General features: G+C 40.4%; 5 protein-coding genes across 6 annotated transcripts; all 5 read left to right on the plus strand.

Moving 5' to 3' along the window:
* The first annotated feature begins 1,921 nt into the window (after nt 1–1,921).
* Nucleotides 1,922–22,088, plus strand: LOC149322076 (cytochrome P450 2C5-like). The gene is made up of 9 exons (XM_089507237.1): nt 1,922–2,117; nt 2,894–3,056; nt 4,352–4,504; nt 7,868–8,028; nt 10,523–10,699; nt 13,368–13,509; nt 19,627–19,814; nt 20,094–20,235; nt 21,811–22,088. Exons 1-9 carry the CDS (start codon nt 1,941–1,943, stop codon nt 21,990–21,992), a joined length of 1,485 nt encoding a protein of 494 aa, XP_089363363.1. The 5' UTR covers nt 1,922–1,940; the 3' UTR covers nt 21,993–22,088.
* Nucleotides 22,089–30,621: 8,533 nt separating this feature from the next.
* LOC149322077 (F-box and WD repeat domain containing protein 10B-like) lies at nt 30,622–44,773 on the plus strand. The gene is made up of 7 exons (XM_089523077.1): nt 30,622–31,234; nt 36,075–36,212; nt 38,508–38,717; nt 39,504–39,631; nt 42,536–42,652; nt 43,024–43,133; nt 44,701–44,773. The coding sequence occupies exons 1-7, from the start codon at nt 30,691–30,693 to the stop codon at nt 44,771–44,773; spliced, it is 1,320 nt and encodes a 439-aa protein (XP_089379203.1). The 5' UTR covers nt 30,622–30,690.
* Nucleotides 44,774–47,987: 3,214 nt separating this feature from the next.
* Nucleotides 47,988–67,990, plus strand: LOC149322078 (cytochrome P450 2C20-like). The gene is made up of 9 exons (XM_089507330.1): nt 47,988–48,459; nt 51,148–51,310; nt 52,602–52,754; nt 55,579–55,739; nt 57,726–57,902; nt 60,746–60,887; nt 65,418–65,605; nt 65,885–66,026; nt 67,601–67,990. Exons 1-9 carry the CDS (start codon nt 48,283–48,285, stop codon nt 67,780–67,782), a joined length of 1,485 nt encoding a protein of 494 aa, XP_089363456.1. The 5' UTR covers nt 47,988–48,282; the 3' UTR covers nt 67,783–67,990.
* A 6,601-nt stretch (nt 67,991–74,591) lies between these two features.
* On the plus strand, nt 74,592–111,470 carry LOC149322079 (F-box and WD repeat domain containing protein 10B-like). Its single transcript, XM_089507410.1, has 14 exons — nt 74,592–75,159; nt 78,323–78,460; nt 80,753–80,962; nt 81,749–81,876; nt 84,781–84,897; nt 85,269–85,378; nt 87,857–88,060; nt 90,399–90,520; nt 93,050–93,198; nt 97,059–97,201; nt 100,097–100,255; nt 102,344–102,606; nt 105,193–105,342; nt 109,570–111,470. Exons 1-14 carry the CDS (start codon nt 74,616–74,618, stop codon nt 110,439–110,441), a joined length of 3,309 nt encoding a protein of 1,102 aa, XP_089363536.1. The 5' UTR covers nt 74,592–74,615; the 3' UTR covers nt 110,442–111,470.
* A 6,723-nt stretch (nt 111,471–118,193) lies between these two features.
* LOC149322080 (Golgi apparatus membrane protein TVP23 homolog B-like) lies at nt 118,194–127,120 on the plus strand. 2 transcript variants are annotated; one of them, XM_089534204.1, is made up of 7 exons: nt 118,194–118,280; nt 120,963–121,045; nt 122,228–122,372; nt 124,351–124,440; nt 125,044–125,175; nt 125,278–125,406; nt 126,961–127,120. In XM_089534204.1, exons 1-7 carry the CDS (start codon nt 118,269–118,271, stop codon nt 126,991–126,993), a joined length of 624 nt encoding a protein of 207 aa, XP_089390330.1. In that variant the 5' UTR covers nt 118,194–118,268; the 3' UTR covers nt 126,994–127,120. The 2 variants fall into 2 exon arrangements, with proteins under 2 accessions (XP_089390330.1, XP_089390320.1); XM_089534194.1 differs by lacking the exon at nt 118,194–118,280 and adding an exon at nt 120,119–120,166.
* Nucleotides 127,121–144,179: the final 17,059 nt, after the last annotated feature.

The following is a 144,179-nucleotide window of genomic DNA, read 5'->3' on the forward strand; positions in this document are numbered from 1 at the left end:
AGGCAGGTCAATGTACTCATTTTGTCCCTGTCTCAGTAACCATATCTGATGGACATTGCCATTAGCAAATGGCTACTATTTTAAAGATTTGCATTAAACACTGTAATTTTTCTCTTTTTTTTTCAAAGTGTGATTGCTTCACTAGCTATGTCTTAACATAAAGAATCTGAATCTTCTAGTTTCTCCAGTTCTTCTGGCCCTCTTTCAATTACTGGATGGATTTGAGATAATGGTTCACCTTTCACATAGATTTGCCAGGTGAATCATTTGCTTCAGGGTCCTTTGCTGGTGGCATATATAATGTGTAGGGCTCACATCCTTCAGTCAAATCCTGGTGTCACACAAGCAGAATTCATTTGCATCATGAGAGAGCAAACACCCCAAGAATCTGATTGATGTCAAGACACAGGCGGGTTACAGACGGGCAAAAAGGGGTGTGTTCATGACGTCATGAAGGTATAGCCTTCAGACGGCCCTTACCTGAATGCAGCCATGAACACGCCGCCCACACGCCCCAAGCGGGAAGAAGCGGCATTAAAAAGGTGCTGCTTTTCCCCGCTTCTTTTCTATATACTGCGCAACTGCGCAGCTCCGTCTATAAGCTGCTGCACCGGTACGCCAGAATTGTTACGCCGCTAATTTAAGTTGCCCATTTAAAAGCTCCGTGTCTGCTGCATCGCATAATGAGTCGGGGTCCTGGAACATGCGCAGTTTGCACCGAGGCTCTAATTAGAGTGTCAGATGCCATGCAGATGTGGAAGCTGCAGCACAGCTGCACTCTATTTTAATGCTCGTAACCCTAACCCTAACCCTAGAGCAACATGTACGCATGCGCTGCTAGAATTGGCTAAAGTTTGGAATTTAAAGTGAGCCCCTACACACATTCCTGTGCCATTTTCACCTAACAATAAAAAAACCCTAAAACTTTAAATATTTAGATATGTACTAGGGAGGTGATGGGGGATGGCAGGGGGACAGCGGTGGCAGCGGCGACAGCTGTGGCTGTGCATTGCAGATTCAGCAAGAGCGTGGGGACCAAAGGAGAGGAGGCATCCATGATGCTGGTGACACTGGCAACGTGCAAGCGGACAAGGATGCCAACACCAGCTGATCACCAGCTGGCAGGAGACCACCATTGTTCTTGGGCAGGGCGAGGGAAAAAGTTTAAAGGGGCCTGGGCGCTTTAAATGTGCACATAGGCTTTCTGCCCCCAGTGCTGAGCGCTGCAGCTGCGCAGCTGTGCATCCGCCAGCCGGCAAAAGAAAAAAAAAAGCCCCGTTTTTGGCCGCCCGTGCAGAAGCTGCCTCTCTCTTTGCAGCGTCCTCCGAGGCGGCGGTATGGAAACTGCAGGTCAGAAACGGCCCCAGGTGAGGCGTCTTCACTGCCCCCCATGTGGAAGCCCCATACACCTGAGCCACGCCCCCGGGGCGGGCGGTCTGGAGGCTCCGTATTCAGCAGAATACACCTCCAAGACGTCTTCCCCTGCCCGTCTGTACCCCGCCACAGTGAGCAGGCTGTTGCCTAAGAGAAGGCTTTGGGGGTGAGTAACCAGGGGATGCGGGTGAGTGACCTGACTGACCACCAGCAATCGAATGCCCAGTTGGACAAAAAAAGAGTGGGAATGCTGATGAGGGGCAGACTTTGTTTAAGACTATATTTACACTTGATAAGAGAAAAACTGTATTGAGGGGGAACTCACCATCCATCTGTATTATGTGACAATTTGATTCATGTGTAGCTGAGGCCAAGATGAAGGTTTTCTGGTGAGTAACCTATCTTTGCTGATTGAAAAGAAGGAACAAAACTAGGCATTTTTGTGGGACTATCGAGACCATGCAGAAGTGGAGTTTGGTTGGAGCTCAAATAGTCACCTTTATTTCCACTACATCTCTCTTAAGCTATTTCCTGGACTTCTGACCCAAACAAGAGCTCAGACAAAGATGGATACTTTGGAGGCAGGGGTTCTGCTTCTTCTCTGTCTGTTCTTCCTCATATTGTTCTCCTCCTTCAAAATGTACAAGAAGAAAGGCCAGCTTCCTCCGGGACCCACTCCTTGGTTATTTTTGGGCAATCTCCTGCAGAAAGATGTTATGCCTCTGGACAAATTCTACCCCAAAGTAAGATCTATGTTACAGAATAAACAGGTTTTCTTGAAATGAAAGCATGGATAGAAAAATTATTTCCCCCCTCTTCACTTTATGGCTTTCTCTGTTCTTCCTTTAGGTGTACTCTAAAGGCATTAAGATTTCTGTATAATTTTCCTTTTCTTAATTTTAGTTGCTTTGTTTACTGCTTTATTTTACTGTATTGCTTATTGTATTGTGGCATTATTGTATTGTGTGAGGGGGGAAGCACACAGAAACATAATTGTAAAAATTTTACAAAATAAGAAATAGTGATAAAATAAAAATATACCAACAATGTGTCATTTGGCACACTAAGCACAAGTAACAGGCAATGTGTAATATGATCAATCTAACATTTAACTCTTAACCTGCTAGCATTTTCCGCTTAATATTCCAAGGCCTGCAAATCTGATGTGAATCTACTTGGCCACCCCCACCCAACCATCAATCACACCCAAGCCCTCAGCAGCAACATTTTGTTTCCCAATAATGTAACCATTCCACAGGATTATCACTCTGAAGAGGGTTTTAGCCTCATCTTATTAAGAGACATGGTCCTCTGTTCAGTTAGGGATTAGAACCAAATCCTACATCTGTGCCCTCTGGATATAACATGATGAAATGTGCATGGTATTTTGGTTGATATACTAGACTGTTTGGTGCAAGCTATCCTAGTCTAAGAAATATTACAACCATACTTTAAATAATTATGCCAAAGGAAAATTCACTGCCTTATTAACCAAATTTGTTTTTGATTTTGTCTCCAGCTTGTTCAGAAATATGGCCCTATCTTTACTATTTGGATGGGCCCTAAGCCTGTGGTTGTGCTCTGTGGATATGAGGTAGTAAAGGATGCTTTGGTGGATCATGCTGAAGTGTTTGGTGGTCGTCCTCACATCCCCCTCTTAAATCAAGTGACGAAGCATCAAGGTGGACTATATGACTTTCCTTCATTTATTCCCATTTTTGTTTCAGCATCTAAAACAGGGGTGATCAATAGATTGGGTTCTATCAGTAGAGCTTTGCATGATTTGCAAGAAATCAGCAAATTTCAAGAACATTTAATATTATTTGGGGTTTTTTACTTCCATTTATACTCACAATTTGTGCGACTATAGGTGAATTTTGTAAAACCCCAGTTCAGTTGTGGAACTGAGAACAAATTCCTAGGCTTATAATGTGGTCAGAGTTACCCTGTTCTTGAATTGTACATATGTGTTTTGCTCCTGGTTTCTGCTGGTAAATCTTGGGGTCTGAGGTTTGTTATATAACTAATAGTTCTAGGGAAATCTGAGAAGTTTTGGGATCATGGGGTGTACATTGGAGATGGCACTCTGAAGCTAATCTTTCCATTTCAAGGGAAGGCCCCATTGGTGCTTTCTGTTGTAACAGTGGCAGTAGCAGCAAGGGGAATCAAATGCCCCCTTTTCCACCCATTAGACTACTCAGTCATTACTCTTGTTGCTATTTACCCAATAAAGAATGTCCATGCAAGGAATGCTTGCACATTCTTTGCTGAGTAATATAGAATATTTATAAGGGAAAAACATATTTACAAATAAATTACAATTATTTTATGTTGCCTGCATGGGTAGGTGGATCTGTACAAAACTACATGTAAAACTTATTTTCAGAAAGAAAGCTACTTCTTTTAGCCTGGGAGTTTCTGTCTACACTCGGGATGGAAAAAAATATTTGAAAATATTCACAAAGTGGTTTTTAAAAAGGTTTGGGATTTTGTTTTGTTTTTTAATATTGAGAAACCCTGATCAGAGGAATCCTGGAATAAAGACCATTTTTGCATTTGGAGACTTATTCAGTGTAAAAATGGAATATGGCTGTTTTGCACAGAAAACAGTATTACAGCACTGGAAGTAATATTTCTGCATAAAAAATGCTACTTTTTGTGCAAAACAATCATGTATGAATTTTGCACAGAATAAGTCCCAAATTGTGAATAGGCTTTAAAAACAGTGTGGTTCTCAATGATGTTTTTACAGTGGGAAGAAAATTGTTAAGATTAATGATTGCTGCCTTTGAGAAGAAAAATAATAGCAAAATATATCCCTAGTACTTACAAAAGTAACTTGTTCACACACACACACACACACGTGAAAAGAAAGAATACCACACTGATCAAGGCTATCCATTGCTCACATAAATTTCCTGCTGGTTGCTGAATGTTGAGAACTGATAAAATGACCTTTTAATCTCTTTGGTTTTAGGGTTGGTCATCCAAAATGATGCAAAATGGAGGGACTTGCGCCGGTTCACACTTTCCACCCTGAGGGACTTTGGAATGGGGAAGAAAACTATGTCTGAGAGGGTGCAGGAGGAAGCGCTTTACTTGGTGAAACATATAACAGCAACCACACAAGGTTCTTGCCCCTCTAGTTTATTTGAAACAAAATACAGACCTCCAGAAAAGGGAAAATGGTCTAAAATTAAAATTAAGTATTGCCTTATGTTACAGGGAACATGTGGAGCATTTTTCCATCTTGCTTTCCCTTGCATGAGGGAGGATAATATTTCTCTTCCTACTCTCTTTAGTTTTGAAACAATCCTGTGAGATAGTTCATGACTATAAACAATGTCTGTCTCTCTGGTGATTTCACCTTGTATCCCACTGCCGCCTACACTAAATGTAGGTATCTTTTCTTACATCCCACTACTGTGACCATCAAATGTGTGGGTTTTTTAAAAACTTTTAACCCACCCAATATCAAGACTTCCACAATGTTCTCTGAAAACACTTGATGTGAGGGCTTTCCCTGATCCCCACCTCTAACACCCATATGGACTTTCTCTGGTTCCCTTTGTGTGTCCTCAACTGTAGAGTCAGTCTAAATGCCCTCAAGGTTCCTATGAGGGTTTATATTACTTTAATTGCCAATAGGACACCATCACCACCACTGCCATGCCACTTTCAAGGCTGCTACCACCAACACCTTGTCTGAAAGCATGCTCGCAGAATGATAGCAACTGCAGAGCACCAAAGTGTAGAAAAACAAGAACAAAACTTTATTTACAGAAGTAAAACATAACATTCAGGAGCCAGTATAGCACATGATTTGATTGTTGGACTATGACTCTGGAGACCAGGATTTGATTCCTAGCCATGAAGCCCATTGGGTGATTATAAGTAAGTCATACCCTCTTGGCCTCAGAGGAAGGCAATGGCAAATCTTTGAAAATCTTGCCAAGAAAACCCCATGATACGGTCGCCTTAGGGTTGTCATAAGTCAGAAATGACCTGAAGGCACACAACAACAACAAAACATAGCACAGCAGATTATTTATATATTACATTAAAACTGAGCATTGTCTCCTCTCAAGCTAAATCAGACCCTTACCAATCACTCAATTCAAACTCCTTTCTCTCATTCCAAACCTAGTCTAACTCAAACCCCACTCCAACTCTTTTCCTTTTTGCGCTCCTCTTAGACCCCAGTCTAAAACCACTTTTCACTCAAACTGAGGAGATCATTGCACCCCACCCCCCACTAGATGTAGGATGTAAATTTCAATAGGCAGACTTTATCGCACACCCCATGCCCAGGGAGTAGGCATCCAGTATTCGATCTGGGCATCATGTACCTGATCCAGGCTTCTCCCATGCTTATCTGCTTTCCTCACTATCCAGCTCTCACACCTGTACATGGTAATGGGGAATATAATGGCTTTGACGATTCTAACTTTAGTGTTCACTTGTATATCTTTACTCTTTATGATGTTATCTAGTTCTTTCAAAACTGCCCTTCCCATTTCCACTCTTCTGATTTCCTGACTTCAATCTCCATTCTGATCAATGTTTAATCCATGGTATGGAAAGTCTTTAACTACCATATATACTTGACTATACGTCGAGAAATGTATGTCCAAAAATTGACCCTAAAATCCTGAGTTGACTTATATACGGGTCAATACAGTAATAATGCTTAAAAAGGTCCTGAAAGAACCACCACCAGATGCTCTACTCTCTGTGATGCCCCAGAGAGGCATCTGAAAGAGCTGCCCAGGCAGGCGTGTGTGTATGTGTTTGTGTGAAAGAGGTGATTTCATTCTCAATTCGATATTAAAACCTTCTCTCCCCATCCTCCTGCTCATCTGGATCTCTCTCCCCAAAAAACACCCCATTTCCCTCCAGTTCCTTCCTTTTGCAATTCGATGTGAACCTTCTCTACCCATCAAACAAACACCCCATTTCCCTTCAGTAACTTCCCTTTTCAATTCAGTGTTAAAAACTTCTGCTCCAGCACCAGGTAGTTGGTGTTAGCTGGTTGGGAGAGGTCTTGAGAAAGAGAAAGAGCAAGGGAAGTACTGTTTCTCTCTTTATATCCTTTGTTATATTCCCCTAAGTTTTATCCTTGACTTATTCATGGTTCATATCAAAATCCATGATTTTGGCCCTAAAACCACCCCTCAACTTATACATGAGTTCAACTTGTACACGAGTATATATGGTATTTTAATTTCCTCATTGTCTATGTTGAATTTATGTAGTTCCTCCATAGTCATTATTTTGTTTTCTTTATGTTCAGCATTAAGTCTGTCTTTGCACTTTCTTCGGCCTGTTACAGACTGCCAAAATAAAGCTGCTTCGGGTCTCTTTGGAGGTATGCTATTTAAATGATGCATGGGTCCTAAGAGTCCGGAGGTCGTGCTAAAGCCACACTCCATTCCTAAGCACTGGAGTGCAGCTTTGGTGCAGCTTCCAGATTCTTCGGATGCATGCATCATTTAAATAGCATACCTCCAAAGAGACCCGAAGCAGCTTAATTTTGGCAGTCTGTAACAGGCCATCTTCTACCTTCCTTGTGAATTGTTCCAGGTCTGTGATGTTTTCCACTAGTAGTATGATGTTGTCCACATATCTTAGTTTGTTGATGTTCTTCCTATCTTCATTCCTCCTCTTCTTATGATATTCTGTGCATACAAATTGAACAAATAGGTTGATAGAATGCATCCTTGCCTGACCACTTTGCCAATTGGGAACCATTGTGTTTCTCCATATTCTGTTCTAACAGTAGTCTCTGTATAGATTTCTCATCAGGACTATTAGATGTGTTGGAACTCCCATGACTTTAAGAGCCATCCATAGTTTTTCACGATCTATGCAGTCAAATGTTTCCTATAATTTATAAAGCACACATTGATTTTCTTCTGGAATTCCTTGGTGCATTCCAACAACGATCATATGTTTCATGGTATCTTGCAGTTTACCGGGGGGGGGGGGGGTCTTTAGAATTCTCAGCCAGTGCCTCATCAAACTACAAATCCCAGGATTTGACAAGATGCAGCCATGGTAGTAGAACTGGAATCCCCATGTTCCATCTGGTCTTCTGATCAAGCTGCAGCTGCATTGCAGACAAAAGCCAAAGAATCAAAAACCTAGAAGATAGAAGGAATAACAGACCATGGTTGGCATCCGATTAGTTAGTCTCAACTAGAGTAGACCTGTTCAACCAACCGTTGAATGGAGATTAAACTCTTGGTAAATCCCATTCATTGACCAACTCTATGCGAATCAGGCTGAAGAACAGAGTTTAGGCCGTTGACTGTCATAGGTTACTGTTTAAGTAGTTTAACTGACATTATATTCTTGAAACAGAGGGGCAGGGGAAAGTGCAATGATTCAACCTCATCTGCTTTAAAGAGTTTCCTTAATTTTTATTGGGGACCTGAGGAAGATGGAATCCATTCTGTCCAGAAACACTTACTGTGATCTCCTTTACTTGCAGGGAAGACCTTTGACTTACAAAACTGCATCACAACTGCTGTTTCTAATGTACTGTGTTCTGTTGTCATTGGGAGCCGGTTTGACTACCAAAACGAGGCCATCACAGGGCACGTATGCATTGCAGAGCAACTAACTTCACTATTTCAGAGTTATTTAGGCATGGTAGGTTGTTCCTTCTGTGTTATAAACCTGTTCTTTTGCAAGCCACCCTTCCTACCACCTTACTTTGTGAAAGGGCTAGGGCTAATTCTTATGTTATTTTTATGTTAAAACATTTGTATCCTGCCCTTTATCATGGGATCTCACAGTGATATACAATTAAACAATTTGAAACACTCCCAGATAAAAATAATGAATAATTTAAACAAGATAAAAATATATTATAGGAAGGAACAGTTAAAACCACTTTAAAAGCTACAACAGTTTAAAAGCACAAACACCTTGAAATAAATTAATTCCCAAAGACTTGTTTAAAAATCCATGTTTTAGCTTGGCACCAGAAAGAAACCAGCATTGGCACCAGTCAGAGGTCCAAAGGGAGGACTTTCCATAGTTACGATGCCATAGCCATGTAGGCTCCCTTCATGAAAGGTGGCGTAGAAATGTATGCCCATCCTCAGTTCTACAGTGTCATTCCTATCAAAAGGATAAATAAACACACATTTGATATTAGAAATGGTAATACCCTAGAGTAATGTGTGATAATGGGCTCCATTATCACACATTGTGGGGGACCATTATCAGAGTGGACAAACAGCCTTCTTCCCAGGTAGCAAAAGTTTAAATGAGCAACACTCATGATGATGATGGAAATGATGGAAAGTGCAAGTGGTTTCCCAGCACCATTGCTATAAAAGGAAATTCAAATTAATGGGTGGCGGCAGTTAGTTTGTTAGCTGCTCTCTGGAGGTCCCATTCTGCTCAGCAAGAGCAGAAAGAGGGGACCTCAGAAGCATTAGAGTGACAGAATATTTTGATCTCCCTGTGCATAGTTGCTGGCCTTCAAGTAACTACTCTAGAACAAAATAAATAAATAAAATATAAAATACAATAGCAATAGCAATAGCAATAGCAAGTACATTTCTATACCACTTATCAGTGCACTTAAGCACTCCCTAAGCGGTTTACAAAGTGTAAGCTAATTGCCTCCAACAATCTGGGTACTCATTTTAGTGACCTCAGAAGGATGCAGGCTGAGTCAATCTTGAGCCCTTTTGCTGGTATTGAACTCGCAAACCTATGGTTTGTGAGTGAGTGGCTGCAGTACAGGCATTTAGCCACTGCACCACCAGGTAATTGGAAAGAGAAACAGCTGAACTGGAATATATTCTAATCCATTGAACTGCAATAATAAATAGACAGAACCAGATCTAGTGTTCACTAAAATATGGCAACAAATATGGAAAACAAGAAGCTGGCTAACAATCTGGAAATAATCCTCATCCACAAAAAAGGAGACACAAAAGATTGTAGCAAGTATGGGACCATAGCAATAATTTCCCATGTAAGCAAAATTATGCTCAGAGTTCTGCAGTATAGACTCTAGTCATAAATGGAGAGAGAATCCCAGAGGTTCAAATGGGTTCAGGAAAGAAAGAGGCACTAGGGTCCTCACAGCAAATATACAATGGCTTATGGAGCTCACCAAAGAATTCCAGAAGAAAATCAGCATGTGCTTTATAGATATTGGGCGCAGTACAGACCACCCAATTGCGGCGTACTCCCGATGATACTAGGGTTAGTGACTCGGTGGCAACTGCACAGTCCCTAATCCTAGTACGGAGTGGCATTGTAACAATGGTGGCGTCCCATGTACAGAGGCACGGCCATAGTGACGTAAGTGCCACCCCGTGTACAGAGGCACCACCATAGTGATGTAAGCACCTCATGGTGCCGCACGTCACTTATGTCGTGAGTGCGCCAATGGCACACTCGTGATGTCTCCCTAAGGCACAAAAAGAATCCATTTTTCCAGGTTCTTTTTACTCTCGAGGGAAGCTGTGTGGTTTGGCAGCTGCGGCTTCGCTCCGAAGGGAATTAGGCTGCCAGCAGGCCGTCTGTTTGGGGCGGTCTGTACCACGCCATAGAAAAGCCTTTGACTGCATAGATCACAAAAAGTTATGGAATCCTCTTCAAGATACGGGAGTGCCACTATATTTGATTCCTGATATGAAATTTGTATGTAGGACAAGAGGGTAGTATTAGAACAGAATATGGTGAAACAGAATGGTTCCCACTTGGCAAAGGAGTCATCTTAACTGGGTTTCATCTTACTATAGAGGCTATAGGCAATATACAAAGGAAGGGCTTATACATTGTGTCCATTCTTTGCATGTGCAAAGGGTCCTTCAGTGAGAACCGGGGGGGAAAGGGATCCTTTTTTAAAATAGCTTCCATGATTTCATACTCATTCCTACATTCCACTTATTTCCATGGAAATGATGACAAACATTTCTGCACTTCTCTTTAGCAATCAATGTGATGTCCTGTGTTAGAACCTTCCTCAGATCCTCTTTCCAATAAAGTCATTTAAAAACAAAGAAACAAACAAACAAATTCTTCTGTTACCTTTGGAGCTACATTTAGGTACACCCTTTGGGGGTGGCTGGACTCAAAGGTTTGACTCAAAAATGTAAAGATATAATTTGTATCCCAGTTGTACAGCTCTTTCCCACAAATGATGGATTACCTGCCTGGACTGCACCAGAAGGTATTTGCTGATTGTAAAAAACTGCAGGCCTACATCCGTGAGGAGATAAAGTCTCACAGCCAGACACTGGACCCTGAGAATCCCCGTGACTATATTGACTGCTTTCTTATCAAACTGGAGAAGGTAGGTACCAGAACACATGAAGCTGCCTTACACTGTTAGTCCATCTAGCCTAGTGTTGTTCAAAACAATTAGCAGTAGTTGTACAGGAATTTGGGCATGATTTTTTTGTTAATTCTACCAGGAGAAGCCAAGGATCAAGCTGGGGAACCTCTACAAGGAAAGCATGTCTAGAAGAGGGTGACCAAAATGGTGAAAGGTCTAGAAACCATGCCCTATGAGGAGTAGCTAAGGGAGCTGGGTATGTTTAGCCTGGAGAAGAGAAGACTAAGATGTGAAATGATAGCTATGTTTAAATATTTTAAGGGAAGTCATATTGATGATAGAGCAAGCTCGTTTTCTGCTGCTTCAGAGACTAGAACACAGAGCAATGGTTTCAAACTACAGGAAAAGAGATTGCACCTAAACATTACGAAGAATTTCCTGATGGCAAGAGCTGTTTGACATGGAACATGCCGCCTTGGAGAGTACTGGTGTCTCCTTTTTTTGATGTTTTTAAACATATGCTGAATGGTCATCTGCCTGGAATGCTTTGATTGTGAGTTCCTGCATGGCAGAAGGGGAGTTGGCCTGGTTGGCCTTTGGGCCCTCCTCCAACTCTAACATTCTGTGATTCTAGTTTGCCACTGAACCAGCATCTCTGGTTACCAGGCATACTCTGTGAAGACATCTGGATGCTCATAGACATGTTCTGAGCATGTAAGCCTCTAAGGAGTTGATCACACTGGGGCTAATTTCGGTATTAAAGAGACATTAAAGCAAAGTTAAACCATCCCACAAATAAAGGGGAAATTATATGCAATTTTGCAAATGAGGATTATATTTATTTATATTCTGTGCATAATAACGTGAAAATGGAGGGGGGGCAAAGTTGCATTTCATATTCAGCTATGTTTACAGTGGAGATAAAGTAGAAATAAAGGAGAATTGGACATACTGTGCATGTCCACAAATGGAGGGGGGGGGGAGTCGTCCTGCAGCTCGAAAGCATGGAACCCCATAGCTTCCACCTCCTTTTGCGATGGCTAGGAGGTGGGAGCTTTGGACTGCCTATGAGGTCCAGTGCCTCATGGGGCTTTTGGGAAGGAGCAGGCACATAGAGATCATTATGTATGCATAGCGCTGTTCCAGTAAATATATGGTTTCAAAAACCGAAACATGTTCCCACACATTCTGCCAGCCAGTATCAAATCCCACTGAATGCTATCTCCCTGAGGAATGGGCAACGTTGTGCTTAACCTTCCTTTCCAAAAGCAAAATAACCATATATTAAAATCGGACATGATCTCAGGGTGGGGGGGAGAGGTGAGGCAGCAGCTCTTTCTCCAAGGCACCACAGGCAGCAATCCCACCTTATAGAACCATGGGGGAAACAGAAAAATGAGAGTTATTACAAAAATAAAGTGAATTTGGCTATCAGCTGAGTCCCAAGCACAGGGGAAGGTGGGCAGAGCCGGTGCACACACTGCTCAGTCTTCTTCTCCTGAGTCCCAAGCACAGAAGAAGGGGATTGGGCAGCGCATGCGCCGGCTCCACCCCCCTTCTCCTTTGCCTGGGACTAGCTGGTCCCGGGCAAAGAAAAAGGGGAATGGGCAGTGCATGCACTGGCTCCGCCCACTTTCTCCTGTGCTCCGGACAGCTGACCGCAGCTGTCCCAGGCATCAGAGGAGGAGTTGGGCGGGGCCTTGTGGTATTCGTGAATTGCCATATTCACAGGGGTCTTGTTCCCCTAACCCCCGCAAATACAGAGGGACAACTGTATTTTAGCTATATGTGCATTGTTGTTGCTAACTGCTTTCAAGTTGTCCCCAACTCATGGGTGACTTGTGGATAAGACCTCTCCAAGCCCTCCTACTCCACTGTTCTATTTAAATCTTGTGGGCTCATACCCATGACTTCTCTGAGTCTAACTATCTAGTGTGTAATGTCCCTCTCTTTCTACTGCTCTCCACCTTCCCTAGCAATATTGCCTTTTCTAATGAGTCATGCTTTCACATGATGGGGCCAAAGTATGAGAACCTTAATTTGGCTTTATTTTGGCTTCCAGGGAAGTTTCTGGCTTTATTTTTGTTTGTCTTTTCGGTTGTCCATGGTATCCTCTGTACTCTTCTCCAGCACTACTTCTCAAAAGAGTTAATTTTCCTCTTGTCTGCTTTCTTTACTGTCCAGCTCTCACATCCGTACATGGTGATGGGGAACATAGTGGGTCGGAATGATTAGTGTTCAGTTGCATATCTTTGCACTTTAGGATCTTGTCTAGTTCTTTCAAAGCTGCCTTCCCCATTCCCAGTGTTCTTCTGATTTCTTCACTGCAGTCTCTATTCTGGTCAATGTTTGATCCAAAGTCTGGGAATTCTATTTCAACTATTTCAATTTCCTCATTGTCTAGGTTGAATTACAAATAGTTTTTCTCTGCATTTTAAAATGAGTCATGTTGTTTCTTAAAAAAAAACCAAGTTATTATATTAAATACAATATTAATGGGGAAGGGGAGGTTAATGTGATACAGTATCACAGAATAAAATTTATAGATCTATATCACAATATCACAGAACAACATAAAACAATATTCTATTATATTAGTTGAGTCAGTATAAGATGTTTCAGATTTCCTGTTTTTCTTTGAAGCAGAAATTTTCATTCTTCCTCATTTCCTTTGGTATATTCACAGGAAAAAAACTCTTGTGAGGTGATTTACAACCAAGAAGACATAGTCATGAGTGTGTTTGGGCTCTTTGTTGCTGGATCGACAACCACAAGGAACGCTTTGAGCTGTGCAATTTTAGTGATGGCTAGATTGCCACACATTCAAGGTAAACAGGTATTCGAAGGAACTGCAAAGATGATGAGACTTTTATGAATTCTGCCAACAGCCACAGAAAGAAGGGGAAATTTCTCCTGTCTGGGAAGTTTTCATGAGGGTTCTGCCCCAGCTGTGGGTGTATGAAGGACAGGAAGAAATGGATAACTCATTTGTTATCAAACAACTTTAGAGGGCTGTCAGCACATCTTTCTGTAATCACTGTTCAGAATTGCCTTTCACAGAGGCCATTTCATTGCAACCAAAATTTAAAATGGAACAGAATTAATAAGAAGCCATGAATTTTGGAGATATGTTGCTTAAACAGTAGAATTAATGGTTGACAAAACAAATATGAAATCATGTGGTGTTAGTAAAATGACCCATGGTGGCTTCCTACATTAGTTGATGATACTAGTGATATATGTATATGAAGCCAGTGGTTGGTAGAGAATTCACTTCAATTCTGTCTGTATGAGTGTGCGGGTGAATGGTAAATGGTTGGGTTCTGCTTCATACCATTTAAATATTAATCTAAATTAATCTTGTTAATCTAAATGAATTTAAGTCTCCAGGACCAGATGAACTCCATCCAAGGGTATTAAAAGAACTGGCAAATGTAATATCGGAGCCATTTGCAATAATCTTTGAAAACTCCTGGAAAACAGGAGAGATCCCTGCAGACTGGCGGAGGGCAAACGTCCCCATCTTCAAAAAGGGGAAAAAAGAGGATCCCAACAATTATCGTCCAGTTAGTCTGACATCAATACCAGGAAAGATTCTGGAGCAGATAATTAAACAGAGAGTCTGTGAACATCTAGATGGCAATTCCATAATCACAAAAACTCAACATGGGTTTCAGAGAAACAAGTCATGCCAGACAAATCTAATCTCTTTCTTTGATAAAATTACCAGCTTGGTAGATGAAGGGAATGCTGTGGATATAGTATATCTTGATTTCAGTAAGGCCTTTGACAAGGTTTCCCATGACATTCTTGCAAAAAGCTTGTAAAATGTGGACTAGACAAGGTAACTGTTACATGGATTTGTAACTGGTTGACCGGCCGAACGCAAAGGGTGCTCAACAATGGCTCCTTTTCATCCTGGAGAGAAGTGACCAGTGGGGTCCCACAGGGCTCTGTCCTGGGCCCAGTGCTATTCAACATCTTTATCAATGACCTGGATGACAGAATTGGGAGCATACTTATCAAATTTGCAGATGACACCAAAGTAGGAGGAATAGCTAATACACCAGAGGACAGGATCAAGATCCAAAATGACCTGAATAGACTAGAAAGCTGGGCCAAAGCTAACAAAATGAAATTCAACACAGAGAAATGTAAGGTATTGCACTTAGGGCAGAAAAATAAAATGCACAGATATAGGATGGGTGACACCTGGCTGAATGAAACTACGTGTGAAAGGGATCAAGAAGTCCAAGTAGACCACAAGTTGAACATGAGTGAACAGTGTGATGCGGCAGCTAAAAAGGCCAATGCAATTTTAGGCTGCATCAATAAAAGTATAGTGTCTAGATCAAGAGAAGTAATAGTGCCACTGTATTCTGCTTTGGTCAGGCCCCACCTAGAATATTGTGTCCAGTTCTGGGCGCCACAATTCAGAAACGACATTGAGAAACTGGTGCGTGTTCAAAAGAGGGCAACAAAAATGGTGAAGGGTCTGGAAACCATGCCCTATGAGGAACGACTTAGGGAGCTGGGGATGTTTAGCCTGGAGAAAAGAAGGTTAAGAGGTGATATGATAGCCCTGTTTAAATATTTGAAAGGATGTCATGTTGAAGAGGGAGCAAGCTTGTTTTCTGCTGCTCCAGAGAACAGGACCTGGAACAATGAATGCAAGCTACAGGAAAAGAGATTCCACCTCAACATGAGGAGGAACTTCCTGACAGTAAGGGCTGTTCGACAGTGGAATGCACTCCCTCGAAGGGTGATAGAGTCTCCTTCCTTGGAGGTCTTTAAACAGAGGCTGAATGGCCATCTGTCGGTGATGCTTTGATTTGGATTTCCTGCATGGCAGGAGGTTGGACTGGATGGCCCTAGTGGTCTCTTCCAACTCTATGATTCTATGATTCTATGATTCTATGATTCTAATAGAAATCATGCTGCATCAGACAAAATGTCCAACAATTCCCATCAGAGTAGCCACCCAAATACCTTTGATATGGGAAGCTTCATAAAAACCACGAGTGTCAGAAGCCTCCCCTTCCTAACATTGTCATCAGACTCTTGTTTTTAATATTAGAAGTAATTTGGAAGTAATTACTTCACAAGAATGTGAGGAATGCTAATTAATATTTACATTATTAATGAAGAAAGAGTGTTGAGCAACAGGACACCAGCCACAAGATTCTTCACCTTTTAGGACTTGGAGTAAATGTGTCTGAGTAATATACATATGGTTTTTGCATGCTGAAAACTTGTTTTGTGATATGACATGTGTATCCTGCATAAAATACACTGATTTCTGCAGAAATATTGGTTATTGTATGGAAAACCTGCACTACATTTTTTTTGGAACAGGAATCCATGTTTACATAAAATGTATGTGTTTAGCATCCAACCCACTCCCACATAATTTGTGTGGGAATCTATATTTTCTTCAGAATTCACATTTTCTGCTCCAAATTAAATGTTCTATGCAGGAATGCCATGCAAAGTTTTATGCTAGTGAATTTTCTCCATGTAAGTGCCAAACTATGAACCATGGTGTAAAATTGTGTAAAACCCCTTTTTTGGAGTGGGAAGAAAACAAATTAAATTATTCACTGTTGCATTAAGGAGGAGGGAAAGGCGGGGGAAATTTAGAAATAAATAAACTCAATTATAGTGTAATGGAAAGCAAATATATCACATGGAATATAAAAGGACTGAACTCAGAGAAAAATCAGAATCTATCTATCTATCTATCTATCTATCTATCTATCTATCTATCTATCTATCTATCATCTATGCAGTTCAAGTCTGTAGGGCCAGATGAACTACATCATCTGGTATTAAAAAAACCTGGCAGAAGTAATCTCAGAGCACTGGCAATAATCTTTGAGAATTCATGGAGAACAGGAGAAGTTCCAGTGGACTAGATGTTGTCCGCATCTTCAAAAGGGGGGAAAAAGAGGACCCAAACAATTACCGTATATATTTGTTTATAAGCTGAGAAATTTATGCCCAAAAATTGACCCCAAAATCCCAGGTCGATTTATTTATCGGTCAGTATGATAATGTGATAGCAGCTCTTTCAGATTTAACCATATGGTGGGGAGAGCAGTTTCTTTCTTTCCTGAGCCAAGCAGAAAGTGTTAAACAAAGAGTCCCTCTCCTGCTCATGCCATTGCTGTCTGGGAAGTGAAGGCTGAAACGAAGGTTGAAATGCTGAAGCAATAAGCCTCAATTAGAGTCCCTCTTGCCACATAGACACAAACACACACTGAAGGAGCCTCCAGGTTCTACGCTAGACTTATCCATGGGTGTTGGCAAAATCCATAATTTGGCCTTCAAACCTGTCATTGACTTACACATGAGGTCGACTTATAGTTCAGTATATATGGTACTGCCTGGCTATCCTGACATCAATACCAGGAAAGATACTAGAAAAGCTCATTAAACAGAGATTCTGTAAGCACTTACAGGACTGCCATAATCGCAAAAAGTCAACATGGGCTTCTGAAAAGCAAGTTATGCCACCTTACTATCTTTAAAAAATAAAATAAAATTACCATCTTGGTAGATGAAGGGAATGTTGTGGATATAGCATATTGATTTCAGTAAGGGCTTTGACAAGGTCCCTCATACTTTTGCAAATGAGCTAGTAAATGTGGGCTAGACAATGCAAATGTTAGCTGGAATTATAATTGGTTGAATGGCTGAACCCAAAGGGTGCTGAGCAATGGTTCCTCTTCAGCCTGGAGAGAGGTGATCAGTGGCATGCCAGAGGGTTCTGTCCTGGGCCCAGTACTATTCAGTATCTCTATGAATGACTTAGATGAAAGAATAGTTGGCATGCTTGTCAAATTTGCAGATGACACTAAATTAGGAGTAGTAGTTTATACCTCAGAAGACAAGATCAAAATAATTGTAGTAGATTAGAAAACTCGGCAAAACTAATAAAAGGAATTTCAACAGGGAGAAATGTAAGGTACTACACTTAGGGCAAAAAAATGAAAGGCACAGATATAGGGTGGGGGATACTTGGCTTGACCACAGTATGTGCAAAAGGGATCTAGGAGTCTGAGTAGACCAGAAGTTGAACATGAATCAACAGTGCAATGTGGCAGCTAAAAGAGCCAATGGGGTTTTAGGATGAATCACAAGAAGTATAGTGTCTACATCAAGGGAAGCAATAGTGCTACTCTATTCTCCTTTGGTCAGGCCTCACCTGGAATACTGTGTCCAGTTCTGGGCACCACAATTCAAAAAGGATGTTGACAAGCTAGAGTGAGTCTAGAGTAGGGCAACCAAAATGGTGAAAGTTCTGGAAACCATGTCCTATGAAGAGTGATGTAGGGAACTGGGTATGTTTAGCCTGGAGAAGAGAAGATTAAGAGGTGATATGATATCCCTATTAAAATATCTGAAGGGATGTCATGTTGAGGATGAAGCAAGCTTGTTTTTTGTTGCTCCCGAGACTAGATCATGGAGCAAAGGATATAAAAACTACAGAAAAGAGATTCCATCTCAACATTAGGAAGAACTTCCTGACAGTAAGAATTGTTTGACAGTGGAATACACTCCTTTAGAGTGTGGTGGAGTCTCCACATGTTTTTAAAGAGATGCTGGGTGGCTATCTCTCGGGAGTGCTTTGTTTGTTCCTGCATGGCAGGGGGTTGGACTGGATGGCCCTTGTGGTTTCTTCCAACTCTACGATTCTGACTTGTCTCCCAGAAATTTCAATTAGGAAAAGCCATGATCAATTGTTAAAACAAAAAATTTGTGAGAGGAATTTATATCTCTGGGATAAACAAAAAACAATGGGATCGTTATCTATGAAAAAACCAAAATTATTGCCAAAATTAATTTTAGTTGATGAAAAGGGAAGATATGTAGCAGTTGAGATTCATGAGGAATGGCCTTAATAATGATAAAATCATGTTTGTTTGTTGGATTTATATCCTGCCTTTCTCCCAAAATGTAATTCAAGGCAGGTGATAATGTTCAATTGATTATATCCAAATGAGAATAGACACTACGGATGCCCATTTTCACCATTATTATTTGTTTTGACCTTGGAAATTCTGAACTCAGAGATAAGGAATGAAAAAGAAATAAGGAGAGTTAAGATTTAGTAAAAAGAATATAAGCTTAAGGCACCTGCTGATGATTGAGTTGTAATATTAGAAAATCCACTTAATGGGATAGGACATTGTTACTGAAGCTAAAAGAGTATGGCAAATTTGTGGGTTTTATACAGATTAAACTAAAATAATAATGAAAAATATGAGGGCTTTATAAAAGGAAGGACTAGTAAATAAAGCAATATATGAAATTGTAAATAAAGTAAGATGTTTGGGACTAACTGTAACACCTAAGAATCAATAGTTATCTGATAATAATTAAAAAGTCTGAAAGAGTGTTAGTAAAGATTTGAATAGATGGCGGAATTAAAATGTAATTTACCTCCTCCTTTTTGGAAACTACTGAATCATGTGGTAGAAGATTATGTATGTTTTTAAAATAATATTTGGAAAAAAAAATAAAAAATCTGGCTTGAAAATTTTACCAGTCCACCTTAATTAACTGATTATGATTTGTTAGTTCTCTAACATGCAAAACAACATTCTTTTCCACTGATACCATGCTCCAGTAATAATTTTATAAAACACTATTCTGCTTTCCTCTCTTTATCTTTTTTCCCTAAGTTGAAAAGCACCAGCTCTTTAGAAATATGAATTAGTCTGTTAGAGGGAAAGATTTCAAGGAAGGATGAACTATTTGCCTGCCAATAAGTTTCATACCTGTATGCTGTCTATAAAAATGGGCAACAATCCAGAAGGCTGTTTGTGCTAACCTGTTTATGAAGTTGTAGTTTTCCTTCAGATCTGAATCTCCAGTGCTGCTAGCAGGAATGCTCTCACCAGAATTCTGGAATTAAGTTTTCCGATTGTTTTTAATTACAGCAAAAGTTCAAGAAGAGATCAATGAGGTCATAGGTATTAGTCGTCCCCCAAAGATGGAAGACCGGATGAGGATGCCCTTCACTAATGCTGTTATCCATGAGGTTCAGCGAAACAGGAGACTTAACATTGAGAACTTTGCACGGTCTACAACTTGTTGTACAGAATTCAGGGGCTTCACAATCCCCCAGGTACAGTGATTCCCAAATTTAATGTGTAAAAAATAGACTTTTGAAATCATACAAAATGGCTATGAACTTCCACAATTCAAGCTGGTACAAGAACTACTTAATTATATTTGCACAACGATGGTGATGCTGCCCTGTCCCACATTCATGGGGAAATTTTCCATGACATAAAATTACTCATCTTTGTCTATAACTTACTGCCTTTCTGAATGGGAGGCTGTTTTGCAGATTTGTATGAAGCTGAAACAATTCATGTCCTATTATTTGCTTTCTTCCCTAAAGGACACTGTTATAATTCCACACTTGACATCTGTGCATTTTGACCCTCTGAAGTGGGAAGCTCCAGAAGAGTTCAACCCAGCCCATTTCTTGGATGAGAAGGGTCAGTTTAAGAAGAAAGATGCCTTCATGCCATTTTCAGCAGGTGAGTACATGGGTCTAAATAGTCACACTATATACTGACTAGAGATTGGGACTTCAAGAGTGATTTTGTGATCACAGGAAGCAAGCAACAGGGCAGGGTGCTCTCTTCTGAGTTTCCTCACTACCTCTCTTTCTTACATGATGGTCAAGAAGTTGGTGAACAATAGCATGGAAAAGGAAATCAGTCTGTGCTTTATAGATTATAGTAAAGTGTTTGATTGTGCAAAGGGAAAAAAGTAAGGTTTCCCATTGACATGAATGTCTAGTCATAACTGGATGTAGGGGGTGATGCTCATCCTTGTTGCTAAGCCAAAGGAGCCAGCATGGTCAAAGATGTCACTGGTGGTCATATGGCCGCATGACTGCATGAAATGTTGTTACCCTTCCACTGAAGTCGTACATATTTATCTATCTGCATTTAGGTCAGTGGTTCCCAACCTGTGGCTCACAACACCTTTGGGAGTTGAACAACCCTTTCATAGGGGTCGCCTAAGAATAGTGTGGCTGCTGGGCTAGTGTTAATGATCTACAGAATCTTGGCTTAGTGGTTAAGATGCCACTAAGTGGTTAAGACATATTTCCAATGGTCTTAAGAACCAAGACACCACAATTTTATGGTTAGGGGTCACCACAACATGAGGAACTGTATTGAAGGGTCACGGCATTAGAAAGGTTGAGATGCTTTCAAACTGCTAGGTTGGCAGAAGCTGAGACTAATGTCAGGAGCTCACTCTGTCATGTGGTGCTTGGGCCTTGAATTACCAGCTGTCTGACCTTCAGAACTGGCATCTTAACCACTAAGCGAAGTTTGTATAGATCATTAACACTAGCCCAGCAGCCACACCATTCCTACTGGGTATACCGCTTCACCATGTGTACACTCCCCTGTGGGGTGTTACCCAGAGTGGTCCGTACCCTTCGCACCAAAGTGAGCCATTCTACACCATATTTTGGCCTCTGGCAAAATTCTTCAGCTCCAAACCTTGGTGAGTCTCTCAACAAGCACAGCAGATATCATGCCAACTGTGCCAGGACAAAACATTAATGAACATGCTCACAGATGACAATATGTGTTTTTTAAAAACTCTACTTGTTTTTTTTTAATAATAGAGTTCAAAGATGTGTTAACCAAAAAAATCTTGAAGCTGTCTTCATTTTGAAAGGGTTCATCTCATCTTTACCAGCTAATTAGATCCAAATTACATCCACATATGTGAATAATAATAATAATAATAAGTTATGGCCATTTTGATATCCCTGTGGAAATCAATGAGTTAACAATGTGGATTTTCGAATCTTGAGATCTTCAGATTCTGGATCAAGACATATCAGGTTTGAAGTGGTCCCAGTAAAATCTGGTCAGGATTTGAACTATTATATTAGGCCCTGAATTGAATTGGGAGGGGAACTTACATAGCCTTATGAAATACTGACAGATTGGATAGAGACTGATGCATGCCTTCCTGCTGTTTTTCATCATGGTTCCGTTTTAATTAATGGCCTGCAACCTCCAGCACATAAGTTTCCTAGACACTATAACACTCTCTGGTGATTGCTCTGTCGTCTTCTTTTCCAGGGAAGCGGGCATGTCCTGGGGAAGCACTGGCCCGGATGGAGCTATTCCTGTTCTTCACCACTTTGCTCCAGAACTTCCACTTTCAACTGGTTGGAGAAGCAACAGATATGGATCTCTTTTCTTGCTTTAAAAGAAACAAGGATCTGAAGACCCCAATACAAGCTACTAAACGTTTATTCTGATGTTGTAACTCAAAAAAAAAGCAGAAAGGATGAAACCAAAAATATTTGTAATTGGTAAAGCAGAGGTCCTGGGGCTTTCTGTCCTTCATTCCAACAACTTGCAATTTCACATAGGCATGACACCCTCAGTCTTAGATGTTAAATGTTGCTTAATCACAGCAAGCAAACAGAGTTGTTCTTTGTTTTTCTCCATATCTGTTTATCTGTCTCTTTACACTTATTAAAACATACAACATAGCTAAGTACTCTGAAGATCATTTTTGAAAGCTAACATATGGAGCAAGCTAACATAAGGAGTTGTGTCTGTATTCTTCAGAAATAAAAGAGTATAGAGAAAGAAAGTCTTCTTACTGAGTAGTAGATAGAAAAGCCTTCTATCTTGCCACAGGGAATCATACCAATGATGTCTTTCTCAGCTAATAATGAAGCACTTTGAGAAAAAGCATCCCTGGCACATGCTTCCTTCATTGAAGTCTCTAACCCCACTAAGGATATACTGAATCCTAGACATATACAAAATGTGTATGTGTGTTTGTGTGTTTGAAATGCCCATTGCCACTTTTCTCGTTTTCTCCAGGAATTCTCCAAGATTAATGGCAGTGGCTCTGACATTACATTTGGGAGTTCTTTTAATACCCTTGTATATAGTTTATCTGGTCCAGGAGACTTGAATTCATTTAGATTAACCATGTATTTCTGTACTAACACTTTACTTATTCTGTGCTGCATTTCTCCTTCTCCAACATCTGCTCCATTTTTCTCAGGTCTCACTCTTTTCCTTTTGTGAGAAGACTAAGGCAAAGTAGCTCTTGAGTAGTTCTGCTTTTTCTCTGTCCTCTGTTAACATTTTGCCACCTTCTGCATGCAATGTCCATATTACTTCCTTCTTCCTTTTGCTATGGACATCCCCCCCCCCAATCCATTTTTATTGTTCTTAACCTCTCCAGTAAGCCAGAGCTCATTCTTTGCTTTAGCTTACCTGACTTTCCCCCTACACACGCTAGCTATTTGTTTGAATTCCTCTTTGGTGATCTCGCTCCCCTTTCCATTTTTTATGCTGTACACGTCCCTTTTAAAACTTTTGTTATTAACTGCCCTCACATCAGTCTCAACCCATAATGACCCTGCTAATGAGACATCTCCAAGACCCGCTGTCCTTCACTGCTCTGCCCAGCTCCTACAAACTCAAACTCATGATCTCTTTAATACAGACCATCCATCTAGCATGCAACCTTCCCCTCTTTCTACTTCCTTCCACATTTCCTAGCATTATTGTTTTTTCCAATGGTTCATGCCTTCTCATGATGTGCCGAAAGTAAACCAGCCTAAGTTTTGTCATCTTGGCTTCCAGGGAGAGTTCAGGCTTGATCTGCTTAGGACCCATTTGTTTGTCTTTTTGGCTGTCCATGCAATCCTCAACACTCTTCTCCAGCACCACAATGAACTGATTTTCTTCCTATATTCTTTCTTAACTGTTTAGCTCTCACAACCATACATGGTGATGGGGAATACAATGGCTTGTATGATTCTTACATTTGTGCTCAGTCCTATATCTTTTCATTTTAGGATCTTTTCTAGTTCTTTCACAGCTGTCCTCCCCTTTTTGTGCCCTGGACGCAGCACCAGAGGAGCACTGTGACACCGTGGTTTTGTGTGGTGCAGTGCATGGTGTCACGCCGATCTGGGGGCAGAGTCAGGCTGTGTGTCATGTAGACACCCTGTGCTGACTCCGCCCCCAGGCTGGCCAAAGATGCCTGTCTCATAGCCCCTAAGTTGCTGAGGTTCTGTGGAAAGCCAAATGTTTGATTACCATACTTGACTCGTACTCAGTAATCAAGAAGGAAGAAATTAGAGATTATTTAGATAAACATGAAATTGGAAACTTGTCAGGAGAACAACAACAGCAATTGAGTCAACCAATAACTAAGACTGAAATTTGGGAAGCAATAAGTCAGTGCAAACTGGGAAAGGTGCCAGGTAACGATGGTTTAACGACTATATTTTCTAAGATGTTTAGCAAGGAATTAGGATGTCCACTACAATAAGTAGTGAATGAAGCCCTGGAAGGAAACATACTGGACTCATGGAGGGAAGCGGAAATCATCTTGATACCGAAAGAAGATAAAGATACTCAAGACCCATCAAACTACTGACCAATATCACTACTCAATAATGATTATATTTTTTTTCAATTATTCTAGCCAACCGGTTAAAAAATGTTTAGAAAATTTGATTGATGAGGAACAAAGGGGCTTTCTGCCAAAACACCATATGAGGGAAAATGCAAGGATTGTAATTGACATTTTAGAGTATTATGAACAACACTGCAACAAAAAATTAGGATTTTTTTTTGGGGGGGAGGGAACTTTGAAAAGTCTTTCAATTTGATAAATTGGCATACATTACTGGAACTATTAAAGAAAATCAAGATAGGGAATAATTTTATTAATTGGATGAGAAAGATCTATAAAAACCAAAAGGCTCAAATAAGAATCAATGGAGAGAAGACAAAATTTATAAAAATTCAGAGAGGGGTAAGACAAGGTTGTCCTCTTTTGTCACTCTTGTTCCTTCTAATTATGGAGTTATTTATAAAAGATATAAAAACAGATAATAGTTTAAGAGGGACTAAGATTAAAAAACATAATTACAAAATTAGAGCTTTTGCTGATGATGTAATAATGATCATGGAAGATCCAATTGAAAATATAGGGAAAATCTTGGAAAAATTAGATGGTTTTGGACTAATAACAGGATGTAAAATTAATAAGAACAAATCAGCTAGCCTGACCAAAAATGTAAAGGAAAAAGGAGAAAAACAATTGGAAGCAAATTCAGGTATAAAAGTAGGGGGGAAATTAAATATTTGGGAATACAAATTACAAAAAAAAACAAAACAAAAAAAAAACAAAAAAAAAAAACAAAAAAAAAACCCGCAGAAATATTTGAAAACAATTATAAAAATTTGTGGAGTAAAATTGGAACAAAGATCTCTCTCAATTCGTCTGGAGAGGGAAGAAACCAAGAATCAAATTAAAAGTATTACAGGACTCATGTGAAAGAGGAGGTTTAAATTTCCCAAATTTAAAATTAAATTTTGAGGCATGCTGTTTGCTATGGATAAAAGAATGAATTATGTTAAAGAACAATAGATTATTGGAGTTGGAGGGAGATGCGCAAGATATGGATGGCATGCATACTTAGCCTACGGGAAAGACAAGCAAAATAAAGTCTTTGGAAATCATTGTATAATGAAAGCCTCGATCAGAGTGTGGAATAAATATAAAAGAAGGATAATACCAAGAAATGGAGGGATGGATATCCCCCCATGAAGCATTTTATGGAAAGGAAATGGTTAGACTAGTAATATGGTAGAGATATGAAGATATTTTAGAAAAGAAAGATGGCAAGTTAGAATTAAAAACAAGAGAAAAATTGAACAAAGAAGGATGGGACATTAACTGGTTTACACAGAGACAATTTTTTGAAAGATATACAATGGCCATAAAACATATGGGTTTGAATTAGAAGAAGGTAAATCTGATTTAGGGAAAATTCTAATAGAGAAGAAAAACAAACTAATTGGGAAGTTATATGATATGAAATGGAAGAAAAAATTGTCAAGGAACAAATGATTAAATGGGCAAAAAACATTGGGCACGCTATTCAGATGTCTCAATGGGAAAAACTTTGGCAAGATAATATTAAATTCACAGTCTCTCAGAATTTAAGCTGAAATTTTTATAAAATGTTTTATCAGTGTTACTTCTCACCAGAAAAAATTGCAAAGATTTACAAAACGAAAAAGAACCTCTGTTTGAAATGTAAAAAATAAATAGGCACTTTTTACCATTGTTGGTGGACATTTAAATGGGCAAAAACATATTGGAAGATGATAAATGATCAAATTACTGAACTATTAAAGAAAAAAATACAATTAAAACCAGAATTTTACTTATTAGGCATATTGAATTATGAAATAGAGGGCAAAAATGAAAATATTGTATTTTACATGGTTACCCTGGCACGAATTTGTTTTGCACAAAAATTGAAATGTGAAGATAGCTCAACAAAAGAAGAATGGTTAATAAAATTATATGATGGGATGGAGATGGACAAATTAACGCATGCTATAAGAAATAAACCTAAAGAACAATTTATTTAAGAATGGGGGAAAGTAACTGAATTTCTTGAAGTAAAATGGGGCAAGGTAGCAGTAATGAATTTGCAATAATTATAAAGGGAGATTGGATCCACAAGGATAAGATTGAATCTAAGAAAGTCAGAAATTAGCAATAATGAGACAGATACTGGTAGGAAGGAAGTCAGTATGAAAGGGAAAGTATGATTGGAAGATGAAGAATAGAGAGAACTAGCAAGAAAGGAATAGAAGGTTGTAATGTTAAGAAGAAAGATTAAGTGTTGAAGGTTTGAGTATGTAGGAGAAGGTAGGTGTTAGTGAAGATGAAGGAAGAGATAGCAAGGTAAAAGAGATAGATGGGACAGATGAAAGGGACGAAAGGAGAAAAGGAAAGGAGAGTGAGTTTGGAAAGGGAATCTGTAGTTGGGTCATATTTGCAAAGAAGGTGATGGTATTCTTTTATTCTTCATTTATATTTGTATTTATGTATATGTTTATGTCAAGAATGAAATTGTATAATAATACGTTTTATTTGTATTTCCCGCTTCTCCCAGTGGATCGAAGCGTGATTACAACAGAGTATAAAACAACAAGACAATATACAATTATAGTTAAAAATACAATTTGCTATAATATCAACAATAATTAATAAAAACAATTTATAAAAAATGATATCTATCTACAAAACATGCAATGTGCCAGTCCTAATTGGGGTCTTAATTTAATTTCTGTAGAGGGGTAGACTTTACAAAGAGTTGGGAGGATATGCTAATTGGAAGAGATAAGTTTTTAATGCCTTCTTGAAGGTTTCCAATGTAGGGATGCAGCGTATCTCTTCTGGGAGCTTATTCCAATGTGTGGGGGCCATGGCCAAGAATGTTCTATGATGGGTAGATGTTAATCTTACCCTGGGATGCTCAAGTAGATACTTCCCTGTTGTTCTGAGGGTGCGGGGCGGATTATGTCGGGCTTTAAAAGTAATAACCAACACTTTGTATTGGGCCCGGAAGCTAATTGGCAGCCAGTGAAGAGATTTTAGTACCAGTGTTATATGGTCTTGCCTTGAGGATCTGGCGACCAATCTGGCTGCAGCATTTTGAACTAACTGAAGCTTCCGAACTTGGTACAAAGGTAGCCCCATGTAGAGCGCATTACAGAAATCTAAACGAGAGGTTACCAGTGCGTGTACTACTGTTTCAAGGTCCTTTCGGTCCAGACAGGGACGTAGCTGGCACATCAGCCGAAGCTGGTACCAAGCACTCCTGGCCATCGCATCCACTTGGAATGATAATTGTAGGGATGAGTCCAGGATTACTCCCAAACTACGAACTCCGTCCTTTAGGGGAAGTGTGACCCCGTCCAGGACTGTATGGCAAATTCTACTGTCTGGACTTGGGGTACCTATCACGAGTACCTCTGTTTTCTCTGGATTCAGCTTGAGTTTGTTTTCCCTCATCCAGCCCATTACTGACCCCAGGCAGGCATCCAGAGGAGAGGTGCCTTCCCTAGTCACTGTATCTGTTGGAACCAGAAAGATAGATCGGGGTGTCATTAGGATACTGATAACACTGTGCTCCATGTTTCCGGATGATCTATCCCAGCGGCTTCATGTAAATGTTAAATAGCATAGGGGACAGAATGGCGCCCTGAGGGACGCCAGATGTCAGCTCTCTTTTATGAGAGCAACTGTCCCCCAGCCTTACCATCTGGAATCTGCCCGTGAGGTAGGACTGGAGCCACTGGAGCACAGTGCCACCAATACCCAACTCTCTCAGGCGTTCCAGAAGGATACCATGGTCGATGGTATTGAAGGCCGCTGAGATGTCCAAGAGCACCAACAGGGTCACACTACCCCTGTCAATGCCCAGATGGAGATCATCGACTAAGGCAACCATGCCAGTCTCAATTCCGTATCCCGCTCTGAAGCCAGTTTGAAATGGGTCCAGATAATCGGTTTCATCCAAGACGGCTTAGAGTTGAAAGGCGACTGTCCTCTTGATCACCTTGCCCAGAAATGGTAATAAGGAGACCGATCTGTAGTTACACATCTGCAGGGGGTCTAGGGCGGGTTTCTTTAAAAGTGGTTTCACTATTGTCTGTTTTAAGGCGGATGGAAATATACCCTCCTGAAGAGATGCATTAATTATAAGATGTAATGAAGTTTTTATAGCATCTCCTCCCTGAACGGTCAACCAAGATGGGCAAGGGTCGAGAGGACATGTCATCCTTTTTACTCAGCCAAGGAGCTTGTCCACGTCCTCGGTATTTACAAACTGAAATCGATCCAGAATAACCTTGTTTCCAGAGTCACTGGACATCTCTTCTCGTGATTCTGTCAGAAGACCAGCGTCAAGATCAGCCCTTATCTGAGAGATTTTATCGGCAAAAAAGTCATTAAAAGTGTCGCAGCAGGCTATAGTTGGTCCTAATAGAGGGTTCAGGGTGACTGGCAGTTGTGTTAGTTCCCTAACCACCCTGAACAGCTCTGCTGGACGAGACTCTGCCGATGCAATCCGTGCAGCACAGAATGAATTCTTTGCTGCATTGATTGCCACTCCGTAGGATCGTAATATGTTCTCATGGAGTGCCTTGTCAGATATGCGCTGATGTTTCCGCCAGTGGCGCTCTAGTCGTTGTGCATCCCGCTTCATCTGGCGAAGATCTTCCGTGTACCAGGGTTTTCTATTTGGAGTGGGCTGGTAAGGACGCTCGGGAGCGATAGAGTCTATTGCCCCGGTAAGGATGTTATTCCAGTTATGTACCAGGGTGTTGACAGAATCGCTATCGTTCCCAATCATAACTCCCTCTAAGGCTTCTTGGAACCTTTTGGTATGTATGTATAAATTTGTATTAATGTCTTTTAATAATAAAGTTAAATTTAAAAAAAGTTTGATTACCATACGACAGAATACGGAAAGGCTTCCAAAGTAAAATATTTGTTTAGCTATCCAGGAAATGAGGATTGATTGTGATTGATGATGCTTCATGAATTTTGCAACACAGAGAGAAGATCTAGAGAGTCCCCAATATTAGGTGACAAGAAGGGGGTGTTTCAAGTAAACGCAAAAAAGATGAAAGAGTTTATTTGATATTATTTGATCTAGCAGGACCCTTCTTTGGCTTGCTGATGCCTGTCTGGAATGCGTGAGGGGGATGCGCATCCCTAGTATGCTCCTCTATCTCCCATTTTTCCCATGCAGCTGTAGACACATGCCCCCATAGTACTTATCCCAGTGCTATGGATGCCATTGCAAACCAAATCCACTTATGCCACTACTTTAATATTGCATATCTAGTTTGATGAATATATCAAGGGATGTTTGGAAATTTAATTGGGAAACTTAGCAGACATGTTGAAGGTACATAATGGCATTCCTTCTTTCAGAAATGAGTGTTGGGTGTAAGATTTTGACTATGGCTGCATCCATACTGCAGAATTAGTGCAGTTTTGCACTGCTTTAACTGCCATGACTCAATGCTATGGAATTCTGGGGTTTGTAGTTTGGTAATCCATTTAGCCTTCTCTGTCAGAGGGCTCTGGTGCCACAACAAACTACACATTCCAGGATTCCATAGTACTGAGTCATGGCAGTTGAAATGTTGTCAAAATGCATTAATTCTGCAGTATGGCAGCAGCCTAGGAGATGTTTTTTTCCAGATAAACCTTCCATGCCCTTGGCCAGACAATCAAATGTGGTTCCATTTTTGAGAACATACGAGTATCTTGGCAGGGGTGTAGAAATATGGCCATCCTGGGCTATACGAACAGATAGAAAGCAGAGACAGATAATTCAGCTCCTTGTTTCTATTCTCTCCACTTCGTTGTATTCATCTTTTGCATTCCCGCTCCTACAGATCCATTAAAGATACAGGGGCTGTCTCTCATTTTCACTCTGGTGATCTTAAATATTGGAGTAATAAATATGAACAGCATTTGCATTTATAGAACACTTTTTAAATGTTCCAAAACTTGTACAATATGTTTGAAGATAAGAATATCAGAATTTGAAAGAACATGTTTGTACTGTTTGTTCTTGTTGTTTTGCAGATGGGGAAACACTGGTCTAACCAAATATAATTACACAAACATCTGAGGTTTCCCTCTGTTCCTTATGATCAGTTGTCATTTCTCCCCACTAGCAAGAGAAGAAAATGCAGAGGAACCTCAAATATTTCTCTGTCTTGCTGAATGGACTCAGAAGGTTTGGCCTGTCCCACTAACTTTTTCATCTCCCCCTCATAGCTATCATATTTTGTGATTTTTAAAAAAATGTATGTGTCTGTGTATTTGTTTTCATGCAGAAATAGCATTCCTTGTCTATTAGAATCTCTGTGGTGTGATAGCTACAGAAATGTTTATTCAGGCACGTTGTAGGAGAATTACGGTAGCAACTGTGTTTCCTAGGAGTTCTGAAAAATAAAAGAGTTCCACAAACAGAAGCCTCTTTCACTTGTTAACAGCACAGGACTGTTGCTGCTAGATAGACACTTAGGGTCTGACAGGAAGACTACTTGAATTTTGAGTTAACCCTGTGTCCTTTAAAAGGGTCTGACAGAATGAAAACCCGCCCTCCAGTCGAGCCGGTGGTACCTGAGATCCTGGAATATAAATTAGAGTATACCCCAGACCTACGGTGTGAGAAGCAAACAGACTTGGTGCCTGTTTGCCACAACTGCAAATCCTGTATCTTGTCCTGGAAGACCTTCTCCACCCGAGAATGGTTTGTGCGGGCCAGCCATGCTTCTCAGAGGCAATTCTTGGTGGGGATCATCAAGCGGTTCAAAAGTCAAGACCTCTTGAACTATGCCTGGAACCTGTTACGGCCGACAAATGCCAAAGATTTCACCTATTCACGTTCCTGCGTCAGCTCCAGCTTCATGGTCTCATCCACCTTGGATCGGGCATTGGATCCTCAAAAATTGGAGCAGTCCATGGCAAGCCTCTGGAAGTGGTTCTTACATGCCAGTTTCTGGACCAAAGCCAATTATTTGCTGCTTTTGCTGCAAATGTGTGACTCACAGTTGTTGCTGATGGCTGCTAGCCTGATTCGTATTTTGTTAAGCCAAGATGGGAATTTCACATTGAAAAAAGAGGAATCAGGTAACATTGCAATGTTCTGTAAGGCACAGCTTTGAAAAGTTACTTTTTGGACTATAACTCTCAGCTCCCAGATAGTCTGGCCAGTTTTCTGAGTATTGGCTATCGATGCTATCTGATACTAACACCACTGCAACACATTGGCTGCCCCCAATATTGGTAACTTGAAAATGGTCTAAAACATATTGCAGAAGTAATCCAGTTTGAGATGACTTTATTTTCTTTTTTTGGAAAAAAAGCCCCAAAACATTTTTTTAATTAAGAAAACGATTTAAAAGGGGGAAAGACTCCCAAAATGACCCAAGAAAGCACTTTAATCCCTCCACCATCACCACCATCAACTGAGAGTACAACCAGACCTGGGACGCTTTCACACTATACAGTTATAGCACTACAATTCCACTTGAAATGTCGTAGTTCCATCCTATGGAATCCTGGGATTTGCAGTTCAGGACAGAGAGAGATCCTCTGCTGCCTTTGACCAAACTAAAGATCTCATGATTTGCTGCCAGGGCAACATCTTATGAAGTGAAATCATAACACTATCATTTTATTTTTATCTTTTTTGGTGTAAGTTTTCAGCAGAAAGGAAAGGAGGGTTAACCCTTTTTTCACTGCTGCATTCTTGATGGAAAGTATTCCTTGCAGCTACTTGTTTTATTGGGAATAAATTCCACTTCCCTTCCGGTTCTGATAATTACCAGCACTCCTTACTAGCTGTCAATGACATTTTTAAAAACATGTATGTCAACTGCAGGTATGTTTAACCTCACATTTAGGTTGTCTTGAGAATGAGCAAACACCAAAAGCAAATAGGACAGTTCCAGCATAGAAATAAGAAGGCAAGGGACACTGAATTAAAAGATCTTTCCTTAGAAGTTTCTGAGAAAAACCTGGTGAAACATATTTTGGATTAGGGTGAACAACTGTAGCTCTCCGGATTTTCTGAGTCTGTTACTCCCATAATTCCTCAGTATTTACTATTTTGGCAAGGGTCGATGGAAGCTGTAGGATAAAGCTATCTCTTGGAGGCAAAATTGGCACTGACGTTGGCTTCGTGTCTGTGCCAAGCTGAAACAGGATTGTTGTTTTAAATTAAAGCCTTTTTATCCAGTTGCTTGTGTACACAATATTAGTAACTATTGTAACTTGTTTTATTCTGTTAGATTATGAGTGCATCCAGACTGATAGAAAAGTCCCCGAGTTTGTTCCTGTTATTTCCAGTTTTACTTTGGGACGAAATAACCTGACCTGGAGAGGTGATATAAAATGTCTCTGATTGTTCCAGGAGCTGAGAGAACATATTTTGAGATAAACAGAACGCATATGGATTTGCAAAATAAAATAATAAAGAACAGGAACAAAATTTTGGACTTTTTAATCAGTCTGGATGCACCCTAATACAGGACGGCCATCCTCCATCTTCTCAAATCTGGGCAATCTATTTTTCATATTTTTCAAATTATTTTAAGTATGCATATTACTAATTGGCATTCTAATTATATCAGTTTGGCACAATAACAGTTGCATTTTTTCTACCACTGTGTTCCAGCTGTGATATCATTTTTATAATAACTACTCTTCTGTAGGAACAAGCACAGGGAACTAGGGTAATAGTTGAGTGTTGAACTTGGAACAGAGAGACCCCAGTTTAAATCCCTACTTGGTCAAGGAATTTATTATATGATCTTGGGCCCTTTTCACGAGGGGTGCTGAAAAGTTATCAGCTCTACCAAGAAGGAAATGACCTAGGTCCTAGAGCCATTAAATTTACATGTTATTCCACATAGAAAAGGCAGAAAAGGCAAAGGGTGCTCAACCTGAGGATAATGGAGCAGAGGACAGAATAGGGGAATTTCAGCACAGAATAAGTAAAGAGATAGTAGAGGAACACCTTATTAATCTAAATGAATTTAAGTCTCCGGGACCAGATGAACTCCATCCAAGGGTATTAAAAGAACTGGCAAATGTAGTATCGGAGCCATTGGCAATAATCTTTGAGAACTCCTGGAGAACAGGAGAGATCCCAGCTGACTGGAGGAGGGCAAACGTTGTCCCCATCTTCAAAAAGGGAAAAAAAGAGGATCCCAACAATTATCGTCCAGTTAGTCTGACATCAATACCAGGAAAGATTCTGGAGCAGATCATTAAACAGAGAGTCTGTGAACATCTAGAAGGCAATGCCATAATCACAAAAAGTCAACATGGGTTTCAGAGAAAGAAGTCATGCCAGACAAACCTAATCTCTTTCTTTGATAAAATTACCAGCTTGGTAGATGAAGGGAATGCTGTGGATATAGTATATCTTGATTTCAGTAAGGCCTTTGACAAGGTTTCCCATGACATTCTTGCAAACAAGCTTGTAAAATGTGGGCTAGACAAAGGAACTGTTAAATGGATCTGTAATTGGTTGACCGGCCGAACCCAAAGGGTGCTCAACAATGGCTCCTTTTCATCCTGGAGAGAAGTGACCAGTGGGGTCCCACAGGGCTCTGTCCTGGGCCCAGTGCTATTCAACATCTTTATCAATGACCTGGATGACAGAATTGGGAGCATACTTATCAAATTTGCAGATGACACCAAACTAGGAGGAATAGCTAATACCCCAGAGGACAGGATCAAGATTCAAAATGACCTGAATAGACTAGAAAGCTGGGCCAAAGCTAACAAAATGAAATTCAACACAGAGAAATGTAAGGTATTGCACTTAGGGCGGAAAAATAAAATGCACAGATATAGGATGGGTGACACCTGGCTGAATGAAACTACGTGTGAAAGGGACCTAGGAGTCCAAGTAGACCACAAGTTGAACATGAGTGAACAGTGTGATGTGGCAGCTAAAAAGGCCAATGCTATTTTAGGCTGCATCAATAGAAGTATAGTGTCTAGATCAAAAGAAGTAATAGTGCCACTGTATTCTGCTTTGGTCAGGCCCCACCTAGAATATTGTGTCCAGTTCTGGGCGCCACAATTCAGAAAGGACATTGAGAAACTGGAGCGTGTCCAAAGGAGGGCGACAAAAATGGTGAAGGGTCTGGAAACCATGCCCTATGAGGAACGACTTAGGGAGCTGGGGATGTTTAGCCTGGAGAAAAGAAGGTTAAGAGGTGATATGATAGCCCTGTTTAAATATTTGAAAGGATGTCATATTGAAGAGGGAGCAAGCTTGTTCTCTGCTGCTCCAGAGAACAGGACCCAGAACAATGGATGCAAGCTACAGGAAAAGAGATTCCACCTGAACATTAGGAGGAACTTCCTGACAGTAAGGGCTGTTCGACAGTGGAATGCACTCCCTCGAAGGGTGATAGAGTCTCCTTCCTTGGAGGTCTTTAAACAGAGGCTGGATGGCCATCTGTCAGGGATGCTTTGAATTGGATTTCCTGCATGGCAGGGGGTTGGACTGGATGGCCCTTGTGGTCTCTTCCAACTCTATGATTCTATGATTCTATGATTCTATGATTCTATATTCATCCTAAAGTTCGACACACTTGGCACTTCGTTTCTCAGACTGACTCATTTCCCAAAATCTGAGCATAATATTGTCACTGTAGCTTGAAAGTGTTATTTTGTGTTTTAAACTGCCAATTTACAGGATTGTAGCTCTAATTTCTGATTTTTTTCAGATCATTGATAGAGCCATGCAAACAAAAAGTTTGACATTTTCAAGTGCTGAACATTGGGAGATCATGAAGTTCTTGTTCCTGCAGAAGAAAACTCCAAAAGAAATCCATGAGTATGGTACAAACACTGAGTGACAAGTGCTTGTCATACTCAACTGCAGAGAAGTGGTGTGCAAACTCTGTGTGGAGATTTTGAGACTGAAGAGGCAGCAATGTCTGGGAGGCCTTCAACAATATTGATTCCTGCAATTGTTGTGTTCATGACCTGATTTTGGCAGATTGGTGAATTTAAGCTAAAACACTAGAGATATCCTGAGATTGCATTGGGTTTATAATGCATTAGCTATATAGAAGCTGTCAGCCAAGTGGCTGCCAAAATGTTTGAATGTTGACCAGAAACGAAATCGACTGAATACCTCCAAATTGATTTTGCAGCATTTTGAGCAATCTGGTGATAATGTTTTTGAATGACTCATCATCGCTGTGATCCAGACACCAAACAATAGCCTTACAGTGGTGGCATTCAGGTTCGCAACTGCCAAAAACATTTACGACTCAAAGGAAAGGTCATGGCCACAATTTTTTTGGGACACTGAAGGTATTTTGATGGCTGACTTTCTTCAGAAGGTCCAAACTGTTAATGCAGAATACTGCTCTGACTTGCTGTGCCAGTTAAAGGAGGCATTGAAGGAAAAATGGTGAGGGAAGCTGCAGAAAGATGTTTTCTTTTTTGCAGAACAATGCAACTGCTCACAGGGCTAGCAAGATGATGGATGTTTTGAAGAATTTGGGGTTTGAGTACATGTCCCAACTCACCCTTCTCACCAGATCTTGCGCAATCTTACTGGTTCACATTTCCAAACCTTTAAGTTTGAAAAGAAGAAAATGTTTGAATGATTCAGAGGCGATAATAGCAAAGCAGTATTTCAGTGACCAGACATTATAATTTTTAAAGAAGGGTTAAAGAATCTTGAGAAACAATGTGCCAAGTGCGTTGAACTTTGGGGTTCATATGTAGAATGGCATGTAATGGCTCGAGGTCATTCCCTTCTTTGTTGGGCTGAGAACTTTTCAGCATCCTCTTGTAGAAACAGTGATCCAGGGTTGCTAGGATGGTCCTTCCCATAATGTACACCATGGTATGGATTTACCTAGAGCTATCTTTTGTGAAATTTCTTTGTGTTTTAATTTTCAGTAAAATTACCTGACTTTGATATTTTCAGCCCTGACTGATGAGACAGTTGTGCCAAAGGACCAGGCGAAATCTGCTTCCCAGGTTACCAACCATCTTGCATCTCAGTCTGCTTGCTTTTCATCAGGCATGGAAAGTTGTCATACTTCAGAGAGGAGTGGTATATTTGGTATGATTATATTTTATTTATATATCAAATATATAAAATATATGACATTTTAAAACTTATGCCACTTCTAATCTTCTTTATAATGATCCTGTGAGATAGGCCACATATGCTTCCATTTTACCTGAATTTATGTCAACTAACTTGCTTCCAGCATGGGTTTCGCACTAATTTTTATTTCTTCCAGACACCTCTGTTGAATGTGTAGGCTGCATGTGTAGGTTCAGATGAGGCTTGCTGGCATAAATTAAGAGAAGTAATGGGTGAGAAGATGAGGCATTCTTATTTTCATTGTGTGTCTTTACACCTTTAAACAGTTTCTGGCTGGAAATCCTCCAGTTTTATAATTGCAGTAGGAATGTGCAAGCTATTACCTAAGAGCACGATATAGAGCAGCCTCCCCCAGAATACGGAAGAGTTCAAATGACTTGTTTTAACCTTTAAAACCCTACATGTCATGGGAGCAGGTTATCTGAAAGACCACTTTCTCCTACATGTACAGGTTGAATCTCCCTTATCTGAAATGTCTGGGATCAGAAGTCTTTTAGATTTCAGAGGTTTTTTTGGATTTTGGAATACCTGCAGTTACAGAATGAGATATCTTGGAGATGGGACCCAAGTCTAAATATGAAATTCATTTATATTTTATATACACCTTATTCACACAGCTGGAAGGTAATTTTATACACAATATTTTAAATAATTTTGTACATGAAACAAAATTTGTGTACACTAAACCAAGATCAAGCAAAGATATGGACAATTTTGGATTTTGAAGTATTTCATATTTGGAATTCCAGATAAGAGAGAGTCAACTTACCCAAGCCTTCAGTCTTGAAAAAGGGGGTGGGGTGGAGGGAGAGGAATAAAACAGGGATCTTTTGAGCCTCAGGGCCACAAGAAGCCTGTATACATTGTTAGTCAAAATATTATTTTTAACTCCAGTGAGAGTAGAGACACTTAACCAATCAGAATCAAGTACACATTGACTCATTTTAATAGTTGATTTCATGGTCTAACCAGAATGGAACTAACCAACATGATTCTAGTTGTCATTTACTAATAGGAAAGACACCCATCAAGGGTATTTATAATATGTATCTAAACAGTATAGGAAAAATATCACATATACAATAAGCCCTCCGTATCCACAGATTCTGTATCCACAGATTCTGTAGCCACAGATTCAATAATCCATGGCTTGAATATATATATATATTCTAAAAATCAACCCTCAGTTTTGCCATTTTATATAAGGGATATCATTTTACTATGCCATTGTATACAATGAGACTTGAGCATCCACAGGTTTTGGTATACATGGGGGGGGGGGGGGGGGCTTGGAACCAAACCTCAGGAGATACCATGGGCCCACTGTATCTGCAATGTTTATCAATAACAATTTAAAAATCACTTTATGTGAACCTTTTAATTTAAAAGTAAATTTTCCTACATCAGAATTTTGTCATAGAGTGTTGGGATTTATATCTAGTTTTCACATTCAAAAACAAAGGCAAAGGAAACTAAAAGTTGTGCAAGGAAGAAGAAGGGACCCATTGCACAATTATTAAAGAAAAGTATATTGTATGGTTTAAAGTAGTGCCATCCAAAGTATTGGTCCCCAGATTAGTGCCAGTCCCTGGTCCATTGGCTGCCAGTCCCGTCCCTGGTGAGTCCCAGGAAAGAAAGAAACCATTGTAGACAATGGGCACCAATATGGTGCTGATCATTGACCTATTGGAAATGATTAACTGCTGGTCCCCACATCAGATAGCTCAAGAAGCACTGTTTTAAACAGTAAATCGTTATCTTGGCTATGTTTTCTAATTGTTTGCTTTATTTTTACTCCTAGGCCTTGTGGTTGAAGTTCATTTTAAAAAAACTTTGCCCCTAGTTCTATGTCAGTTCTGCCCAGAGACACCATTTGCCTATAGGTTTTCTTCAGGGGGAAAACAAATTCATTTGAAAACAACTGCAGTTAACAGTGTGCTTACATAATGAATATCAATTATTTTAAGGTTCTAAGGAGCTCTATCTACAGGGTTGTATTTTTATTGTTGTTGTTGATATAAAAGAATAGCAAAATTAACAAGAAAAATAGAGAAAATATTTAAAAACATACATCATAGGGCTGTGTTTTCTACAAAGCTTTGGTCTATATTTGGCAAGTTGGTGTGGAGGCCCACTGCTCTGATGCCTTCACCACTTGGTTAAGGAGCAATGTGGGAAAACAGAAGATGGGTTTTATCATCCCAGTCCTTACTGAACTACTTGCTGGCTCTCCTGTTCTTACCACAGCTCATCTACATGTGCAAAGAGCTTGGTCCAAAGAGTCAGATCAGCTCTCTGGAGACATATCTGAGGGCATGGATGATGATGAGCCTCGCCTTTCAGTTGTATTGAATGTCACAACCTCTACACCCATCTCTCCCCAGAAAGCCCCTAGCACTAGCAATTTCAAAGACTTCATTCGCTGCCTGCCCATCCACCTATCCAAGCGCATCTTGCGTAAGTATCTCTGAATTTCCTCAGGGCTCTTGATTATTTCTCTTTTGTGCCAACAGAATCACAATTTTTTTAAAAAAATGTTTGATTTTGATTTTTTGATTGAACAATAAGACAACAAAAATAGAAGAATGGAATCCAATAAAGGAATATTGGAAAAGACTTTGGTCACATATAAGCATATTATAAAAAAGATAGAGTTGAAAAGGAGAAAAACAAAAGAAATAATAAAGAATTATTGAAATGAAGCAAGGAAAAATGAACAGAATTAGAGTAGATTTGAGCAGGAATAGGATAACTATAGAATAGGATAACTATATTAGAAAGGAGAAAGCATAAGGTTAACTAGGAATTTTTGGAAATCATTACGAACAAATAAATCAATGAAAGTGGATGAGGTATTCCTGGAAGGAAATTTAAATGCAGAATGGAAGAGAAGGATGAAAGGCAGATGAAGTAAGAAGGTTGGAAGGTGAATGGAAGTGAAGAAGGATGGGGAGAAGTGTGGTAGGTATGAGGAGATAATGAAGCAGGGGAAAGAACATTAGAGAAAATGGAATAAATGAGCAAGTAAACAAGGAGTAGACAGGTGGGAGTTGATGAATGAAATGAAGAAGGAAAAGTAGTGGGAGGGAATGCAGGAGAAGAGACTGGACTTTTAAGATTTAGTGTGTTTAGATGGGTTTGTTGCTTTCAGCGCTGTGAGGGTTGCATTTATGTAATGTTATGCTTGTTTGTTTAATAAAATACAATTTAAAAAAATAACATTTTTTTTTTGCGACCCTCTAGGTATGCTAGACCAGAAATCCTTACACAGATGTTCCTCTGTGAGTCTACACTGGGATTTCCTGGTTAAAGAAATTAAGAAGGACGTTACAACTAATCGTTCCCGCCGAAGTGGGATTGCATTCTTGCAGGTGCTGGGATGCTTCTTTACTCTCATTCACTGACAGAGAAACTCAGGCTTGACACTTATGGGGCACAAAAGGAGGACTCTTCATCCCTTCATGGGCCCAGGATATTTCATTTCCTCTTTGAGTTGTTGACTTTTCTCTCTCTCTCCAGTAATAAGTGTGGAAAGAATATTTTAAAATATTTTTAATGCTCAAAAAACATGTTTTTCTATTGTCAACAAAACCCTGACAAGAAGAATCTCTGTCTGACCACCATTTGGAACTTTGCAGAAAATAGCACATGGCATATTCTGCATAGAAAGTGCTGTTTCCTGTGCAGAAAACGATATTATCTGTGCCAAACAACTTTGGATTAAGTTATAAATTATGAATAGTCTCCAGAATTGTGTGATTTTCATAGACTTTCTCTCAGCAGGAAGAACATTTCTAAAATGACTTGTTGCTTTCTTTGAGAAGACACTTAAGGATTAATTACATCCCTACAAGTGGAAATGGTCGATTAATGTGCCATGTTTGACAGACACCAGTACATTCTCAAGGGACACATCTTGAGAATGTACATCTTAGCATTTAAGGCTTCATCTGTAAGAGATGCCAATTCTGTATTTGTCAAGCTGTTAGTTTGCATCATATTTCCATTAAAATATTAAGTTGAATCCATAACTTCTCGAGTTCAGCTTGCATTTCCTGGTGTTTCTTCTGCTTCATACATAATGCTTGTGCTCTGCACCCACCCTATTTGCTGATGTATTGGGTTAATCTGAAGTGTGAATGTATATGTTGAGATTTGCTATCTGCCACCTAGCTAAAAGTATGTGAGTACATTTCTTTACCATTTGGGGGAGACATTCCCTCTCGCAGATAGGCCATGCTTGGAACTAACATCAATTTATCTTTTTGTTTGTTTGTTTAAGGTTGGATCGATTGTTGCCACACCACCATCCATTAGTGTCTTAGTATACATGGTGAACATGTATATTAAAATTATGTCCATTTATTAGCAATGTATGACAATGTCCTTGAATTTCCACATTACATTGCATGAACGTTTAAGCCTACATATAATTCCCAAAGGCTATGCTCATGTCTTTCCAATGTGCTATAAGAAGCTTTTGCAGGCATATCATGTTACAAGTACACACTGTACTTAAGCCAAGGTGCTGGACAGAATTTTTTTTCACTGCTTAATTTTTCCATGATTTTAAAAAATAAAATAAATTTTATTCAAAAAAACCTTTTAAAAATAAAATTAATACATAAAAATAAATGGGTGCCCAAACAATATCAGACTAAACTGTCAGGTGCAACATGGTCCCAGCCAGCAAAGTAAATCTGTGCTTAATTTTGTTTCACTTTTAACAAACCCCAAAACATTGTCTCACTTCTTTTCTTGACCTTGAGAAGTTTTTAATTTCCATAACTACTCTATCCATGCTTCTCCAGTTAAGGTTCTGTGTGGTACACTGCTGTGTTTTATGTTTACAAGGCCAAAATGCAGATATGCTGAGGATTTCTATAAGGGAGGTAGATGTAAGAGCCTTATTGTATCAGAAAAGAAAGTGGATACAGAACAGGAGAGTAGCGGCCTTTTCCATGCCTTATCACAGGATGTCATAGTGCTTCAGTTCTCTTTCTGCAGGAGATGATTTTAAAAGTGCATCTAGTTGGAAAAATATGTTTGACAAAAGACACACTTTTATGACTGTCTCCCACAGGAAGAGAACTGAATCACTACAAAGTTATGCAATAAGGCATGGAGAAGGCAGAGATCTTCCGGCTCCATTATCACTTTCTTTCCTCATACAATAAGGCTATAAGAGAAGGTGTCTGGGATAGGATCACCCAGTGAACCTCTTGGCCAGTTGGTGATTTGAACCCAAGTGCATAGACCCTGGAACAGGGGAGCTTGAATCCACCTACAGTATGTCTAGACTGGGGAAAATAGTACAGAAAATAAAATAAAGTAAAAAACAAAAAACCAGGCACCAAGGATCTGAACCACCAAAACTCCTTGTATAGTAAGAGTCCCCTGAGGAACTACCAGTCATAACAGTCCTAGTCTATGTTTCTATTTGCATAATAGGATCTTCTATTTTTCCTCTTTTCTTTATTTTAATTTTATTCTTCAAACAATTTTATAATGTTTATGATTTTGCCATTGCCTCCATGTTTTCACATTGTTAACTGCTTTAGTTGGTAGCATAATTCTTCTTCATTGTATTATTATACACTGTTCTGTGAAAACAAGCATGCAAATATGGGCAATTCATAATGACTCTTTTACCAGGAGTGACCCCTCTAGCTTAACAATAACTGCAGAGTCCTTGCCCATGTGTCCCCAATTCTAGTTCCATGGTCAGCTTTCCATATCCACAGATGTTTTATAAACAGATTCAGGCATCCACAGCTTGAAAATATTCAAAAATGAGATATATTCCAAAAAGCAAACCTTGATTTTTGCCATTTTATACAAGGGGCACCATTTTATGATGACATTGTATTTAATGGGACTTCAGCATCGATGGATTTTGGTATCGATGGAGGGTGTGTGTGTCTTGGACCCAAACCCCAGCTGGTTTCAGTGTTGGACTAGGACTCTGGACCAGATATCCTGCTTGGTCATGAAGCCTACTGGGTGACCTTAGGCAAGTGACATGCTCTCAGCTTCAGAGGAAGGCAAAAGCAAACCTCCTCTGAACGAATCTTGCCCCCCCCCAAAAAAAAACCCCATGATAGGATTGTCTTAGGGTTGCCATGTTGGAAATGACTTGAAGCCACACACACACACACACACACACACACACACACACACACACATTGTGGGGATGCCTTTTCAGTACCAGTGTCTTTATTGAAGGGCCACTGTCATGTTTAAATAATTATGTGGTGTCTCTTATTTTTTTGCAGGGGATGTGTCCTAAGAGACCAATTGGCAACTATGCCAAAATAGTCAACGTTGCCATTCCTCAGATTAATCAAAATGGTGACATTGTCCCAGTCAGAAGCAGGAGCAAGATCCACAAGGTACTTTATGGGTGTTCTGCATTCCTGGGATTTCTCGAACTATATTTCAGTAGGCAATGAAAAATTCTTAGGCTGTACTTGGTTACCTATCACTGGTGAATTTGTGTCTATGGATAACATCATGAAAGGAAACTTGGAGCATGGAAGAGTGGTGCTTTGTCAGCCTGAAGCTGCCACTCTTTCCCTTCATGTCTACTCAGCCATTTGTGGGAATGTGTACTAGTCCTATCCTAGACAGCTTCCATACTGGTTAGGTTGGCTCCTGGTGTGTTTCTTGAGAGGGAAATCTAGGAGTGGGAAGTCATTTACTTCTTTCTGTGCTGTTTTATCTCTTATCACCAAATCACTATTGTTCTTCACTCTGCTTTAAGGAATTTGAACACTTGCATAAAGCTTATCATGGCCAGTTGACAGACAGTATCAAGTTAGAAGAAAGGAATGTCTTCTGCAGCAGCTATAACGTTCGTGTTCTAATAGACAGGTATGTGAACACACGAAGGGCAATCTTTCCTTTACAGTTGCTTTTTAAATTTCAAAACAAGGACTCAGCAAATGCAAATGGGAAACCATTCAGAGTCAGGGGCTTTCCCAGCAGATAATGATCACCAATTAGCAGACATTAATCCTCGTTTGGATTAGCCTCCCAGGCTAAGGTCAGACATCAACACAGAAGAATACACATGCAAATCACTCCTGCATTCCCAGACTCACACAGTATATATAGACCCAATTTTTCCAGGCAAAGCATTCTCTGAAGATGCTAGCCACAGTTGCTGGTGAAATGTCAGAAAGAAACTCTGCTAGAACATGGCCACATAGCCCGAAAAACCCACAAAAATCTATGGATGCCGGCCAGGAAAGCCTTTGACTTTACCTCTATCGTCTGTTTATTCTGTAGTGGTTTTTTTACAGTCTTTTAAGTTGTTTTTGTTTTAAGCATATCTATGTCTTCTTTTAAGGAGAGGATTTCCTTTGTTATAAGGTCCAATTTTTATCAGTTTTTTTCTAAATCACGATTATCATTAGATTCTTTTCTATTCTCCTTACATTCTTGCTGTACTTCTTTTTTGAAGTTTCGCATTTCTTCCAAAAGTGTTTGTATAGGATCAGTTTGTTTAAATGACAGTTCTACATATACTCTTCTGTTAGTTGAAGCCATTTGTATTTTTGTTGTCTGCGATTTTGTTATAGTAGTCATCTTTATTTTCCTTTTCTCTTCCCTTTGCTTCTCCTAAGAAAAGTTTTTATTATCTAATTGCTTGCCTTATAATCTTCTTTCTATTTTGTTGTTTTCAGATTGTATTAAAAGTAGTTCCTTTGGGGGGATATATATATATATATATATATATATATATATATATATATATTACAATCAGGTCTAATCCGTGATCAATCAGTAATTAGTCATTGAAAATCTAGTTGATCAATAATCAAATCAAAACAAAGCAATAAAGGTAAAGTGGACAAGTATGCACAGATAAATATAATTTTCTCTCCCCCCCCACCCCGCACTTCTTTCTCTCTATCTTTTACTTTCTCCTACCAAATTATGTACTTCAAATATTGTAACAATTAATTTTTATAATTGTAATGGATCCTGTCCATGTAAGCTCTAAGTATTGATTCAGTAAAAAAGAAAATGAAAAAGAAAAGAGAGAGAGAGAAATAATTGATACTCTCTGACTGTAATTAAACTAGCATCAACTGAGTACCAATTCTGATTGTTTCTTAATTCTTAATTCAGTATAAAAAAAGAATGTTCTGTGTTTGGTTACATGTCTTCTACTAGCTGTTAATTAATTAATCTATTCAATGAATTATATGTTTCCGAAGCTAATATTAATTCAAATTAATTATATCAGACACTTCAAATGTTAATTCACATCAAGCTTTACACCTATAAAAATTACACATATAAAGATTATTGAATTAATTAATTCAACCTATTCGATTCAGTTTGATTTCTACTCCCATTGTCCTTTCTTGCTTAGTAAGACAAAGAAAAGATCAGAGTACATAATTCAATTAAAAGTCTTTCTTACCCTTAGACCCTTACGTTGCGTTTTGCTGGGCACATTGAAGGAGCTCCTCACACCTGCATCTGGGCACCTCGTGTTGTGACCAGAAGTATTTCAACGTGTCCAATTTTTTAAGTTGTTTATCATTGTTGGAGATTTGCACACGTACCCATTAATTAACATAGTTTAAGCAAGAACAATTTCCACTGTCAATTTCAGGAGATGAAAATCTTTCTTTGTACTTTGGCTGGGTTTGTGTGATTTTTCTCGGTAAGGAACTGGCTGAAAGTTTCTTCTAAGTTTGTTACACAGGGGATAATCTGAGAGTGGAAATAATCCTGGATGAATCTGAGTTGAATCTTTGTTGTTCATATGCATCCTGAATGCACTCAATTCAGTATTGGAGGGGCTGCCAGAAAACCCACTGAATCTGAAATAATCAGTACCAGGGTTTTTTCTGAGTTTTTTTAAAAAAAGATTTGCATTGTCAGCAGTGTGAATAACAATCTAAATAGACCTGAGATTTAAGTCTGCATGCCCAGCTGCATCTTTTCCCTCCACTGAGGGGAGTGGAGGACTCTCCTCTCTTGTTTCCCCCTTGCCCCTGCCATCTCTTGGCAGCCGGCAGCTCCAAGGAACAGTGGGAGACATTGCCACCACTGCTGCTGGCACTCTTGGGTTGCTGGCACTCTTGGGGGTGAGGCACAGGGCTGGTGAGCATGTCTGAGCAATAGAACATGGAGAGATGCGAAGGGATGCGGTTCTGCTTCCATCTGCTCCACTGCCCAAAAGGCAAAACTAAAACACAACTGGGTCCCCCCGATGGTGATTTTGTTTTTTGTTTTTTACAAGATGCCCTAATAAAAACCATTTACACACATTTGCATATTTCCTCCACTTTTATTTGCACTCTTTGAGAAGCAGTGTATTGCTATCCAAAGGTATATAGAAAAATATCATCATAAATTTCAAGAGCAGAAGTTCCCTCCTGACCAGCTACAGATTCTATTGGGACAAGGCAGTCCAGCATGCCAAGGATTCCATAATAATAATAATAATAATAATAATAATAATAATAAATTATTTGTATCCCTCCCCTCTGAGAACAATCGGGGTGGCTAACAAAGTTAAAATACAGAACATATCAAATCCTTCGTACCCTCCCCTCGTTAAAAGAGTATTAAATCTAATACAAAATTTAAAAAATAAAAATAAAAATAATTTAAAAAAAAACCAAACCATAAAAGTTAAAAACTGACCAGAAGGTCACAACATCACATCAATAAACAGTCAATGGGATCAGCAGTATCTTATTCCCAGACGTTTTTTGAGGCCAGGTTCTCTATTCTGGGAAGGCCATTCTTTTGGAACAGGGGTTTGGTGGTGGATTTCATCAGCTTCCATAGTTACAAGTGGGATGTGAGTTATGTAGTTAAATCACTGGGATAAAAGAGGCAGCCCTCAGTCATATTTGGTTTATAGTCTTTCTCTAATATGTCCCAAATGTTGTCTAAAAGTCAATTGAGGCGTGTTACAGACCACCGAAAAGCGGCGGCCGCCACCCGCCCCTGTCCCCACTGGATCGGGGCCTCAGTGGCTAGAGCGGCTGCTGCTGAGGCCCCAATCCGCTGCTTTCCAGGCCGCGGGGAAGTGGCAAAAGGCCACTTCCCTGAGGCCTGGAAAGGGGTGTCCTTGGGCCTTCAAGCCCCAAGGACACCCTGCGGCGGCGGGGAGGAGGAGAAAGGGGCCGCTTGGCCCCTTTCTCCTCTGCGTTGCTGGGCGCAGCCATCTAAAGGCTGCCCCCAGCGACGCAAGACCAGGAAGGAGCTCCGTTTTGGAGCTCCTTCCTGCTCCGACGAAAGGGTGCACTAAGTGCCCTCGTGCGGCGCGACGGCATCACATCCACGCCGCCTTGTTCAGAGGCGGCACATTCGTGATGCCATCATGGCGGCCCCCATGTAGATGGGGCGCCGCCATCTTGTACGTCCTCAGGAAGTATTAGGCTTGGGGGCGTCAAGAAGTGACGCCCCTTTTTAAACCTAGGATGTCCTGAGGACATCCCTTATGGTGGTTTGTAACGCGCCTGAGATTATAAAGCAAAGGCTGCAGGGGGTGATCATTAATCTTCCCCTAGGCAAAACTAAAAGACAAATAGATATTTTCCTCCATGTCAGAAAGTATGTGGTGGAAATCCAAGTACTCTTTTCAGCTGAAATGCACCTATTCAATCAGTAGGATTTAGCTATGTGTTGATCTACCACTCAACATTTGATTCAGTGGATCTACTCTGGTTGGTACTACCTGGAAGACCCAAGAGAAGAGACTTTAAGGTGTACAGTAGATGTTTTAATGGCTCAATGTGTCACATTAAATCTTCTTCCAGAGAAACTAATTTAATGTTTTAAAAATATACTTTGGGTATACTTATGAAATAAAAAACAAAAGTAGGTTCCATCTGGTTTATTTCCACTTTGAGTAATTTATACAGAATTGCATCCTAAATCATATGTTTAAAGCCTAAAGATGGGTTGCACCAATAAACCATCATCTGTTGACATGTTTGTGTGGGGGGAGCGGGGGTTCCACTATTTTTCTTTGTATTAAGTTCATGTTTGTCTTTCCTTTCTTGCTTTTCAGCCTTTCAGTTGGACAATCAGCAAGAGAAGGCTGGGTTCTTTCTTTCTTTTTTTAAAAAAGCTCCAAAATAGAATCCATGGGAGAAAGTTAGAAAGAGGGCAGCAAAAGCAAAGTTTTAAGTTACTGTAATGCCAAAAATGTGGAATGAAGGAAAAGGCAATTATTCGTATGGAGGCAGGTCAATGTACTCATTTTGTCCCTGTCTCAGTAACCATATCTGATGGACATTGCCATTAGCAAATGGCTACTATTTTAAAGATTTGCATTAAACACTGTAATTTTTCTCTTTTTTTTCAAAGTGTGATTGCTTCACTAGCTATGTCTTAACATAAAGAATCTGAATCTTCTAGTTTCTCCAGTTCTTCTGGTCCTCTTTCAATTGCTGGATAGATTTGAGATAATGGTTTGTCAGTTGAATGATTTGCTTCAGGGTCCTTTGCTGGTGGCATATATAATGTGTGGGGCTCACATCCTTTAGTCAAATCCTGGTGTCACACAAGCAGAATTCATTTACATCATGAGAGAGCAAATACCCCAAGAATCTGATTGATGTCAAGACACAGTGAGCAGGCTGTTGCCTAAGAGAAGGCTTTGGGGGTGAGTAACCAGGGGATGCGGGTGAGTGACCTGACTGACCACCAGCAATCGAATGCCCAGTTGGACAAAAAAAGAGTGGGAATGCTGATGAGGGGCAGACTTTGTTTAAGACTATATTTACACATGTTAGAGGAAATCCGTATTGAGGAGCAACCCACCACCCAACTGTATTATGTGACAATTTGATTCATGTGTAGCTGAGGCCAAGATGAAGGATTGCTGATTGAAAAGAAGGAACAAAACTAGGCATTTTTGTGGGACTATGGAGACTATGCAGAATTTGAATTTGGTTGGAGCTCAGATAGTCACCTTTATTTTCACTGCATCTCTCTTAAGCTTTTTCCTGGACTTCTGACCCAAACAAGAGCTCAGACAAAGATGGATACTTTGGAGGCAGGGGTTCTGCTTCTTCTCTGTCTGTTCTTCCTCATATTGTTCTCCTCCTTCAAAATGTACAAGAAGAAAGGCCAGCTGCCTCCGGGACCCACTCCTTGGTTATTTCTGGGCAATCTCCTGCAGAAAGATGTTATGCCTCTGGACAAATTCTATCCCGAAGTAAGATCAGTTGTTGGTGAACTTTTTCCCTATGTTACAGAATAAACAAGTTTTCTTGAAATGAAAGCATGGATAGAAAAATATTTTTCCCCTCTTCACTTTATGGCTTTCTCTGTTCTTCTTTATAAGAAAGGTGTACTCTAAAGGGGTTAAGATTTCTGTATAATTTTCCTTTCCTTAATTTCAGTTGCTTTGTTTACTGCTTTATTTTACTGTATTGCTTATTGTATTGTGGCATTTTATCTGATAGCAATGTAAATCTTCTCTTATTTTGTTATTGCACACAAAACTGAAGAACTTCGAAAGTTTTCTTACTAAGCAAAACCATGAAAAGTTTTGCACATTTTTTGCTGATTATTTTGTGTTTCAAGAATTTGGGAGTAAATTTTTGGGTTTGTTCAAAAGTAATTGTTTTCTGAACAAAAACTGTTTTCTTTTTTGGTATAAAAAGTTTTCCATACAAAACCCAGTTGCGTAAGTGCAATTGCTGCTCCTAAAAAGAGCAGACCCACTGAATCCATGAGGGATAAATCAAGAGTTGATTTACCACTCAACAGCTAATTCAGTGGGTCTGCTCTAGTTGGGACCAGCAACAAGATTTAGGCCAATGTCTTTTGTGCAAAGAAAATATTCATAAACATATCCATGTCCCAAAACATGGAATTTCTTGTGATGGCTAATGATTTATACCATGGGGTATTTGTAATGTGTTGAGGTGCCCTTTGTCACTGAGGATGAGAAAAAATTGTGAGTATTTTTTGCACCCCTTGTATCTGTCAGGATTTGAAGGGTTAAAACACAGCACACAGGGAAATGCTTGATGTGTGTGTGTGTGTTTGGCCATGAGCATTCAGCACAGTGGCAAGGCTGATCTAGCACAGCTGAAGCTCATTGGGCCAAGGACACTTCAATGTTCAAGTGCACGTAGCAATGGATGATGAAACATGTGTCTGGATTGCAGAGGAGACACATGGCATGGCTACACACCTGAACTCCCTGGTTTGAGAGACCACATGGTCTGGAGTCTATATAAACCCAGGGGTTGCAAGGGTGTGAAGTAGGAGTTGGATTGGTATGTTGTGGAGTTTTAGAGATCTGGTTTTGTATTATAGCACTGTGAATAAAGAGCACTTTGGGGACTTTTGTTTCTCTGGTGGTTTATCAGAAGAAGCTACTTCATCGGTTTGCTGTGTGTCCCTGGAGGTTCCTGCATTGCTGCAGTTCCTGGAAGACATCCAGTTGCTGTCATCCCAATTGGACTCTGGGAGCCACGCTTCGGCTTCTGGAAATTTGCCAGCTCTGCTCCAAGGGTCTGATTTAACCCCAGGACTCGTTTGAGTTGCTGACAAGGGTTGTTGGACCCCAGCAGTTGCACAGACAGTATCTACTTTACACAAATAATTTATCTTCCAAACTGTTTTTGAATAGCTTACTGAACACAAAAATTACAATATAAAATCATGGCTGGATGGATAAATAGAGAGAGAGAGAGAGAGAGAGAGAGAGCAGCAGCAGAAGCAGCATACATTGGATGGGATTTTAGAGACACCAAGCCTCTGTATTTCAATGTTTTGATTATTCAAATTAGCTTCAATATCTGATAATGGGTATGAATCCCATGTGTGAGATGGACCCACAGCCTGAGCTCTTGGGCTCTGATAATTCACTTTGCTGCTTTTTCCTCAAGATCTCTCTTTAGGTAGGTCCACATACAGAATTATGCTAAACCTGGACTTACCATAGAGCCAGTGCTCCCCTTCATGGCCATTCTGTGAATGAAGGGGAGTTTTGTTTTGTTTTGTTTTTACAAAAGTGGATGGTTATGTCCCTGTACTCAGATACAAAATTATTACATCCACTATATGTCCACCAGCCAGCCAGAAGATTTGAACGATGCCTTCCCAAAACAAATGATTGAATATTCTAAAAGGAGATGTATAATAGTAATAAGAAAGTTCAACTAATACATAGTCATGCGGATTTTCCTAGCATTTTTATACAGGCCACCAAGTTGCTTGTATTATTTAAGAAAGAAGAAAGGTGTTTAAAAAATGGAAGATTAAAGACAAGAATAAAATTTTTGTCTTTGGTATAACTTGTGTGGCACCTTAGTATGTGGTGCATAGTGCTTGGGGGTGAGGTGGGGGGAAGCACACAGAAACATAATTTAAAAAATCCTACAAAATAAGAAATAGTGATTAAAAATATACCAACAATGTGTCATTTGGCACACTAAGCACAAGTAACAGGCAATGTGTAATATGATCAATATAACATTTAACTCTTAACATGCTAGCATTTTCCGCTTAATATTCCAAGGCCTGCAAATCTGATGTGAATCTACTTGGCCACCCCCACCCAACCATCAATCACACCCAAGCCCTCAGCAGCAACATTTTGTTTCCCAATAATGTAACCATTCCACAGGATTATCACTCTGAAGAGGGTTTTAGCCTCATCTTATTAAGAGACATGGTCCTCTGTTCAGTTAGGGATTAGAACCAAATCCTACATCTGTGCCCTCTGGATATAACATGATGAAATGTGCATGGTATTTTGGTTGATATACTAGACTGTTTGGTGCAAGCTATCCTAGTCTAAGAAATATTACAACCATACTTTAAATAATTATGCCAAAGGAGAATTCACTGTCTTATTAACCAGACTTGTTTTTGATTTTGTCTCCAGCTTGTTCAGAAATATGGCCCTATCTTTACTATTTGGATGGGCCCTAAGCCTGTGGTTGTGCTCTGTGGATATGAGGTAGTAAAGGATGCTTTGGTGGATCATGCTGAAGAGTTTGGTGGTCGTCCTCCCATCCCCTTCTCAAACCGGGTGACGAAGAATCAAGGTGGACTATATGACTTCATTTATTCCTATTTTTGTTTCAGCATCTAAAACAGGGGTGATCAATAGATTGGGTTCTATCAGTAGAGCTTTGCATGATTTGCAAGAGATCAGCAAATTTCAAGAACATTTAATAATATTTGTTTTTTTAAATTCCATTTATACTCACAATTTGTGTGACTATAGGTGAATTTTGTAAAACCCCAGTTCAGTTGTGGAACTGAGAACAAATTCCTAGGCTTATAATGTGGTCAGAGTTACCCTGTTCTTGAATTGTACATATGTGTTTTGCTCCTGGTTTCTGCTGGTAAATCTTGGGGTCTGAGGTTTGTTATATAACTAATAGTTCTAGGGAAATCTGAGAAGTTTTGGGATCATGGGGTGTACATTGGAGATGGCACTCTGAAGCTAATCTTTCCATTTCAAGGGAAGGCCCCATTGGTGCTTTCTGTTGTAACAGTGGCAGTAGCAGCAAGGGGAATCAAATGCCCCCTTTTCCACCCATTAGACTACTCAGTCATTACTCTTGTTGCTATTTACCCAATAAAGAATGTCCATGCAAGGAATGCTTGCACATTCTTTGCTGAGTAATATAGAATATTTATAAGGGAAAAACATATTTACAAATAAATTACAATTATTTTATGTTGCCTGCATGGGTAGGTGGATCTGTACAAAACTACATGTAAAACTTATTTTCAGAAAGAAAGCTACTTCTTTTAGCCTGGGAGTTTCTGTCTACACTCGGGATGGAAAAAAATATTTGAAAATATTCACAAAGTGGTTTTTAAAAAGGTTTGGGATTTTGTTTTGTTTTTTAATATTGAGAAACCCTGATCAGAGGAATCCTGGAATAAAGACCATTTTTGCATTTGGAGACTTATTCAGTGTAAAAATGGAATATGGCTGTTTTGCACAGAAAACAGTATTACAGCACTGGAAGTAATATTTCTGCATAAAAAATGCTACTTTTTGTGCAAAACAATCATGTATGAATTTTGCACAGAATAAGTCCCAAATTGTGAATAGGCTTTAAAAACAGTGTGGTTCTCAATGATGTTTTTACAGTGGGAAGAAAATTGTTAAGATTAATGATTGCTGCCTTTGAGAAGAAAAATAATAGCAAAATATATCCCTAGTACTTACAAAAGTAACTTGTTCACACACACACACACACACACGTGAAAAGAATGAATACCACACTGATCAAGGCTATCCATTGCTCACATAAATTTCCTGCTGGTTGCTGAATGTTGAGAACTGATAAAATGACCTTTTAATCTCTTTGGTTTTAGGGTTGGTCATCCAAAATGATGCAAAATGGAGGGACTTGCGCCGGTTCACACTTTCCACCCTGAGGGACTTTGGAATGGGGAAGAAAACTATGTCTGAGAGGGTGCAGGAGGAAGCGCTTTGCTTGGTGAAACATATAACAGCAACCACACAAGGTTCTTGCCCCTCTAGTTTATTTGAAACAAAATACAGACCTCCAGAAAAGGGAAAATGGTCTAAAATTAAAATTAAGTATTGCCTTATGTTACAGGGAACATGTGGAGCATTTTTCCATCTTGCTTTCCCTTGCATGAGGGAGGATAATATTTCTCTTCCTACTCTCTTTAGTTTTGAAACAATCCTGTGAGATAGTTCATGACTATAAACAATGTCTGTCTCTCTGGTGATTTCACCTTGTATCCCACTGCCGCCTACACTAAATGTAGGTATCTTTTCTTATATCCCACTACTGTGACCATCAAATGTGTGGGTTTTTTAAAAACTTTTAACCCACCCAATATCAAGACTTCCACAATGTTCTCTGAAAACACTTGATGTGAGGGCTTTCCCTGATCCCCACCTCTAACACCCATATGGACTTTCTCTGGTTCCCTTTGTGTGTCCTCAACTGTAGAGTCAGTCTAAATGCCCTCAAGGTTCCTATGAGGGTTTATGTTACTTTTATTGTCAATAGGCCACCATCACCACCACCACCACGCTGCTTTCAATGCTGCTACCACCAATACCTTGTCTGAAAGCATGCTCTCAGAATAATAGCAACTGCAGGGCACCAAAGTGTATAAAAACTAGAACAAAATTTTATTTACAGAAGTAAAACACAACACTCAGGAGCCAGTGTAGCACATTATTTGATGGTTGGACTATGACGCTGGAGACCAGGATTTGATTCCTAGCCATGAAGCCCATTGGGTGATTATAAGTAAGTCATACCCTCTTGGCCTCAGAGGAAGGCAATGGCAAATCTTTGAAAATCTTGCCAAGAAAACCCCATGATACGGTCGCCTTAGGGTTGTCATAAGTCAGAAATGACCTGAAGGCACACAACAACAACAAAACATAGCACAGCAGATTATTTATATCAGGGGTAGGCAACCTTTTTGAGCCGGGGGCCGGGTTGCTGTCCCTCATACAACTGGGGGGCCAAAGCCAAAAAATAAATAATTAAATAATTTAAAAAGAAAATTAAATAAATAAATAAACTGGGACAAATGGAGGACAAAAATTTCAAAAGGAGGACACTTTTAAAAAAATGGAGGACACGCTAAAAAATTGCTCATTTTTTAAAAAATGTTAATATAAATGCATGTTTTGGAGGTTTCTATAGACAATTGCCCCTCTTGCCTGCCGCTTGCCCCCGCTTGCCCGCCTCCTCCTGATAGGCCAAAGGTCCCACGCCCTCACGCGAGAGGCCAAAGGCTCTGGCGGCAATCGGCGGCAGGACCGGGCTGGGGCCGGTCCCAAGGCCTTGCCGGGCCGCATGTTGCCTACCCCTGATTTATATATTACTTTGGCCTGTTACAGACTGCCAAAATAAAGCTGCTTCGGGTCTCTTTGGAGGTATGCTGTTTAAATGATGCATGGGTCCTATGAGTCCAGAGGTTGTGCCAAAGCCACAGTCCATTCCTAAGCACTGGAGTGAAGCTTTGGTGCAGCTTCCAGATTCTTAGGATGCATGCATCATTTAAACAGCATACCTCCAAAGAGACCCGAAGCAGCTTTATTTTAGCAGTCTGTAACAGGCCATTAAAACAGAGCTTTGTCTCCTCTCAAGCTAAGTCAGACCCTTACCAATCACTCAATTCAAACTCCTTTCTCTCATTCCAACCCTAGTCTAACTCAAACCCTATGAGTGAATGGTAGAGCTGTAATGCTGTTTTCCTCAAAATTCATGTATTAGAGTTGCCGTCAGAACATGGCCTAAAGTGTGCATTGGCAAAATGGTGTCTATGTACCTAGGACTACCTGCCCCAGTTTGTTTTTTTTTTTAAAAAAAACTCACCTTAATACTTGGAAGAGTGCCTGGATAGAATACTTCAGGGAAAGAACTGCAGTTGTGTTGGTCTTTGTGTTAGTGTGGGTGGGGGGATTCTCTAGTAGAGAAGGGATTGCTGCCCCTAAGAAACAACTATGAAATTCTGAATGTTAGTATAGTCACTACAGTGTAAGAATATGTCAGGCCAAATAATGATAACTTTGGCTCTCAATTCTCATCATTCTTGGCCGATGGTAAGGAATTATGGAATATGAAATCCAGAGTATCTGGTGATCTGACTGTTGTCCATCTCTGCCCTGACAAAGTCATTTCATCCCATAGCAGGCAAGGCGAAGCGACTTCTCCTAGCATCTCACCCAGTGTTTCATGCTCCATTGACTTGTCTCCAGCCAAATGCTTGTTTCAATTCATCACATGGCAATACCTTCACAAGACAATACCAATACTATATTAAACTGAGCACTGTGACACTTTGTAAAGTGTTTTCTATCACTATATGGCTTTAGGGAGACAACTGTTTAAAGTCTAGAAACCACAGTCTCTTGGGTTTCCATTAATCCCCCCCACCCCATGTTCCATCTGGTCTTCTGATCAAGCTGCAGCTGCATTGCAGACAAAAGCCAAAGAATCAAAAACCTAGAAGATAGAAGGAATAACAGACCATGGTTGGCATCAGATTGGTTAGTCCCAACTAGAGTAGACCTGTTCAACCAACTGTTGAATGGAGATTAAACTCTTGGTAAATCCCATTCATTGACCAACTCTATGCGAATCAGGCTGAAGAACAGAGTTTAGGCCGTTGACTGTCATAGGTTACTGTTTAAGTAGTTTAACTGACATTATATTCTTGAAACAGAGGGGCAGGGGAAAGTGCAATGATTCAACCTCATCTGCTTTAAAGAGTTTCCTTAATTTTTATTGGGGACCTGAGGAAGATGGAATCCATTCTGTCCAGAAACACTTACTGTGATCTCCTTTCCTTTCAGGGAAGACCTTTGACCTACGAAAATGCATCATAAATGCTGTTTCTAATGTGCTGTGCTCTGTTGTCATTGGGAGCCGGTTTGACTACCAAAACGAGACTGTTGCAGGGCACCTATGCATTGCAGAGCAACTAATATCCTTATTTCACAGTTACTTAGGCATGGTAGGTTGTTCCTTCTGTGTTATAAACCTGTTCTTTTGCAAGCCACCCTTCCTACCACCTTACTTTGTGAAAGGGTCAGGGCTAATTCTTATGTTATTTTTATGTTAAAACATTTGTATCCTGCCCTTTATCATGGGATCTCACAGGGACATACAATTAAACAATTTGAAACACTCCCAGATAAAAATAATGAATAATTTAAACAAGATAAAAATATATTATAGGAAGGAACAGTTAAAACCACTTTAAAAGCTACAACAGTTTAAAAGCACAAACACCTTGAAATAAATTAATTCCCAAAGACTTGTTTAAAAATCCATGTTTTAGCTTGGCACCAGAAAGAAACCAGCATTGGCACCAGTCAGAGGTCCAAAGGGAGGACTTTCCATAGTTACGATGCCATAGTCATGTAGGCTCCCTTCATGAAAGGTGGCGTAGAAATGTATGCCCATCCTCAGTTCTACAGTGTCATTCCTATCAAAAGGATAAATAAACACACATTTGATATTAGAAATGGTAATACCCTAGAGTAATGTGTGATAATGGGCTCCATTATCACACATTGTGGGGGACCATTATCAGAGTGGACAAACAGCCTTCTTCCCAGGTAGCAAAAGTTTAAATGAGCAACACTCATGATGATGATGGAAATGATGGAAAGTGCAAGTGGTTTCCCAGCACCATTGCTATAAAAGGAAATTCAAATTAATGGGTGGCGGCAGTTAGTTTGTTAGCTGCTCTCTGGAGGTCCCATTCTGCTCAGCAAGAGCAGAAAGAGGGGACCTCAGAAGCATTACAGTGACAGAATATTTTTATCTTCCTGTGCATAGTTGCTGGCCTTCAAGTAACTACTCTAGAACAAAATAAATAAATAAAATATAAAATACAATAGCAATAGCAATAGCAAGTACATTTCTATACCACTTATCAGTGCACTTAAGCACTCCCTAAACGGTTTACAAAGTGTAAGCTAAATGCCCCCAACAATCTGGGTACTCATTTTAGTGACCTCAAAAGGATAATAATAATAATTAATATTAATAATAATTTGTTTTATTTATATACCGCTATTCCAAAGATCATAGCGGTGAACAGCAAGTAAGCTAATTAGCAAATAAGCTAATTTGCCCCCAACAGTCTGGGTACTCATTTTAGCGACCTCGGAAGGATGCAAACCTGAGTCAAGCTTGGGCCCTTTTGCTGGTCTTGAACTCGCAACCTTGTGGTTTTGAGTGAATGGCTGCAGTACAGGCATTTAACCACTGCGCCACCAGGGCTCCTAAGGATGCAGGCTGAGTCAAGCTTGAGCCCTTTTGCTGGTATTGAACTCGCAAACCTGCATGGTTTGGCAGCTGCGGCTTCCCTCCAGAGGAAATTAGGCTGCCGGCAGGCCGCCCGTTTGAGGCGGTCTGTACCGCGCCATAGAAAAGCCTTTGACTGCATAGATCACAAAAAGTTATGGAATCCTCTTCAAGATATGGGAGTGCCACTATATTTGATTCTTGATAAGAAATTTGTATGTAGGACAAGAGGGTACAGTTAGAACAGAATATGGTGAAACAGAATGGTTCCCACTTCACAAAGGAGTCATCTTAATTGGGCTTCATCTTAATGTGCAGGCTATAGGCAATATACAAAGGAAGGGCTTATACATTGTGTCCATTCTTTGCATGTGCAAAGGGTCCTTCAGTGAGAACCGGGGGGGGGGGGGAAAGGGATCCTTTTTAAAATTACCTTCCATGACATTATACTCATTCCTACATTCCACTTATTTCCATGGAAATGATAACGAACATTTCTGCACTTCTCTTTAGTAATTAATGTGATATACTGTGTCAGAACCTTCCTCAAATCCTCTTTCCAATAAAGTCATTTAAAAACAAACAAATTTGTCTGTTACCTTTAGAGCTACATTTAGGTACACCCTTTGGGGTGGCTGGACTCAAAGGTTTGACTTAAAAATTAAAGATATAGTTTGTATCCCAGTTGTACAGCTCTTTCCCACAAATGATGGATTACCTGCCTGGACCGCACCAGAAGGTATTTGCTGATTGTAAAAAACTGCAGGCCTACATCCGTGAGGAGGTAAAATCTCACAGCCAGACACTGGACCCTGAGAATCCCCGTGACTATATTGACTGCTTTCTTATCAAACTGGAGAAGGTAGGTACCAGAACACATGAAGCTGCCTTACACTGTTAGTCCATCTAGCCTAGTGTTGTTCAAAACAATTAGAGGTAGTTGTCCAGGAATTTGGGCATGATTCTTTGTTAATTCTACCTAGAGAAGCCAAGGATGAAACTGGGGAACCTCTACAAGGAAAGCATGTCTAGAAGAGGGTGACCAAAATGGTGAAAGGTCTAGAAACCATGCCCTATGAGGAGTAGCTTAGGGAGCTGGGTATGATTAGCCTGGAGAAGAGAAGACTAAGACGTGACATGATAGCTATGTTTAAATATTTTAAGGGAAGTCATATTGGTGATAGAACAAGCTTGTTTTCTGCTGCTTCAGAGCAATGGTTTCAAACTACAGGAAAAGAGATTGCACCTAAACATTAGGAAGAATTTCCTGATGCCAAGAGCTGTTTGACAATGGAAGATGCTGCCTTGGAGAGTACTGTAATCTCCGTTTTTTGATGTTTTTAAACATATGCTGGACGGTCATCTTCCTGGAATGCTTTGATTGTGAGTTCCCGCATGGCAGAAGGGGAGTTGGACTGGTTGGCCTTTGGGGTCTCCTCCAACTCTAGCATTTTGCGATTCTAGTTTGCCACTGAACCAGCATCTCTGGTTACCAGGCATACTCTGTGAAGACATCTGGATGCTCATAGACATGTTCTGAGCATGTAAGCCTCTAAGGAGTTGATCACACTGGGGCTAATTTCGGTATTAAAGAGACATTAAAGCAAAGTTAAACCATCCCACAAATAAAGAGGAAATTATATGCAATTTTGCAAATGAGGATTATATTTATTTATATTCTGTGCATAATAACGTGAAAATGGAGGGGGGGCAAAGTTGCATTTCATATTCAGCTATGTTTACAGTGGAGATAAAGTAGAAATAAAGGAGAATTGGACATACTGTGCATGTCCACAAATGGAGGGGGGGGGGGAGTCATCCCTTAGCTGGAAAGCATGGAGCCCCATAGCTTCTACCTTCTTTCGCGATGGCTAGGATGTGGGAGTTTTGGACTGCCTCTGAGATCCAGTGCCTCATGGGGCTTTTGGGGTGGAGCAGGCACCCAGAGATCATTATGGGGTCCTCCTCGCACCCCTAACAAGGCAATTTATGCCAGGATTGTGAATAGGTTGCAGACATATAAAGGTGCCTTTATCTGTCTCCTTTATCTATCTACCTTTATACACATACAAAGGTGCCTTTATTTATCTCCCTATTATACTATCTGTCTTTGTGTATGTGTGTGTGTGTGTGTGTGTTTACATGTATGCATAGCGCTGTTCCAGTAAATATATGGTTACAGAAACCGAAACATGTTCCCACACATTCTGCCAGCCAGCATCAAATCCCACTGAATGCTATCTCCCTGAGGAATGGGCAACGTTGTGCTTAACCTTCCTTTCCAAAAGCAAAATAACCATATATTAAAATCGGACATGATCTCGGGGTGGGGGGGAGAGGTGAGGCAGCAGCTCTTTCTCCAAGGCACCACAGGCAGCAATCCCACCTTATAGAACCATGGGGGAAACAGAAAAATGAGAGTTATCACAAAAATAAAGTGAATTTGGCTATCAGCTGAGTCCCAAGCACAGGGGAAGGTGGGCAGAGCCGGTGCACACACTGCTCAGTCTTCTTCTCCTGAGTCCCAAGCACAGAAGAAGGGGATTGGGCAGCGCATGCGCCGGCTCCACCCCCCTTCTCCTTTGCCTGGGACTAGCTGGTCCCGGGCAAAGAAAAAGGGGAATGGGCAGTGCATGCACTGGCTCCGCCCACTTTCTCCTGTGCTCCGGACAGCTGACCGCAGCTGTCCCAGGCATCAGAGGAGGAGTTGGGCGGGGCCTTGTGGTATTCGTGAATTGCCATATTCACAGGGGTCTTGTTCCCCTAACCCCCGCAAATACAGAGGGACAACTGTATTTTAGCTATATGTGCATTGTTGTTGCTAACTGCTTTCAAGTCGTCCCCAACTCATGGGTGACTTGTGGATAAGACCTCTCCAAGCCCTCCTACTCCACTGTTCTATTTAAATCTTGTGGGCTCATACCCATGACTTCCCTGAGTCTAACTATCTAGTGTGTAATGTCCCTCTCTTTCTACTGCTCTCCACCTTCCCTAGCAATATTGCCTTTTCTAATGAGTCATGCTTTCACATGATGGGGCCAAAGTATGAGAACCTTAATTTGGCTTTATTTTGGCTTCCAGGGAAGTTTCTGGCTTTATTTTTGTTTGTCTTTTCGGTTGTCCATGGTATCCTCTGTACTCTTCTCCAGCACTACTTCTCAAAAGAGTTAATTTTCCTCTTGTCTGCTTTCTTTACTGTCCAGCTCTCACATCCGTACATGGTGATGGGGAACATAGTGGGTCGGAATGATTAGTGTTCAGTTGCATATCTTTGCACTTTAGGATCTTGTCTAGTTCTTTCAAAGCTGCCTTCCCCATTCCCAGTGTTCTTCTGATTTCTTCACTGCAGTCTCTATTCTGGTCAATGTTTGATCCAAAGTCTGGGAATTCTATTTCAACTATTTCAATTTCCTCATTGTCTAGGTTGAATTACAAATAGTTTTTCTCTGCATTTTAAAATGAGTCATGTTGTTTCTTAAAAAAAAACCAAGTTATTATATTAAATACAATATTAATGGGGAAGGGGAGGTTAATGTGATACAGTATCACAGAATAAAATTTATAGATCTATATCACAATATCACAGAACAACATAAAACAATATTCTATTATATTAGTTGAGTCAGTATAAGATGTTTCAGATTTCCTGTTTTTCTTTGAAGCAGAAATTTTCATTCTTCCTCATTTCCTTTGGTATATTCACAGGAAAAAAACTCTTGTGAGGTGATTTACAACCAAGAAGACATAGTCATGAGTGTGTTTGCGCTCTTTGTTGCTGGATCGACAACCACAACTAACGCTTTGAGCTGTGCAATTTTAGTGATGGCTAGATTGCCACACATTCAAGGTAAACAGGTATTCGAAGGAACTGCAAAGATGATGAGACTTTTATGAATTCTGCCAACAGCCATAGAAAGAAGGGGAAATTTCTCCTGTCTGGGAAGTTTTCATGAGGGTTCTGCCCCAGCTGTGGGTGTATGAAGGACAGGAAGAAATGGATAACTCATTTGTTATCAAACTACTTTAGAGGGCTGTCAGCACATCTTTCTGTAGTCACTGTTCAGAATTGCCTTTCACAGAGGCCATTTCATTGCAACCAAAATTTAAAATGGAACAGAATTAATAAGAAGCCATGAATTTTGGAGATATGTTGCTTAAACAGTAGAATTAATGGTTGACAAAACAAATATGAAATCATGTGGTGTTAGTAAAATGACCCATGGTGGCTTCCTACATTAGTTGATGATACTAGTGATATATGTATATGAAGCCAGTGGTTGGTAGAGAATTCACTTCAATTCTGTCTGTATGAGTGGGCGGGTTAATGGTAAATGGTTGGGTTCTGCGTCATACCATTTAAATATGTAACAAAATTAATAGAAATCATGCTGCATCAGACAAAATGTCCAACAATTCCCATCAGAGTAGCCACCCAAATACCTTTGATATGGGAAGCTTCATAAAAACCACGAGTGTCAGAAGCCTCCCCTTCCTAACATTGTCATCAGACTCTTGTTTTTAATATTAGAAGTAATTTGGAAGTAATTACTTCACAAGAATGTGAGGAATGCTAATTAATATTTACATTATTAATGAAGAAAGAGTGTTGAGCAACAGGACACCAGCCACAAGATTCTTCACCTTTTAGGACTTGGAGTAAATGTGTCTGAGTAATATACATATGGTTTTTGCATGCTGAAAACTTGTTTTGTGATATGACATGTGTATCCTGCATAAAATACACTGATTTCTGCAGAAATATTGGTTATTGTATGGAAAACCTGCACTACATTTTTTTTGGAACAGGAATCCATGTTTACATAAAATGTATGTGTTTAGCATCCAACCCACTCCCACATAATTTGTGTGGGAATCTATATTTTCTTCAGAATTCACATTTTCTGCTCCAAATTAAATGTTCTATGCAGGAATGCCATGCAAAGTTTTATGCTAGTGAATTTTCTCCATGTAAGTGCCAAACTATGAACCATGGTGTAAAATTGTGTAAAACCCCTTTTTTGGAGTGGGAAGAAAACAAATTAAATTATTCACTGTTGCATTAAGGAGGAGGGAAAGGCGGGGGAAATTTAGAAATAAATAAACTCAATTATAGTGTAATGGAAAGCAAATATATCACATGGAATATAAAAGGACTGAACTCAGAGAAAAATCAGAATCTATCTATCTATCTATCTATCTATCTATCTATCTATCTATCTATCTATCTATCATCTATGCAGTTCAAGTCTGTAGGGCCAGATGAACTACATCATCTGGTATTAAAAAAACCTGGCAGAAGTAATCTCAGAGCACTGGCAATAATCTTTGAGAATTCATGGAGAACAGGAGAAGTTCCAGTGGACTAGATGTTGTCCGCATCTTCAAAAGGGGGGAAAAAGAGGACCCAAACAATTACCGTATATATTTGTTTATAAGCTGAGAAATTTATGCCCAAAAATTGACCCCAAAATCCCAGGTCGATTTATTTATCGGTCAGTATGATAATGTGATAGCAGCTCTTTCAGATTTAACCATATGGTGGGGAGAGCAGTTTCTTTCTTTCCTGAGCCAAGCAGAAAGTGTTAAACAAAGAGTCCCTCTCCTGCTCATGCCATTGCTGTCTGGGAAGTGAAGGCTGAAACGAAGGTTGAAATGCTGAAGCAATAAGCCTCAATTAGAGTCCCTCTTGCCACATAGACACAAACACACACTGAAGGAGCCTCCAGGTTCTACGCTAGACTTATCCATGGGTGTTGGCAAAATCCATAATTTGGCCTTCAAACCTGTCATTGACTTACACATGAGGTCGACTTATAGTTCAGTATATATGGTACTGCCTGGCTATCCTGACATCAATACCAGGAAAGATACTAGAAAAGCTCATTAAACAGAGATTCTGTAAGCACTTACAGGACTGCCATAATCGCAAAAAGTCAACATGGGCTTCTGAAAAGCAAGTTATGCCACCTTACTATCTTTAAAAAATAAAATAAAATTACCATCTTGGTAGATGAAGGGAATGTTGTGGATATAGCATATTGATTTCAGTAAGGGCTTTGACAAGGTCCCTCATACTTTTGCAAATGAGCTAGTAAATGTGGGCTAGACAATGCAAATGTTAGCTGGAATTATAATTGGTTGAATGGCTGAACCCAAAGGGTGCTGAGCAATGGTTCCTCTTCAGCCTGGAGAGAGGTGATCAGTGGCATGCCAGAGGGTTCTGTCCTGGGCCCAGTACTATTCAGTATCTCTATGAATGACTTAGATGAAAGAATAGTTGGCATGCTTGTCAAATTTGCAGATGACACTAAATTAGGAGTAGTAGTTTATACCTCAGAAGACAAGATCAAAATAATTGTAGTAGATTAGAAAACTCGGCAAAACTAATAAAAGGAATTTCAACAGGGAGAAATGTAAGGTACTACACTTAGGGCAAAAAAATGAAAGGCACAGATATAGGGTGGGGGATACTTGGCTTGACCACAGTATGTGCAAAAGGGATCTAGGAGTCTGAGTAGACCAGAAGTTGAACATGAATCAACAGTGCAATGTGGCAGCTAAAAGAGCCAATGGGGTTTTAGGATGAATCACAAGAAGTATAGTGTCTACATCAAGGGAAGCAATAGTGCTACTCTATTCTCCTTTGGTCAGGCCTCACCTGGAATACTGTGTCCAGTTCTGGGCACCACAATTCAAAAAGGATGTTGACAAGCTAGAGTGAGTCTAGAGTAGGGCAACCAAAATGGTGAAAGTTCTGGAAACCATGTCCTATGAAGAGTGATGTAGGGAACTGGGTATGTTTAGCCTGGAGAAGAGAAGATTAAGAGGTGATATGATATCCCTATTAAAATATCTGAAGGGATGTCATGTTGAGGATGAAGCAAGCTTGTTTTTTGTTGCTCCCGAGACTAGATCATGGAGCAAAGGATATAAAAACTACAGAAAAGAGATTCCATCTCAACATTAGGAAGAACTTCCTGACAGTAAGAATTGTTTGACAGTGGAATACACTCCTTTAGAGTGTGGTGGAGTCTCCACATGTTTTTAAAGAGATGCTGGGTGGCTATCTCTCGGGAGTGCTTTGTTTGTTCCTGCATGGCAGGGGGTTGGACTGGATGGCCCTTGTGGTTTCTTCCAACTCTACGATTCTGACTTGTCTCCCAGAAATTTCAATTAGGAAAAGCCATGATCAATTGTTAAAACAAAAAATTTGTGAGAGGAATTTATATCTCTGGGATAAACAAAAAACAATGGGATCGTTATCTATGAAAAAACCAAAATTATTGCCAAAATTAATTTTAGTTGATGAAAAGGGAAGATATGTAGCAGTTGAGATTCATGAGGAATGGCCTTAATAATGATAAAATCATGTTTGTTTGTTGGATTTATATCCTGCCTTTCTCCCAAAATGTAATTCAAGGCAGGTGATAATGTTCAATTGATTATATCCAAATGAGAATTTTCACCATTATTATTTGTTTTGACCTTGGAAATTCTGAACTCAGAGATAAGGAATGAAAAAGAAATAAGGAGAGTTAAGATTTAGTAAAAAGAATATAAGCTTAAGGCACCTGCTGATGATTGAGTTGTAATATTAGAAAATCCACTTAATGGGATAGGACATTGTTACTGAAGCTAAAAGAGTATGGCAAATTTGTGGGTTTTATACAGATTAAACTAAAATAATAATGAAAAATATGAGGGCTTTATAAAAGGAAGGACTAGTAAATAAAGCAATATATGAAATTGTAAATAAAGTAAGATGTTTGGGACTAACTGTAACACCTAAGAATCAATAGTTATCTGATAATAATTAAAAAGTCTGAAAGAGTGTTAGTAAAGATTTGAATAGATGGCGGAATTAAAATGTAATTTACCTCCTCCTTTTTGGAAACTACTGAATCATGTGGTAGAAGATTATGTATGTTTTTAAAATAATATTTGGAAAAAAAAATAAAAAATCTGGCTTGAAAATTTTACCAGTCCACCTTAATTAACTGATTATGATTTGTTAGTTCTCTAACATGCAAAACAACATTCTTTTCCACTGATACCATGCTCCAGTAATAATTTTATAAAACACTATTCTGCTTTCCTCTCTTTATCTTTTTTCCCTAAGTTGAAAAGCACCAGCTCTTTAGAAATATGAATTAGTCTGTTAGAGGGAAAGATTTCAAGGAAGGATGAACTATTTGCCTGCCAATAAGTTTCATACCTGTATGCTGTCTATAAAAATGGGCAACAATCCAGAAGGCTGTTTGTGCTAACCTGTTTATGAAGTTGTAGTTTTCCTTCAGATCTGAATCTCCAGTGCTGCTAGCAGGAATGCTCTCACCAGAATTCTGGAATTAAGTTTTCCGATTGTTTTTAATTACAGCAAAAGTTCAAGAAGAGATCAATGAGGTCATAGGTATTAGTCGTCCCCCAAAGATGGAAGACCGGATGAGGATGCCCTTCACTAATGCTGTTATCCATGAGGTTCAGCGAAACAGGAGACTTAACATTGAGAACTTTGCACGGTCTACAACTTGTTGTACAGAATTCAGGGGCTTCACAATCCCCCAGGTACAGTGATTCCCAAATTTAATGTGTAAAAAATAGACTTTTGAAATCATACAAAATGGCTATGAACTTCCACAATTCAAGCTGGTACAAGAACTACTTAATTATATTTGCACAACGATGGTGATGCTGCCCTGTCCCACATTCATGGGGAAATTTTCCATGACATAAAATTACTCATCTTTGTCTATAACTTACTGCCTTTCTGAATGGGAGGCTGTTTTGCAGATTTGTATGAAGCTGAAACAATTCATGTCCTATTATTTGCTTTCTTCCCTAAAGGACACTGTTATAATTCCACACTTGACATCTGTGCATTTTGACCCTCTGAAGTGGGAAGCTCCAGAAGAGTTCAACCCAGCCCATTTCTTGGATGAGAAGGGTCAGTTTAAGAAGAAAGATGCCTTCATGCCATTTTCAGCAGGTGAGTACATGGGTCTAAATAGTCACACTATATACTGACTAGAGATTGGGACTTCAAGAGTGATTTTGTGATCACAGGAAGCAAGCAACAGGGCAGGGTGCTCTCTTCTGAGTTTCCTCACTACCTCTCTTTCTTACATGATAGTCAAGAAGTTGGTGAACAATAGCATGGAAAAGGAAATCAGTCTGTGCTTTATAGATTATAGTAAAGTGTTTGATTGTGCAAAGGGAAAAAAGTAAGGTTTCCCATTGACATGAATGTCTAGTCATAACTGGATGTAGGGGGTGATGCTCATCCTTGTTGCTAAGCCAAAGGAGCCAGCATGGTCAAAGATGTCACTGGTGGTCATATGGCCGCATGACTGCATGAAATGTTGTTACCCTTCCACTGAAGTCGTACATATTTATCTATCTGCATTTAGGTCAGTGGTTCCCAACCTGTGGCTCACAACACCTTTGGGAGTTGAACAACCCTTTCATAGGGGTCGCCTAAGAATAGTGTGGCTGCTGGGCTAGTGTTAATGATCTACAGAATCTTGGCTTAGTGGTTAAGATGCCACTAAGTGGTTAAGACATATTTCCAATGGTCTTAAGAACCAAGACACCACAATTTTATGGTTAGGGGTCACCACAACATGAGGAACTGTATTGAAGGGTCACGGCATTAGAAAGGTTGAGATGCTTTCAAACTGCTAGGTTGGCAGAAGCTGAGACTAATGTCAGGAGCTCACTCTGTCATGTGGTGCTTGGGCCTTGAATTACCAACTGTCTGACCTTCAGAACTGGCATCTTAACCACTAAGCGAAGTTTGTATAGATCATTAACACTAGCCCAGCAGCCACACCATTCCTACTGGGTATACCGCTTCACCATGTGTACACTCCCCTGTGGGGTGTTACCCAGAGTGGTCCGTACCCTTCGCACCAAAGTGAGCCATTCTACACCATATTTTGGCCTCTGGCAAAATTCTTCAGCTCCAAACCTTGGTGAGTCTCTCAACAAGCACAGCAGATATCATGCCAACTGTGCCAGGACAAAACATTAATGAACATGCTCACAGATGACAATATGTGTTTTCTAAAACTCTACTTGTTTTTTTTTAATAATAGAGTTCAAAGATGTGTTAACCAAAAAAATCTTGAAGCTGTCTTCATTTTGAAAGGGTTCATCTCATCTTTACCAGCTAATTAGATCCAAATTACATCCACATATGTGAATAATAATAATAATAATAAGTTATGGCCATTTTGATATCCCTGTGGAAATCAATGGGTTATCAATGCGGATTTTCGAATCTTGAGATCTTCAGATTCTGGATCAAGACATATCAGGTTTGAAGTGGTCCCAGTAAAATCTGGTCAGGATTTGAACTATTAAATTAGGCCCTGAATTGAATTGGGAGGGGAACTTACATAGCCTTATGAAATACTGACAGATTGGATAGAGACTGATGCATGCCTTCCTGCTGTTTTTCATCATGGTTCCGTTTTAATTAATGGCCTGCAACTTCCAGCACATAAGTTTCCTAGGCACTATAACACTCTCTGGTGATTGCTCTGTCGTCTTCTTTTCCAGGGAAGCGGGCATGTCCTGGGGAAGCACTGGCCCGGATGGAGCTATTCCTGTTCTTCACCACTTTGCTCCAGAACTTCCACTTCCAGCTGGTTGGAGAAGCAACAGATATGGATCTCTTTTCTTGCTTTAAAAGAAACAAGGATCTGAAGACCCCAATACAAGCTACTAAACGTTTATTCTGATGTTGTAACTCAAAAAAAAAGCAGAAAGGATGAAACCAAAAATATTTGTAATTGGTAAAGCAGAGGTCCTGGGGCTTTCTGTCCTTCATTCCAAAAACTTGCAATGACACCCTCAGTCTTAGATGTTAAATGTTGCTTAATCACAGCAAGCAAACAGAGCTATTCTTTGTTTTTCTCTATATCTGTTTATCTGTCTCTTTATACTTATTAAAACATACAACATAGCTAAGTACTCTGAAGATCATTTTCGAAAGCTAACATATGGAGCAAGCTAACATAAGGAGTTGTGTCTGTATTCTTCAGAAATAAAAGAGTATAGAGAAAGAAAGTCTTCTTACTGAGTAGTTGATAGAAAAGCCTTCTATCTTGCCACAGGGAATCATACCAATGATGTCTTTCTCAGCTAATAATGAAGCACTTTGAGAAAAAGCATCCCTGACACATGCTTCCTTCATTGAAGTCTATTACCCCACTAAGGATATACTGAATCCTAGACATATACAAAATGTGTGCATGTATGTGTTTGAAATGCCCATTGCCACTCTTCTCCTTTTCTCTAGGAATTCTCAAAGATTAATGCCAGTGGCTCTGACATTACATTTGGGAGTTCTTTTAATACCCTTGGATGTAGTTTATCTGGTCCAGGAGACTTGAATTCATCTAGATTAAACATGTATTCCTGTACTAACACTTTACTTATTCTGTGCTGCATTTCTCCTTCTCCAACATCTGCTCCATTTTTCTCAGGTCTCACTCTTTTCCTTTTGTGAGAAGACTAAGGCAAAGTAGCTCTTGAGTAGGTCTGCCTTTTCTCTGTCCTCTGTTAACATTTTGCCACCTTCTGCATGCAATGTCCATATTACTTCCTTCTTCCTTTTGCTATGGACATCCCCCCAATCCATTTTTATTGTTCTTAACCTCATTCTTTGCTTTAGCTTACCTGACTTCCCCCCTACACACGCTAGCTATTTGTTTGAATTCCTCTTTGGTGATCCCCCTCCCCTTTCGATTTTTTATGCTGTACACGTCCCTTTTAAAACTTTTGTTATTAACTGCCCTCACATCAGTCTCAACCCATAATGACCCTGCTAATGAGACATCTCCAAGACCCGCTGTCCTTCACTGCTCTGCCCAGCTCCTACAAACTCAAACTCATGATCTCTTTAATACAGACCATCCATCTAGCATGCAACCTTCCCCTCTTTCTACTTCCTTCCACATTTCCTAGCATTATTGTTTTTTCCAATGGTTAATGCCTTCTCATGATGTGCCCAAAGTAAGCCAGCCTAAGTTGGAGTTGGAGGGAGATGCGCAAGATATGGATGGCATGCATACTTAGCCTACGGGAAAGACAAGCAAAATAAAGTCTTTGGAAATCATTGTATAATGAAAGCCTCGATCAGAGTGTGGAATAAATATAAAAGAAGGATAATACCAAGAAATGGAGGGATGGATATCCCCCCATGACGCATTTTATGGAAAGGAAATGGTTAGAATAGTAAAATGGTAGAGATATGAAGATATTTTAGAAAAGAAAGATGGCAAGTTAGAATTAAAAACAAGAGAAAAATTGAACAAAGAAGGATGGGACATTAACTGGTTTACACAGAGACAATTTTTTGAAAGATATACAATGGCCATAAAACATATGGGTTTGAATTAGAAGAAGGTAAATCTGATTTAGGGAAAATTCTAATAGAGAAGAAAAACAAACTAATTGGGAAGTTATATGATATGAAATGGAAGAAAAAATTGTCAAGGAACAAATGATTAAACGGGCAAAAAACATTGGGCACGCTATTCAGATGTCTCAATGGGAAAAACTTTGGCAAGATAATATTAAATTCACAGTCTCTCAGAATTTAAGATGAAATTTTTATAAAATGTTTCATCAGTGTTACTTCTCACCAGAAAAAATTGCAAAGATTTACAAAACGAAAAAGAACCTCTGTTTGAAATGTAAAAAATAAATAGGCACTTTTTACCATTGTTGGTGGACATTTAAATGGGCAAAAAGATATTGGAAGATGATAAATTCTCAAATTACTGAATTATTAAAGAAAAAAATACAATTAAAACCAGAATTTTACTTATTAGGCATATTGAATTATGAAATAGAGGGCAAAAATGAAAATATTGTATTTTACATGGTTACCCTGGCACGAATTTGTTTTGCACAAAAATTGAAATGTGAAGATAGCTCAACAAAAGAAGAATGGTTAATAAAATTATATGATGGGATGGAGATGGACAAATTAACGCATGCTATAAGAAATAAACCTAAAGAACAATTTATTTAAGAATGGGGGAAAGTAACTGAATTTCTTGAAGTAAAATGGGGCAAGGTAGCAGTAATGAATTTGCAATAATTATAAAGGGAGATTGGATCCACAAGGATAAGATTGAATCTAAGAAAGTCAGAAATTAGCAATAATGAGACAGATACTGGTAGGAAGGAAGTCAGTATGAAAGGGAAAGTATGATTGGAAGATGAAGAATAGAGAGAACTAGCAAGAAAGGAATAGAAGGTTGTAATGTTAAGAAGAAAGATTAAGTGTTGAAGGTTTGAGTATGTAGGAGAAGGTAGGTGTTAGTGAAGATGAAGGAAGAGATAGCAAGGTAAAAGAGATAGATGGGACAGATGAAAGGGACGAAAGGAGAAAAGGAAAGGAGAGTGAGTTTGGAAAGGGAATCTGTAGTTGGGTCATATTTGCAAAGAAGGTGATGGTATTCTTTTATTCTTCATTTATATTTGTATTTATGTATATGTTTATGTCAAGAATGAAATTGTATAATAATACGTTTTATTTGTATTTCCCGCTTCTCCCAGTGGATCGAAGCGTGATTACAACAGAGTATAAAACAACAAGACAATATACAATTATAGTTAAAAATACAATTTGCTATAATATCAACAATAATTAATAAAAACAATTTATAAAAAATGATATCTATCTACAAAACATGCAATGTGCCAGTCCTAATTGGGGTCTTAATTTAATTTCTGTAGAGGGGTAGACTTTACAAAGAGTTGGGAGGATATGCTAATTGGAAGAGATAAGTTTTTAATGCCTTCTTGAAGGTTTCCAATGTAGGGATGCAGCGTATCTCTTCTGGGAGCTTATTCCAATGTGTGGGGGCCATGGCCAAGAATGTTCTATGATGGGTAGATGTTAATCTTACCCTGGGATGCTCAAGTAGATACTTCCCTGTTGTTCTGAGGGTGCGGGGCGGATTATGTCGGGCTTTAAAAGTAATAACCAACACTTTGTATTGGGCCCGGAAGCTAATTGGCAGCCAGTGAAGAGATTTTAGTACCAGTGTTATATGGTCTTGCCTTGAGGATCTGGCGACCAATCTGGCTGCAGCATTTTGAACTAACTGAAGCTTCCGAACTTGGTACAAAGGTAGCCCCATGTAGAGCGCATTACAGAAATCTAAACGAGAGGTTACCAGTGCGTGTACTACTGTTTCAAGGTCCTTTCGGTCCAGACAGGGACGTAGCTGGCACATCAGCCGAAGCTGGTACCAAGCACTCCTGGCCATCGCATCCACTTGGAATGATAATTGTAGGGATGAGTCCAGGATTACTCCCAAACTACGAACTCCGTCCTTTAGGGGAAGTGTGACCCCGTCCAGGACTGTATGGCAAATTCTACTGTCTGGACTTGGGGTACCTATCACGAGTACCTCTGTTTTCTCTGGATTCAGCTTGAGTTTGTTTTCCCTCATCCAGCCCATTACTGACCCCAGGCAGGCATCCAGAGGAGAGGTGCCTTCCCTAGTCACTGTATCTGTTGGAACCAGAAAGATAGATCGGGGTGTCATTAGGATACTGATAACACTGTGCTCCATGTTTCCGGATGATCTATCCCAGCGGCTTCATGTAAATGTTAAATAGCATAGGGGACAGAATGGCGCCCTGAGGGACGCCAGATGTCAGCTCTCTTTTATGAGAGCAACTGTCCCCCAGCCTTACCATCTGGAATCTGCCCGTGAGGTAGGACTGGAGCCACTGGAGCACAGTGCCACCAATACCCAACTCTCTCAGGCGTTCCAGAAGGATACCATGGTCGATGGTATTGAAGGCCGCTGAGATGTCCAAGAGCACCAACAGGGTCACACTACCCCTGTCAATGCCCAGATGGAGATCATCGACTAAGGCAACCATGCCAGTCTCAATTCCGTATCCCGCTCTGAAGCCAGTTTGAAATGGGTCCAGATAATCGGTTTCATCCAAGACGGCTTAGAGTTGAAAGGCGACTGTCCTCTTGATCACCTTGCCCAGAAATGGTAATAAGGAGACCGATCTGTAGTTACACATCTGCAGGGGGTCTAGGGCGGGTTTCTTTAAAAGTGGTTTCACTATTGTCTGTTTTAAGGCGGATGGAAATATACCCTCCTGAAGAGATGCATTAATTATAAGATGTAATGAAGTTTTTATAGCATCTCCTCCCTGAACGGTCAACCAAGATGGGCAAGGGTCGAGAGGACATGTCATCCTTTTTACTCAGCCAAGGAGCTTGTCCACGTCCTCGGTATTTACAAACTGAAATCGATCCAGAATAACCTTGTTTCCAGAGTCACTGGACATCTCTTCTCGTGATTCTGTCAGAAGACCAGCGTCAAGATCAGCCCTTATCTGAGAGATTTTATCGGCAAAAAAGTCATTAAAAGTGTCGCAGCAGGCTATAGTTGGTCCTAATAGAGGGTTCAGGGTGACTGGCAGTTGTGTTAGTTCCCTAACCACCCTGAACAGCTCTGCTGGACGAGACTCTGCCGATGCAATCCGTGCAGCACAGAATGAATTCTTTGCTGCATTGATTGCCACTCCGTAGGATCGTAATATGTTCTCATGGAGTGCCTTGTCAGATATGCGCTGATGTTTCCGCCAGTGGCGCTCTAGTCGTTGTGCATCCCGCTTCATCTGGCGAAGATCTTCCGTGTACCAGGGTTTTCTATTTGGAGTGGGCTGGTAAGGACGCTCGGGAGCGATAGAGTCTATTGCCCCGGTAAGGATGTTATTCCAGTTATGTACCAGGGTGTTGACAGAATCGCTATCGTTCCCAATCATAACTCCCTCTAAGGCTTCTTGGAACCTTTTGGTATGTATGTATAAATTTGTATTAATGTCTTTTAATAATAAAGTTAAATTTAAAAAAAGTTTGATTACCATACGACAGAATACGGAAAGGCTTCCAAAGTAAAATATTTGTTTAGCTATCCAGGAAATGAGGATTGATTGTGATTGATGATGCTTCATGAATTTTGCAACACAGAGAGAAGATCTAGAGAGTCCCCAATATTAGGTGACAAGAAGGGGGTGTTTCAAGTAAACGCAAAAAAGATGAAAGAGTTTATTTGATATTATTTGATCTAGCAGGACCCTTCTTTGGCTTGCTGATGCCTGTCTGGAATGCGTGAGGGGGATGCGCATCCCTAGTATGCTCCTCTATCTCCCATTTTTCCCATGCAGCTGTAGACACATGCCCCCATAGTACTTATCCCAGTGCTATGGATGCCATTGCAAACCAAATCCACTTATGCCACTACTTTAATATTGCATATCTAGTTTGATGAATATATCAAGGGATGTTTGGAAATTTAATTGGGAAACTTAGCAGACATGTTGAAGGTACATAATGGCATTCCTTCTTTCAGAAATGAGTGTTGGGTGTAAGATTTTGACTATGGCTGCATCCATACTGCAGAATTAGTGCAGTTTTGCACTGCTTTAACTGCCATGACTCAATGCTATGGAATTCTGGGGTTTGTAGTTTGGTAATCCATTTAGCCTTCTCTGTCAGAGGGCTCTGGTGCCACAACAAACTACACATTCCAGGATTCCATAGTACTGAGTCATGGCAGTTGAAATGTTGTCAAAATGCATTAATTCTGCAGTATGGCAGCAGCCTAGGAGATGTTTTTTTCCAGATAAACCTTCCATGCCCTTGGCCAGACAATCAAATGTGGTTCCATTTTTGAGAACATACGAGTATCTTGGCAGGGGTGTAGAAATATGGCCATCCTGGGCTATACGAACAGATAGAAAGCAGAGACAGATAATTCAGCTCCTTGTTTCTATTCTCTCCACTTCGTTGTATTCATCTTTTGCATTCCCGCTCCTACAGATCCATTAAAGATACAGGGGCTGTCTCTCATTTTCACTCTGGTGATCTTAAATATTGGAGTAATAAATATGAACAGCATTTGCATTTATAGAACACTTTTTAAATGTTCCAAAACTTGTACAATATGTTTGAAGATAAGAATATCAGAATTTGAAAGAACATGTTTGTACTGTTTGTTCTTGTTGTTTTGCAGATGGGGAAACACTGGTCTAACCAAATATAATTACACAAACATCTGAGGTTTCCCTCTGTTCCTTATGATCAGTTGTCATTTCTCCCCACTAGCAAGAGAAGAAAATGCAGAGGAACCTCAAATATTTCTCTGTCTTGCTGAATGGACTCAGAAGGTTTGGCCTGTCCCACTAACTTTTTCATCTCCCCCTCATAGCTATCATATTTTGTGATTTTTAAAAAAATGTATGTGTCTGTGTATTTGTTTTCATGCAGAAATAGCATTCCTTGTCTATTAGAATCTCTGTGGTGTGATAGCTACAGAAATGTTTATTCAGGCACGTTGTAGGAGAATTACGGTAGCAACTGTGTTTCCTAGGAGTTCTGAAAAATAAAAGAGTTCCACAAACAGAAGCCTCTTTCACTTGTTAACAGCACAGGACTGTTGCTACTAGATAGACACTTAGGGTCTGACAGGAAGACTACTTGAATTTTGAGTTAACCCTGTGTCCTTTAAAAGGGTCTGACAGAATGAAAACCCGCCCTCCAGTCGAGCCGGTGGTACCTGAGATCCTGGAATATAAATTAGAGTATACCCCAGACCTACGGTGTGAGAAGCAAACAGACTTGGTGCCTGTTTGCCACAACTGCAAATCCTGTATCTTGTCCTGGAAGACCTTCTCCACCCGAGAATGGTTTGTGCGGGCCAGCCATGCTTCTCAGAGGCAATTCTTGGTGGGGATCATCAAGCGGTTCAAAAGTCAAGACCTCTTGAACTATGCCTGGAACCTGTTACGGCCGACAAATGCCAAAGATTTCACCTATTCACGTTCCTGCGTCAGCTCCAGCTTCATGGTCTCATCCACCTTGGATCGGGCATTGGATCCTCAAAAATTGGAGCAGTCCATGGCAAGCCTCTGGAAGTGGTTCTTACATGCCAGTTTCTGGACCAAAGCCAATTATTTGCTGCTTTTGCTGCAAATGTGTGACTCACAGTTGTTGCTGATGGCTGCTAGCCTGATTCGTATTTTGTTAAGCCAAGATGGGAATTTCACATTGAAAAAAGAGGAATCAGGTAACATTGCAATGTTCTGTAAGGCACAGCTTTGAAAAGTTACTTTTTGGACTATAACTCTCAGCTCCCAGATAGTCTGGCCAGTTTTCTGAGTATTGGCTATCGATGCTATCTGATACTAACACCACTGCAACACATTGGCTGCCCCCAATATTGGTAACTTGAAAATGGTCTAAAACATATTGCAGAAGTAATCCAGTTTGAGATGACTTTATTTTCTTTTTTTGGAAAAAAAGCCCCAAAACATTTTTTTAATTAAGAAAACGATTTAAAAGGGGGAAAGACTCCCAAAATGACCCAAGAAAGCACCTTAATCCCTCCACCATCACCACCATTAACTGAGAGTACAACTAGAGCTGGGATGCTTTCACACTATACAGTTATAGCACTACAATTCCACTTGAAATGTCGTAGTTCCATCCTATGGAATCCTGGGATTTGCAGTTCAGGACAGAGAGAGATCCTCTGCTGCCTTTGACCAAACTAAAGATCTCATGATTTGCTGCCAGGGCAACATCTTATGAAGTGAAATCATAACACTATCATTTTATTTTTATCTTTTTTGGTGTAAGTTTTCAGCAGAAAGGAAAGGAGGGTTAACCCTTTTTTCACTGCTGCATTCTTGATGGAAAGTATTCCTTGCAGCTACTTGTTTTATTGGGAATAAATTCCACTTCCCTTCCGGTTCTGATAATTACCAGCACTCCTTACTAGCTGTCAATGACATTTTTAAAAACATGTATGTCAACTGCAGGTATGTTTAACCTCACATTTAGGTTGTCTTGAGAATGAGCAAACACCAAAAGCAAATAGGACAGTTCCAGCATAGAAATAAGAAGGCAAGGGACACTGAATTAAAAGATCTTTCCTTAGAAGTTTCTGAGAAAAACCTGGTGAAACATATTTTGGATTAGGGTGAACAACTGTAGCTCTCCGGATTTTCTGAGTCTGTTACTCCCATAATTCCTCAGTATTTACTATTTTGGCAAGGGTCGATGGAAGCTGTAGGATAAAGCTATCTCTTGGAGGCAAAATTGGCACTGACGTTGGCTTCGTGTCTGTGCCAAGCTGAAACAGGATTGTTGTTTTAAATTAAAGCCTTTTTATCCAGTTGCTTGTGTACACAATATTAGTAACTATTGTAACTTGTTTTATTCTGTTAGATTATGAGTGCATCCAGACTGATAGAAAAGTCCCCGAGTTTGTTCCTGTTATTTCCAGTTTTACTTTGGGACGAAATAACCTGACCTGGAGAGGTGATATAAAATGTCTCTGATTGTTCCAGGAGCTGAGAGAACATATTTTGAGATAAACAGAACGCATATGGATTTGCAAAATAAAATAATAAAGAACAGGAACAAAATTTTGGACTTTTTAATCAGTCTGGATGCACCCTAATACAGGACGGCCATCCTCCATCTTCTCAAATCTGGGCAATCTATTTTTCATATTTTTCAAATTATTTTAAGTATGCATATTACTAATTGGCATTCTAATTATATCAGTTTGGCACAATAACAGTTGCATTTTTTCTACCACTGTGTTCCAGCTGTGATATCATTTTTATAATAACTACTCTTCTGTAGGAACAAGCACAGGGAACTAGGGTAATAGTTGAGTGTTGAACTTGGAACAGAGAGACCCCAGTTTAAATCCCTACTTGGTCAAGGAATTTATTATATGATCTTGGGCCCTTTTCACGAGGGGTGCTGAAAAGTTATCAGCTCTACCAAGAAGGAAATGACCTAGGTCCTAGAGCCATTAAATTTACATGTTATTCCACATATTCATCCTAAAGTTCGACACACTTGGCACTTCGTTTCTCAGACTGACTCATTTCCCAAAATCTGAGCATAATTTTGTCACTGTAGCTTGAAAGTGTTATTTTGTGTTTTAAACTGCCAATTTACAGGATTGTAGCTCTAATTTCTGATTTTTTTCAGATCATTGATAGAGCCATGCAAACAAAAAGTTTGACATTTTCAAGTGCTGAACATTGGGAGATCATGAAGTTCTTGTTCCTGCAGAAGAAAACTCCAAAAGAAATCCATGAGTATGGTACAAACACTGAGTGACAAGTGCTTGTCATACTCAACTGCAGAGAAGTGGTGTGCAAACTCTGTGTGGAGATTTTGAGACTGAAGAGGCAGCAATGTCTGGGAGGCCTTCAACAATATTGATTCCTGCAATTGTTGTGTTCATGACCTGATTTTGGCAGATTGGTGAATTTAAGCTAAAACACTAGAGATATCCTGAGATTGCATTGGGTTTATAATGCATTAGCTATATAGAAGCTGTCAGCCAAGTGGCTGCCAAAATGTTTGAATGTTGACCAGAAACGAAATCGACTGAATACCTCCAAATTGATTTTGCAGCATTTTGAGCAATCTGGTGATAATGTTTTTGAATGACTCATCATCGCTGTGATCCAGACACCAAACAATAGCCTTACAGTGGTGGCATTCAGGTTCGCAACTGCCAAAAACATTTACGACTCAAAGGAAAGGTCATGGCCACAATTTTTTTGGGACACTGAAGGTATTTTGATGGCTGACTTTCTTCAGAAGGTCCAAACTGTTAATGCAGAATACTGCTCTGACTTGCTGTGCCAGTTAAAGGAGGCATTGAAGGAAAAATGGTGAGGGAAGCTGCAGAAAGATGTTTTCTTTTTTGCAGAACAATGCAACTGCTCACAGGGCTAGCAAGATGATGGATGTTTTGAAGAATTTGGGGTTTGAGTACATGTCCCAACTCACCCTTCTCACCAGATCTTGCGCAATCTTACTGGTTCACATTTCCAAACCTTTAAGTTTGAAAAGAAGAAAATGTTTGAATGATTCAGAGGCGATAATAGCAAAGCAGTATTTCAGTGACCAGACATTATAATTTTTAAAGAAGGGTTAAAGAATCTTGAGAAACAATGTGCCAAGTGCGTTGAACTTTGGGGTTCATATGTAGAATGGCATGTAATGGCTCGAGGTCATTCCCTTCTTTGTTGGGCTGAGAACTTTTCAGCATCCTCTTGTAGAAACAGTGATCCAGGGTTGCTAGGATGGTCCTTCCCATAATGTACACCATGGTATGGATTTACCTAGAGCTATCTTTTGTGAAATTTCTTTGTGTTTTAATTTTCAGTAAAATTACCTGACTTTGATATTTTCAGCCCTGACTGATGAGACAGTTGTGCCAAAGGACCAGGCGAAATCTGCTTCCCAGGTTACCAACCATCTTGCATCTCAGTCTGCTTGCTTTTCATCAGGCATGGAAAGTTGTCATACTTCAGAGAGGAGTGGTATATTTGGTATGATTATATTTTATTTATATATCAAATATATAAAATATATGACATTTTAAAACTTATGCCACTTCTAATCTTCTTTATAATGATCCTGTGAGATAGGCCACATATGCTTCCATTTTACCTGAATTTATGTCAACTAACTTGCTTCCAGCATGGGTTTCGCACTAATTTTTATTTCTTCCAGACACCTCTGTTGAATGTGTAGGCTGCATGTGTAGGTTCAGATGAGGCTTGCTGGCATAAATTAAGAGAAGTAATGGGTGAGAAGATGAGGCATTCTTATTTTCATTGTGTGTCTTTACACCTTTAAACAGTTTCTGGCTGGAAATCCTCCAGTTTTATAATTGCAGTAGGAATGTGCAAGCTATTACCTAAGAGCACGATATAGAGCAGCCTCCCCCAGAATACGGAAGAGTTCAAATGACTTGTTTTAACCTTTAAAACCCTACATGTCATGGGAGCAGGTTATCTGAAAGACCACTTTCTCCTACATGTACAGGTTGAATCTCCCTTATCTGAAATGTCTGGGATCAGAAGTCTTTTAGATTTCAGAGGTTTTTTTGGATTTTGGAATACCTGCAGTTACAGAATGAGATATCTTGGAGATGGGACCCAAGTCTAAATATGAAATTCATTTATATTTTATATACACCTTATTCACACAGCTGGAAGGTAATTTTATACACAATATTTTAAATAATTTTGTACATGAAACAAAATTTGTGTACACTAAACCAAGATCAAGCAAAGATATGGACAATTTTGGATTTTGAAGTATTTCATATTTGGAATTCCAGATAAGAGAGAGTCAACTTACCCAAGCCTTCAGTCTTGAAAAAGGGGGTGGGGTGGAGGGAGAGGAATAAAACAGGGATCTTTTGAGCCTCAGGGCCACAAGAAGCCTGTATACATTGTTAGTCAAAATATTATTTTTAACTCCAGTGAGAGTAGAGACACTTAACCAATCAGAATCAAGTACACATTGACTCATTTTAATAGTTGATTTCATGGTCTAACCAGAATGGAACTAACCAACATGATTCTAGTTGTCATTTACTAATAGGAAAGACACCCATCAAGGGTATTTATAATATGTATCTAAACAGTATAGGAAAAATATCACATATACAATAAGCCCTCCGTATCCACAGATTCTGTATCCACAGATTCTGTAGCCACAGATTCAATAATCCATGGCTTGAATATATATATATATTCTAAAAATCAACCCTCAGTTTTGCCATTTTATATAAGGGATATCATTTTACTATGCCATTGTATACAATGAGACTTGAGCATCCACAGGTTTTGGTATACATGGGGGGGGGGGGGGCTTGGAACCAAACCTCAGGAGATACCATGGGCCCACTGTATCTGCAATGTTTATCAATAACAATTTAAAAATCACTTTATGTGAACCTTTTAATTTAAAAGTAAATTTTCCTACATCAGAATTTTGTCATAGAGTGTTGGGATTTATATCTAGTTTTCACATTCAAAAACAAAGGCAAAGGAAACTAAAAGTTGTGCAAGGAAGAAGAAGGGACCCATTGCACAATTATTAAAGAAAAGTATATTGTATGGTTTAAAGTAGTGCCATCCAAAGTATTGGTCCCCAGATTAGTGCCAGTCCCTGGTCCATTGGCTGCCAGTCCCGTCCCTGGTGAGTCCCAGGAAAGAAAGAAACCATTGTAGACAATGGGCACCAATATGGTGCTGATCATTGACCTATTGGAAATGATTAACTGCTGGTCCCCACATCAGATAGCTCAAGAAGCACTGTTTTAAACAGTAAATCGTTATCTTGGCTATGTTTTCTAATTGTTTGCTTTATTTTTACTCCTAGGCCTTGTGGTTGAAGTTCATTTTAAAAAAACTTTGCCCCTAGTTCTATGTCAGTTCTGCCCAGAGACACCATTTGCCTATAGGTTTTCTTCAGGGGGAAAACAAATTCATTTGAAAACAACTGCAGTTAACAGTGTGCTTACATAATGAATATCAATTATTTTAAGGTTCTAAGGAGCTCTATCTACAGGGTTGTATTTTTATTGTTGTTGTTGATATAAAAGAATAGCAAAATTAACAAGAAAAATAGAGAAAATATTTAAAAACATACATCATAGGGCTGTGTTTTCTACAAAGCTTTGGTCTATATTTGGCAAGTTGGTGTGGAGGCCCACTGCTCTGATGCCTTCACCACTTGGTTAAGGAGCAATGTGGGAAAACAGAAGATGGGTTTTATCATCCCAGTCCTTACTGAACTACTTGCTGGCTCTCCTGTTCTTACCACAGCTCATCTACATGTGCAAAGAGCTTGGTCCAAAGAGTCAGATCAGCTCTCTGGAGACATATCTGAGGGCATGGATGATGATGAGCCTCGCCTTTCAGTTGTATTGAATGTCACAACCTCTACACCCATCTCTCCCCAGAAAGCCCCTAGCACTAGCAATTTCAAAGACTTCATTCGCTGCCTGCCCATCCACCTATCCAAGCGCATCTTGCGTAAGTATCTCTGAATTTCCTCAGGGCTCTTGATTATTTCTCTTTTGTGCCAACAGAATCACAATTTTTTTAAAAAAATGTTTGATTTTGATTTTTTGATTGAACAATAAGACAACAAAAATAGAAGAATGGAATCCAATAAAGGAATATTGGAAAAGACTTTGGTCACATATAAGCATATTATAAAAAAGATAGAGTTGAAAAGGAGAAAAACAAAAGAAATAATAAAGAATTATTGAAATGAAGCAAGGAAAAATGAACAGAATTAGAGTAGATTTGAGCAGGAATAGGATAACTATAGAATAGGATAACTATATTAGAAAGGAGAAAGCATAAGGTTAACTAGGAATTTTTGGAAATCATTACGAACAAATAAATCAATGAAAGTGGATGAGGTATTCCTGGAAGGAAATTTAAATGCAGAATGGAAGAGAAGGATGAAAGGCAGATGAAGTAAGAAGGTTGGAAGGTGAATGGAAGTGAAGAAGGATGGGGAGAAGTGTGGTAGGTATGAGGAGATAATGAAGCAGGGGAAAGAACATTAGAGAAAATGGAATAAATGAGCAAGTAAACAAGGAGTAGACAGGTGGGAGTTGATGAATGAAATGAAGAAGGAAAAGTAGTGGGAGGGAATGCAGGAGAAGAGACTGGACTTTTAAGATTTAGTGTGTTTAGATGGGTTTGTTGCTTTCAGCGCTGTGAGGGTTGCATTTATGTAATGTTATGCTTGTTTGTTTAATAAAATACAATTTAAAAAAATAACATTTTTTTTTTGCGACCCTCTAGGTATGCTAGACCAGAAATCCTTACACAGATGTTCCTCTGTGAGTCTACACTGGGATTTCCTGGTTAAAGAAATTAAGAAGGACGTTACAACTAATCGTTCCCGCCGAAGTGGGATTGCATTCTTGCAGGTGCTGGGATGCTTCTTTACTCTCATTCACTGACAGAGAAACTCAGGCTTGACACTTATGGGGCACAAAAGGAGGACTCTTCATCCCTTCATGGGCCCAGGATATTTCATTTCCTCTTTGAGTTGTTGACTTTTCTCTCTCTCTCCAGTAATAAGTGTGGAAAGAATATTTTAAAATATTTTTAATGCTCAAAAAACATGTTTTTCTATTGTCAACAAAACCCTGACAAGAAGAATCTCTGTCTGACCACCATTTGGAACTTTGCAGAAAATAGCACATGGCATATTCTGCATAGAAAGTGCTGTTTCCTGTGCAGAAAACGATATTATCTGTGCCAAACAACTTTGGATTAAGTTATAAATTATGAATAGTCTCCAGAATTGTGTGATTTTCATAGACTTTCTCTCAGCAGGAAGAACATTTCTAAAATGACTTGTTGCTTTCTTTGAGAAGACACTTAAGGATTAATTACATCCCTACAAGTGGAAATGGTCGATTAATGTGCCATGTTTGACAGACACCAGTACATTCTCAAGGGACACATCTTGAGAATGTACATCTTAGCATTTAAGGCTTCATCTGTAAGAGATGCCAATTCTGTATTTGTCAAGCTGTTAGTTTGCATCATATTTCCATTAAAATATTAAGTTGAATCCATAACTTCTCGAGTTCAGCTTGCATTTCCTGGTGTTTCTTCTGCTTCATACATAATGCTTGTGCTCTGCACCCACCCTATTTGCTGATGTATTGGGTTAATCTGAAGTGTGAATGTATATGTTGAGATTTGCTATCTGCCACCTAGCTAAAAGTATGTGAGTACATTTCTTTACCATTTGGGGGAGACATTCCCTCTCGCAGATAGGCCATGCTTGGAACTAACATCAATTTATCTTTTTGTTTGTTTGTTTAAGGTTGGATCGATTGTTGCCACACCACCATCCATTAGTGTCTTAGTATACATGGTGAACATGTATATTAAAATTATGTCCATTTATTAGCAATGTATGACAATGTCCTTGAATTTCCACATTACATTGCATGAACGTTTAAGCCTACATATAATTCCCAAAGGCTATGCTCATGTCTTTCCAATGTGCTATAAGAAGCTTTTGCAGGCATATCATGTTACAAGTACACACTGTACTTAAGCCAAGGTGCTGGACAGAATTTTTTTTCACTGCTTAATTTTTCCATGATTTTAAAAAATAAAATAAATTTTATTCAAAAAAACCTTTTAAAAATAAAATTAATACATAAAAATAAATGGGTGCCCAAACAATATCAGACTAAACTGTCAGGTGCAACATGGTCCCAGCCAGCAAAGTAAATCTGTGCTTAATTTTGTTTCACTTTTAACAAACCCCAAAACATTGTCTCACTTCTTTTCTTGACCTTGAGAAGTTTTTAATTTCCATAACTACTCTATCCATGCTTCTCCAGTTAAGGTTCTGTGTGGTACACTGCTGTGTTTTATGTTTACAAGGCCAAAATGCAGATATGCTGAGGATTTCTATAAGGGAGGTAGATGTAAGAGCCTTATTGTATCAGAAAAGAAAGTGGATACAGAACAGGAGAGTAGCGGCCTTTTCCATGCCTTATCACAGGATGTCATAGTGCTTCAGTTCTCTTTCTGCAGGAGATGATTTTAAAAGTGCATCTAGTTGGAAAAATATGTTTGACAAAAGACACACTTTTATGACTGTCTCCCACAGGAAGAGAACTGAATCACTACAAAGTTATGCAATAAGGCATGGAGAAGGCAGAGATCTTCCGGCTCCATTATCACTTTCTTTCCTCATACAATAAGGCTATAAGAGAAGGTGTCTGGGATAGGATCACCCAGTGAACCTCTTGGCCAGTTGGTGATTTGAACCCAAGTGCATAGACCCTGGAACAGGGGAGCTTGAATCCACCTACAGTATGTCTAGACTGGGGAAAATAGTACAGAAAATAAAATAAAGTAAAAAACAAAAAACCAGGCACCAAGGATCTGAACCACCAAAACTCCTTGTATAGTAAGAGTCCCCTGAGGAACTACCAGTCATAACAGTCCTAGTCTATGTTTCTATTTGCATAATAGGATCTTCTATTTTTCCTCTTTTCTTTATTTTAATTTTATTCTTCAAACAATTTTATAATGTTTATGATTTTGCCATTGCCTCCATGTTTTCACATTGTTAACTGCTTTAGTTGGTAGCATAATTCTTCTTCATTGTATTATTATACACTGTTCTGTGAAAACAAGCATGCAAATATGGGCAATTCATAATGACTCTTTTACCAGGAGTGACCCCTCTAGCTTAACAATAACTGCAGAGTCCTTGCCCATGTGTCCCCAATTCTAGTTCCATGGTCAGCTTTCCATATCCACAGATGTTTTATAAACAGATTCAGGCATCCACAGCTTGAAAATATTCAAAAATGAGATATATTCCAAAAAGCAAACCTTGATTTTTGCCATTTTATACAAGGGGCACCATTTTATGATGACATTGTATTTAATGGGACTTCAGCATCGATGGATTTTGGTATCGATGGAGGGTGTGTGTGTCTTGGACCCAAACCCCAGCTGGTTTCAGTGTTGGACTAGGACTCTGGACCAGATATCCTGCTTGGTCATGAAGCCTACTGGGTGACCTTAGGCAAGTGACATGCTCTCAGCTTCAGAGGAAGGCAAAAGCAAACCTCCTCTGAACGAATCTTGCCCCCCCCCCAAAAAAAACCCCATGATAGGATTGTCTTAGGGTTGCCATGTTGGAAATGACTTGAAGCCACACACACACACACACACACACACACACACACACACACACATTGTGGGGATGCCTTTTCAGTACCAGTGTCTTTATTGAAGGGCCACTGTCATGTTTAAATAATTATGTGGTGTCTCTTATTTTTTTGCAGGGGATGTGTCCTAAGAGACCAATTGGCAACTATGCCAAAATAGTCAACGTTGCCATTCCTCAGATTAATCAAAATGGTGACATTGTCCCAGTCAGAAGCAGGAGCAAGATCCACAAGGTACTTTATGGGTGTTCTGCATTCCTGGGATTTCTCGAACTATATTTCAGTAGGCAATGAAAAATTCTTAGGCTGTACTTGGTTACCTATCACTGGTGAATTTGTGTCTATGGATAACATCATGAAAGGAAACTTGGAGCATGGAAGAGTGGTGCTTTGTCAGCCTGAAGCTGCCACTCTTTCCCTTCATGTCTACTCAGCCATTTGTGGGAATGTGTACTAGTCCTATCCTAGACAGCTTCCATACTGGTTAGGTTGGCTCCTGGTGTGTTTCTTGAGAGGGAAATCTAGGAGTGGGAAGTCATTTACTTCTTTCTGTGCTGTTTTATCTCTTATCACCAAATCACTATTGTTCTTCACTCTGCTTTAAGGAATTTGAACACTTGCATAAAGCTTATCATGGCCAGTTGACAGACAGTATCAAGTTAGAAGAAAGGAATGTCTTCTGCAGCAGCTATAACGTTCGTGTTCTAATAGACAGGTATGTGAACACACGAAGGGCAATCTTTCCTTTACAGTTGCTTTTTAAAATGTATTTTTAGGGCATATTCAGACAAGGAAGAAATCTTTGAGAGAATCAAGACTTCTTCCTGCACGGTTTTGCATCCAAATTCTTTCTTGAAATAGCATGGGCTTCCCTCACAAACACCCTCCCTTGTGCTCCCCATCACATGTCACATCTCAGCACAGATATTTCAGAAACTGCCTTCCACCAATTTCCACTGAGACATTTTAAATTATTATTCAGGGGCTATTGTCAAAGGATTAAAGTGTTTTAAAAATACTACATTAGATAAGCATTAGCGTCATTTTCTTTTATTGCTAGCATTCCTCTTTCCTTGGATTGATTTTTGTTGCATCTTTTGTCCTAGGAACAGTCATTATGTTGCTTGGTCATTATGTTGCTTGGTGGTGGCCATCTTAGCTAGCTCCAAGATAACAGAAACACATGGAGAACTACATTTCATTCCAGGAAATACATTAATTTAATTTAACAGAGTGGGTATAAAAAAAAATTCTTGTAAGAGCTGCAAGTTCCCTGGGGATACATACTTCAGAATGGGAAAAACATCATGTGGATCTCAAAACAATCAAACGAAAGCAAAACAAAAGCACCCCCCAAAAACAAACAAGAAAACAAAGACTGGAAAGGATAGGATCACCAATTAGCAGACATTAATCCTCTTTTGCTTTAGCCTCCCAGCCTGAGGCCAGCCATCAGCACAGAACAATACACATTTAAATCACTCCTGCATTCCCAGACTTGCACAGTATATATACACCCAATTTTTCTAGGCAAAGCATTCTCTGAAGATGCCAGCCATGGATGCTGGTGAAACGTAAGGAAGAAATTTTTCTGGAACATGGCCACATAGCCTGAAAAACCCACAAAAAACTCTCTAAGTGGTTTACAATCTGTAAGCCACTTGCTCCCAACAAGTTGGGTACTCATTTTACCCACCTACGAGAGGATGGAAGGATAAGTGAACCTTGCAGCCCCTGTGATTGAACTCAGAACCTTGTGGCTGCAGCAGTACTGGCATTTAACCACTGTGTCACCAGGGCACAATGTTGGATAAGGCATAAAATACGAGAGCAGAAGACAGTACAAATGGTTGCAAGGGTCAAGTAGCTTTTCTAGCAAGTGTTGCCACTGCTTCTGCAAGCAGGACTGAGGATATGTTCTGAGCTTTGCTCAGACTAAGTAGGTACAAGCTTAAACAGTAGTTGCTTAGGAGACTGTCTGTTAAGGACCAAGATAGCTGCCTTCAATTCCACTATGGAAGAAAGTTGTAACTAAAGATACAAATGAAAGAAATAAAAGAATCAAAGACGGGATACAGATGGGGAAAAGGGGGTGGTGAGACTCCACCCCTTTTTGCCCCTGATGGAGGCTGCAGCTATCATGTTATGCCCAAGACTGTAAGGGCTACCTGTTTATCCTGAGAGCGTGTAATGAAAATCTCCCTCTCCGTGGACTTATTCACCGCAGGGCTGACACAGACATTGAGATACTAAATTTGGTTTTAAGCACCATGCATGTAACATTTATTAAATCACTAAAGTAATACGATCATTGATTATCAAGAGCAGTTTCACTCACACATTCATACAATACTCACACACACTTTCCTTCCGCTGAACATTGATCAGGTGTTCTCGAAGGTTGGGGATGACACCGTTGCCACAGTAGATGCCAACAAAATGGAGATGAAAGTCCAGGGTCTTTATACTTTTTCTTCTCTCTGGCTCTTGGTTGCTGAAGTCTCGCAATATTGCAGCCCATTACTCAACTTCTTCTTTCGGGAAGAGAGACAGGTTGTTCAGATCTGTCCGTGTTCAAAGCAACTCGCTCTGTTCAAAGCCCTCCATTGTCCTCTCAGTTCCTCTTCATGGCGACTCAGGAGATAAGGTCCTTCCTGGTCATGGTTCGTGACACCTGGACGGCACCCCGCTTCAGCTTCCAAGTTCCTCAAACTTTCCTCGCCTCAGTTGCCAAATACCTTCGTCACATCAATGCTTTGCGCGGAACCATCTTGTTTGGTCCTTTAGCTATGTTTAAAGCACAATTCCTTGGTTCTTTGGTTCTTCGGCTCTGGGTTTAAGTCAGAACTCACTCATTCGTCTTACAATCAAACAGTGCGGCCTTCAGGAGCCCAAAAAAGAATCCACTCCAAGCGGGTTCTTCTTAGGGTGCGCATGGGGCACCATTGGTGCCCTCACACGTGCTGATGACATCTGCATGGTGTGGAGCCATTTGGACATTGCGCCACACACAGATCATCATGGCAGCACCTGTGGGGATGGGGGCAAGCCATTATGGTGCGGTAGGGCTTGAGAGCGTGCGGATGTTCCGCTTTCCTGAGCCCTAAAATTGGCCCCTGGCCGGTGCTTTGCACCAGTCTGTACCAGGCCAAAATAAACCAGGTCTTCACTAGAGCTTCTGCTTTCTCTCCAGTGAGGATCCGAACACAGTGATTCACTATACTGGTGGCAAATTGGTGGCCTATGGTTCTGCAGATCGAAAAATCCATCTTATGAATGTGGCTGACCTGAAGCCTGTCCCACCTCTTCTTCGTGGACATGCTGGTAGCATCCGGGCTCTCTACCTCAATGAACAGAAAGGGTTCCTTCTGAGTGGCAGCTATGATCTTAGTATCCGGTAAGCTGTGACAGACCTAGTCAAAGCATTTGAGCACCCTACAATTGGAAAATCCCATTGAAATCAATGCTGCATATGTGCTTTTGATGGGACTTTACAGTTCCTTTGTAGACAGTTCTTGTAGCACCTTTGATACTAACAGAAAGAAAGAAAGAAAGAAAGAAAGAAAGAAAGTCTTTCAGTTACTCTCAAAGGTGCTACAAGATCTTTCTACATACTGATTCCACAGACTCATGGCTATATCTTTGAATTCTACCAATATAGTTCCCTTATCATTGTGTCCCCTGACTCTAACGTTGGGTTAGGTTGGGCTAAGTTGAAGCCCACTAATAGAACATGGGAGAATTTTTAAAGAATTCTTTGGAAAACTGAGCAAGATCAAGGGAGTTGCTTATATCGCTGGGGCCTGAATGAGCGAATAAACGCATGAGAAAATTCCATTGGTGGCCGCTCTTACTTAAATAATTTCACAAAAAAGAAACCCACCATAACAGGTCTGCTGCTCCATTTTTTTAAAAAAATCACCAAAGTAGTAGTGATGGCCAGTTCGTTTTTAATATTTTTTTGCTTCAAAATGCTCTCTATGGGATTTGATGGCATTTCAGCCACATTTTGAATGCCTCTTAGGCCAATTTAGGCCAAAGAGAGACCTTTTGTGAATCAGAAAGTGAAAATGATAAACCTCTACTTACTTCCTCTGGTTAACAAAGCCCTCTCCTGAGCCTAAGATGGCTCAGGAAAGCCCAGAAACATAGCAAAAATGCCCTCATATCCCCTAGAGGACATTTGGGGACAAAAAATTGTGGGGGTGGTTGGGGGGGCAATAGTCCTCCAAGGTCTCTTGAGTGGCTAATACAGTCTGTAGCCTTTCACAGTTGCCCACCAATACCAAGAAGCAGGCAAAACCATATAGACAATATATGTTTCTGCAGCTGGGGGAGGAAGAGAACTCACTGGACTGGTCTTAACAAGAAGCAGACTGTTTCAGGTGGCAAATTCCAGGGGGAGTAGCATTTTCCTGCCCCCAGAATAGATATCTGGATATCATCTTAAAAAAACCAAACCTCTCAGGACTTCTTGCTGCCTGAGGTGAAAGCCAATGTTCACAAGCCAAATTGAATGGTAATTGAATCTTTCTTAAATGCTAGCAACAGGGCAGATTCCTATATGGCATCTGAGGACAGGTTTGCTTAAAAGGGTGGTGAGTGTTATGCCTGGCACCCAGAGTAATGTTCCTCCACCACTGCACATTCAACAGTGCTGAGGCAGCAGAGGTAGTAGTGGCTGAGGAAACTAGAGCCAGCCCTGATAGCCCCAGTCCACTGGAACACAAGAGATAATACTGTGTTTTTATTGTTGAGGAACAATCTAAGGCTGGTTCTGAGAAGTGAGTTTCTGACTAAACAGCAGGTTGGCAAGTTATTACTGAAAACTGATACACTGCTCTATTCCATTACAAGGTGGTTCAAATGGTAATACAGTCCAATTAACGGACAGAATAAATCAGCAGTTCAACAAACATGAAGCAATAGCATCACAAATTAAGAGCACTTATTTCAAGTGGTTATCTGAAGTCCAGTTTGATCATGCTCCATATTTTTCACTGGATTGAATAATACCCCACATATGTAACAAAGAAACTTATACATTTGTTAATACCATGTGTTAGCTTCTATTTCACAATACCTTACAACCAAATACCAAAGATCTTTAAACTTCAGTAAACACTAGCTGAATTATAAAATAAGATATCCAACAAGTAGAATAATTTGGTCAAAAAGGTATGGGTGATTGGAATGGTAATGCATTTCTAAAATCTTCAGGATGATTTTGAAACATGGGTCTGAAGACGCAAGCAAAACGTTTAACCTTCATTTTACATAAATTGCTAGTGTAAATCTACAGTGCAGAGACAATGCAGTCTGACATCACCAAGTGCTGGTGCCTCACAAAACTACAAATCCCAGTATTCTGTAAGATGGAGCAATGGCAGTTAAAGTGTCAAACTGAATTATTTCTACAGTGTAGATGCACCCTTCGTCTCCATACTGGCCCTACATATTAGTCAAGATGAATTATCAACATATTAGGCAATGTGAGTTTACCTGGTAGTTTACTACACTATCACAATCTGTACGTACAAGAATGTTGTACAGAACAACCCCAACACAGATACTAGTTCCCAAAGTTCTGGCTTAGTGGTGGTAATTGGGCAGGACTTGGAGCTCCTGTATGGGGCTGTTCTAAATGTCTACCACCAATAACTCCTTACATTTGTTACATGATTGTTTCCTTTCCCATGTTCTCTTCTGTGTTCTCTCCTGTTCTGTGTTTTTAGAATGTGGACTATCTTCTTTGGAACATGTGTTAAAATTTTTAACGGGCACTCGGGAAGCATTACTTGCTTGGATATGTATAAGAACAGATTTGTATCCGGATCTAAAGACTGCACAGCAAAAAGTGAGCAAGCAGAGGCAGTACGTCTCCTGGGGACCCAGGAAGTGTCATCAACTTTGGTTAAATCTTAGATCTGTACTATGGAAATATACAATACGTAGAATAAGGATATAATTAGTAGTGAAGCCTGCAGCAAAATGTTGCCATATAACCTGTTGCTCAACTTCTAACAGGAATGCTCCAGTCTAGGGTGCCAGAAAATTACGTAGCTATTCATGCCTATAGGATACTATAAACTGTAGAAGCCTATTTATCCACACGTAACTGGTCATTTTTCCAACTGACAGTCAGTGTCCAATTGCTACAATTAATGCAGGAGCAGAGAATTCCATATAAAAGACAATATATCTTGATTGGGAAGGGTTTTTTCCCCATTAAAGAAGGTGCCCTCTCCTCTTTTAAAAGAATTTTTGTATACTGTGGTCTCATTTTGCCTCCAACCTTGCTGGCACTCAGCTTCTTGAATCTATCAGAGAACTCATGCATGTGTGCACCCATGTACAAATACCACTTTTCATATGCTGATAAGACTTTAACACTAACCTCTGACCAGGTTCCTTAGTTCTGCCTTGCCTCACCTCACCAACTAGTCTTAGGAGGGGGAAAAAAAGAGAAACTCAGTGGAGGAGATATTATAGTTAAATATATCAAACCTTGGTGCCTGTTTTGGTAAGGGTTACAAGTCGGACAGAAGACTGCCCTATGCTTAGCATGTCTGTATCTTTGGCGCGTTACAGACCGCCCCTTTGGGGCGGCCTGTAGTCGCACCTTGCCGGATCGGGGCCTCAGCGGCCAGAGCGGCAGCCGCTGAGGCCACGATCTGCCACTTTCCGGGCTGTGGGGAAGTGGCAAAAGGCCCCTTCCCTGCAGCCTGGAAAGGGGTGTCCTTGGGGCTTCAAGCCCCAAGGACACCCCGTGGCGGCGGGGAGAAGGAGAAAGGAGCCGTTTGGCCCCTTTCTCCTTTGGTCCGCTGGGCGCAACCATGTGAAGGCTGCGCCCAGCGGACCAAACCAGGAAGGAGCTCCGAAACGGAGCTCCTTCCAGGGTCGCGGAAAGGGCGCCCTAGGCGCCCTGCCGCGACCCCAATACGTCACAACCACACCACCTCGTTTGGAGGCGGCGCGGTGGTGACGTATCAATGGCAGTGGCTGTGTGGAATGGCCGCTGCCATTTTGTGCGCGCACAGCGCGCACTAGGGTTAGAGCGGTGCAGAAGCACTGCCCCGCCTTAACCCTAGTATGCACTCCGCGCGTACTTTTTAGCCCGTATGTAATGGGCCTTTGTTAGGGTTAGGAAGAATATTTGGAGTTTATCACACGGGAGGAATTTCTCTTCATTTCGAATGAAAAGAAAGTGGGACCAGAACGCATTCATGTGAATCTGCAAGTTCAGCGAATTTATGTGAATTTGAATTGCATTCGAACTGACTTCCCATTGCCCGAAAATAGCTTGCCATTGCCCGAAATTGCGTGTGATCACCTCTCACGCAATAACGTGAAACCCCATGATTGCATTCTGACTGACTTCCCATTGCCCGAAATTGTGTGTGGTAGTCTATCACACAATAATCTTAAACCCCATGATTGCGTTTGGATTGCCATTGGATTATATTTCTAATTTCCCTTGTCTGATAAACTCCTTTGTTAATACTTGAGAAAGGAGATCAAGTTCAGAAAGGAAGGACAGAAGAAATAACAGCAAATGACAGACTAGCATGAAGTTTGAGATTTCTTTGGAAGAAACTGGTTTACATAAAATACTTGTTTTGCACAAAAATATGGTTTCTGTACAGAAACATGCTTTCTGAACAGGAATTGCTGTTTCCTGCACAATAATATAGTTTTAAGCACAGAAAACACATTTTGTGTTCCCCACCCCACCCTACTTGTATATCTGTGCAGGCTAATATTCCTGAGGGGTATCCTGAACAAGTCATGGTCAGACCGTGCACTGACTACTGCATATTTTGGGGGCACTGGGAAGAAAAGTATTGATATTAGTAATTCTTGCCTGCAATAATGAAGTGAGCAAAGCTTTACATACACTACTTAGTCTTTGCGATCATCTCTGAGACTCCATCCTTATCTCTATTTATTTCAGTTCAACTGCAACAGGTGGCTTAGTTAACTGCCTTGCTGGATTGTATGTGTATTTGTCATTCTTTTTCACTTTCCTGCTTGCCCTTTTCTTCATGTATGTTAAGTTTTCTTATTTTCTGGGGGAATGCCTTTGAAAGATATGTTTTCTAAAGATTTTTTAAATGTATCTACATACTTCAGAATGTCTTCAGTCATAAACATCCTTCCTATTGTTTCCCTGTGATTCCATTTTGGTTCAAGTTTTGCCATTTATTAAGAGTTTGTTATGATTGGGAATGATAATGATATTCTAGGATTGACAAACTGTGTGCATGATAAAAATATGTTTTAGACTTAACTAGTACTACAGTACTACAAGATTCTTTTTTTCCATGTAAACATGCTTTGAATTCTACTGAAAATTAATTAACTGCTCTTTTCTTATTCCTTGCAGTGTGGGATATAGACACTGGGAAATGTCTCAAGACTTTTGCACATAAAGGTATTGTTTGGGCTGCTAAAATAAATGAGACTCATGTTGTGAGTTGCTGTGACCGGGGTGCAGTGAAAGTGTGGCATGCTGAGACATTTATGCTGATCAAGGTATGACTTTATCCTGGGTCCAGTGCTATTTAACATCTACTGTATATCAATGACTTGGATGACAGAATTGGGGACATAGTTATCAAATTTGCAGATGACACCAAATTAGGAGTAGCTAATACCCCAGAGGAGAGGATCAAAATTCAAAATGACCTGAATAGTCTAGAAAGCTGGGCCAAAGTTAACAAAATGAAATTCAATACAGAGAAATGTAAGGTACTGCACTTAGGATGGGAAAATGAAATGCACAGATATAAGATGGGGGACACCTTGAAGGGGTGTAATATTGAGGGTGGAACAAGCTTGGTTTCTGCTGCTCCAGAAACTAGAACACGGAACAATGGATGCAAGCTACAGGAAAAGAGATTCCACCTCAACATTAGGAGGAACTTCCTAACTGTAAGGGCTGTTCAACAGTGGAACACACTCCCTTGGAGAATGGTGGAGATTCCTTCTTTGGAGGTCTTTAAACAGAGGCTGGATGGCCATCTGTTGGGTATGCTTTGATTGAGAGTTCCTGCATGGCAAGTGGTTGGACTGGATGGCCCTTGTGGTCTCTTCCAACTCTATGATTCTATGATTTTTATAATGGTGTCTGATTTATATTCAGTATCTTGTACCAATATTTTGACTCAACATCTTGCACCAAGCTTAATATGAAATTAGAAACTAGCAATGCAATAACTTCTGGAACCAAAGGAGAGGAGATTTCCATTGGCATAAAGGGAACATCTGTCCCAGGAGATCTAGTTATACTAATGGAAAGCTCTCCAGTTGTAAATCTATTGATGGTGGAATTCCCTTGGTGGTAGGCCCTAAAGCAGATGTTCTAGAGGCAGGGTAGGCAAACTGGAGATGGCATTTTATCCATAGATAAAAGGCCTTTGCATTCTCCTAAGAAACTTCATGCCCTTTGCATTCTCCTAAGAAACTCCATGCCCTTCAGTATGGCATAGCATCTTCCTCTCCTGTTGCTTCCAATGGGAGGTAGTTTAAAACCAAAACACCTTAAAGAAAGAAAGTGTGCTTGCCCTGATTGGTGTGAGGCTGCAGGACTTTGGAAATGCCAGATGGGCCACGATTTCCCTCTCTTGGATCACCTGGGACAGCTGTGTCAATTTAAAAAACAAAGTTGCGATTAGCATTTCCTAACTATAGGTCAGTCAAACAAAGGCAGTCTTCTGCATTCCAAACAGAAGACAGGACTCTTAGTGACCACTCATTAAAAAGCTAGCAATCACAACATACTTTCCTTGGGATAAGGGGATATTCAGAATCACAGGCTCTTAAGAGTTGGAAAGGGACACAAGGGTTGTGATGTCCTGCCAGGACTGATTGAAATTTCCCCTGCATTTTCTTTCGTGTTGGTTCAGGCCTTAGATTATTTTAGTGTAGAAAAGTCATTGTATTAGTTTGTGGGAGGAGCTGTAGGTTTCCCCTGCATTATTTCCAGGTTTGGTTTGCCCTTTCCCAGCATGCTGTGCTGTAGCTAGAGGTTTTTAGTTGGGCAACAGTCTTTGCTGAGAGCAAGCAGAGAGCTGTCTTTTGGTGGCAAGCAGGCCCAGACAGCTGGAAAGGGCATTTCTTACATCTCAGCCAAATTAGTTACCAACTCAGCCAAATTAGTTACCAACTCAGCCAAATTAGTTACCAACTCAGCCAAATTAGTTACCATCAGCAAGTGAATAGAAGATTTCAGGAGCTAAAAGACCCTGCACCAGCTCCATTGAGTGAGGAGAGCAAACCATCAGACCCAGAAAGATGACAACCTGAAGATTGCTGCAACTGTAAAGTACCTTTTGTTTAGAGCTGGGGAGGAGAAAACTCTTTATTTTGTCCTTTAAATTAAATTTCCCCCCTTTTGAACTTTACATTCAGCTTCAGAGCCTTTTTTGGGTAGAAGAGTTTGATCTCACCAGGGTACCGGCGTTGCACACCCAAACCTGCCACCACCTTAAGTTGGGTGTGTCTTCATAAGGGTCATCTAGTTCAACACCCTACTATACAGATATACACAAGTAAAGTACTTCTGAAAGATGTCCATCCAACCTTTGTTAAATTATCTCCAAAGAAAGAGAGTCCACCACCTTCCAAGGCAATCCATTTCTTACAGTCAAGAGGTTTTCCTTAACATTTAGATGGAATCTTTCTTGTAATTTGAATCCATTGCTCTGTGTCTTAGGCGCAGTACAGACCGCCAGGAAGAGGCAGCCGGGAGCTGCCTCTCGTTGCTGTGCAGCGTTACCACAGCAACCAAATTGCGTGGTACCGCTATGCAGCAACAAAGGAGCATGCAGAAGTTACTCCTTTTTTGTGGCGCAGCTGCACCGCCACAAAGCAGCAGAGACGGCACAATGGTGTTGCAGCCGCACAGCGTTGTTTGGATGCTGCGTGGCTGCGACGTCATAGCTGTGCATGCCATCTGGATGGTGCTGTGCAGTTGCGATGCCCTCATCATGTGCTAGGGTTACGGGGCGTGTGCACGCGCCGCCCCGAGCTACCCTAGCACATCACAGTGACACTGCAAAGGGCCGGTATGTACCGGGCCTTTAGTCTTGGGAGTAGCTGAAAACAAGTTCATCCCATCTTCTACATGACATGCCTTCAGTTATTTAAAGATAGCTATCATGTCACCTGTCTTCTCTTCCCCAAGCTAAACATACCCGTTTCCCTCATTCATTCCTCATAAGGCCTAGTTTCCAGACTTTTGATCATCTTTGGTTGCCCTTCTATGAAAACATTCCAGTCTGTCAATATCTTTCTTGAACTTTCATACACAGAATGGGATATAGTTGTCCAGGTGAAGTCTTTAAAAAGCAGAATAGAGTGGCACTACTACACCCCTTGAGTTGGACACTGTATTCCCATTGATGCAGCCCAGAACTGCATTGGCTGCTGCGTTACACTATTTTTTTTATTATGTAGTGAGGTCTTGTAGCACCTTTGAGAATAACTGAAAAAAAGAAGTTGGCAGCAGGAGCTTTCGTAGCCTTAAACCAAATGCCTCTGATAGGTAGATCTCTCTACATACTGATTCTACAGGCTAACATGGTTATATCTTTGAACGCTACCACTGTTTATTGTTTGTATAGAGTGTTGTTAGTTTTTTTTTTTTTTACTGCTCTTAATTATTAACTTTGTATTATTTCATGCTAATGTTTCAATTGTCTTACTCTTTGATGTACACCGCTGTGATCGATGGAATAGCGGTATAGAAATAAATTATTATTATTATTATTATTATTATTATTATTCATATTTAGCTTGTAGTCTATTAAGACCTCTATATCCTTTCCACACATACATCTTTCAAGCCAGGTCTTGCATTTGTGTATTTCATTTTTTTCTGCCTATCTGTATACTCTATATCCCTGTAGAAATTCATTCTGTAAGCAGGATATATCAAAAGTTTTTGCAAACCTTATTACTGTATATCCTATTTCCCAGACTATTCCTATGTACATAGTTGATTACACACAGAGAATTCTAAATGGTGAGGCAAAACATCTGTCTGTAAAAGCTATGGTGATTCTTCTTCAACAAGACTTGTCCTTTTATGTTTAGCAATTTGAGATTTGATTGTTTTTGACAAGTTTTCCTAGGTCAGATGAAAGGCAGTCATGACTATTTATTGGATCTACTATTCATTTTCAGTAGTACTGCACTGATTGTCTTTCTAGTAAGAAGCAAGCTTTAACAACAGGTTTCATATGTTCATCTAAATCTATGGGGAAGCCCATGGAAGAATGTTCTTTCTTTGAATGTCAGTATTTGCCAATAAAGTTAATAATCAGTGTTAAACATGTAAAGCCTTGAGGTACCTAAACTGCACATACACAAAAGCATCTTTCTTTTTTCAGACTTTAGAAGGCCACTTAGGTCCCGTGAAATGCCTGTCATTTGATAACTGGCATCTTGTGTCAGGAAGCAATGATGGCTATGTCTTGGGATGGAGCATGATGGGAAAACATAAGAGATGCCTGATGGCATTCAGACACCCTATGTAGGTATTATTTAGTGCACAATGAAAACTATAGAAAATAATTGTGTTGACTGTTTTCTTATGTCTTTAAAATTCTGCCTACTGAAAGTTATCCACCCAAATTCTGTGACTGAGTAATGGGAACATTTGTTAGAGAAGCAACCTAAAGGTCAATGGCATTTCTGAAGGAGCTAGGGGAGATCTGCTGTTGAAATGGGAAAAACATTTATGGGACAGCTATCACCAGGACACACCATAGTGCTGGGCTTTATGGAAGGATGACTAAAAAAAGGTCATTGTTGAAACAAATACATATAAAAATCTGTTTGGAATTTGCAAAAAGGCAGGTGGGAAATACTGCACATATGTAAGGGTCTGATCACAATTGAACTATTTGGCCTTGTTGCAAAACACTATGTACAGCATCAAGCCAACAATATGCATTGCCCTGAAAATACTACCTCTACAATGATGGTGGTACCATCATATTTCCTTGGCAGGGACTGAGGGCAACATGGATGGACCCAGATGCAGGGAAATTCTAGAGGAAATTCTCAGTCTCCGAGGGAACAGTGATTGGGGCAGAAGCTCACCTATCAGTAGGACAATGATCATAAACACATAGTTAAAGTAACACTGTAATAGTTTGAAAACAAGAACCTGAATATAAACTAAAGTCAAAGTGAAGCTCAGACATCAATCTGATTGGGAATCTGTGACATTTCTTGGAATTTGCACTCCTGGTTCTCATTCAACCTGACAGAGAGCTGGAGAAAATTTGTCATAAAGAATGGACAAAAATGGCAGGATCCAGACATGCAAAGTTGATAGAAACTTACCCGAGAAGAGTCATAGCAGTCATAGTTGCTAAAGTTTCCAATGTACTGACTCAAATAGCAAGTACATTTCTATACTGCTTGCCAATGTACTCAGCTGTTTACAACGTGCAAGCTAATTGTCCCCGACAAGCTGAATACTCATTTAGTGACTTACAGACTTAGGAGCCCCTGGCTGGTACTGAGGTTTGTGAGTGAGTGGCTGCAGTACAGGCATTTAACCACTGCACCACCGGGGCTCAGGTACAAGTATGTAAATGCTCAAGCAACCAACAACTTGCAGTTTGTTTTTGTTTGCTTAACATTTGGGCTACAATATGATATTTTGCACTTTCACAAGGTTGTGTATCATGTGTGCATCAAGTGGTAACCAATGCCAGTTAGATCAATTTCATTTTCAGGGTGGAATACAACAAGATGTGGAAAAATCAAGGGGAGTGTTAAATACTTCTGCAAGACAATGTAATTATACTCAGTCATATCCTATGTCCTTCGATCCATCCCTTAGCCCTTATACAAGGGATGGGGTATGTCAAGCCATGGGATCAAATTCAACCCTCTGGGGACTCAATGCACCATAAATACAAAACAAACAAAACAAACAGCTTCATTTATATACCGCTTCATACTGAACTAGCAGTCTCTAAGCAGTTTACAACTGTAAGCTAATTTTCCACAACAATCTAGGTGCTCATTTTAGTGACCTCCTTGGAAGGATGCAAGCCTGAGTTGAGCTTGAGCCCTTTAACTGGTATTGAACTTGCAACTTTATGGTTTTGAGTGAGTGGCTGCAGTACAGGCATTTAACCACTGCACCACCAAGGCTCCTAAATGGTCATGTCCACATTCCCATACCATTATTTGGTGGTTTCCCAGTTTTGTATGGGTTTTCCCCATTCCAGAAAAGGTGAAATGTTTATAAGGCTGAACTGGCAGTAAGAGCTTTAAATTAAAATATGCTGGCCTTCCCCCCCCCCCCCCCCCACTTTTTACCTTTGTCCTTATCCATCACCCAAATGTATTCCTAAAATCTTCTTTGAAACTGAATGTAATCCTGAGGCTGAAAGAAGTTCCTCATGCTTGCCTTTCATCCTGCTACAGTTGATTTGATAACAGTTAACAACAAGAATTAAACACTACTAATTTGGAACAGTATAAAAGTATTTTTAAAAACTTAAAGTAGACTACCCACAAAATGAGAAGACCCTTTTGCTTATCAAGTTAATTGCCAAATGCCTGTTTAAAAGGTCTTTGTTTGCAAAGTGGAATGACAATAGAGAGGGTTTCCAGAAGAAAATACCAGTCTGGGAGCAGCCTCTGAGCAGGCCTTGCTGCGTATCCTCACTAGAAGGGCCTATAACAGTGGTAGGACTGAAAGAAAGCCCTTCCCCCAGGATCTTGAGATTCAAGATTTGTGTAGGGAGGTACAATATTTCAGATTGTCTGAAGCTAAATCATAACTAGCATTTTTAAGTGTCCTCTGAAACAAATTGATATAATAGCAAATGAAGCTGTTTCAACAAGAGTTATATATATCCAGTAACCAATCCCTATCAACGCTCTGGCCACAGCTTTTTGGACCTGCTGAAGTTTTTAGTTTCTAACATTACCCCATGTATAATGTGTTACAATAATCCGGACAGGATGTAATCAAGACGTGTATCTGCAGCCAGATTGGACATCCCCAGGAAGAGGTGCAGCAAGAACCAGTTTTAACTGTGCAAATGTACTCCTAGTCACTGCCCATACCTGGGCTTGTACAAACTGCAAGCTGGAGATTTGAAGGGGAGTATAACCCCAGACAGCATAAGAAAATCTTTATTTCCTTACCTACCTTTTGAATGTCGCTAGAGATGCAGGGAAGTGTTTTCCTTACCTGATTCTCTTTCTATGTGTATGCAATTGGTACTAAGGTAGTAGTGATGAAGACTTTTATTGATTTTGAGCTTTTTAAAAAAATCTGCTGCAATTCTGTTCCTGTTTATGTGGAGTGACATTTATTCATCGTCATATAGGACAGACTTTTTATACTGTTTTGCAAGAACAACCATTATTAATAAACTACTTCTTTTGTTTGCAGGGAGGTTCTAGATCTGGGATTTCTCTATCTCAGAGTCATCAGTGGCTGTGCTGATGGGAAGATACGCATATTTAACTTCCTGACTGGAACCTGTCTGAGGGTTATGAGAGCAAATAGCAGAGGAAACCCTGTGGTGTCTTTCTGTATTGCAGAAAACAAGTAGGTCACAGTCATTATATCCACTTCATAAGCATGAATGTACTATATTATACACTTCTGAAGAAATAAGTGAGAAGATATATGATGACCTTCTTGGTAATATAATTCAAAATGTTTTGAGAAACACATGCTCATTACATCATAGTCATTTTAATCATTCAATAAACTTAATAGGACTTGCTTCTGAGGGCTCTTCCAGACTGGCAATTTGTGTTGCATAGTGCTGCAACATTTAATTGTATTGCTTAATGCTTCCTTATTTCTCAAACACTCATGTGACTTTTTAAAAAAAACCTCAATTAAAAAAGAGCACATTTTGATTCATTTGGGGCATCTTGTTTGTAACATTGTTGTTAATGTTAGATGTGAGTGGGAGAAATCCTATTGCAGCCCTCCCCACATGTCTCCAGATGAGGTGCAATCTTCATGTCTTCATTCTTCCCAATGATACTTGACAATTCTTTAAAATCTTTAAATTTTAGCACTACTGATATAAACAGCTATGATAGCATTGCTGTGCACCAAGGAAAAACAGGGGAGTTTATCAGACAAGGAAAATTGGAAGTATAATCTGGCTGCTGTGTGATTGTGCACACAGTAGTTGGCCTATGGGAAGCGATTGGCAGCTGCAATCCCTATGAGGGGGAGAGAGGATAGGAGCAGAATTATGCCCACTCACACCATATGACTCTCTGAGAAGCGGGATTAGCATGGAAGGGACCTACCACATGATGGTAGTAATTGAATAGCAGTGAGGTTGTGTTACCATACCCAACACACACAACCTGCAATGTATATGGGGTTTCATATTTTCATATCTAGAGACAGGCATGTTTTAAGAGGTCATGATGCCTTTGGAACTTAGGAAGCTTCCTATGTGAAAGGCATGTTCACCAGAATACATGTGAAGGATCTACATAATGCCAAAATAAAGGTTACATGGATTTGCCCTCCAGGCATTTCGCATATCCTCTTGCATTGGAGATAAGGGTGGTCCATTGCACTAAAGTGAGTAAGACCATATCTTACCTACCTCTGCCGTGTTCCCAGCCAATTTCCCTATCCATTTATCTTGGGGTTGTCGTACATCCAATCCCTGTTTTATTAATCTAGAGTTAAGGTCATCTACCAAAATTGTCCTTTTTGTCAATTCCATGGGAAAACAATCAAACTCTTTGTACTTTGTGTGAGCATGTTAAATACTTCTTGAGGGCACCAAACAAGATATAAATATCCATCCCACACATGTCCTGTTTGCAATTGTGGTGAGTTACTGCCAGAATACTGTGCAACCATTCAGAGCCTCCCCTTCCCATATCACCCTCAGAAGCTATCTGAACCACACCTCGCTTTCTGTGGATTCATTTTCAGGACTGATAAATATCACCCTCTCTAAACCCTAAGCCTCCGCTATCCAATTTTCCAAATCTCTACTTCAGTCAGCCTTGTATGGTGTTTCAGTGTGAACTGGTACTATATTTGAAGGTGTTATTTAATTTTGCCTTATTAATACAAAAATTAAGGTAAGTATTTTTCTGGCAGGACAATTTTTTTAAAAAAAATTTCAAAGGTAGCTAAAACATGTTTTCCTAAGATTAGTTTAATGTCTGAAAGAAATTTGCACATCTCATTGCTTCCCTGCCTCCCCTCTTGCCTACCACTCCAATCAGCCCTAGCTCTCTTAGGCCTTAAAGACACGGGCCAAAAAAGCAGCTTCTGGCATGGCATTTAGGTGACACATGCTCCCAAAGCAGCCAGCTGCACTCTGGTCCAAAGGACTGGATAAAAAAGGAACCATTTTAATCCAGCTCCTGCAGCGTGCAGCTTGGGACTGCGGCCCGCTTTGGGAGTGGGCCATGTGGTTGCCGTGGTCCCAGCCAAAGGCCGCTCCTTCCCAACCATCTGCTTTGCCCCATAGTCAATGGTGACAGCTTATCAATGTTGTAGTTCAAACATCTGGAGAGACAGAGTCTAAAAGTCTACTTTAAAGATTCAGATGTGTCCCCACATTACATCAGGTCCAGAAGCATAGTCAGTGTATCACAGCCTAATCTTTCATGGATTTCAGACCACCTCTTTCTTTTCTAGATTACTCATCAATGCACAAGGCAATGTTATTTTGTTCCAGTTTGAGGAGGTGGACTGGGACCACACACAAACTTCTGAACGACTCATGAAAAGAAAAGACAAGAGCAAAGTTGAAGACATACCATTTCGAATTAAGCCATCTCCACAGTCACACTCTGAGAGGCAGAAACGAGCAAAGAAAAATAATTGGAAGCTTTACAGCACAGACACTGATGGCACAATGCTTTCTCAGCAGTCCATGCAATGCTCCAATGCCCCTCCAGGTACTCCTTTCTATGTCTACTCCTCATTAAAGTTCATGCTTGATTAAATGTTTTATGAGTTTGTTTGTGGAATGGTAAGCAAGAAGACAAGCAGAAGGCAAGAGTCCACCTTTTTAGATTTCTCCTGGGATGTTTACATGGCTTGTTTCTGAACTTAATAAACAGTCGCTTTTAGTTTCACTTTAACACATGGAGATACAAGAATTTCATTTCTTTATTCTTATTTTTACTTTGCTTATGGGATTCCATGAAATGATGGTCTGTTCACCTAAACTCTCCACTTACCATATGAGTGATGAGTAAAAAAATTATTCAGCTCATGACATAAACAATGAGTTGTGCAAGTGGCCAAATAACCAGACAACTCTTTTGTCACTCAACTATGGCAGCGTAAACTGAACTCAGCTAAAATCCCTACATGTGAATCAGCTCTGAGTATGTATGACTGGGGAAGGAAGAATTTGGGAAGCGGTTGTTGGTAGAGATAGGCAAAATTATTTGCAGATTTTAGTGAGACCTCACAATGTGCTACACATTATTTATACTCAGTTTCAGTGGACCTAGATCAAGTTGTCCAGATGAAAGCAATGTACTACCAACTCACCTCGAATATTAAAGAGGTCTGTCTGTGCATTTTACCTCACAATGGCCCATAAAATTGTCATGTTGATATAGTGTAAGCAAAAAATATTACAGGGATTGGAATGGACAAGGCCAGTACTAACAGCTAGGATAAAGTTGGGTATGCCGAGGAGTTTAGTTTTAGATGTGCATAACTGTGCATTACATTGTAGTTTGTAAGCCTGATGATGTAGACAGGGCAGTGTATCCAGCCTTGCATTATGAGACAGACTACTTGGTTTTATATTTAAGGATAGTTTCATGCTTTGTACACTCAGCTGTTACCCTCAGAAATAACTTCAGTGCTATTGGGATTATGAAATGATTTCTTTGTTTTGGATTAAACTGGCAATTTTTCAAAAGGACATATTATTAATGTATTCTCAATATTATTTTTAAAATACCTAAAAACACAGTTACTACATCATAATTATTTATTTAAGCTATCAAAACAATATGTTTATTCCTTCCCTGTCTTGCCCCATCCCAGTATTAGATCTCATTGTAGAACAGAATAGTTTCAAATAACTTATGGTGTAAACTTGGTGTGCTATTGACACCTCACCCTGAATTTCTGGGCAGAACATTAATACTTAAATAAATAAATAAATAAATAAAAACATTGTAAACATTTTAAACAATTTCTAACATGACCAGTGGTGTACCAGGAGTTGGTGTCACCAGTGCAGGAGAGGGCAGTGGCGGAGTAGACCGCCTCAGCCTCCTGAGGTCCATTTGGGCTCTGGAACGGCTGCAGGCACGCTGAAGTCCAAACAGAAGGGACTGCCTTGGCTCCTGGCAAGGGAGAAAGGGCTGCACCCAGTGTACCACCCCTCTGGGTGACAGCCCCCTTTGGCCACAGAACAGGACAAGTACCCTTTGATACAATGCTAGTTTTTGGGTCACAGTAGAGGACATCTCGATAAATGTGGAAATGAGATAGAGGGATCTCTTAAGGCTTATGTTTGGTATGATCCAGGGCCATCAGCTATATATCTAATGGCACAGGACACATGGCAAATGGTTCCTGGGAACATCTTAGTTATTGATCAAGAACAGATGGGAAATTTGTTACTTTAATATATCTGGGTCCCAACCATGTAAGGGTTTTAAAGGTTAAGCCCAGCACCATGGGCGGGATACAGACGGGCAAAAAGGGGTGTATTCATGACGTCATGAAGGTAGAGCCTTCAGACGGCCCTTACCTGAATGCCGTCATGAACACGCCCCCCGCACGCCCCAAGCGGGAAGAAGCGGCATTAAAAAGGTGCTGCTTTTCTACACACATTCCTGTGCCATTTTCACCTAACAATAAAAAACCCCTAAAACTTTAAATATTTACATATGTACAAGGGAGGTGATGGGGGATGGCAGGGGGACAGCGGTGGCAGCGGCGACAGCTGTGGCTGTGCATTGCAGATTCAGCAAGAGCGTGGGGACCAAAGGAGAGGAGGCATCTATGATGCTGGTGACACTGGCAAAGTGCAAGCAGACAAGGATGCCAACACCAGCTGATCACCAGCTGGCAGGAGACCACCATTGTTCTTGGGCAGAGCGGGGAGAAAAGTTTTAAAGGGGCTTGGGCACTTTAAATGTGCCCATAGGCTTTCTGCCGCCGCTGCTTAGCGCTGCAGCTGCGCAGCTGCGCATCCGCCAGCCGGCAAAGGAAAAAAAAAGCCCCGTTTTTGGCGGCCCGTGAGGAAGCTGCCTCTCTCTTTGCAGCGTCCTCCGAGGCGGCGGTTTGGAAACTCCGGGTCTGAAACGGCCCCAGGTGAGGCGTCTTCACTGCCCCCCATGTGGAAGCCCCATCTCCTGAGCCACGCCCCCGGGGTGGGCGGTCTGGAGGCTCCGTATTCAGCAGAATACACCTCCAAGACGTCTTCTCCTGCCCGTCTGTATCCCGCCATGGTTTACTTCAGAATAAATGTTTTGTATTGCAGCATAAACTATATCTTTTTCTTCCAGCTCCTCAGTATGAAATAGTGAAGACACCTCCTCCCAGGGCTAGAGGAAGCATGGCAGCCCTGCCCATGAAGTCAGATAAAAAACAAAGGCTCTCCTTTGCCAGGAAGCTAGAGAGTCCAGAGTCTGTACCAACTCTAAAAGGTTATTCTGGTAAGGAAATTTGATATACTGTATTTTGAGAAACCACATTTAAAGGTGAGAATAGTTCCTGATATCCTGCTGTAAGCTATTGGAAGAAATTAGCATACTAAAAGGGAAAAAGGAATGTTATAAATAGGTTCTAAATGCAGGTTTTGGGGGAAAATCATAGATTTTATTTTTAAAAAAATAGACTTAAGGATTATGGTGGTAGAAAAAAAAATAAGAAAATATGGGTAAGCATGTGGGAACATCATTGACTTAATGTGTTAGATTGTTTCTAGGCAATGTCTAGCTTAAAATATATTTAGTGTTTTTACTACAAGTGAAATTGTAGTGAGAGTTGTGTATTGCCCATGCTCCACAGAAGTGATTTGAAGGATCCTTCATTGTCTCTTCTCTGGATTGGGTGTTCTGCTTCGAATCAGAAAGCCAGAGAGGAACAGAAAGAAGATAAACAGCAGGCCAGAAGAACTGGTCCAGGAACAGTCATGGAATCATAGAATCATATAAGTTTATCGCATGGGGGTTAAACCGCTCCCCAGCACGTTCTAACGGGGGCGAGCGGGGGCGCGCACGGAACGTGATGGGCTCCGGATGGGGCCCAAAACGCGACTTTATCGCACGGGGGGACACCGCCGCCACGCGTTCCCATCGCGTCCCAATTCGGTTCCAGAGGGCGCCATTTCTGGGAACTGTTTCAAAGCGTTCATGGCGCCCTCTGGAACCGAATTGGGACGCGATGGGAACGCGCGGCGGCGGCGTCCCCCTGTGCGATAAAGTCGCATTTTGGGCCCCATCCGGTGCCCATCGCGTTCCGTGCGCGCCCCCGCTCGCCCCCGTTAGAACGCGCTGGGGAGCGGTTTAACCCCCATGCGATAAACTATTGAGTTGGAAGAGACCTCAAGGGCAATTCAGTCCAAACCCCTGCCATGCAGGAACTCACAATTAAACAGATGGCCACCCACCCTGTTTAAAAATCTCCAAAGAAGGGGACTCCATAACTTTCTGAGTAAGTGTATGCCACTGTTGAACAGCTCTTACTGTCAGAAAGTTCTTCCTAATGTTAAGGTGGAATCTCTTTTCCCTGTAGTTTGCATCCACTGCTCCATGTCCTAGTCTCTGGAGTAGCAGAAAGCAAGCTTGCTTTGTCTTCAGTATGACATCTGCTCAAATATTTAAACAAGGCTATCATATCATCTCAATGGATCTGTTGCTGTGGAAGTGGCAAATCCACTCTTGGTTTTGCAGCCAGTCCTCCTACAGTTAGGGTAATTTGGGTTGAATGAGAGCTCTCCTGATTCCATGATGATGTCAAAGTGAGTGAGAAAACTCTGGTAATCCACAGAGATCTGAGGCCTTAGAAAAACCGGAGTGGGGGGGGGGGGACTTCTTTATTTTTCCTGGGAAAATCGGGAGAAGTTGTATTATGGAATATTTCATTTTAGAATAATGAATAATATAATTAAGACAAAGTGTACATATATTAACCCACCCCATTTTAAAAAATAATATGTAGAAGCAGATGTTTATGTGTAAGACTAGATACAATATCTCAGTCATTGCAATTCCCGGTCTTGGTTTCCTTTTCTCAATTCTTTTTAAGAGAATGAGTGATTTATGCCTGCTTCTTAGTATGGAGGCCCAGAGGAGACAAAACCATTTTCTCTATTTTACTAGTGTGGATCGTTTCTTGTTTTCATTGTTTCTTGTTTTCACTGGCAAAACTAACAAAGAATTTTTTTTAAAGAGGTCCCCTATAGTTTGGGTGTTCCTTATCATTCAGGACTTTGTAGCTCCCTCTGTAACCAATAAAGGAGGGAAGTTTGATTTTTAATTTTTTTTATTAATAAACTATACTTTTAATATATCATACATGATATTATTATACCAAGCCGAGTTAAACATAATGCATTTTATGTTTCTAAAATAACAAAGTGACTTTCTACATGCAAAACATGCTAATTGTAAATTTCTTCTTTTCTTCTTAAACTTTTTTTCAAACCTCAGTCCCACCCTAGAAAAGTGCTCCTGCCTCCCATAGTTTCAAAATTTCTAGAAAGTTCACATCTCTACCCATGTTAAACTCTTAGTATTAGAAGTAACCACAGGGTGAAAAAGAAAGGATTTAAGTAGAAAATTGGATTAAAAAAACAGAATCAGCCACCTGCAAGCAATTTGGGCCCCGTAAATGTCAAATACACACCCTACAACTGATCTCCATAACAACCACCTGGCAGTTCTGTTACATAGAAATATCTCAAGACTATACCACACTAAAGCCATCGCTTTCTTCCTTGGCTCTGTTCTTTTAAAACTATAGCAAATGTTACCAAAAATGACTTAGCCCTTTCAGAAACACACCCATGCCTCCTCACCCAATCTTTTCATTCAGCTGGCTCTACTATAAGCCATCATTTATCCATATATATGTGAGTTTGTGTGTGGATGTGGATCAGCTCAGCAGCATCACAACCCTGAGACACCATGGGCAAAGCCCGAGACCAGAGAGCAGGTCTTTTTGATGTCATAGGGGAGTTCCTTCTGATATCACCTAGACAGGGCAGGCAATGGCTGGGGTGGGCCAGAAATGTTTCAGGGAATTTTCTGAAGCACAGGGCTGCTCATGCCAAGGACTGTCCAGTAAGAAGGCTGATGAGTCACAGTGCTGGCACACCACTCCTTGTCTTGTTTCAAATGGCACAATGGCTCCATGTTGATGCACCCACCTTCACTCTGTGTCCAGTCCCCTTTCCTTTCTCCTGGCTTTTTGGTTCACTGACAATGCCCAGGTTCAATACATATAAGGACTCCTGCACTGAGTCAGAGAAGTATAGTGCTACCAAGGAAAGGGCAGAGCTCTTTCTGGGCTGCTTACCTGAGATTTGTCTCACTGTCTGGAGAACCAGAGAAATACAGCAATTCCTTGAGACTTCAGCCACCAGCATTCTTGAACTTGTGAACATGAATGTGTACTCTTGTTTTGCAAGTTCTCACTTCTAGCCCCAGCTTGCTCAGTTCCACTCCCTCTTACTCCCACACCTAGGGTTGCCATAAGGTCCTCCATTTTTCTTAAATGTCCTACATTTTGGGCTGAGTTTTGTCCTGCAGTTGTCCTACAGTTTGGTCTAGATTTTGTCCTACATTTTGTCCCAGATTTTAGTGGACAATTATGGCAACCCTACCCACACCAAATAAAGATCCAGACAAACAAGCAGGTACTACAAATTCATTCCCACTTGGCAAACTGAGTTTATGACATCACAACAGCAATATTTGCTTGCATTCTGCTTGCATTGTGAAAACTGAGTTATCACTGTCCTACTACTGTACTTTCATATCTGACATCACAACATGTCATTTAATTTTCTGACATCACAACAATAATGTGATTTTCAAGATACACTATGAACACATTTACTGCTGTTCTCAATTCTCATAAACTGTCCAAAACAACAACAATTACAATAACAGCTGGGGAGAGAAGAGCACATAAAGCTTAGAAGTCTTCCATGGAGCCTTATGCCACTGGGAGGCAGTCTCATAATTTTCTCTCCCCTTACAGATGTGAGGATATGGAGAAGATAGCCTTATTTATCGTATCACAAACAAAATTCCAGTACAACAATAAGTACATTATATGTCAAATCAATTTTTTAAAAAATGATGTTTAAATAAAAAGCCAGCATGTACAATCTGCATTTCAAAAAAAAAAAAAAAAAAAAAGCAACTAAAGGGCTGTACATACAGCCCCTAAGCTGGATTGGCAATCACACACCACAGACCCATTCCAGCCTTTCGAGGGTGCGAAAAGCAGCTGCAAAAAGCAGCTGCTTTTTGTGCCCTCAAAAGGGCGCCATGATGTCAGTGGCGTGGCTATACGGTGCTCCTTCGGCACTCCATCGTATGGTCGCAGTGCTGGAGAAGCGCCATGATGCCACACGCCATGTGAAGTGGCATGTGATGTCAGGGCACTCTGGGGGCAGAGTCAGGCATGCGGCGTGAGGATGCTACGCCCCGACTCCACTCCCATGCCGACCTCAATGGCCGGTGTGTACAGGGCCTAAGAACCTGATTTAAAGCTTGACTTCAACATAGTTTGGGGGTTTTCACCTCCAGAGCATTTTTAAAGCTCTAGCATGTTCAGTGGAGTCTTGGTATTTCCTCCCTCCCCCCAAATTCTATCCTCTCTTCTCTCAGCTTCTAATTTTCTGTCTTCTTCCTTTTTAAAAAACACAGATGATGAAATAGGGCATGACCCTCCTGCCCTTGTCCCCTTTGGCCAGAATGCTGAGGCTTTCATTAAGTACATAAAACAGAAACGTTCTCTTGGTCTCATATCAAATGACCAGATACTCCTCACCATCAGCACAATGCATCATGCCTACGGGAGTGACCAGGTCAGTGCCAACATGGCCTACAACATGAACATCAAAGATGCTTGGGGTCCTGACCACCTCCAGAAACATAAGTCCCCAAAGGCTTGGGCTTCCCCAAGTGCAAAACAAGAGAAAATGGATCCCTGCACCCAGCTGAAACAATTGAAGGCTGCCGGTGGCATTGTAGGCATGGAAAGGATTTCCACACCTTATGAAACTAAAACACTGCAACTCAATTTGAAGAACTCTTTGCTTGTAGATACTGTTAAGTCTTGTATTCCTCCTCCCTCCATTACACGCTCTAAGTCATGTACCAGCTTGTCAGGAGAGAAGAAGGTTACTGGCCGTGCCAAGATCCCATCTCCACCTACTACTGGGGGGCATATCATTGGTAATTTTACAACCGCCTGTGGATCTATCAAAGTACCACGAATGAAGATTGGCCAACCTGATACAGAAACAAGCCCACGGCGAGGAAAACTCTTATTTGCTCACACACCAAATCCATACCGAATGAATATCGGATTCAGACTTTTGACAACGCAACAAATGAAAGAATATGAAGAAGAAAAGATATCTGAGTATCAGGCAAACAAAACAAAGGTGATAGCAAACAGAGAAAAAGAGGTCAAGAGTGCCTGGTTAAGAAAAATTAAAGGCCTTCCCATAGATGACTTCATAAAGGAAGGCAAAGTTGCTGCCCCTGAACTGGGAGAGAATGTTTTCATTTGAGCATAGCTTTTCAAAGCTACAAACCACCTCAAACAAATAAGCACAAACAAAAGATCTGCCATCAGAAAGTTTGGGGCTGTTTGAAAATGTGCCTTGTGTGAAATATCCCTTTCAGTGATTGTGACAAACTCACAATCACATCTTTGAACAACTGACAAGATGGGACACTGGACTACATCTGGAAGAGGGGCTGCAAAAAACAAACCAACAAAAAACACCAGTCTAGGTCACAAATATGTGCAGTTTTAATATCCTTCTGCTCTTTGGAGAAAAGCTTACTAGCATGACACTACAATGATTCTGTTTGTAAGCTTTTCTCCAGAGGGTATATGTACACTCCTTGGGTTTGCCTTCCAGTCAAATATCTTAATGAGTATGTTCAAATGTGTAGCAAAGAAGGCAACCCCCAGGTGTCTGAGAGCCCCCCAAAATGATATATGTTCACCAAATAAAGAATCCTGCAAACAGCGGCAGCATCTCTGCTTTGTAGTGATCTTGCTTTTTAAGTAGTGTTTTTGCTTTGTATGTGGATCTGGGTTTTAGCTGGCAAATACAGAACAGACTTTTATATTTAGTTATCCCCCCGCTGCACACTGAAAGCCTGAAATGCATCTCTTAAGAACAGGTTTGCTGGTTGGTTGAGAAGAGTTGGGATTTTTTTAACCCCCTTGGTTTGAAGGTCCATTTTGTCTGGATGTACTACACCAGTGATTCAGCTCTCCATGCTCAAGCTCTCCCTTGTGTGCACAGTCTGTACAACATAAGGCAGATTGGCAGTCAAGGGAAAAACTGTTATCCTATTTGGAAGACTACAAGCCAGGTGATCCTCATCTAACCAGAAAACAAAAAGCCATTTATGAATTCTTAAATGGAGGGAGGAGGCATAACAGATAATTGTCAGTTTTTCTACTAAATCAGAAATGGGACATAGAATGGGCTTTCTAAACTTCTTTTTATGACAGTTTTTAAAATGTTTTAAACTTAAATTCATTGTTTTACATGTTTACAAAACTGGAATAAACTAGTCTGGTTTTCACTGACCACTGAGTTATCTTATGATCAGTACTGAGTCCTTATTTCCCTGTTAAAAAGCACATATCCATATGGACTGGCTAGTGTGATAAACTTATATACTGTATCTGTACTTCGAATCCTGTGATAAATGACAGGCTACCAGGATTCCTTAGAGACAGATTGTCATCACCTACTTTTTAAATTAAATCATTACTACATCCTGAATAGATGGCAAGGGAGCTTTATACACGTATTTCCAGACTTTCCTTTTCACACTTTAACCAGGTTAGTTTGTTTCTGCTAAGCAAACTGGTGAGATGTAAGGCAAAATCACAGGCTTGTTTCAGACAACCAAATCAATCCCAGTTGCTAATTCAGGATATTTGTTAAAGAATCAAGAAAGACAAGTTAGTAAATAAAATGAGCAATCAAATTAAAGCTAACTAAATTTGTCAGACTTATCAATACAGTAATTCATTAAATTAGTTTTCAGAGAAAAGAGAGCCCCAGGCCTCCCTGGCATAGCTTTTGGTTTGATGTCCCTTGGCTATCTATCTGCAGGCTAGGGGTTGGGTAATTCAGTCCACTGACTAAAAGTTCTGGAGAAGGTTCCTGTTCTTTTAATTATTGGGTAGAAGAGGGAATTTCAGCAGGTGTTGCACCTTACCTGGTTGCATGATGAACAGCACATGCTGAAATTCCATCTCTTACACATCCATTAAACGCACAGGAACCTTCTCCAGTTTTCATTCTGGTAACTCTACAATATTGCTGGCGAGGTGGTGTTTATGGTTGAAAGAGTGTGTCTTTTGTACTGCTCTCCAATGTAATCCATCTAAAGTTTATATTTTAATCAATATGATTTATTTTATAATGCAGTTAATCATATATGCTGAAGCATTTATTTTAATGATAAGTTACTTTTAATTTATTTTACAATCAGTTAATAAAACAAAAAAGTACTTGTCCTGCCTCACCACCTCTATTCACACTTGGTATAGATGAAGGGTTCCTTTTACAACTTCTGGTGCACTGGATAACTCTGAGTAGAAAATTCAAACTGACTGTTGAATAGCCTTGGAGCTCACAGTAATTTTTGTAAAGCAGAGTTTAAAGCTCTCTTCTATTCAGCTCCAGAAATAAAGTGTGTGTCTGTATTTGAGTGTGCGTGTGTGTGTGAGACTGGATTTATTCCATCCTGACAACCCCACAAGGGCACAGAACAAATAGCAGCTTTCAAAATCAAAAATTCAATCAATGTAAAAAAGCAGGTAGTAGGCAAGACCTTCAAAGTCACATGTAATTCAGTGTAAGAGGTATAGATAGGCTTAATTTTTTTCCATAAAAGGTTTAATGACTAAACCCATTAGGGGACTCAGTGTGACTTGGTTTGTGCTGTTAGGAAGGATTTAATTAGGGGAATTTCTGAATTTAGCTCAAATTGTCGAGAGGGAGGTTCCTAACAACACCCTCGCGAGACCGTGTCCTGTGGTGTATATGAGAGGTCCGCAAGAATCCCTTGAGAGATGACGCTGAGACAGACTGCTCCACTTAAGTCCACATATTTATTAAAAGGGAACACAAACACACAGCAAAAGGGCACAAACATAGTGAGAGTTGAGAGAGGCAAATCTATGGGAGATGCTTACTTATGAAAGCTTCTCCAGGAACCAGATGTGGATGTAGATGATGAAAGGACACATCCTCTGAAACGTGGAGGAAAAATGGCTGAGGGAGCTAAAATCAGAGTTCGGTCTGACGTGAAGCCAGGCTTGTGGTAACACTGAGGCTTATACAGCGGGCCCTCCTTATACGTGGATTTGCCACGCGCGGATTTGAACATCTGCGGATGGCAAACCCGGCCATTGTCCCCCATGGCAGCGTTGGTGCAGCGCGCTGCCATTGGGGACAAAAGTCCCTCTCCTCCTGCCTTCTTCCTCCCTGCCTCCCTCCCTGCCTCCCTCCCTTCCCTCTTACCGTTGTCACCGTGGGAAAGGCCGGGTGCCGGTGTTGGAAGCCTTGAAGACCTCTGGCGCGGCTGCTCGGCCTCCTCGCCGCCACTTCCAACACGGGAAAAGCCTGATGGCAGTGTGGGAAGCTTCTTGGCCTCCAACACCACCACCGAGTCTTTCCCACGGCAGCAGAGCTGGCGCAGCGAGGAGGGCGAGCAGCAGTGCCAGAGGCCTTCAAGGCCTCCAACACTGCCACCTGGACTCCTCGACGCCTCCGCCGCCACAGAAGGGCCGGGTGCCATGTTGGAGGCCAAGAGGCCTCCAGCACCGCCACCTGGCCCTTCTGTGGTGGTGGTGAGGAGGCCAAGTGGCGATGTGGAGGCCTTGAAGGCCTCTGGTGCTGCTGTGCTCCGTTCCTCTTTGCCACCGCTGCTGCTGCCGCAGGAGATGCCCGGCAGTGGCGGCGAGGAGGCCGAGGGTTATTTCTATTCTTAAAAGCAAATTCCGTGTTCAGTGGTGTTTATTTTCAGTAAACAGTATATACAATCATAGATAGCCTGCCCTAAGACCTTTAGCATTTCATACTGGTGTTGGGGGCCCAGTAGTGGCATTATTTCTTTTTTGCTGTGTTGTTTTTACTCATTTTCAGTTCATCATCTGATATTTTTGGCAGTACCCAAAGGTTTGACCACAGTCTCAATAAATAGGTAAAACCCAAAGATGTTGCCCTCCAAATCATATTGAATCATTTAAAATCTTTCCTGTCTTTCAGGAGAATAAAGCAAACCAGATGAATTCAGACATGAATAAACAAAAATATTATAACTGATAAGAGGCTCTATCTTTTAGCTGAAACCAAATAATAAATAGATTAAGTCATTATTTTAACATTAAAAAGGTAAAGATTTCCCCTTTCACAAGGTTGTCAATTAGACCTATAGTTTTATTATAGGTATCATGACAGTTAATATTCTTTATAATACCGACATATGTTGGCATCATGGAGACAGTCGTGTAAACAATAAGGAATCTAAAATTAGCATACCTAGTTTACATTGCCTTCCTGTCACAGTATTATATATTTCTGTTTCAATATGACCGCATCCACTTCCCCATGCTTTCCCTTAGGGTAGAAGTGGGCAACTTTGGTGTGACTGAGGGGCAACAAAAGTGTGTGAGTGTGTGTGTGTGGGGGGGGAATGCCATCAGATGCTGCTTAAAATGGAAGGTTAGTGGAGGGAAATTAAGACAATCCATGGTGGGCATCAGCTGTGGACTCTTCAAGGGTGCTGGGGCTCTGGCAGTTAGCTAAGAATGCTAGACATTGGAGGATATCACACAACTGAAATTGGAAGTATAATCCAGTGTCATCCTGAAAGCAATCATGAGTATTCATGTTATTGCGTGAAAGGTTACCACACGCGATCGCTGGCAGTCAGAACGCACTCCGAACGCAATCATGTGTCAATCCACAGTTAATTCGGTTAACTAGCGAAGTCACAAACCCTATTCCAAGGCAACTTCGCACTCAGTGGAAGGGGGGGGGGTTCCCATGAAGCCATGCTGCAATTCCACTTCAATTTTGCTTCTGCTTGTCCTTCAGCATTGCTGATGGGGGGCTGCTGCCTGCTATTTAAGAGGCATGAACCTGGAGCTGTTGGATAACCATTATATTCACGTTTCAGCATGACAAGAGTGAATATATGCTCGTTTTAACATGAATAGAGCATGTTCTTTCAACCATTCCCTTCCCACCCACCCCTTTTGTAAATTGTGGGGTTCCTTGGTTCCTCTCTCTCTCACTCGCCTAAATATGCTATGCTCCAGTCATCTGGAGCCTCCCTGAACATGCGCAAGGGTCCCAATTGGCAATTAAGAACCCACCGATGTGATGGCTTACTTCGCACAGAATCTGGGTTGCATTCAGGGAGGCCATTACAGTGAATTTAAGGTGTGATAAGTAATCACATACAGTTGTCCCTCCATATTCGCTAGGGTTAGGGGAACAAGACCCTTGTGAATATGGAAAAACTGCAAACAACAAAAACACTGTTTTTACCTGAGAGGACACCTCTCTAGGAATCTCTAGGTCCTCCAGTGCAACTCTGTGGTCAATGTCCAACATACACTGACCATAGAATGGCACTGGAGTAGCTACAAATGGTCTTTCAGTGCAACTTTTAGTTAAAGTTGACCACAGAGTTGCACTGGAGGACCTAGATATTCCTAGAGAGAACATATTAATGAAATCCGTGAATAATCAAATCCACAAATATCAAAGTCGCAAATATGGAGGGATGACTGTAATTGCGTGAATTTTCAAATTGACCTAGCTATCTTCTCTTTCGTCCCGTGTGATATCCTCCATTGATGCCACCATCTCCATGGCAGATTTACCAAAATTGGAGGTGGAAAGATTGTTTACCCTCCAATATTTCACAGATGAATGGTTGGCTAACATCAGAGTGTGGTCAAAAGCATATGGCCAGACAACAAGAGGGCACAAGTTATTAATGAAGAACACATAACATTACTGTATTACTTTAAGAAGGGAAACCCTGGAATGAATACACTGAGTTTAGGAAAGTCTGCAAGGAGAGGGAAGCAAAAATCCAAATATGCCCACTGGAAAGAGTAAGACTGCCTCTCCTTTTCCTCCTGCTGAGTTGAGTGCAAATTACTTTTGCACAGTGAACTCTACCCAAAATTATTACTCTTGTGCTTTACTTTCCTGCACTTTGCTGTAGTCTGGTGGTGGAGGTCAAGACTAGAGAGATTGTGTACACAAATTAAATGCTTACAGATTTGCGGGGGCAGGAATGCCTTCTATTGGCACAAGTCTGATCCTTTTTGTTTGAATTTCCCACTCAAACTCTCATCAAGACCTGGGTGGGTGGGTTTGCATTGTGTTTCCTAATCTGGAGGTGCAAAAATAGCTGCTAGAGATGCCTCCGATCACCTCCACAATCACTTGCCCCCCTCCAATCCTCTTGAAGGCTGCATTGGTGGGGTCTTTTGAAAAGAGTGGGAGTTTTGGTTGGAAATCCATACTAGTCCCAGACTCACCTAAACATGCAATTATAATAGTAGACCGTTGTAACTCACTTTCAGTGGCACGTCCATTATTCATTTGTCCATTATCTCCTTATTGTGGCAGAGTTGGGGTGGGCTGATGGGTGGCTGTGAGGAAACGTTGAATGGTCTACCATTAAGATTTGCAATGTAGCTGCACCTACACTGTAGAAATAATTCACTTTGACTTTAAGTGCTGTGGCTCAATCCTATGGAATCCTGCGATTTGTAGTTTTACAAGGTCTTTAGGAGCCCTGGTGGCACAGTGATTAAATGCTGGTACTGCAGCCACTCACTCACAAACCACAAGGTTGTGAGTTCAATATCAGCCAGGGGCTCAGGGTCGATTCAGCCTTGCATCCTTTCGTAGGTCGCTAAAATGACAACCCAGCTTGTTGGGGGCAACTGGCTTAAGGAGTGCTTAAGTGCATTGATATGTGGCATAGAAATGTACTTGCTATTGCTATTTAGCTTTCTCTGCCAAAGTGTGCTGGTGGCTCACAAAACTACAAATCCCAGGAGTCTATAGGATGGAGCCATGTCAGTTAAAGTGGTGTCATTGAACTCAAACTGAATATTTTTCCTACAGCGCAGATGAACTTGTATCTCACCATACGACTCACTCGTCAAGACCATCAGTCATGAATTTTAAAGATGAATTTTACATTTACCTACTGCCCTATGTATTGTAATATGAATACTGCGTGGAGATGTAGCTTAATATGTGTATTTTATGTGATGATTATGTTTTAACCATGTTGTCACCCGCCTCGAGCCTTGAGGAGAGGCAGTAAGAAATGAAATTATTATTATTATTATTATTATTATTATTATGGGAAAGGCAGAGGGCAGTGGAAAGGGAGGAAGACTGCAGGCCAGAAGGCTAGGCTCATTTGGAGTGACCACTGGCACGGATCTGCAGGGCCTGAGCAGAGCAGAGGGCAGAGGGTCTTGGAGGGTCTTGGAGGGTCTCATCCACAGGGTCGCCATGGATCAGGATCAACCAGAGGGCAGTTGACAACAACACCAAGAGTTTCGTTAGAGGTTTTTTGTGTTAAGAACTTTCCAAAATCCACAGATTCCAGGGCAGCTAACAGCGACATGCGGGGGGAGGGGGGGCAGATATGTCCTCACCGCAAAGGAGGACAATGAAAAGTGGAGGACATGGCCAAAACAAAAACTCAGAACACTCATCGAAAGATAAATTCATGCTCCTTAGCCATGCTCTGAATGGAAAGCGTTTTGGAATTCCTCCTCCTGGACAGAAGGTGGAAATGTTTAAGGGGACCAGGTAGGTCCTCACTGCAAAAACTGAATGTATGATATTCAAGAAATAAATGCAGAGCATGACCAAATAAAAGCCCAAAACACTCATATGTGTGTGTGTGTGTGTGTATTTATGCTCCTTAGTCCTGCTCAAAATGGAGGATATTTTGGCATTCCTCCTGGACAGAAGGCTGAAATGTAGGACATGTCCAGGAGGAGGAGGAGGAGGAGGAGGAGGAGCACTGGTCACCCTGACAACATGGCCGCCTTCAAAGCTGCAGTCAGACCATCACTCTCTCTCTCTCTCTGTGTCTCTCTTCATTTTCGTACCTCTATTGGCCACGTCGGCGTCGCATTTTCATCGGGCATATTTCCAAGGAGCGGTTGTCGCTCTCCCATTTTCTTATCTCTAAGGTTCATCACAGGCGCGCCGCCCGCCCGCCCGCCCGTCGCAGAGTAATTACGTCAGGGATGTTGTTGTCTTGCAGGAGGTCGACGTGACGTGGCCGAAGAGGCGGAAGCGATGCTGCGGCAGGTGGGAATGAGGAGGGGGCGCAGAAGAGAGGGGGCGCGCGCGCGGGCGGGCGGTTGGGCGACCCTTGGAGCGCGCGGGGGAGGGAGGGAGGGCGAGGGCCAGAAATAGGGGCGGGGCTTCCTTAGCGAGGGCTCCGTGGCTCCTTGCCAGCCGCCCCTGGAGGCTGAGAGACTGTGGCCAAAGGGGCCCGAGGCCGAGCAGAGAGTCGGGCTCTCAGAGAGTCTCCCAAAGACACTGCTCAGCGCCAGGGATTCCTGGGGAGCTCTTTCATAATACCCTCATAGTATCTGTTTATTTATACCCGCCCTTCGGCCAAAAGGCTGCGAGAGCGGCTTACGCGTTGTTATTAGGCCTTTCCCTCAGGCTCACAGTCTGTCTTTCTGACACAAGGCTCGATGCTCACAGGACTACCGTTCCCAGAATCCCATAGCATTCAGCCAGGGCAGTTAAAGCGGTCTGGAACCGAATTATTTCTGGGCCAACACTCAAACCACTGCACACAGCGGCTCTCCATAGATTCCCACGGCTGTTATTACATTCTTAGATTTCATGTTATGTCCGGCTTTCCTCCCAAAACTGTTAAAAGGCCTCCCAGAAAACCCCAGTCTGCCTGTCATGCGTCCTCTATACATAGCTTTTTGTGGGTTTCTGGGGCTGTGTGGCCATGTTCGGGAAGAGTGTCTTTCTGGCGGGCATCTTCAGAGAATGACAGCGCCAGATGCCACAGATGCTGGAGAAACGCCAGGAAGGAACCCTTCCCGAACATGGCCACGCAGCCTGGGAAACCTGCACAAAACTATGGAAACCTTTGACTTCACATACCCTGCGTACATACACATAGGAGGCAGCGAGACTCAACATGGTGCTATATCCACACTGCAGAATTAATGCACTTGGACACCGTTTTAAACTGCCTTGGCTCAGTGCTATGGGATTCTAGGATTTGTAGTTTTGCAAGACAATCAGCCTTCTGGGCCAGAGAGCTCTGATGCCACAACAAACTACAACTCCCAGAATTCCATAGGATGGAGCCAGGGCAGTTAAAGTGGTGTCAGACTGCATTCTGCATTGTGTTTGAAAGTTTGAAAGAACAGTACAGTTGATAGAAATAAAGTGTTAAAAGTAGAATTAACCCATTTACAGCACGCCATCATCATTTCTTCTTCCCTGTGAGTCAGCTCTGATAAATTATATAGACAGGTGATTCTCAAACTGCAGGACAGGCCCTGATCCCTCTTCCTCTTCCCAAGCTTTTCTATCTGTAAAATTTACACATGCGTTGGGTTAAATATTGAATTTACTTAAATGAAACTGTTCTAACTGATTCTATTTCCTATTAGCTCCTATTTAAAAACTTTCTTATACTCAGTTGTAATATAAGCTTAAATTCTAGCTGCAGTAACGCATTATTAAAATTGAATAGACTTAAATGTTTGTGACGCAATAAGTTAAGCTGAAAAGTTTACTGGCTTGGAGCCAGTACTCAACAGATAAGGTGAAACTCAACATAGTGCTATTTACTTCTAAGTACGTCTACATAGCCATAGCAAAGGTAGCAATGCCATTTAAAATTAAGTCAAATATGCACAGGGGGAAAGGACCATAGAAACATCCCTTACATTGCCTTTTGATATAACAAAATATTAAAATACCATGTGACTTTAAAATAAATTGTGTGTGTGTTTTTTAAAAAAAAACATAATTTATTCTAAGCACTTAGAAGTGCATTTAAAAATGAACAAAAACAAAGGTGAAAATTGGGGAACTGTTATTTCAGGGGGGGAAATATAAATGCAAATGACTGCCCTTTGAATAACTTTTCCTGGTGTAGAACTATTAAAGAGGTAGAGCCAATGTCCAGAGTCTGTTTGTCCATAATTATGGTGGTGAGTATGTATCCCAAGAAGTAAATTCTACTGAATTCGGTTAGGCTTACTCCCAGGCAAATGTCACACTCATAGATATGTTTACCGATTTTATGATTATGCCTAGCAAACAGAAAAATTGCACAAATGTTTATGATGACTGGGATGGAGAAGTCTGATCTGGTGCTACAATTTTAAAGGGTTTGAGGAAAATGAAGGATCTGAACTCAACAAGTACAGAAAGATTCTAACCGAGAAACAGTGGAGAACTGTTAAGAGCCAGTGCAGAAGGCAATAGTAGTGGGTATATTTATGATAATATACCTTATTTCAGATAACATTAGTTAAATAACCTTTTGCCTTTAAACTGCTTGGTTAATGGCTTAAATTAAAATAAGTTTGCATCTTACCTGGAATTTAATGCGGGTGTCATCTGACATTCTTGAAAGGGACATATGGCATTGTCCAGTTTCACTATAGAAAAGGTGCCATGTATTAGAAAAAAGACCTTTTTTCACATCTTTTGTTATTCTCTTTTTATGTAATAACATACCAGAATCAAATAAGAAATAGATGTGCTCTGAACTTACGTTGTGCTATAATTTGTCTGCTCAAATAAAAATAATTCTGTATCGTTTAGAGTCTGTTAATCACAACTGAGTAAGACTTCTCATGCAAGTAGTCATGCAGCAGTACACTGGGATACTCATTCTAGGATACATATTGCTTAGGATGGCCCTTTCCCTCCGTTTTTAAGGTGTGAACTGCATTGGTCTAATCATTGTCTCCTGTAACCCCTTCTCATTTCTGACTTTAGGACAGTAATGATGACACAGAAGATGTGTCACTCTTTGATGCTGATGATGAATTGTCTAGGCGACCCAAGAAATCAAAAATCAAGTAAGTGATCGCTACAAATAAAACAAATCTGTCATCTCTTGTACTTGGTGTCTGCTTCATTGGCTGTGAGTTTGGGGAAATTGTAGGTTCAGATATTGATTATTCTTGTAAGCTGGATGTCTTGAATATGAGGTAGTATATCTATATAAATTTTATATGTACTTCTAGAGAGTGACAAAAGTCTTTCTGCTTGCTGCATGGGCCATAGGAACATAGGTATTTATATGTAACATAACTTTTTTTATGTGAAGTTGGGAATGAAGACAGATAAGATGTTTGCAACTAGTCTGTGACATTTGCTTGGCCTGTGCTCTCAATAAATTTTACAAGGAAGTATTGTGGGCAGGTATGTCTTACAACATGAACTAGTTTTTCTACATATTCATGTTGAAGATGAAATATAGTCAGCCCTCCACATTTGCAGCTTTGACTTTTGCGGTTTTGAGTATTTCTGGGTTTGATTAATATGGCCTCTCTCTAGGAATTCCTATGTCCTCCAGAGAGATTCTGGTGGAAATTAACTACAGAGTTGCATTGGAGGGCCTAGAGTACCTAGAGAAAACACATCTAGGCCTTTGTAGGTCCTTCAAGATGATTCTGTAGTCAGCGTTTGGTAGATTTTGACCACAGAGTTGTGATGGAGGACCTAGACATTCCTAGAGAGGTGGTCTCTCAGGTTAAAAAGTAGTGTTTCTTTATTTGTGTTTTTTTTTTTTTTTACTTTTCACGGGTTCCTCTGTCCACAAACCCAGCAAATGTGGAGGGAATACTATAGTAATAGTAATAATTGGTTTTAATTGTGTGACTATTATTTGCTATTTGACATTTTTAATTTGTTGCCTGTTTTATTGAACCCTTTCCTGTATTGTTATGCATTATTTATATATATCATGCTATTACTTCTTAAATTGTACGCCATGGGCAGGTTTACTTTATCTATTTTATTGTTTGTATGTACAGCGCTATACAAATACAGCACTATATAAATAAAGCATAATAATAATAATAATAATAATAATAATAATAATAATAGTAATAGTTATTGTGGAGTGCCACAGTATGAAAATTATGTTTGAAATTTACTGAAACTGTGACTGAATACAACCCTCACTAAGCCTTTGAATTCAATAGGAGCGGAGGTCAATCACTAACTAAATTACTATTTTCATGTGTCTTTCACAGACATCCAATTGCCTCCTTTTTCCACTTGTTCTTCCGTGTCAGTGCAATAATTGTTTACTTACTCTGCGAATTGTTGAGCAGCAGCTATATTGCCTGTATGGTGACAATCATCTTACTTCTATCTTGTGACTTCTGGGCAGTGAAGGTAAATCAATCTGTTAAAGTTTATTGATACGGTAATATATTTCATACTAACAAAAGATGTAGGTAGATTTCATGTACTACCTAACTTCAGAAACACAAGCTTCAGTTGCAGTCCTGCCAGTTTGTTTGTTTGTTTATTTATTTATTTATTTATTTATTTGTGGTATTTATACCCCGCCCTTCAGCCCTAAAGGCTCTCAGAGTGGTACACAATTATTATTTTAATTAGACAGTTCCCTGCCCTCAGGCTTACAATCTAAAAAGACACGTCAGAAAAGGAGAAGGGAACGGTGGTAGGGAACAGGATCAGGTCCAGCGGTTCTTCTCTCCCTCTGAGGCCTGGACCAAGGCAGATGGACTGGAGGGAGGGCTCTGCTTAATTGAGGCCAGGCCTGATGGTGTTGGGCCTGTCCTTTTACTCCCTCCAGGCCAGAAGATGACAGTTGGGAAGGAGAGAGGGCCTTCTTCCTCAGGCCCAATGGTGTTGGGCCTATCCTTTCACTCCCCCCAGGCCAGTAGATCAACTTCACATCCAAAAAAAGAGCTGGAGTTCTGTTTTCTGTGTTTCTTAACCTCAGTAGAGAAGTTACAGGAGGAAAAACTTTTGTGGGTCATTGTGGACTTTTAAGTGTCACATAAGAAGGGCAAGCTCTGCCATTTTGTCATGCTATCAGTGTTGTTGTTGTTATTGTTGTTGTTACAGTTGGCCCTCTGTTTTTGTGGGGGATCTGTTCTGTTCCCCTCCCGCGGAAACAGGCTCGCGCATATTCAAGCCTCATAGGCTTCAATGGGGTGCACACCATTAGAAATAGCGGAGATTGCCCCTCCACGGATATTCGATGGCACAGATCCACGATTTAGGAGGGGGCGACTGTATTTTCCTGTATATTGTACTTTTCTCCCAATAACGAGGCTTAAGGTGGCTAAAAACATATTTTAAAACAATACAGGTTAAAATGATAGAAAACCTTCAATAAAAGCATAAAGATAAAAATATTTTAAAAGACAAACAATTTGTAAAGTTAAGAACATTAAAAGTCATTTTAAAATTGTATACAAACTATGAAATTTGATTTGTGATGTTATGGTAGTAAAGCTCAGGAGTACATTTAGTGAGGCACAGAACTGTTCTGCATAGGGTGGTTTGTTTTTGTTTTGCTGCCTGGAGTGAGGTAATGAATAACTTTGGCTCCTGGTTGATCTGTCAAGAAGCACTTGTTTCACGCATCCCAGAGTCATTAATGGAGGAAGCAGTTCTTTGGAACTACTCTATCTTGTGGTAACTTGTGTCAAGCAGCCAGTTGCAATAAATCCTTTGGGATTGCTGTGTGTGCAGTCTAGATACTAGCCTGAGTATCTGGTGGAGGCATGTTTGCTTTTGTTGTTATGTGCCCCCAAGTAAACTCTGACTTATGGAGACCATGTCCTCGGTTTTTCTTTGCAAGATCTATTCCCAAGCTTCCTCTTAGGCTGAGAGATTGTGACTTGCACAGCATCACCTAGTGAGGTTTTTGAACAGGGATTCAAACACTTGGCCTCTTGGAGTCTTAGTCCAGCAGTTAGAGCATTGCACCTCACTGGTGCAGAAGCATGTTCATGGATGGATTAATAGCTGCCTACCAAGAACACAAACAAATGGGTTCTAGAGTAGATCAAGCCTGAACTCTCTCTGGAAGCTAAGATTACTTTGGCCATATCATGAGGAAAGATGAATCATTAGAAAAAATGGTGCTAGGAAAGGTGGATGGCAGTAGAAAGAGAGGAAGACTACACCCTAGATGTCTAGACACAATTAAAGAGACCATAGGCCTGTGCCTGCAGTATCTGAGCATGCCATGAAGGCAGCTAACAACTGATGTCATTCAACACCACAAAAGAAATGGGAACCCTGTCTTTCCCGTGTTGGACGTATAAAGCAGAGGTGGCTCATTCTTAGGGTTTCAGTCTATGACTTTCATGCTGTTTTTAATTCTCTCTAGAATATCACAGGGAGGTTGATGGTTGGCCTTCGCTGGTGGAACCAGGTTGATGATGATGGCAAAAGCCACTGGGTATTTGAAGCCAGGAAGGTAAATATCTCCCTGTTGCTGAGGGAAGTATGGTGTTGTTGTTATGTGGTGGTGTGTTTCTGGACTGTTGGCACATTGCCTTCAAGCCCCTTTGCAGACACTAGGAAAGATACGTACAACCAGGCTAACACATAGGTGTGTGTCAGTAGGAGGTATAAGTATATGTCTATCTGAACAATTAACTTGCTCAATTGTCTACTTTTGTGACTGTTCTAAAAAGACACATACTGTTTTGCAATGAAGTGAATGACATTAAGTTGTTAATTTCAATTTACTGTATTGAAAGCTTAACAGATGGGACCAAGCTGTATCTAATCATACCAGCTCAGACATTTAAAAAAACAAAAACAAAATAAAAATCAATTATGTCCATTGGTGAGGATTTCTGAACTTTCTTCTGATTCATGGATAAAGGATTACCATTCCTGAGACACATTTTTTGGGAAAAGGCTACATTAGTATTTATGTATTTATTATAGCATGCTGCTCCATAATCAGAGACAAATATAAATAGTATAATTGAATGAAACATAAAAATACAAATACATTTTAAATTAAGCACTGTTGCTTTGCATTTTAAACTGTATTTCTTTACATTCTTAGACATCTACTCAGGGGAAGAAAGCTACGTCAGAAGCAGAGTCTAGAATCTTCTGGTTAGGACTGATCACTTGCCCTTTGCTCTGGGTGATTTTTGCCTTCAGTGCCCTGTTTTCTTTCAAAGTAAAATGGTTGGTGAGTGGAGAACTTGGTAACTACCTTAATCAGACTGATTCCTTTGGATGCATATTGCATTGAGGCCCTGATTCTGTCATGTGGTGTTGCCTTTGTTCACAGGCAATAGTGATTATGGGCGTGACATTGCAAGGAGCCAATCTTTATGGCTATATCCGGTGCAAATTGGGCAGCAGGAAAAATCTGACCAGTGTGGCAACCTCATATCTAGGCAGGCAGCTTCTGCGGCAGGTAATTTTGCTTTTGCATATAAGTCTACTTTTTTCTTGCTCTCTCCGTATGTTTTCATATTTTCATGATTCTTGCATTGTCTGAATTTTATGATGGACAGTGGTTTAGACAACTGAAGACTTTCAGAATTCAAAATCCTACACCAGCATGTACAGGTTTTCCAACAACTGGGAAGACTGCTTGTTCTAATCACCAAATGGGTATTACTGCACAACTCTTTGTCCTGCTGAGAATGCATGGTGTAAGAGCATTCATGGCATAAGAGCTTGTTCAGATGTACCCCTCAGGAGATGTCCAGCCCCAGAATGCTCAGCAGGATGCAAGGGTATCCTTTCTTAGTGGCCTTTGCAAGGCAAAGAACCAGTAGTTGCGGTCTGTTTTTGCTCATCCCTGTCTTAGGCTGCAAAGTCACACACAGTATTGAAATAGGATTCTTTAATTTTTGCCCCAGGTCAGTTCACCATCAGTACAGAGGTTATCCCATTTCATTATTCTCCCTCCATACTATAATAACCCTTATCCTACTTTTTTTTAATTTTTTTTTTTTTTTTTTTTGGCTTTAGAGTTTTGTTTTGCTTCTTGATTTAGCATCCAGAGATGTGGGTCTCTAAAAGAAAAGGATGTTTGCTATAAATGATGGAGTGCTCAACCATGAAGTTTCTTGAATGATTTTGAGATGATCATTCTTCAGCGTAGACTGCAGTTTTCTGAAGAAATAATGCAGTTTGGCAACACTTTAATTATTATTATTATTATTATTATTATTATTATTATTATTATTATTATTTTAGTTTGGCAACACTTTAAGTGCTGTAGCCCCATGCTCTGGAATCCTGGGATTTGTAGTTTTAAAAGGTCTTTAGCCATCTCTGTTCAAGTGTGTTGGTGCCTCACAAGACTCCAGATCCCAGGATTCTGTGGGATGGAGCCATGGCAGTTAAAGTGGTGTCAGACTGCATTATTTTTACAGTGTAAGTGTCCCCTTAATCTACTTACTCCCTCAGGGGTTGTTGTAAAGATGGGATTATCTCCAAAATATGGCTTTTCATAAAACCTTTGGGTTCTCATTGATTTCATCCAAATTAGAACATGTGCATAGTTTTAAACTTTTTTTAATTGGAAGGAAAGTCTAAAGATATGATAGTAATAATCCAATTGTATGTATTTTTAACATGGTCTTCTGTTTCTTCCTTACCAACTGTCTCACTCTCGTTTTGCCTGGGATGTTTATAAATCATGTATTACAGTGTTTCCCCATAGTTTGAAACATTGCTGTAGGGCAGTTTTTACCAAGACTTTGACCACCAAATCGATAAGGTTTGTAAGAGCTTTTAATTTCCCCAGGAAGCACACAGTAATGGTTTAATCTTCAAATTGGTCATAATAAACCATGAAAACTGTATATTAAATCCATGTTGTTGATACTGTACTAAGACAGTACAGCAAATACTTTCCCCCAAAGTGGAAATAGTTAATTTTCTGGAGTGATTTTCCCAAGGAATCTGATGGCCTTGAGTTAATCCTGAATTAATGTTTCTACTGTTGCTTTTACAGACTGTGACCAAAGAGGACCAAGCAGTATCTTGAAGTTCAGGAAGAGTCCCCAGTTACTTTTTTGATCACTTCTGGAGAATGAGAAATATTTCCTTGAACCCTGTACAGAAGATTTATAAGATGTGTGTGGATTTTTGTAATTAAATATACCTTACAGAAATGCTAGTTACCTCTCATTTCTTACAACTTACAAGGGTTTGCAGAGTGCTTCCTGACCTTTAACTTGTCACTGGACTTTTTAAAATGTAAAATTACTCTGTTTATTAGATGTATATGAAACTATATTTCTTAAGCATCAAGATCTGTTCCAGAGAGTTTTGTTGTGAAATGCTGGGCAGTCCAAAAGCTGTGTATCTGAAAATCTCCGTGATAGAAGGTTTGAGTCATCTGTCACTGCCATGAAAACTGAAGAATGTCGCCTTCAATATAGTATCTGATATATTTACGTAACTACAGCAGCCACTTTCATTTTTTAAACAGCACAATTTGTAGCCCTTAAGGTTGGAGAAGAGAAGCTGAAAAATAGAGGGAAAACTTTCTGTCAGAGGATTAGATATAGAGCACAGGAGATCAGAACTTGCAGTTTCCTAGTTGGAACAAAGGGATTCAATGCTAAAGACATCATTTAGCTTTCCTGTTTGCTGAATCTGAGGCATCGTAGGTTGGGTTTTCAGATCCCCTGAGGAGTATGGCATCATCTTACTTCATCACCAGCAAACCCCCCCCCCCCCCATCTTTATTTTCAATTTCTGAGGAGTTGTGGTGGTGTTTTTTTTAATTGTCTTTTACCTGACACTATGAGAGCAAACTGTCAGAAGAATATGACCTTATTCTAATACACTTTTGAAAAATACTGGATACATCTGGCTATTCTTTCAGATTTCCTGAGTAATAAGTGAAAATAGATAAACTGTACTCTTGGTAATCTATAGAAAGTAATGAACAATAATATTTATGAGCTATTGACTGTTGTTGGTTAGAATGCTCTTTCTGTTCTTTCTACAGGAGATAGCAGACCAAAGTAGTGGGCTGTTCTTTGGGTTCTTCATTTCTGTCTCTTTAAGGGTCACAATAGTTGTGTTTACATGTAAACCGAAACTTTGGTAAAGCATGTGAATGTGAAATCGGAGGCTTTCATGGCTGGCATCCATAGTTTTTTGTGGGTTTTATGGACTATGTGGGCGTGTTCTAGAAGAGTTTATTCCTGATGTTTCACCAGCATCTGCCTGGCATCTTCAGAGATTGCTTGCCTGGAAAAGAGGAACTCCTTTCCAGGCAAACATTCTCTGAAGATGCCAGCCACAGATGCTGGTGAAACATCAGGAATAAACTCTTCTAGAACATGCCCACATAGCCCGAACCCGCCCCCCCCCAAAAAAAAAAACATTATGTGAATATATGTTGTTTTTTCTCCTTCTCATTTTTTGTGGCTGTTAAAATCCAAAAATTATGTCCAAATGTCAGCAAATTAGTTTGTATTATGGCTTATTAAGACAAGCTAATGTCAAATTGTGGTTTATGAAGTTGGCTTGTTTCAGTAATTAAAATTAGCTACAGTTCAGGTTCAGATGTAATTACAAATGGAGTTAAAAGCATCTGATCTCATAACAGCTTCACTAGAAGAAGTGGGGAAGTGAATGAACCTGAGGCTCATTCACATAATGCTACCATACTTTGGCTATGTTCAGATATTCCAACAAGGGTTCCTAGCCTTTTCTATGTGGCACACTCCTAGAAAATGTTTGTTTAATGTTTGCAGCCCCTACAAAAGTAATATGTTTGAAGAGGAAGAAGTCTAATTTCTAATTCTGGAATCACAAATTGAACTATATAGAATACTGCGGGTGAACAAACTGAACTTAAATAAGATTTTAGCTCAGTGCATAAAATGCAAATCTAAATTGAGCAATTAAATTCTAATTTATTCATGGAAAAATTACTGATGACTTGTGACTCCAAGGACACAAGCCACTCATTGTTGCCCCCTCTGAAATTCCCTCTCACATACCATGGGGATATGGCCACCCCAGGTTGGGGACCCTTGTGTTACACTGATGACTCTTAAATGTACAATTTAACCATTAACCCTGTGTGTCTAGTTTGTATACATTATGGCTCCATAGAGAGTTCTGGCTTTATGTATCTCTGTTTAAACATGCAAGTATTCTATGAACTGGGGGTTACTTGCATGCAGTTATATGGTGTTCTGTCTGTCCATGCCATTTTGCTATCATTTTTGCTTTTGTGTAGTTACTGGATTTGATAGTGATGGGGAACGGCTGTCCACACATAGGCCACAGTGCATACAAAATATTCTGCAGAAACATACAAGAGACAAATGCCCAAGCCTGCCTTCTGCACCATATGTAGCATCAGTATACCTGTGTCACATGATGAGGTGGCCCTGAAATGATAGTTATGTCAATACTGAAACAATATTTAAGAGTATTCTTTATAGGTGGAGAATTTTAAATCTGGGTGCTCATTATCTCAGCAAATGGTAGGCATGGGAAGATTTCAGCTTGCCCTGAACTAGCTGTATGCATGTATAATCAGGCATGTGTAGTCAGAGGCTCAGCTCAGTTCACTTCAACTGGAATATGACTCAGCTGGTAATCATCTTTTTGAAAGGTTGCATTTCTTTTCTGTCCTTTGCCATGAACTGAGGTGGGTCCTGGGAACAAACCTCAACTTGTTCAAACCATGGCTGGTTCTGCTGTTTTTCAGGATTAGGTCTTTTATTAACAGGATTTTGTTAATATTTAATGCTTGCTGAATATGCTTCTATAATAATACTCTTCATGTTGAATATGATCATTTTGCAGATTTCTCTAGGTGTTTATTTGAGAGTTAAAACTGTATTCAGCTTAAGAAAGGTTAGCAAGTTGTGATTAGTAAAGAAACAGTGGTTATAATGAAAACTTACTAGAATGTTTCTTAATGATAACTTAATGTTTATGTTCGAAAGCAGATTCTGTTGAGTTGACAGCTTGAAAAGGAATATTGATAATATTTGTGTTTGGATGTATGGATAATGTAAATCTTGAGTTTTCCTTTTGGGGGGGATGCTATTTAAAATCTCTAATATGTTTTCAAAGAAAATGACATGTTTTTTCAAAGAAATCTATTTTTAAAAAAATTATGAGGTTTTGAATTTGCTTGATGTTAGTGTGCTGGCATCATTCGTCTGTAGTGATATGTAGTATTTGTTGTTTCAATTTAACAAGCTTGTGTTTTCACACTGGTTTCTGATAGCCCTCTTTCTTTCACTGTAGTGTTTTTCTTGCCATTTGTATGTTCCTTTAGTTCCTGTTTTTCACAAACTTGCTTCTGTATTCTACGGAGAACAGCAATAGTAACACTCTAAGTAGTTTTGTTGAGCAGACTAAACTTTATCACTGTGACTGGACAGTGGAATTATCTAGTAAGTATATGGCCTGCTGATTGTTTGCCAGAATCAACTAGACAAATCAAAAGTAATACCAAGTCAGATTGTCTCAACAACAGTTGTAAGTCATGTATTCTTCCTCCCATGATAGTCATAAAAGTACTCCTAGCTGTACATTTAGTAATGTTAAATGCAACATAAATTGGTGACTTGTGTATAGCACTGGGTCTAATAGCAGCAAAACTTTCATCCCATTTCAGAAGTAATATTTTACATTTGATAGCTCACAAGTCAGCATATGAAATAATGAGGATCAATTGTAGGGTCTTGCATATATAAACTGCTAGACAATCTTGAGCTTGTTTATTTTACCATTAGTTTTGTGACACCAACGATAAATATGCAGCCTCACAAAATTGACCATCATAAGGCATTGCTCCCTGCTTCTCAGGAATGTCTCTTACACTTTCTCCTTATGAACAGAACTGACCTTCTGGACATGGCATTTCTAGAGTTCCAATGACAGTCTTATTTAACCCATGCTCTGAAAGGGTTATTAGGTTTCACTTCTGTGTGCCTGGTCATCTAACAAACCTAGATCCTTTTAGTTGCCAGGAAGAGCAGGATCTCAATAGTATTCATGGCAGCATATGTTGTAATGTAAGGATGGATTAAAATACCATCAGTCCCAGCTACTAGAGCCAACTGTGTAGTTGATTCTCCACATCCTGGAGAGTTTTTTGTTGACCTGTAAATTGGGCAGGTGATCCAAAGAAGACTACATTCCAACTTGGACTTCATATTGAAAGGATACCTTGAAGAAATAATTGAGGCATGCACTTGCTCAGTTGTGATGAATGGGTTTTCATTTTGGTTAACATGGTGATGTTTACAAGTTGCTTGGGAGAAGTGAGGTGCAACCACTTATCTTAGCCCATGTCCATTCTGGCAGACCAGAACCACCAGAGAAGGGCTGACTAGTTGAGTGGTGGAGATTGTACTGTACATGCTTCTTTGAAAAAAGGTTGTGTTCCAACTCCTCTGAAAGAAGCCATCATAAGACTTCATCAACCAATGTCTAATCTTAATATATAAGTAAAGGCGTGAAGCCTTTTGTAATTTTTAACCTCAGAGGAATCCTGAAAATTACCCCTTCAAAAAATTATATCTATAAGTACTGGGAATGCACAAAAAACAGTGGCAGAACATTTAAATCTCCCTAGGTCATTCCATCTCAGATGTCAATGGTCCTTGAACAAAAGAACTGCAAAGGTAGATTGGAAAGAGAAACAGCAGAATTTGAATTCATCCATAAACTATAGTCCCTTAGCAATGGATTGAACAGGGACAATGGTTTCCTGGCTCACTACACACATTTCAACACTATCTGACCCCATCCTCAGGGGCTGTCCTACATTTATCTATTTTCTTCACCTACAGGGTTGTTTCCAAAGCCAAAGTGGCCTTGCCTCTTGATTTCCATACACATTGAAAAGTTCACAATGTCTTTGTTCACTAACAACCATTGTTAAACTGGACTTGCTACTTCATTTCCGTACACAAAGGATTTTGAATTTGAATTGACATTCTTACATATCAGTGACATATATATGTCTGTCCCTGGTTTCCACTTCACTAAATACATCTGAGGAAGTAGACTGAAATCTACAAAAGCTCATGCTGCCAACTTCTTTATTTCAGTTAGTCTCGAAGGTGCTACAAGATCTCTCTACTCTGAAAAAAAGTAATCTTTTCTCTTGATGAGGAGTTCATGACTTATTTCTTTGGTGAGAAAACAAATGCTGTCCTGTCATATCTCGTTCTCTCTCCCAGCCCCTTAATACTGGAACATTTACAAGCAGGACAGTATTCCATCATAACCATTGAGAACGCTGCCTGAAAAGTCCACTAGATGGCAGTGTGTTGTTGCCAGTACTATGGTCCTGACATAAATTGTGTGCTTGGGATTTTTTTTCTCTCAAAAAAAGTTTTACTTTGTTCAGGACATAATTCATAATCATAGTTGAAATGTATAGATAAAGCCTTTAAAAAACACTTTGATCCCTTGTGCTCTTAGGTGTACCTCCTAAGAGAGTACCTGTGTACCAAATGGACACAAAAAGAATATGAGTATTCATGCACATATACAAATATGCGTGTGTGCAGAATGAGAGTGAGAGGTTTTTACAGATAGTTCTGCATAGTAAGTTTTTGTTGTGAGCCTTCAGATTGTTTCCAAATTATGATAACCCTAAGGCGAACCTATCGTGGCGTTTTCTTGGCAAGATTTGTTCCAGGGAGGGCTACCTTTGTCTTCCTCTGAGGCTGACAGAGTGTGACTTTCCCAAGACCATGCAGTGGGTTTCCATGGCTGAGCAGGGATTTGAACCCTGGACTCCAGAGTCCTAGCTCAGTGCTCAGCAGGCCAGTACACCACACTGGCTGTAATAGTAGCCTTGGGCAATATTCAGGAATATTGTTAATATTTTTTATGTTGCCTTTTGGCCCAAATCCTCTCTGAATCACTGAATAATGTATTCAGTCTCAAACACCTTGAAGATCTATGATTTTCTTAATGTGGGAATTCCCTCTACCAATGCAGATTGCAGTTGTTCCATGCCATCTACAAGCAAATGGTCTGAATAATCCAAGAATCTTAGAAACTTCTATCCCTTTTCCCACCATTCCATCACCATTATTGTAGGTGTGTAAGGCAGCTGTGCAGGACTGGGGAATGTGCTGAACTATCACATCGACTGCTGTTTTCCTAGGTGGTCGGCTAATAGCCATCTTTCTGGTGACTCAACCTTAGGTGACAGGCACATACCCTGAAGCCTTACCAGCTTCTTATGGCCTGGCTGAGCTTACATACTACTCAGGCAACAAAGCAGTAAATAGGAGGATATAGTAAAATGTAATTAAAAAAACACACCAGATAATTTAGGAAAGATCCTTTCTTCAAGACGTATCCTTTGCAGGTAATGATGAGGTGGAACAATATTACACTATGGCTTTTACACTATGATCCTTTACACTCAACCCTCTAAGTCAGCTATTAGGAAAAATGAAATGTAGGAATGAGCTAAGCTGGGGTGTAGCTTTCCACTTGGAAGTCCTATTGAGCTCAAGAATTGAATATGCACATAATATGGTTAGGCTGTAAGTTAAGCTTTGGGAGGGCATTTGATTTTAATTCATTATGCTCTGCATTTGTTATGGTGTTTTTAGTTTTAAGTTGTAATATAACTTGCTTTTTCAACTTTGAAATTTAAAAACTAAAGAGCAAATGACACTAAACAAGCTGAAAATAAAAAAAATCTTTTCACAGTACTTCATTCACTGTTTTATGAAATTACAAAAAATATTTTCCAGCTCCCCTCCCTGGGAAAAGAAATTGGTCATGATGACAGGTGACACTTTTCCAGCAATTCCAAACAAAATGATTTTCTTTTCCACTATTGTATTTTAAAAAAAAAAACACATCTCTTTTTCTTCCCCATTTCAGCCTGTATGACTTTGCTTCATTTTAAATAAATAAAAATGGGTGGGCTTTGTATTTAGTGTAACATGTAGCCTTGCCCAGAGAGGGACACTGCAGGGCTTCTGTTCAGCTTCATGGAAATAAAACCGTTCAATATCTCTACATGAAGCAGATGGATGAGGTCTTTAGGAATATTGGACTGGGTGCCACTAGTACGTCAATGATGCTCAGCAATATTTTTTCCTTTCCTTAGGGAGCAACTGGGCTATGTAGGTGCTGGACTAGTGCCGAGATGGGCTGGATGAGATCTTAATAAACTAATCTAAATCCTGTTTAAATTGGAGGCTATATGGATGGGTGGTTCTTGAGTCTAGTAACTGGATAGGCAACCTGACCAGGGTGGGATTGCACTCCTTGGATGGTGTGGTTGCATAGCTTGGGAATACTTTTAGATCTATCTCTGGTATCGGAGGACCAGGTGGACCTCATGGCTCAGGTTTAGCTGATCTGCCAGTGACAGTTTTTCCTGGTAACTTAGCCACAGTAGTTTATGAACTAGTAACTTCCTGATACTGCAATATACACTTTGCAGAATTACCATTGAAAGGCAGTTTGGAAGCTGCTACTATTGCAAAATGCAACATCTAGATTGCTAACCAAAACATCATAGAGAAACCATGTAACACCGGTCTTAAAAGAACTGCACTTCCTGTCATAATATTTCAGTTTGAATTCACTGTGATGACATTTAAAGCCCTGAACAGTTTGAGGTCTGTGCAAAGTTAAAATGTGGCTTGTTATTAAAGCCTTGGGAACAGGTCTAATGATTTTATCCAATTTGCATATATACATGGTTTGAATTGCTCTAACACATCATTAATTTATTTTAATTTATATTGTTTAATATGTGTTTAGACTGTAAATTAACTTACTGTTTTAATATTCAAATTTTCAAAATTGGTGTTATTGTAGCTGTAAGATGCATGGGTACAGGGTAGAATATAAGAATTTTAATAAAACAATAAAAATAAATAACTTTTCCCATGGAGAAGAGACTCTTATGATGTCGGTTTCCAGGCAATAGATTTATGTGCAGGGGATTTGGTTCAGGCAGGATGAGTCATGATGGAGGATCCTTGTTGACATCTCCCAGAAATTTCACAGCCTGGCTTGCATTTCCCCTTTGGTGCTCAACTGTCATAGAATAAAACACTACTCTTGTGCTTGCTTCTTCTTTTTTCCTATCTGGAAGCCAAAGTTACATTCTATGGTTTGTTTTGTTATAATTCTTGCCTTGCCCCACCATTTATTCTTGGCAGGTTGGCAGGATTAGCATTTTTAGCACTTCCTATATGCAGAGCCGTTTTCTTCCTCTGCAGTTTCTCACACCTTTCATTCTGGATATGACAGCTTTCTTTTGTTCCTTTTCTCTCTGCATCTTTCTTTCTTTCTTTTTGCTTTGTACATTTTTCACAACCACTTCAACAAAGACTGAAAACTTCAAAAAACTCACCCATTTTTTATTGTTTTGATTCAATTAAAGCTGTAATCCATTCCCAGCACATGGGAACATTATACAACTATGCCAGTTAGTACTGAAACCACAGGGTAATATAGTATGTGAGAAACCAGTGATCTGATTCAGTGTAAGGGAATATTCTGTTCATCTTCCCCTGCATTCCTGTAGCTCCATTTGGAAAGGGGATGGCATAATAAGAAATGGAACTTGAGTTGGAAGTTCCCTGGTTTAAATCTCATCTCTGTCCTGATAAATACACGAGGTAACATTTTTCTTGGTCTCATCCATCTATCTGCAACGGGGATAATACTAGAGAAATAATATTGGCTTACCTTCCTTACAGAACGATGCTAGGGATTACTATGGTAAAATATGTAAACAACTTTGAACACTCAGATTATACTATGTCACCATCAGGTGACAGCAGCAAGATTAAAGCTATAATCCTTTTGCAATATGCTTGAAATATGCTTTAAAAATGTTCAAAAATGGAAAACTGAGGAGCTACCAATGAGTGAAGACTGGCTGTTAAAATTAGTTGGTATGATGCCATTGAAAAATAAGGGATTCAAGTCAGAGACTACTGGGAAAGTATATGGACAAATCTATGTAGCATATAAGGAAGAAAAAAAGCAACAATTATCAGAGGTAACCATGAGGGAATTTGTCAGAAGAAAAAGAATAGAAAAAAATAGCAGAAAAAGCAATAGAAATATGATAGTTTAATGGAAATCAAATGATTTTTGACAAATTCAGTGAGACTGGATGAGAAGTACATAGCTTAGTCTTAGCAGTTTGTCACACAGGGACCTATGTGCTTCGATCCCAAAAATTATTGAAGTGCTTGCATCCTGGATAAGCGCACAATTGCACTGATTTTTATATGCAGAGCACAAGGCATTAAAAGCATATTACCAACAGGAGAAAGTGTATTTGGTTTTCACATGGATGTGGATAAATGCCGTTGTTTTGGAAAAAGCTTTTTTAGAGCATGCGCACAGAAGCAATAGTTGCATCACCAGAAGTGATGCACAAATCTGACATTTCTTTCTGGGAGAGTAGAGATCTCTGGATGGCCATCTGTTACTGCAGTGCAGATCCCAACTTGGCCATGTATCAGTGGTGGGTGAGGGACTGGCAGGGAGGTGTGGGTTGTGGGGCAGAGAGACATTGAATGGCAATGAGAGGGAGGCAGCCCTGGAGCCAGAAGTTCCTGCATGGCAGAATGGAGTTGGTCTGGATGGCCCTTTGCAGCCCAAGCAAAAGCAAGGAAGCAGGAATCCTCCCTCCTTGCTCCACTTTGCCGGCCCCTGCCTGCCTGCCTGCCTGCCTCCCTCCTTGGGATGGGGGGGACTGCCTGTCTGTCTGTCTGATGGGGGAAAGTGGCTAGCTAGCTCTGGTGCTGCTGCAAGAGAGAGGCTTCCTGTGCAGCCCTTACTTCTCTTCACTTCCCAGCAGGCGAAGAAGGTGCTCCTGCAAGCCCAAGGGAAGGAGAGAGGCCCTTCTGCTCAAGTTCTGCCAAGAGACCAAGGCAGGAGATGCACTCCTTCTTCCTCAAACCTGCTGGGTCTGGTCCGAGCCACAAGCTCAGGCCAGGCATCCTCAGTTTCTAGGACAAATCCTCCATTTCAGTCTTCTGCTCCAAGGGGAATTTCAAGAGGTCTTCCGTGAGGAAAACATTCTTTGCCCCAGAAGCTGTGTTCAAGTAAACTCGCCCCAAAGAATCATGGGAAATCTGGCAACAAGTAAAATCCCATAAACAAATTGCAAATAGCTTTCACACTGGAGCAATTGCACAAAGAAAGCAAATTAGTAATTAAAATGGAAATTAAAACATGATGTTTTGCCAAAAAATGCCTATTTTATGATTCCTGACACTTTCTGTTTGGATTGCACACGGTTTGCACACAACGTTGTCTGAAAACCATTTGCGCAATTGCGTTTAATATGTTGGATAACCCTGGGTTCTATCCTGTCTAAACTTCCAATTTTCTCCATATGATAAAGTGAAGTACATGGAACTGAAATAGATGGAACTGATAATGCAAAGTATAACAACAAGATGGAACATTATAAAAATAAGTTAAATGTCTTTTCCATTATGTGACAACAGTAGATTTTATCGTGTTTTTAAATATATGTGTTATTAATAAAAAAATTAAAATATAGTGTGACCACGCCATACGCGGGCACACTATATGCAACTTTTGTACGTACACTCTTACCTCGGGTTACGAAATTAATCCGTTCCGCCGCCATTTTCATAACCCGGAAGTCTTCGTAAGCCGAGAAAGCCATAGGCGCTAATGGAGAGAAGCCGCGATTTGGTGCGAAATAGCGCCGAAAAGCACCAAAAGGTTATTCGTAACCCGGAATAACCTTCGTAACCCGGAAATATTTTTTTTTTTTCGTAACCCGAAAATTTCGTATCCCGGCGCATTCGTATCCCGAGGTAAGAGTGTACCCAGTGTGTTCTAGGGTTAGGGGCATCAGGAAATGACGCCCCTTCCTAACTCTATTACGTCCTGGGGACATACTATACGCCCATCCGGAACGGCCCATAGTTTGTTGTAGGTGCTGAGACAAAGATGAGGTGGATGAAAGAAGGGTGTATTTTGTATCATAGGCTATTTTAAAACAAAGTTGTAATTACTTTGATTAAACAGGTAGAAATTAACCTTTTAAAAATTGCAGTATTAGAAAGCCTGTGTGGTTTAGTGGTTTGAATGTTGGACTGCAACTCTAGAGATCAGGGTTCGATTCCTGGAACCCACATGATGATCTTGGGTGAGTCACACACAAGGGTTATTCACACTGTGAAAATAATCCAGAATCCCTGTTGCTCACACACATCCTGAATGTACCTGATTAAGTTTTTTTGTGGGGGGCTGCAACCCCTCCCACTTAATCTGGGATAATTGATATCAGAGTTTTCCCTGAGTTTTTTTTTTTTAAATATCTGCATCAACAGTGTGAATAACTGGTGCAAAGGGACCCGAACAGACCCAGAATAAAATGCTGCCTGCTTTGAACGTGTTCCGAATGCATTCGCATCGTCAACTCCATCTTTATTCAAATGTTTGCATGTTTGAGCAACTGAACATGCAGAGATGTGCATCAATCAGGTTCCATAGTGTGAATAAAAAACCTGGAATGAATGAGTGAGATGATTTGCATTGTTGCACTTAAAAAAAAGACATCTGAATGACTCCTCAGCCTCAGAAAATAGGTTTGCCTTAAGATCTCCATAAGCAGGAAATGACTTGAAGGTACGCAACAACAACAAAACTATTCTTAGCCAATTACTTCTGGAGGCACTGAAAATATAACTGCAATAATTACTTATTTTAAAGTGACTTCCTCACCTCTGCCTCTTGTGTAAAGGGTTATTTGTAACAGTGATGGCATTTAATGTTGCTAGATTCAGACTGTGTTTACTGTTCAGGTTTGTACTGCTGCAATGAGGAATATCCGACATACCAACAAAATGCTCATCCTTATTATGGCAGGTATTACTGGGGGAGAGATGTTGTTGGCTCTTACCAGGACAATCCCTGAATCCTCTGCTTCATTGCAGGGCTCACTGAGGTTTGGGTGACCTTGATAGCCCATGTAATCGTAAGGTTGCCAAAAGCCATCTGGGTGAGGAGCATGTTGTTTTTCTGCTGGCTGTGTTTGTTTTTGTATCTTGAAATTAGTCCAGAATTTCTTGGAAGGGCAATTAATTTCCGCAGGACCAGGAAAAGTCTATTAATAAAGTCAAATAAATATAGCACAACTCTGTAGCTTTTTATAATCTTGTTATGCGTCCAGGTTCCTGCCGGTTGGGGAGCAACCCTTCCTCCTTGTAACACTCACATGAACCAGGACTGTGGCCTTTATCTCATTTCCATTTGGGCTGCCACTGGAATTTAAAAGGAAAAAGAAAACTGACGTCCGCTTTCCTGCTAAACAGAAATAGATGGCATTGGAAGGTGTCATCAATTCATAGGGAGTGGTCCATGACAATCCCTGGCCCCATGTCCTTTACCAGAGTCCCCAGAACTGTTTCTAAAGCGTGGGGGGTTCAACACTGCCAGGCAAGTTGTTATTCATGTTGGAGGAGTGACACTACTGCTCCCCAAACATCTGCCTTTTGGCAGAAATGGGCTGTGGTGTTTGCCTATGTGCTTTTAAAACACTGAAGAGATGGGGTGAGTGGGGAAAGTCTCCATGGGATGAGAAAGAAGAGGCCCTAGGTTATTTTTTAAAAAAATTAAAATTTTTAAAAATCATTTATTTATTTTTAATTCTCTTTAAATTTTCTTATAAAGCATCACATCTTACAACATTTTCACTTTTACCACACGAAACTATGTCAGTGTAAATACGTTTAGGCTGTGCATATGATATTGTAATTTAAAGGTATAATTTTAATTTTGTTAGTTGTTTATGCTTATGAGAGCCAGTGTGGTGTAGTGGTTTTTGGGTGTTGGACTACGACTCTGGAGATCAGGCTTTGATTCCCCACTTGAGCATAAAAACCCACTGGGTGAATTTGCACAAGTCACACTCTCTCAGCTTCAGAGGATGACACTGGTAAAACCCTTCTGAAGAAACATACCAAGAAAACCATATGATAGGGTCCCCATAAGTCAAAAATGACATGGAGGCACACAACAACTAGTTGTTTATGTTGCAACTATTGCTATTACATTCAGTAATATATGGGAATGAAGATTTATGAGTAACATTAATACAAAAAAAATTACAAAGAATTCCGTATGATGTGGTATGGGATGTGGTCAATGGGGGGATGACGCCATGAGTTACTGCACCAGACGATGCCAATCCTTGTGATGCAACTGCCTATAAAGTCTACTATCATATCAATCCCTCCACTTTACTACTTTAAAGGCAGAATCTGTGTGAAGATATGTTAGAAGATGGAGGACTGTACACTTACTACTCTCAAAACAAAATATAAATGAAGTCAGCAGGACAGCAAATTACTTCTCTCATTCATTTTCATTCAGTCACCCTTAAATACAAAGACTCTTACAAGTCTCCTCCCTATGTTCAGCACAGTTTACTCCCAAGTAAGTGTGTACCAAATAGATGGCATGCAGCCTTTGTTATTCTTGGGAGGGCTCAATTACAATCGCTGGCTTAATTTTTTCTGTATGTGTGCTTGATTATTTGGTACTTTACTGACTGATAATTCCTAAGAAGACTCAATTATATAGGAGCCTTGGTGGTCCAATTTGCCTGATCATTTCAAGGGGGAGGGTTGAACTCAACGACGCCCCATGTTTTGGGATCCATGTCCTTCAGCATCTTTTACAGAGGAAAATGGATGGGAGTGGGAGGATGGGAAGAGTGTTTGCTGGCTACTATCGAAAGAATCGTGGAGCAAAGGCTAACAGTTCTCTTTATTCTGGTTATCCTCCTTGAATCTTTTCAGGTTTTTTTTAATTGGGCAAAAGCCAGTAGTTATGCTGGTGGGGTATAACTCTGCCAATGTAGCCATGTCAGTGTTTGGAATGGGATAACCATGCTTCTGCTCCTCTGTATGTGTCAATGCCATTGGAAGCTCCTGGGCACAGCTGCTCATACCCTGTCAACTTGGATTGGCAAGAGGGGTGCATCTGGGAACAATCTTGGCTGCCCTTTCACATCCTGGTAGAGGAAGAGAAACAGCTGGCTCCCCGGTAGACAAAGGCGGAAGCAGTTTCTTTGGTCCTGGGTGTTCAAGGATAGCTGGATGGCTTCTGACCGTCCCCCTGAGAGTCCATCACTGGCTGGGAAGAGCAATGGAGGTGTGCCCTGGAGCTTCAGGTAAGCCATTTGCACCTTTGGTAAAGGCACTGAGCAAGGAGAAATGGGATACCTCCTTCCACAACAGCCTTGAAAGTACTTATATTGGCATGATCACAGGCTGCACCACATAAGCTGTGCACATGAGTCCGAGCTATGACTTGTACAGGTCTGCCACAGAGAATAGAACTGCAGAAAAAACAAATAATCTCTTACTATTGGGTGCACCAATTTAGGTAGACTAGATCATGCCAGTATAAGTACTTTCAAGGCTGTTGTGGAAGGAGGTATCCCATTTCTCCTTGTGCAGTGCCTTTACCAAAGGTGCAAAGTGGCCCCAAACTACATGCATTGCATGGTATGTGTGATCCACATAATCAATGATAATCCAATCTACCTGAACTGGTGTACCCAATAGTAAGGAACTATGTGAATGGCAATCCAACATTACTTGAAGGGTCACACATTCCCACCTGTGTTTTAAAGGTGAAGGAAAAGAGTATGGATGTTGCTATCCCTTTTCTTATTAATCACTGAGACAGGGTGACCAGGTGTCCTAACAGCTAAGGAGGAGAAAGCACTGTAAAATGTAGGACATTCAAGAAAAATGGAAGATATGACCAAATAAAAGTTAAAAACACTTATATTAATAAAATTTCATGCTTCTTAGTCATGCTCAAAATGGAGGACATTTTGGAATTCCTCCTGGACAGAAGGCTGAAATGTAGGATGTGTCCTGGAAAAGGAGTATGTCCGGCCACCTTGCACTGAGATAAACCTTGGCTCAAACAATCTTATTTGCCAAGCAACCAGCAGAGGGAGCCAGGTCTCTTCTTTCCTTTGCAGTTGGAAGTGCGACAAGTGAGAAAATGGCTACTTGGCAAAGAATCTTTTTGGAGGCACTTTTAGTTTCAGGCACCATGAATCAGTTTAAATAGGAGAAATGCAAAAAGCCAACAATCTGCCAATCAAGACTTTCCTCACCTGGGTGGGGGGAGGATTCAACAGAGCAAATGTTGGCCTTGGCCTTGATTACTATTTCTCTTCTACTTGTCTTTAGCAGAAACGAGAAGGAAATGCATAAGAAACAGCGCACACACCTCATCGTTCCACCATATCATTCCCTGCTCACTGCTTCCCTTGGGCCATCCGTGCTGAAGTGGAGAATATACTGGAATATCTTCCCACCCTTATAAAGCTTTTGGAGCTCCTAGTTAAAGGGGTAGAGGGGCAGGAAATGTGAACCAGACGGTGAGAAGGTGTGTGTGAGAAAGAGGGAGAGGGAAAAAGACCCATCACCTGGCTCTGCTTGGGAGTTTAGAAATAGAACTCCTGAGGCTTCCGGTTAAGCTCCCTGCTTAACACATCTTATTAAAAAATCAGTCTGGAGTCCTGTTGACCTAGGTTTCACAGCTCTTGCTCATGCCAGATTAGTTGCAAGCTGCCCCCCGCCCTCCACCTAGACATCTCTGTGTTCTCTAGCACTGTATAAAATCCATCTAGTCAACAAAAACAGATGGGAACTTGCCATTGTGCAAATCTGAGCCCAGCACTCTTCTCTCGTTTTCACAGTGAGATGAACCAGTGTATGCAATCTTCTGATTCTTCCATCTGAAACTCTTATGCATCATACACCCAGGACCTCTCTGTATGGGCTAGAATATTCTGGGGGCAGTCTGGAGTATCCTGGCTATTCTGACCTCCCCGCATTACCTGGTCCTCCAATCCTGCACCATGGCAGCTGTCTTCATGGGCATCCTGCTGAACCGCACGGCACTTCCACCATGTCAGAACAAAGTGCCCAGTAATGATCACATGGCTGGGAACTTTGTTCTGACCAGAGCAACAGCAGACAGGCTGAATAGACAGCTGTGGTGACATGGGAATGGAGGGCTCCTGATATTCTCAGATGATCTGCAGCAAGAGATATGTTTTTAAAATCTATTGTAAGGCTGTTATACCCTGGTTCTAGAGCAGAATGTGCTGGACATTGTTTGGACTGTTCACTGCAGAAATTAGGGTTTGAGCTGTGCGTTGTCTCAACAAAACGATGCCACAACAAGGGTTGGGTTGTAAATAGGCCTTTTAGCCCGTGCAGACAGGAGCAATGTTTCTTGTTGTGATGTTCTCAAATTTGCTTAGTTTAGTATGTACTGTATACATGCGTGCAGATACCGAGAGGTAACGTACAACCTTACTCAAATAACAAACAACCATGCCTAAAATTTTGCTCTAGGGTATGAAGAATCCTCGTTGAAATTCTTTCTTTCTTTCTTTCTTTCTTGGATTTCTATCCCACTTTTCTCTCTGTATGGGACCAAAAGCAGCTTACAATGCAAGTTAAAAGAAAATAGCTAGAACAAACAATAGCCCAGTACAGATGGGCCTTTAAACACATAAAGAATATGTGCAAGGGTTGCCTCGGGGTGTCGCTTACAGACGCTCCGCAACCCTAGTACGTATTCTGTATGTCAAAATGGTGGCGCCCTGTACACACGGGCGCTGCCATTTTGACATGATGGATGCTTATGTCCGCACGTCGCGGCGCACTTGTGATGTCACAAGTGTGCCATTGGCGCACTCGGGTGTCACAAGTGCACCAGAAAAAGAACCCGCTTTTTGCGGGTTCTTTTTTTGCCAGTGGAAAACCGTGCGGTTTATCTGCTGCAGCTTCCCGCTGGCGGAAAAGGAGGCACTGGCAGACCACCCTTTTGGGGCGGTCTGTATCCCGCCATTGTAACTAGTACAGAAAGTGAAAAAAGCATTGAACAATCAATCAGAACATTAATTTTAAGCAGTTAAAACACATTAAGCACTTGTTACACATTTTTTAAAAAACACAAAAACAGCACACTTACTGCATATTTTTTACCACAACCAGTTAATAATACAGTGTGCCCGCATCATACGCAGCTTTCAGCATATGTTGAATGCAGCGTGGCAGTGCGCAGGGTGTGCGTGGCAGCATGTCCCATTCGGATGAATGGTTTGCCCGTACATGGCGTGCGTGCGCTGCTGTGCCATTGCGCCACCGC

The sequence above is a fragment of the Sceloporus occidentalis genome, unplaced genomic scaffold, assembly GCF_023333645.1.
Source record: "Sceloporus occidentalis isolate IW3139 unplaced genomic scaffold, rSceOcc1.0.p SCAF_1, whole genome shotgun sequence".
Lineage (NCBI taxonomy): Eukaryota > Metazoa > Chordata > Lepidosauria > Squamata > Phrynosomatidae > Sceloporus > Sceloporus occidentalis.

Excerpts from the sequence above, each read along its gene's own strand:
- LOC149322079 (XM_089507410.1), top strand. The coding sequence starts at position 74,616 with ATGAAAACCCGCCCTCCAGTCGAGCCGGTGGTACCTGAGATCCTGGAA. Across the intron at positions 81,877-84,780 it reads GTGGGATTGCATTCTTGCAG|GGGATGTGTCCTAAGAGACC; the intron begins GTGCTGGGATGC and ends ATTTTTTTGCAG. Across the intron at positions 93,199-97,058 it reads AGACATTTATGCTGATCAAG|ACTTTAGAAGGCCACTTAGG; the intron begins GTATGACTTTAT and ends TTCTTTTTTCAG.
- LOC149322078 (XM_089507330.1), top strand. The coding sequence starts at position 48,283 with ATGGATACTTTGGAGGCAGGGGTTCTGCTTCTTCTCTGTCTGTTCTTC. Across the intron at positions 51,311-52,601 it reads CCGGGTGACGAAGAATCAAG|GGTTGGTCATCCAAAATGAT; the intron begins GTGGACTATATG and ends CTTTGGTTTTAG. Across the intron at positions 55,740-57,725 it reads TTCACAGTTACTTAGGCATG|TTGTACAGCTCTTTCCCACA; the intron begins GTAGGTTGTTCC and ends TTTGTATCCCAG.
- LOC149322077 (XM_089523077.1), top strand. The coding sequence starts at position 30,691 with ATGAAAACCCGCCCTCCAGTCGAGCCGGTGGTACCTGAGATCCTGGAA. Across the intron at positions 31,235-36,074 it reads ATTGAAAAAAGAGGAATCAG|CCCTGACTGATGAGACAGTT; the intron begins GTAACATTGCAA and ends TGATATTTTCAG. Across the intron at positions 42,653-43,023 it reads GCAGGAGCAAGATCCACAAG|GAATTTGAACACTTGCATAA; the intron begins GTACTTTATGGG and ends CTCTGCTTTAAG.
- LOC149322080 (XM_089534194.1), top strand. The coding sequence starts at position 120,134 with ATGTCCAGAGTCTGTTTGTCCATAATTATGGTG. Across the intron at positions 124,441-125,043 it reads GGGTATTTGAAGCCAGGAAG|ACATCTACTCAGGGGAAGAA; the intron begins GTAAATATCTCC and ends TTACATTCTTAG. Across the intron at positions 125,407-126,960 it reads GCAGGCAGCTTCTGCGGCAG|ACTGTGACCAAAGAGGACCA; the intron begins GTAATTTTGCTT and ends TTGCTTTTACAG.
- LOC149322076 (XM_089507237.1), top strand. The coding sequence starts at position 1,941 with ATGGATACTTTGGAGGCAGGGGTTCTGCTTCTTCTCTGTCTGTTCTTC. Across the intron at positions 2,118-2,893 it reads TGGACAAATTCTACCCCAAA|CTTGTTCAGAAATATGGCCC; the intron begins GTAAGATCTATG and ends TTTTGTCTCCAG. Across the intron at positions 13,510-19,626 it reads TAGATTGCCACACATTCAAG|CAAAAGTTCAAGAAGAGATC; the intron begins GTAAACAGGTAT and ends TTTTAATTACAG.